The following is a 119,147-nucleotide window of genomic DNA, read 5'->3' as shown; positions in this document are numbered from 1 at the left end:
GAGAAGAGACATCTACGGTTAGAGGGATGATCTTGAATGAGGATTCAGCAAAAGAGGAAGACACAGCCTTGGATTGTGTAGAGAGGGAATTGATTGGTTAGAGAACTGCTATAAAACAGGTGTAGAGGGACCTCCCAGAATTCAGTCTGTGGTCCCTTTCTAGATGCACTCTGATGCAGGAAGACTGCTTGGATTGAGAAGGGGCTGTCTGTGTTTCCATCCCACTAGTTAGCATACATAATGGCAAATTGTATTTAAGTAGTCATTGGGTATAACACCCCCAAGCTTTGAAATTTTTTAAGGGGAAGATTTGGTCCATGATCTCAAAACACACTTTGTTTTCAATGGCTAACCTAGAGAGCATGATACTCCCTTGGTGCACACTGCCCCTCACTCCGGACTGCTGAAGCATCACTGGGTTGCTTGCAGGCTATCTTTCTGCTTGCAATAGGCTGGAGTGAAGAGTCCCAGGGTAAAGCCCTTCTCAGACTTTCTCTTAGACCTAACCTCTTTTTCTTAGGAAAGTGCATATAAGGTCAAAAACAAAAACAAATGCCCGGGAAATCAATTATAAGTAATAAATGAATTTAGAACAAGAAATGTAGAGAATCCTATGAAGAATTAGAAGATTTTATGCAAAAGGAAGTAAGCAGAACCAAAAAGCAATGTCTGCAATAACAAGAGAAATGTAAGCAACAACCACCAAATAATCAAAACTGAATGCTGTGAAATTATAATGACCTAGCTTGACCCCAAAGAAGAGATATGGAATCTGCCTTCCTGCCCCCCCCACTTCTTTGCAGAGCAGGAGAGGATGGGTGTAGAACATTGCAAATAATGTCAGAGGTTTTTTTCTCTGTTGGTTTTGCTGGACTGTATTTGTTTATCTCTTTATATTCTTTGTCATAGGAGATACCTTTCTGGAAATGAGAGGAATACATTGAGGAAAAATAAGATATGTGAATATAATTTTGTTTAAATAAAATTTTTGTGTTTTTCTGAGTTAACACAGAATATTTTTGGTATGACAGTGGGAGGTCTATTTTTACGTATATAACTAAGCAGAGTAACCACAGCCATGGGGGGGGGGGGGCGGTGCACAGCAATCATTGGTCTGTGCTATTGTCTGAGATACCCTGCCACCCAGTGGTAGAATCTTGAAATTGTAATATTCCGGATACTGACTTGGGAGAAACACCCTCCCACCCATTCCTCTATACTCCCGGCCCCCTTAGCATTATAGACTCAGGTGCTTTTTTCATTTTTAATCCCATCCACCCCCATCCCCACTCCCCAAATCTGCATTTTAATTCAATTATGTGATGGTAAAAACATGATCTTCTGAATAATGTCATCTAGATACCCACTTGTCAGATATGTTTTATGGGGGATTCTTTTTCAGTTGGAAGAGATGACCACTTGGAGCACTTCCAACTCTTAAATGCAATGATTTTGCAATATCATTTAATCTCAGCAAGCCGGTGACGTAATCGAAATAGGTATTATTATCCCCTTTTTACAAATGAGGAAACAGAGTCCTCCAGGAAATGGTAATAAGCAATCACATCTTACTTTTATTGATTTTCCATAGTTTAGAGCCAATCACTTTAACTGAAGAGATTTTGCAGGAGTTATTGGAGTTGTACATAATATTTTCTCATCTCTAACCATTCTAATTTGGTTCTGAGTTTGATTTATCTCTAGCCTGTTACATAGAAATTAATGGGATGGAGTATTCATTTGTGCTCAAAAGCTAGGTATCAGAGAAATATTATATTTGAGTCATTTTATGGACAAAGCATGAGGTATGTGTGTGAGTACTATATTTTTATGACCTTGGTGAAACAGTTACCCAGATCAATTCTATATCCTAGTATACATGGAATTCTAAGGGAGATCTGAGGCATTGGACTTTGCCTTGTTTTTTGTCCTTTGATCTTGAAGAGGACCATGACATGGGGATGATCTCATGACTTGCAGTGAATTGGATTTAAGTGAGGGAGAGCTGTGCAAGGTCACCAACCTCACTCTCTCCTCCAGAGCCATCTGGGTCCAATGGCAAGATATATATATCAGGGTGATTGGAAATGGCCACAGACGTTTAAGGCAATTGGGGTTAAGTGACTTGCCCAGGCTCACATAGCAACTAAGTGTCTGAGATGAGATTTGAACTCAGATCCTCCTAACTTCAAGTTCAGTGCCCTGTCCACTGAGCCCCTAAGCTTTGGGGTAATCATTGAACCTCATGTATGTTTCTGTTGTTGGGTTTTGTTTTGCTTTGATCAGGAAGTGAATGTGACGCTCAGAAATGTCTATTAGGAAGATAAATTTTGCATTGTTCTATGGATGATAGTGTAGTCAGTATCCCTGCCCTGAGGGCGTGGGAAAGTATTCAAATAATATGAGCCAGAGTTAAGTATCCTGCCCACAATTCTGGTGCAGAGGAAGGGATGGATTTTAGAAGTATGTCAAAGGGAGAATTAGATGATTGGATGTTAGGGATGAAGGAGAAAGGAGATTCTGGTTAAGGTAGGAAACAAACATTTCTAAAAAGGGAAATAAATAATACCTGTGGAGGCCTGGAGGAGTCTCTGGCCTTACTTTGTGTCTTTTCCTCACATAGTCAGGCAGTTGGACAGAGGATAGTGGTAGTGAAAGCATCCACTCAGGACTTCAGCCAATTTGTGTGCAAGTGTACAGTGTCAGGCCTGACAAGGTGGGATAGAATTAAGCCAAGCCACTTTCACCACAATCAGTCCCGGCATGAGGCAGGAAAACCCCAGCTCTAATAGCAGCAGCTGTCCTGCTCTGCCACAGGGGCATACAGTTGACCTCGGAAGAGCTGGCCATTTGTGGAGATTCAGGCCCCAGCAGCACTGGTCAAGGGACAGCAGGGACAGATGCGGTCCCCAGCAGCAGCCAACCGTGGTGGATGTTGGACAGAGACGTGAGTTCCAGGGGCAGCTTCCAGTGGATCAGCCCCCAGCAGAAGTGGGAGCCCTGCTGCAGAAGAGCATGCACCGGCATGTTCACTCCAGACCATTGTTCACTGCTTGCACCTTCACACTGTTGCCACTATGATACCCAGTGACCATCATATGACTTTTCTCCAGGGAAGGTTTCATGGACCAATTTATAGGAAGGGCTTGCTCTCTGACAACAGCAGGGAAGTGAAGGTGTCTAACTAGCCAGCCCAGAAGAAGAAGGGGCATCCCCAGAGGCCTCTCATGGAGTGAAGATCTCGTATTTCATCCTGCCCCCACAGATCAGGAGGAGATAATGCCTCATGATCCAAGAAATGCTAAGGATATGGTGACACAGAGGAGATTTCTCTGATTTGTGAGGAGGGTCAGTATCAATGACTAATCAAGAAATGGCATTACCCCCTGCAGCCCAACAGTTCTAGATATATCTCTGGCTTGTGGCTAAGTGCTTACATTGCAAGACCACTGGGAACCACAAAGATTCAGCATCAACCATCACAGCTATTGTTTACACCTGCATTTAGACTACTTAGACCTGGAACTCTTACAGACCCAGTCTGTCCTTCAGGGGACTGCTATGTCATGTGTTTGGCTTAATTTTGCTTTATTCCCCCTTCTATGTTTCTGTTTTAGCTTTTCTTTTCTCTTTCAGTGCTGTCTATATGGGCTTTTTTGCATGTCAGAGGTAAAGGTTGCCCAATAATGGACATGAGGTCAGTAGTTATATAACAGACAATCCTCTGGCTACCTTAAGTACCTTACCCCTGGGGTGGTAAAAGAAGGCTCCTAATCCTTGTCCCTCATGCAAGGTAGGTTAGTTTTTCCTTAAAAACTATTGGAACCGGGGGCAGCTAGGTGGTGCAGTGGATCAAGCACTGACCCTGGATTCAGGAGGACCTGAGTTCAAATTTGGCCTCAGACACTTGACACTTACTAGTTGTGTGACCCTAGGCAAACCACTTAACCCTCATTGCCCCCCCAAAAAAAAACCTATTGGAACCATCCTGAGAGATGGTTAACTCGGGGACTAAAGGCTTCAGCTGTTCCTGGTACAGGACAGCCACATCAGGAATGCCCTGATGCTTGGATGGTAGAAAACAATGGGCACCTTCAAGCAAGGAGCTTTGCTCAGCTGAGTCAACTCAAGGCATATCCTTGTTGACTGTCCTTCAGTATGGTGAAGTAAATCCTTTTGTTAATAACTGAATGACTTTCAAGTGTCTTATTCTGTTCTTATGTGCAATCAATGTGGCCTGAGTCAGACTCAGCCCAGAACAGTATGAAGTGATCAGACCTGTGCCTTAGGAAGATTACTTTGGCAGCTGTGTGAAGGATGGGTTGCAGAAGTGGAGAAGGCAGAAAACAAGGAGACCTATCAGGGGCTATTGCAATAATCCAGTGGAGAGATCATGAAGCTGAGCTGGGGTGTGGGTCATGTGAATGGAGAGACAGGGATGGATTTGAAAGATGTGGGGTTAGAATGGACAAGTCTCAGCGACTGACTGAATATGGCATGTGAATGACAGAGATGAAGACCAGCTTTGAGGGGACAACCCTCAGTGACTGGGAGAATGTTGATACCCTCAACAGCAATAAGGGAAATTGGAGGAAGGGCAAGTTTAGAGGGGATGATGATGAGATCTGCTTTGAATGTACTGTGTTTGAGATCACTGGAAGCTCATGGTACATTCATCTCTGCCCGTTGAATGACTTGGTACATGACCTGGCTACTTACATGAGTCTAACAACTCATTAGGGATGAGTGAGGCCCCATGTGTCATCTTACTGCAGTATTCTCAAACATCATTAGCCTATAGACCATCTATATTCCTGCAGAGGTGACTAGGACTCTGAGGGATTGCATAAATGAAAAGTCCCTTTACTGCAGACAATCGTTTTCCAGAGGAGAGAATGAACTTCTCCAAGAAAAATGATTTCTGCTCCATCTCTTTCTTCTCACATTAGAAACCCTGGGCCCTCTTGTCTTGCATTCTTCCCAACAACACTGACTTCTGAGATGAATTGTCCAGAGTTCCTATGTCAGGTCACCATGAAGTAGTATGTCCTTGCCAATGGCAGCATGGTCATTCCCCAGGGAATTTTACCCATGGTCCTTTTAGAAAGCTTACCCCACTTTCTTTTCTTCATAACCACCTGTGATTTCCTGGCAAATTATAGTCAGGGTGTTTCTGCTCTCATGATCTATATGATTACAGGAATATAATACACAGTCATTTACTTTACGGAATAAGTCATCGCAACTAATTTAACCTGTATTCCAGACCTTTCCCCACTCATCCCAAACTGTGAATTTAAATGTGATGAATTCATTCCTGGGTCTTTTCATAAAACTCTCTCCTTGGTTAATTCCATTCTCCCTAAGGTGTTTGTTTTGCACACACCCCCCTCCATCCCACTTCTACCTTGGAAGTATAGCTTGTGTCTAGTTTTCTATATGTGAGTCAAATATGCTAAACTCTCTTGCAAGTATTCATGCTAACAATCTTTCTTGTAAACAGGACAGCCTTTTATCACACACCCCCCAAAAAGAATACGCCTTCAAAAAAACCGCAAAAGTCACACAGGAGCTCATAAATATCCAAGACATCCTTCCTTTCCCTCAGGGAGAGATGGTAGAGTGGTTTGCCATTTCCTTCTCCAGCTCATTTTACAGATGGAGAAATTGAGACAAGCAGGGTGAAGTGACTTGCCCAGGGTCGCACAGCTAGTAAGTGTCTGAAGTTAGAGTTAAACTCTGGAAGATGAGTCTTTCTGACTCCAGGACTGGCACTCTATTCACTGCTCCAGCTATCTTCCCTGAGTTGGCCCTACAAATTATGTAATCACAGAATTTGAAACTTGGAAAGGAAGCATAAGTTTTGGACCCTGTTGAAAGGAAGGATTTCACCAGAATTTCAAGGTCTTACCCCGTTGGTAATCTCAATTCCATTTCTTTTGTGAGAGGAACAATTGTGGGAACTTTATTCATTTTCTTTATCACTTTATGTCATGGCTGTCATTTCATTGTGCCTCCTGAATTTTTCTGTGAGGGAAAATAAACCTATGTGATGCCTGATGTACATTTGTTTCCTTGTGTGTGTTTATGGGAATCGCAAATGGAATTGGGTACCCTATCACCTATATTTGGGCAAATTCAATCATGAGTATGTTTGGAGATTCCTGAGAGCAAGCTGTGGATGTGGGGCCCTATGAGCCAACAAAGAAGATTAATGTTGGAGGGGAGCACCCACAATCAGGAAGATTTGTGGAAGGAAACATAAAAATTAAACAGGATGAGAAGGCGTGGATTGATTACGAACTGTATTGATGGAAGGAGTGCTTCTATCAATGAGACCAATTGAAGTACTAAAAGGAATTTGATTCTGAAAATGTCAACATTTCACTCGAAAGCAATATTTTATTCTATTCATTTAAAGTAATCATGCCTCTGCCTTCTATCCCAATGTGTAATTTGCAATCAAACAATATGAATGAGGGGACTGAGATACCAAAATCAAACCTTGGCTCTGCTATTTACCACCTGGGACAAGTCCTTGAAAGCTTCCACACGTGGGAGCACCTTGAGGAGGTAGAAACTTGCACCTCTCCAAGAGGGAAGTAAGAGGGAAGGAATCATCCCAGAGGCAATGTTATACTCACACACACACACACACACACACACACACACACACACACACACACACACGCATGTATGGACTTGGTTATACAAGATCTGAAATTCTCCATTCCCATTGTCCTTCTACCAAAGCCAGTGGCAGCAGACAGTGATAATGTTTGCTTTTGGAGCTGAGATGAAACTAGAAATAGCAAGGAAAAGCAACTTCAGGGTGCTCCAAGAGCACTGACTCTCAGAGCCTAAATGAGACCTACCACTAAGTGGAACTTTGTGAAGACCAAGAAAGAAGAAAAGGATTTCTAATAATCCAGCATTATGAATTTACCTTTTTGCCATGTGACCTCTCTAAGGCTGAGCCTACTCTCCTCAACAACATTGTGTATGCAAGGAAGGAGTGTGCTTCTCATTTAGTGGGGATGAGGGAAGGGGGAGGAAGAGATTTCTATAACTGCCCTTGCTATATCTGTTTAGTGAATATTGCCATTTAATACTTAATTAAGTTTGGTTGTCTAGTAATCCATTGGGACCATGCCAGATAAGAGCTTGTAAGTGACTGTAACAGAAAATCCCTAAGCCCTCAAGGACATCCCTAGAACTCTGAGGGGAGTAGAAGTACTCGGCACACTTTGGGAACCAGCGGACAGTGTCAGTGGGGTCAGAAGGGATGCTACAAGTGTTCGATTTTCTTATTTGTCACGGTATGTCATTTTCTCTAGGCCTCAGTTCATTCTTCTGTAAGATGTGGGGGCTCAGTGAGAGTCTCCCATGAAGGTCTAAATCTATCATCCTCTATTTCCTACTTTTCTCCTTTCTTCTGTGGTTAGAAACCTTATAATAGTGAAGAATTAACAGACACAAACAGAGAAGATTCTTTTGTTTCCCGAGGATGCCAACTGTAACAACAAAACTTTCCCATTCTTTACTTGGCACCAGATTTTTCTATTTTTAAAAATGGATCTTTAGGTCCCTGGTAAAACGTAAAATACACCACCATATACTCAGACTCTGTTTGCCTCCAGGAAGGTCTCTGGCCTTCATAAATGGGAGTGAAATGCGAATAAAAGGCGTTTGGGCCTCAGCCCACTCTGAACATGCTGAAATCTGTGGGATAATTAGGCAAATGGGATTGAGAAAAGATCACAGTGAATTAACTAGAGATCAGATAATCATGATTTAACTTTATTTCACTCCTGCAGAGTAAAGAGCTGCCGCTCCATTCAGTGAAGTCTATTTCTCTGGTCTTCTCCAGTAGACTGCTGATGTATGATGTTTTAGGACTACATGCTTTTCCACTGTGTTTGGTGTCAAGACACTTCTATCTTCGATCGCTCTATCTGTTATTGATCTTTGGGTGTCGGTTCTGATATATGCAAGGCCTTAAGTGTCCCTGTAAGGACAGTAAAATGTAGTTAAGCTGATTGGTTAATTTCCAATTAGACATAGCAACTGTTATTTCACAGGTGACTGAGTACGATTTCCCCCCTGCTTAGTGAATCAAAGTAAAGATAATGAACCAAAGTAGAGATAGGGTAGAGACAGAGTAGAAGAGGGCCTTAGTTATTTAGTGCCTCCAATCATGTGAAGTTAGAGGTTTATCAAACAGCCATGAGTTAGTTAATCCCATTATTCTACAGTTTCTCCATGCAAAAGTAGAACAAATGATGAAAAGTCGAGAAAATGATGAAGTTTTAAGAATCAGTAAGAGGCCAACTAGGGCACATTGCAAGGGCACCAGGATAGAAACAAACTGTTCCATTGGCAAAAGCTAAGGATGTGTTGTGAGGTGGACCCAAAGAAGAGATCCAGAGGCTTCCCTCTCAACCATCTGTATCAAATACCGTATTGGTTTCTTTCCAATTATAAAAAGATTTCTTTGACAATCATACTTCTACAAATCAATCAACAAGCATTAATTAAGCACCAGTTAATTATGTGCCAGGCACACCCTTAGTTACCATTTAGGTTCTGTTCTTTGACACTCATGCACAGGTGAAAATTAGTTTGAATAGATAATTAAAGATAATAATTAATTATCCTTCCAAGCAACAAATACCCTTGCTCCCTGATATCTGTTGTTAGAAACTCCAGTTGGAAATAGCCTCAAAACAAATCTACTTTCTCCATCTTCTATCCTGCTGAGGGAACTTGCTTGCCTTAAGGAATGAGGACCAGTTTAGGTCTTTACAAAGCAACAATTTTTCACTAGTTCATTGAGACTCCCAGCATCCACGCTGAGTCTCAACCTTTGTTTTGGGCTATTCTGAGGTGTCATGGTTGATGGTCCATTATGTCTGGGCAGTGGGATGGTGAAAGGCCAGGAGGAAAATCATTTCTTCCCAAAGTCAATAGCATCAGAGAGGTCAAAGTCCTCATATCGACTCTCTTCCATGACTGGGTCTATCACATCAATCGATTTCCATGGGCGTCCAGGGCATTTGGGGGTGGATGGTTCTGGAAAATCAGGCACCAGAGTAAACAAGGGACTCTCTCGATAGACAGGGATGTGTGGGATCCAGTCATCCTCTATGACCTCTTCCTCTCCTGCCTTCTCTTCCTCCTCAATTGTAGGCTCAGATGGAGGATTGGTTGGGTTAGGAGCAAGGAGATCTAAATCTTGAAAATCAGAAAGAGGAGCAGTGGCCCCCTGCACTGATGGGCTCTGGAGGGGCGGGGCGCCTTGTGTCTCTTCTTGTGTCATGGGAAAAGGAGAATTCTCTTCAGTTGTGCTGTCCACATACTCATTTGTCCAACTCACGGGGCCTTTCTTGTCTTTTTTTTCATGTTTCTGATGACCTTGACCAGGCTTGTGTTTGTGCCTAAAGCCACGTCCTTGGCTGTGACCAAGTCCATGTTTATTCCCAAGGCCAGGGCCAGGGTGATCTTTGTTTCCATGGCCAGGGTTATGTCCCTTTTGGTGCCCATGACCATGGCCACGAGTAAGCCCTTGTCCTTTTCCTGGGTTTTGTTCTTCCTCTTGTTCAGTCATATCAGAAGTCTGGGGCTCACTTGGAGCTATTGCTACTTTCATTTTTATTTTCGATACATATGATCGAAAAGGGGAAAAACCTGGAGGTCTTTTCATAAGCAGCATCTAAAGAGAAGCATGGACAAATGCATTTCAGTAATGACTACAATATCCCTGCACAGGCAAAGGGCACAGGCTTGGCCGGATCCATTCATCTCACAAGGATGCCAGGATGTGCCTGGTTTTAAATACTTCAGTGATGGGATGAAGGAAAGAGAAGCCAAGCGGTGTTCTCTCCCCTCTCTGCTAGCTATCAGATTGATTTGTACAATGAATGGATTGTGAGGTAGTGTGATACAATGGATCAATAACTGGGCTTGCAATCAGGAAGACCTGGGGTCAAATCCCACCTCAGAAATTTACTAGCTATGCCACCCTGGTTAAATCATTCAACTTCTCTCAGCCTCAGTTTCCACATTGGTATAATGAAGGTAATAAGAGCACCTATCTCACAGGGCCAATCAAATGAAATAATGTACATAAAGTGCTTTGTAAACCTTAACAAAATAAATAATGCCAATAAGACAGCCAGCAAACTTTAAGGGACCATGTAGATGTAAACTATGATAATGATGATCATAGTTGTTAATAAGACCAGACTAAATTTGGGGGCCAACAATTCCACTGCCAGACTGCAAAGAGATCCAAGAAAATGAAATAGATACCAAAGCATTTATAATGGTTCTTTTCATAATGGCAAAGGGAAATGCCCACCAATTGAGGAATATTTGAACAAATATGGTATGTAAATATAATAGAATACTATGGTGAAGTGGCAAAGAAAATTATTTTAGAGACCTGCATGAAGTGATGCATGAGGAAGTGAGCAGCAGACCCAGGACAATATTGGACAAATAACTCTTTTAAGATTCAATAACTGATGAACACCATGATGAACCACAATGTTATTTCAAGAATGCTACCTGCTTTCTGAAGGAGAAGCAGGTCATGAATTCAAGATGCAGAATGAGACAAACCATTTTGGACATGACCAGTATGGAAATTTGTTTCACTTAATGACGTGTATTTGTTACAAGGGTTTTCTTTTCTTTTTTCCAATGGAGGTAGATGAGAGGGAAAGAAAATTAGGGCATGTTAAAAAATAAAGTTTAATTGAAAAGAGAATACTAGATCGAAACTTCAGGGTTTTTAATGTGTGATGGGAGACTACCCAAATTCTGATTATAATGGTTTATACTTATGGGGCACTCTGAAGTTTACAAAGCAATCCTTGTGAGATAGGTGCTATTGTACAAATTATACATTATACAAATACCTGTGAGGTAGGTTTGTACAAATAAGGAGAAACCTGGAGAGGTAGGTAAAGTGACTTCTTCATGGTTTCACTACATCTCTACTCTACCTGAGGCACCCACAAGGGAAGACATATCTGAGACCTTGTCTATATCCAAAAAATTCTACCTACCAGATCTTGAATTCTGAAATTTCCCACTCTGATAATACTCTCCTCCCCTGATGTTCTCTCAGAATCTCACTCATCCTTAATATTCTCTTTTGTCTCGCCATAACCTGCCACTCCATTTTCCAAATCTACGCCACCTCTCCAGGCCTCACTTTGGTCCCATCACAGTCTTGAGCTTATGGTTAATGAAGCCAACAAGACACTGTCCTCTACCCTTGAAACTCTTGGCACTTCAAACATTCATGACCTGTCAATACTCAACTCTGGGTAATCCTCACCATTGACCTTCTCTGCTCCTACTCTTAGGATTCTTGAGTAATATTATCTCACCTCAACTGGAACCTCACTGCTGCAAAGTAATTTTTATTAGTCTCCAATGGACCATCTCATGCCTTACATTGGTTCTTCCAAAACTCTCTCTCCTTAGGTGCTCTTCACTAGCAGTCCCATTACCCTCTTTCTTATGAAATGACCTTGTCTCCTAATTTGTTGAGAAAATCAAAGGCATATGTCATGAACTAGCTCATCTCCTTTACTCTCCCCCTCAAAACCCAGGCTCATTTTTCCTTCATTTGCTCCATAATGCAATGACCTTTCTCCTTGCAAGTTCTGAACCTTCTTCTGATATCTTTTCCCCATTCCCTTCAAGAATTTGCCCCAACAGTTGTTCCTTCCCTCTTACCTTTTCTTTCTAACTACCAGATCTCTCAAATATTGCTAGAGATCTCTTAATTGCTAAATAGCACGGTCTTTTCTCACTCTTTGTTGGCCGCCTTCTCTTTCAGGACACTTTCCATTTTCTTTTTTGCTGGTTTTCATCATCCATCTCCTGCTCCTTAAGTATGGGAGCACGCCAGCCTCAGAGCCAAACCCTCTTCTAAATAAACTTTCTGTTGGTGACCTCACTGACCCTGATCTCTCTCTCTCTCTCTCTCTCTCTCTCTCTCTCTCTCTCTCTCTCTCTCTCTCTCTCTCTCTCTCTCTCTCTCTCTCTCTCTCCAGGCTTGCATCTTCCATTGCCTGCTCAGCATTTATACCTGCATCTGCTGCTGGCAAGTCAAACCAAGTATGTACAAAATAGAATGGATCTGACCCTTTTCTTATTTCTGTTGAGGGCACCAGTAACTTCCCAAGAAGCCAGGTTCAAAACCTGGGAATCATTCTTATCTCCTGACAATGAGTCTCTGGTGCTCTCTCCTGTCCCTCAATCCCACATACCAATCAAACCCTCAAATCCCTATCACTTCACTCCCTTCCTAGGGCCACCCTCATCACTCGGGTCACCATCACCACTCACCTAGACTACTGTAATCATTTCCTAATTGTTCTCATAGGATCATAGATTTAAAGCTATAAAGGAACCTAGAGGTCACTAAGTCTATCCCTGTTATTATAAATAAAGAAACTGAAGCACAGAGTTGGACTCAGGGACACACAATTATTAAGTGTCTGAGGTCAAGTTGGAACTAAACTCTGCTGCCAAGCCCAGCACTTTATCCACCGAACCATACAGATATTGCCCCACGTCCAGTATCTTTCCTCCATCTTCCATATATTTGGTCTCCTCCACATGCCAAAATAATCTTCTTAAGGTACACATCAGACTTACTGTATTTATGAATCAGCACCTGGAACAGTAACTGAAAAGCAATACATTCATAATAGACACTTCCTTGATGAATTTATGTCACTTCATAGCTCAAAGACCTTCAGGGGCTTACAATTGCCATGAGGATGAATAAAAATTCTCCATCTGGTATTGAATTGAACCAAGGCATCAAAAGGTTTTATAGACTGAATAGATAAATGGATGGATAGATAGATAGATAGATAGATAGATAGATAGATAGATAGATAGACAGACAGACAGAGATATATCTATAAATATAAAGATATGCAGATTATATAGATAATATAGAGATATATCTATAAATATAGAGATATCTAGAAAGGGAGTAATTTTATTGGATTGGGATACAAGAAAATTTCAATAACAAAAAAACATAATTTCTTGAGAAACACATATTTACACATATGCAGCTCACAGGTACACATTTGGTCTCAGACATAGAGAGTAGACCATACATCATTGAGGAGTCTGGAGAATTGACTTTTTGGCATGTATGTATGTATGCATGCATATCTGTGTGTGCATGTTTTGGGGTGTGTACTAGTACAGGGTAACTGAGTTGATCTCTTTTCTAATCACCCCCTTGGAAGCATCCAAGCTACGATTTTGCTTCATGTGGGTCAGAAAGGTCACTGTCCCTCATTTCAAGAAGCATCCCTGTCCCCAGCAGCCCGCGGTCCTTTGGGATTTGTGAACTAGACAGAGAAAGGCAGGACTCTGTACCTGTTTCAGTTCCTCACAGTGAACTTTGGGATTAAATGTACCTGCAGCCTCCACAGAAACATTCGCTGTGCATGTCAAAGAATCCTGTCCAGAAAGACAAAAGTGAAATGAGACATCTATAGGCTAGCTCCAAGCTGCTTCAGCATTCTCCATTCCAGGCCAACATGTCCCATCCCCCTTTGTACTCATTCTGGTGTGGGATCTTAGCCTCTGACCCCTAACTTACTGCATGCCAATGGAATCCCAAGAGATGAGAGGGGCAACAGAGGCCATCAAGTCTGATCCCCTCATTTATGGATGAGGGTGATAAGGCCCACGGAGATGGAGCAACTTGCCAAAGGCCATAGAGAATTAGCAGAGCTGGTACTAGGTTCCAGATCTGGGCTCATGTAACATCTACAAGAAGACTTTCTTGACATCCCTGGCTCTTGTACTCCTCCACCCCACCCCTTCTCAAAGTATCTGGCATTTACTTGTCTCTGTACAAGTGTATCCTCTGGAGAGTGGCAGCTCCTTGAGAGCAGGGATAACTTTTTTGTTCTTGGTCTCTGAATCCTTGGCACTGTATGATATGATTATGGATTTGAGTCAGATTAAACTCTGACCATGGGGTCTGGAAGGTACCCAGACCTGCCCCAGTATAGTTTGTTAGAAGTTTATTGCTTGTCAAAATTCTCACTGTCTCCTTTAAATTTTATTGCCAATTAACAGTATTTTTACTTCTGCTCAGTCTCCCCACTTGTCAGCTACATATTAGTTTTGTCTGCAATCTATCATGTGTCAGAACCCCAGTCAGTGGGTCAGGGAGTTAGCCCACCAATTCAATACTCGGGACTCAAGAAGAAAGGACGGGACTCAGCACAGGATGCAGCCATTGAGTTGAGACCAGATGTTAAGTAACATTGTCTCTTTTTCTCAGAGCAGAATCCCCTTGGCCCTGGGGTCCCAACAATGGATTATTCTTTTCTTCCCAACATAGCCGAAGATAAATTTTAACCCTGTCATCCTTATCTTTAGAGACAGGAGCCTGGAGAGGGGAGTCAGTGGGAACTGTGAGATGTGAAACATCTGACTCTCACTCCCCTGTTTCCTTATCCTTTGGTTTGACCTTGTTCCCCCTCCCCTTTTCCCCCTTGTCCCTGGAACACGTATGCATGTCTCCATACGCACCCTGGGTGAGACAGGATTGGATGTTAGATTGTGAGCTCATCCACCCTACGTGTACGTGGGGACAGTCCTTTTCAAGATTACTATAAAAACCTAGAGGATTGGGCATATCTTTGCAAGACTTCAATGTGTAATTGGGTTTTGCCCGTCCTCATGAGGATGTAATAAATCTGTCTCTGCTTGACTTGGTGGTCTCCTCGAGTTATTTGGGTAAACTGAGGCAGTTTGCTCCATACAGCACCAAGCACAGTATCTGGCGCATAGTAGGCACCCTTCCATTGGTTGAACTGGATTAAATTTCCATCATATCACCAATTTTCACTATATCACCAGACAAGGAAAAGGCTTGAACTAATTTTCTTATCATAGTACTAAAGTCAAGACTAGGGTGTTCAGAACCTTTTACAGGTCCTAGACCTTTTTGTCAGCCTGGTGAAACCTATGGGCACCTTCTCTGAATGATTTCTTTATGCATAAAACACAGTGGAGATTATATTGAAATAATATTGTTAAAATATTTTAAAACAAGTTTATGGCTCTTAGATTAAGAACCTCTAGACCCGAGTAAGGACCCTTGGATCATGGACTGTGGCCTCCCTCAGATCATAGAGTATTAATCCCCTAAGGACTTACTCCAAATTTCTTTAATTCACATTGTTCAGAATACTCGTCTTTCTCTTTAGAGCAGTTAGTTTCTCTGATGACAAATTCAATGATGTATTTGGTTCCAGATCCCGCCTGTAAAGTCAACAAGAAGGGGTTTGTATTTATGCTTTCATCACATGTATTTTACTCTTAGTATTCTTAAGGCAGCATCAGAAGTAAAAAAGTATCTACTAACTAAAGGGGGCTTGTGCAAGGGGAGGAAGTCTTATATACGTATACATATATGTGTACATGTGTGTTGTGTCCACATATGTATGGAGCGTGTATACACACTCATGCATATACTTATACATGCATATATACACATATACATATGTGTATATATATGCATACAAATATACGAGGCAGCTCAGTACTGTCTACATGTGTATATGCATATGCACCTGTGTACATACACACATATTTATGGCAGCTCAGTGGCCCAGAGCACTGGACCTGGATTTGCACAGACTTCAGATCCAACCTCAAACATATCCTAGACCCAGCCAAGGCACTTAACTTTTCTCTGCCTCTGCTTCCCAGGGTTGTTGAGATGATGTTTCAATGTGCTTTGAAAACCCTGAGGCACCATGTAAACAATAGCTACGGTTAATCATTATCAACATGTGACGTGCAGACCTCCTGTTTGGGTGAACTTCTAGCTCTTGGCCCTGTGACCACAGGGGTGAAATGCTTGTGTCTGAAACACCTCTTTGGGTGAGCTGGGGAGAGAACTATCTGCCTTCACTTGGTTGATGACTTTGTATTTGTATGAGGAAAGGAATGCCAACACTGAACATCACTTGGAAGAATGGCTGGTGTGCTTGTTCTCATTGCCCTGTGCTACAGGATGCTGACATCCTGCCCAGCTGCCCTGGAGGGGCATCTGTCCTCCAGTTGTTAGCAGTCTTTCTGTCCATCTCCTAGAACTTGGGAACTTATTTTGTGTTTCCTGAACTGTGGTATCCCCCCACCCCCTGGTATAAGTTCCCTGCAGGCAGGGACACAGTACTACTGCCACCTTTGTTTCTTTCTTGTCCCCTGATGTCAAATACAATCCCTTTCCTTAGTGAATGCTTATGGAGTTATCATGAAGCAAGTTTCCCATGCCCACCAGTCTTAGGAATGGCACATGGGATCAAGATAGGTTGTATCATCCTGGGATTCTTTTTTCCCCCACAGGGCAATGAGGGTTAAGTGACTTGCTCAGGGTCACACAGCTTAGTGTCAAGTGTCTGAGGTCAGATTTGAACTCAGGTCCTCCTGAATCCAGGGCCGATGCCACCTAGCTGCCCCCTCCACCCACTCCCTTACACCCCTACTGGACATGGATAACCACAGACAGGAGTCCTGACTTTGGGCTCATCTACTGGGACTTGATCCATGGACACTAGATTTAGACCAGGAAGGAGGTCCCCTGGCCCAACCCCCTCATCTTGCAGACGAAGGAAACAAAAAGAGTCAAAGAAGGGAAATGACTTGTACCAGACCCACATGAATGCAGTGCTTACATAAGGAAACCTCTGAATGCCCATGGCAAACCAAAGCCATGATAGCAAAGGAACCAAGAGAATCAAATAAAAGCTTTAGGACCCAATCTATGATGTAAGCCAGGGGTGATAGCTAACTACAAGCCACAGGGCTGCGCATTTCAGAAAACTCTTCCACAAACCAGGGATTCTGCTTTCAGAATGGTGCCTATCTTGAAGTAGAAGTTGCTTTTACTCTCAGAGTTAAATTTTTCAAGGGCCTGTCTCAAAGGCTCATTCAACTCTGGGCTGTAGACAGACATCTTTTGGATCTCGGAAGACGTGGAGTCATTCCCTAGAAGATAAGAGTTCAGTTTAGAATAAGAGACTTCTGAGTAGTACAAGCATTTGATGAGAGGGGGCGTTTGCCCCCTGCTGAAACACAATGGGGTAGACTGGAACTTCCTTCAAGGAGGTAAAGTTTGTCTGGGAGGGGGCCTCCCACCAACCCGGGCTTGCACTTTCCTTCCACCTGCCCCTCAGTATACTTAGGCCCTAGACCCTCCATATCTCTTTTATCCCCAGAACCATGCTTGGCACATCATAGGGGCTTTCTAGATGCCTCCTTGATCAAGGATGTTGTGGAGGTTATGCCTTTGCTTGGGTGCTGGATGGGTTGGACTAGACATCTCTGAGCTCCCTCCCAACCCTGAGATACTCTGAACCTGAGATTGTGAATGCTTGTTAAATGGGTTTATCCACATCTTAGAGTTAATCAATTTGTTGTCCCTCCCAGGAGCAGCTAGATAGACCCAATGATTAAGCTAAAGGAATAAATCTCTAATGGTAAAATTGCAAGTGCTCAGACAGCTAGGAGCATTAAATGATGAAACAAGAGATGGGAGGTTACTCAACCCAACCCCATCATTTGACAGCTTGGGAAACCAAAGGGACTTGTCCAAGACCACAGAGGTAGTAAATGGCAAAGGTGGGATTTGAACCCAGATTCTGTCTCCAAACCCAGTGCTTTCCCCTCTGCTCTGTTGAGGGGAAGTGTTGCTGCTCAGCTAATCATTGCTCTCCCAAAGGATTTTGACTGGTCTGCAGGCTTACTGGCTTTGGGGCTTGCTTTGGGATATGGACCTTCCTGGGTGATGGCATCTCCCTTGGAAGAATGTCCTGGAGTCAGAGGTGAGCTATCAGTTGTCATCCTGGAACTTCATCCTCCCGACATTTCAGAACTGACAGATCTTATTGTCTTGGGGAGGTGCCTTTTTCATCTCATAGCCTCTTCCCCTTATCAAAGACATATGGGGCAAAGCCATCAACAGAGCTGTCCCTTACCTGGTTTGCAAGTCTGTGAGAGGATATTGATTTTCATTTTGGGATCTACATAGATGAAATCATTGCAGGTATTGATCTCCTGGGAGAAAAGAAGAAAAGAGAAAGCTTGGCAAAGAGAACAGTGTTTCTCTGCCAGGTACAGGGGTGAGACCAGGCAAATTTGTCACTAGAATAAGCTGCCTTTGAGTCTCTGCACTGTTGAGAGAAAGCCAGGTGGATAGAGCACCGGCCCTGGAGTCAGGAGTACCTGAGTTCAAATCTGGCCTCAGACACTTAACACTTACTAGCTGTGTGACCCTGGGCAAGTCACTTAACCCCAATTGCCTCACTAAAAAAAAAAGAAAAAAAAAGAGAAAGCCAGGGCTCCCACCCCAGATGAGAAGGATGAAGCCAGGTAATAGAGAATCACCCGATCAATCTTGGAGGCTGGTCAAACATCCATGGACTCATACCTGAAAGTAACCTCAGAAGTCATCTGGTCCAACCCCCTGAGGCCCTAAAAGGTCATCGATTTAGAACCAGAAGAGACCCTTGATATCATCTAGGTCAACTCCTTCATGTTACACATGAGAAGACAAATGCTCAAAGTGGTTAGTTAGGTAACTTGACTGACGTCACTCAGGGAATAAGTGAAAGAAGTCAGGATTTGAACCCACCTCTCTGTTCTCTATACTGCTAATGAGCCATAAACTCTAAACCACTTTTATAGATCCTGGGTCTGGAAGAAATCTTGAAACATCAGACTACATCTGAATGATTCGAGGTGGGTTATATCTTATACTCTTCAATCTCAGGGATTCTTAAAAGATTCCAGGGGAAGAGGAGAGAGGGGGAGGGGGAGAGACAGAGAGACAGAGACAGAGAGATAAAGAGAAACATAGAGACAGAGAAAGGAGAGAGAATAGAGACAAAGAGACAGAGAGGCAGAAGAGAGAGAGGAGAGACAGAGGAAAAACAGACAGAGAAAGAGAAGAGAAGTGAAGAGAAGCAAAGAGAAAGAAGAGGAGAGAAGAGAAGAGAAGAGAAGAGAAGAGAAGAGAAGAGAAGAGAAGAGAAGAGAAGAGAAGAGAAGGGAAGGGAAGGGAAGGGAAGGGAAGGGAAGGGAAGGGAAGGGAAGGGAAGGGAAGGGAAGGGAAGGGAAGGGAAGGGAAGGGAAGGGAAGGGAAGGGAAGGGAAGGGAAGGGAAGGGAAGGGAAGGGAAGGGAAGGGAAGGGAAGGGAAGGGAAGGGAAGGGAAGGGAAGGGAAGGGAAGGGAAGGGAAGGGAAGGGAAGGGAAGGGAAGGGAAGGGAAGGGAAGGGAAGGGAAGGGAAGGGAAGGGAAGGGAAGGGAAGGGAAGGGAAGGGAAGGGAAGGGAAGGGAAGGGAAGGGAAGGGAAGGGAAGAGAAGAGAAGAGAAGAGAAGAGAAGAGAAGAGAAGAGAAGAGAAGAGAAGAGAAGAGAAGAGAAGAGAAGAGAAGAGAAGAGAAGAGAGAGGGGGAAGTGGAGATAGGGGAGAGAGAGAGAGAGAGACAAAGACAGAAACAGACAGACGGGGGAGAGACAGAGAGAGGGAGAAAGAGAGAAAGAGAAAGGAGGGTCCCTATGACATGAAGTTCCTCCATTGTGATCCTCATTTACTGGAGCTATAAGCTGCCTCACAGAACACGTGCTGGGGCTCAACAAGCATTTCAGAAAGAGACAAACACTAACTCAAACACATCTTTTTCCCTCTTTCCCTCAGTTCTTCCTTCTTTCCTTCCTTCTTTGCTCCCTTCTTTACTTCTTCCCTCCTTCCCTTCCTTTCTTCCTTCCTTCTTTCCTCTCTCCCTTCCTTCCTCTTTCCCTCTCCTCCCTTCCTTCCTGGGTAGATCCACCCTGCCCCTCTGGCTCCCAGTTTCTTCTCTCAAAGCCTTCAAGCTTTGGTAGAACTCATGGAATCCCAGTTCTCTGTTCTGAAAGGGTCCCCAGACCACACTTTGAGAACCACTTAGAGAAAAGTAATCCAAATTGGGAGACTCAACTGTGGCCTACTGTATACTTTGAGTTATAATAAAGATAAAATGATTTGTTTGTCCTCTTGGGAGACCCCTAGGCTATTGGTAAAAGCCAGGAACATGGTATGTAACAACCAGCTAGACATTTCCCAATCATATAAACCCATTGAGTTGAACAAATATTTGAAGGACATAAATAATGCATTTGGTCTTGCAGTGACCTAGAAGATTCTTTTGGAAGAATTCACCTTCACATAACTTACCTCTTTAGGCATAGACTTGCACTTGGGACTTAGTTGGCTGTCGTCCGTCTTTAAACAGTCAGTCTGCATGATTGAATACTGGAGCTCATAGTTCCACCCATTGACTACCTACAATGAGAGTAATTTGAAAGGAAATTGTATTCTTTGGCAGAATTCCATAATGAAGGATCCCCATATCTAGTGCTTTTAAGTTGAATTTTTGTTACTGTATTTGGATCAAATACAATCTAATAGAATAATTACTCAGATTTCTGCCAAACTTCCCAGTTTACAAAATACTCTCCTCAAAATGACCCATGTGAGAGGTGCTACCAGTTATTATTCTAATCTTATGGATGAGGAAACAGAAGCACGGAGAGATAAGCTATTTGACCATGGCCACACAGTTTATGGGTATCAGGATTTGAACCCAGGTCTTCTGAGACTTAGGCCAATGCTCTTTCCACTACCCTGTCTTTTTTTCTGGACTAGACCTCTGATTTCATTGGTATAGGGAGTAAGGAAAGCCTCAACAGTACACCTAATCTGTAACTTGGAGAGCTTTCTGTAGCACTCAGAGGTTCAAATGACTTGGCCAGAATCACACAGACAGCACGGCTCAGAGCCAGGACTTAAACCCAGGTCTGCCTGACTGTATGGTTGACTCTCCCTTCACTCTGCCATGCTGTCTCTCTTCAACACCTGTCATATGCAGAGGATTGTTGATGTGCTGGGAGATGCAAACAGCCACATCACTACCCCTGCCCTCATAGACTCACACTCCGGTTGAGGGGGCACAGCCTCTGCACTGGTCACCAGAATACAAAATACAGCATGAGAAGAGATTTTCAAAGTACAAAGCACATTTGGGGACTTGATGGGGGAGAAGGGAGGGAGGATAGAGAATTGGGAAGTTCTATGGAGGAAGTAGCATTTGAACCATGTCTACAAGGTTGAGGTCTGGGGAATGGGGGACCCAGGTGGGGAAAAGGGCAAGGGAAAAGAATTCCAGACCCAAGGATCTGAGTGAACAAAGACTTGCAAGTGAGGGAGTTTAGGACTTTTAGGGAGAAGAGGGGGTCACTTGGAAAGGCACTTTGGCACATAGGATTTGTGGTAGAAGAGGGTGACATGAGGCTAGGCTGACAAGGCTGGGTGGGTGGTGCCTCAAATGCCCACCTGGGATGTTTGGATTTTATTCCAGATGTAGCAGAAAGCCATAGAAGGATTTTGAGCAGAGGGATGATGTGACCAGGACTGAAATGGAGAATTTCATGAACTTACAGCAGAGTAAGGACTTAGAAGTTCTCCCTTTCCGGCTACAGGATTATTGAGAATGAAAATAACTCACTGCCCCTCACTTACTTTAAGGGTCAAAAGCTCAGAGCAGGAATTTTGCCCAAGATACTTCATAGTCATCTAATCTTGCCTTTTCGTTTTACAGATGAGGAAACTGAGACCCAGAGAGGTTAAGTCACTGGCCCAGAGTCACATATCTAGTAAGTGATAGAGCATCCCAACACACAACAGAGCTGGTGATCTTCATTTTACTTTGTCTTAGAGAGTTGACCCTTTGTGACTTGGGTCTCACCTGCTGGGGAGGGAGGGAGAAAGCAGCAGGGAACCTGACTAACTAGTCTGTTATGGTCCATTGACTTTAGGGTTTGAATAATACTCATCAGAGAGAGTCTCTCCAGATCACAGTTAGGGGAGGTGACTCTGGGCATAGAGTTGGGAGACCTGGCATGGACCCAGGCCATACGAACTGGGTTAGCTTTGTCTAAGGTCCTTGGCCACTCAATCCGTGTCCTTCTTTCTACTGTAACAGGAGTTGCTAACACAAAAGTCTATAAACTTGCTTTTGAAAACATTTTTACAACTGTTTCAATGTGATTGGTTTCCTTGTAACTCTAAGTATTTGACTTTATACTTTTGTATCTTTCTGAGAAGGCATACATAGACTTCACCCTCCTGACTGCCTAAGGGGTCCAGCACTCACGAAAGGGACAATAACTCTTGTACCACCTGTTTCAGAAGGTAATCTTGAGAAAAGTCAGTCAACATGCATTTATTAAGTACCTACTATGTGCCAGGTATCTTATATAACCCAGCTGCATTATGGAAATTTGATCCAGTTAAGACATGAGTTGAAGAATAAGTCAATTAAATCAATATCAACAGAAATTCCAAGGCCACCTGTAGGATATATTATAGCGAGGGCTCCTTTTGCATATGGGTTGGACTTGATGGTGGCTGAGGTCCCTCCCAGATCTCATGTCCTTTGATTCTGTAGTGTAAAGGTCAAACTGATATTTGAAACATTTCCAGATCTTATTGGGCAAAAAGAATAGTGTAAGCCTGCCCCTGTAAAAGAAACTTTGGCACTTGAGTGTTGAATCTTTGCTCCAGCCCATACTATGGTACTCACTCATAAGACCAGTGATCCCTTCATGGAGTTCTGGAATCTCAAAGTCAAAAGGGCCACCAGTAGAGGCCATACAGTTCCACCTAGACCCAAATAGGAGTCCCCTTTGCAAGTTTCCACTGTTTCTAGGCAGGACATTTACTTGTACCTTTTCAAATAATTAGTTCTCTTTCTACCCTTTCCTGAAAAATGTCCAGAGAAGGCATTGCCACCACCACATCCAAGGTGTGGACAGCCCTCCAAAACTCACTTGGTTCCATGAACCTCACGTTTCATCTTCATCTCCTTTGCCACATTGAAGCGACCATTCCTTCTTGTTCTATTCTTGGGGAAATCAATCAACAAATATTTTCTGAGGTGCTTACTAGGAGCCAGGCCCTGCACTAGATACCAAGGTAGCTGCTTACCAATACACCTGAGATAGTTTTTTCTTTTAAGACATGAAAGGGAAATGCAGTGATCTATGGCATCTATGGCATGGAGACATTCTACAAGATCTTTAAGAGGAAGGTAGGTGGCTTGCTGAATAGAAGACTGGACTTGGAATCAGGAAGAACTGAGTCCAAATTTTGCCCAAGATACTTAGCAGCCATGTGACCTTGCATCACTTAGACTCAGTCTCCCTTTTCCTCATATGCCCCAAATGGGGGTAATAATAGCACTCACATCCCAGGGCTGCTGTGAAGACCAAATGAGATAACATCCATAAAATGCTTTGCAAAGCTTAAAATTGGATATTATTTAAATATTAAAGTTTCATATTATTAAAACATTACATTTGCATGACATTATCATACGTGCACATACATGGACATACATATATATGTATACATACACGCATGTCCTATTGATATCTACACAAGCACATACCTAAATATTTCAGAAGGTCCACAATCCCATCCCATCAATGGTACAGATGGAACCTAGCCACCCCTCTTCTCCAAGGAGCATCTTGTCCATGTCCATCCATGAAGAATCCACTCAACCCACTAGAAACCTTCCTTGAGCTTTACCATTGCATTGGGATTGGGTTACACTGGAGAATGTTTGTCTGTTAGCTCTGGCTCTCCCTTGGTATGGCTGGCCCACCTATTGCTCCAGTCACTCCTTTTCTCAGTGCTATCTATGATACCACTTTTTACATTTAAGTCTTCCTTGGCATAATGCTGCTTATCAGGCACCTCTCCTGTGGGGTCTTTGCTGGTCCCTGCCAAATACTAGCGCTCAATCCTCCAAGATTACCTTGAATCTGCTTTTCAGGGATTTCACATTTACTTATTCTTGTATTTGTTGTCTCTCCCAATAGGCTGTAAGATCCTTGAGGGTAGGGACTTTTCTATCCTTAGCACCTGGCACAGTGCCTGGCACAAAGTAGACTAAGAAAAGGCCTGAACCAGAGAATTCACTGTTATAAGGAATCTCACAGGTAAAGAAATGTGGGTCTGTCTTCATTTACACTTAGAGCTATCTCTTGTTGACCTCTGGCTTCTTTGAGATTGAGGTAAAACTCCAGGGTAACAGAAATACCTGAGTGGGGGATCAACAGAGGAGGTTATAGTACCTGTTTACAAACAAGCATTGAGAGGGAAAGTTGAAGAACAGACTTTTTCTTGGATCTCTCAGTTCTTAAGGAGGTCAGTATATTTGCTGGGTGGCATCAGTCTGAGGCTTCTGCTCCAAGATGCCTGTGGGGCACATGGGTTTTATTCCATCTTTCCCTCCTCTTCCACAGCTTGATCTTACTTTCTCTTCCTCTTTTCACCAGTTGGCCCTGGACAATCTGCTATTTCTAGATCAGCTGCAGATGTCCCTTCTCCTTCCTTTCTGCCCTGCCCTCCAACTCTCTCTTGATTCTGAATCTCTCTCTCACTTTTACACTGGACTTTTATGTTATAGAAGACCCACAGGGAGTAACTAAGTTTTCTCAGTCAGTTCTAACATTCTTTGCATCAACAGTTTATCCCCCTTTAATCATTATCAGTGCTTTATGCACTGAGCTACCTAGCTCAGACATGGATTCTTTTTTCTTTTTCTTTTTTTTTTAGTGAGGCAATTGGGGTTAAGTGACTTGCCCAGGGTCACACAGCTAGTAAGTGTTAAGTGTCTGAGGCTGGATTTGAACTCAGGTCCTCCTGACTCCGGAGTCGGTGCTCTATCCACTGCACCACCTAGCTGCCCCTCAGACATGGATTCTTAAAGAACATTCATGTAGATTTGTGATTTCCTGCATATCAGCCTGCACTCTGTACCTTGATGAGTTGCCTGAATCACTGAAAAGTTAAGTGACTTACACAGTCAGTATGAGTCAGGAGCTAGACTCAAACCCAAATTGTTCTTCTTCTAATCCTGGCCATGTATCCACTATGTTATGCTGTCCCTCTATGTAAGTATGCAGATTACATGTTACAGCATGTATTACATATTTTATGTATAGACTCATTATATATTTTATCTAGAGTATATATCAATTATACAATTAATATAATATGAATATATTATATGTGAATGTGTATGTATACATACATGTGTATGTTATGTGCACATGCATATTTGTTCATATAATAGGTATGTGTTTATTATAAAATATTTTATCATAATGCTATTATCCAACTATCATTTATTTTAATGAAATATTTTATTTATTTGATTACTTCTTAGTAAATATTTTATTAAAATATATGTATAAGAACTGCATGAAGTGAAGAAGTAAATGGCTTCCAAACCTGTCTCGAGGCTCTTAGAACTTCTTTAAGGGCAAAGAGATATTCATGCTTAGATTTTTCATTAAAATGTTGAAGAGCGTGTTTCAAAATCTTTTCCAAATCTGAACTGTTGGTTGATATGAGATGGGAACATCCAAGGCATGGGGCATGACTTGCCACCACTACATCACGAGCTTTGTTGAAAAAGGAGAAAAACACAAAGTCAATAAGAAACGATTGTCAACTTCTGGCTTTCAGAGGCAGAAACACAATTACCAGCCAGAAATCAGTCAAGAAAGAGAAGTCAAGATGGTGGAATATAAGGAAGATACTGCAGCCTCACTCCTCCAACACAAAGATCTAGAAAATATACCAAACCAAATCCCAACTGGGAAATTAAAAAATGAAGAAAAAAAAACCCAACACAGTGAGTTATTTTTCCAGCCCAGGTTAGCCTAGAGAGATAGAAAATTTTATAAACACTGGGGATGGGAATCTGGCCAGGAACATGGCATAAAGAGCATCCTAACACCTAGGGACTGAAAGAGGACTAGGGCAAAAGGAACTGGGGCAGAAAGAAGTCCAAGGGATTGCCCAAACTAGCACAAGATGAGGGAACATGTGCCAATGGGCAGATATGTCATTCTCCACCCAGGTCTAGGTATCTATCCTATCATAGATCCTAGGAACACTGAATAGGGAGGAGATATGTGCCTGGGGTGGTAAAGAGGAGTAATGGCAGGCCCTGAGCTATATACAGAGAAAGGAGTCAGTTTAAAAGCAAACAGTAGATATTTTGCTCGGACCCCAGGAGCAGAGCACAAACTCAGTTTTAGCCTCCAGAAGAGTCTGAAGTCTGTAAAGGAATAATCAGGGCAAGAATCCCTAAGAGTAGAATCCTCATTTCTGTCCCTCTGAATTTGCTAAGTTTCCTGATTGGAGATAGTGGCTGAATCCATCAACAGTCTACTGGAACTTCCATCCAGGGACAAGCTCATAGTCATGTTGTTTAGACGCAAATCTAGCCCTGAAATGTGCAGAGCAAGGATAATTGGAAAAAAAAAAAAACTTTGCCCTGGATCACACTATTCTGTGAACACTGAAAGACTGTACGTTCTCAGTCTGAGCCATCTATAAGACTTTGAAATAACACAAAACTCAATAGCCCCAAGAAAGCAGGAGTAGGACCCATATGGGGAAAAAAAAAACTCAACTCCTTCATTGACCCCAGAAACACACTGAATCTGGCCCCAAAATAAAGTTTAAAGTCAGAAAGTGTGTTGGAATAATAAGAAAAATAAATAAAAAAGACAAAATCCCACCATAAAGAGATATTATGATGAAAGGTAATCAAAGGAAGAATATAATTCCAAAATATCTACAAGGAAAGCTTCAAAGAAAAACACAGCACGGACAAAAATCCAACCAGAATTCCCAGAAGAGATAAAACAAGAGTTTTTAAAAGGAACTAAAAATTATTTTTAAAACCAAATGACATTACTAGAGGGGAAAATGGGAAAAGAAATTAAACTCATGAAGAAAAATATGGGAAGAAAATTAATAGCTAGGACTAAGAGATACAAAATCTGACCAATGGAAAAAACTCCCTGAAAATCACAGAAGCTAATGACTCCAGAAAATATAAAGAAATGTTAAAACAAAGCGATTTAAAAAAAAAATTAAAACATAGCAGGAAAGGTAAAGTATCTCATAATAAAAACAAGCAAACTGGAACACAGATCAATAAAAAATAATTTAAAAATCGTTAGACTACCTGAAGGCTATAAACAAAAAAGACATACTATTTCAAGAAATCACAAAAAAAACTGGGCAGATCTCTTATAACCAGAGGCCAAAGTGGAAACTGAGAATTAGCTAACATCAACAAGAAGAGGAGGGTTGAATGGAGCTGAGAGTGATGGCGTAGTAATGAGGAGTGGGAGATGTTTAAACCTCACTCTCATCTGAAGTGGCCAAAGAAGGGAAGAATAGGGGGAGAGAGAGAGAGAGAGAGAGAGAGAGAGAGAGAGAGAGAGAGAGAGAGAGAGAGAGAGAGAGAGAGAGAGAGATACAGAAATACATTTCACCCAACAGGGAAACAAGAAGGGAAAGGGTTTGGGGAAAGTGGGGAATAGGAGAAATGATAAATTAAGGGATGGATTAGTTGTTAGCAAAAAGAAATTCTGAAAGAAGAGACAGGAAATGAGAAGGAAAAATTAAGAGAATAGGATGGAGGGAAAAACACAATGATCACAGCTATGAGTGTGAATGACATCAACTGACTCATAAAATAGAAGAGGATAGCAGGATAAATTAAAAACCAGAAATCAACAATATGTTGTTTACCAAAAAAGCAACATTTGCAACAGAAAGAATACACATAGTTAAAATAAGAATCTGAAGCAGAATCTTTTATGCTTCACTTAGAGTAAAAAAGGCAGACTAACTATCATGATTTTAGGCCAAGTAATAGCAAAAATAGACCTAATTAAAAGAGAAAAACAGGGAAACTGCATTTTGCTGAAAGACATCATAGATAATGAATTAACACCAATACCAAAAAAATATATATGTACCTAATGGAACAACATCTAAATTCTTAAAGAATAAGTTAAATGAGTTACAAGAAGAAATAGAGAACAAAACTATAATAATGTAGGACCTCAAATTGCCCTTCTTGAATGTAGAAAAATCTAATCAAAATTAAGCAAAAAAGAAATGAAGGGCCTGGAGAGAATTTTAGAAAAGTTAGATATAACAGACCTCTGGAGAATATTGAGTAGAAATAGAAAAAAGGATAGCTATTTCTCAATTGTGCATGGCATCCTCACAAAAAATTGTCCATGTATTAGTACATAAGAACTTCACAGACAAATACAGAAAAACAAAAATATTAATTTCACCTCTGACAGGCCATGATATAATAAAATTATATTTAATATAAGCAAAGATTAAGAATTAATTGGAGATTAAATAACTTAAAACTAAAGATTGGGTGGGTCAAAGAAAAATTAAAGAAACAATCAATTATATAACTTATTAAAGATGACAACAATGAGATAATATACCAAAATTGTGAGGTATAGTCAAAGCAGTACTTAGAGGAAACATTTTTTCTTTAAACACTTTCATCAAGAAAAGATAAAATAGATAAAGAAATTGGGTTTGCAACTAAATAAAAACCTAGAAATTGAACCCAGAAACTAAAAACCCAGTTGAATTCCAAGAGAGGAATATTGAAAATCAAAGAAGAGATTAACAAAATTGAAAGAAAAAATTGAATAATAAATAAAAGTAGAAGCTGTTTTGTTGGGGGAAGAAATAAAGCCCAACAAATAAATAAACTATTAGCTAACTGTATTAAAGAAAAGGGGAAAAACAAATTACCAATATCAAAAATAAGAAGGTTAACTTATAACCAAATAAGAAAAAAAATTTTGTAATGATTTAACCCAATTATATGTCAATAAAACAGACATTCAAAGTGAAATTGATGAATATTTTTAAAACATAAATAAAATTCTCAGATTAACAGGACAGAAAATAGAATACTTAAATAATCTTATCTTATAAAAAGAAATTGAACAAATCATAAATGAACTGCCAAAGGAAAACCATCAAGAACCAAATGGATTCACAAGAGAATTCTATCAAACCATTAAAGAACCATTAATTCCAATAATACATAAAACTAATTTTTAAAACAGGAAAAGAAAAAATCTTGTCAAATTCTTCATATGATGCAAATGTGATCTTAATAATTAAGCTAGGAAGAGTCAAACCAGAGAAAGAAAACTATATATCAATTTCCCCCACTGAATAATGTTGCAAAATTAAAGATTATACACAATGATCAGAATGTATTTATCCCAGGAATGAAGAATTGATTCATTATTTGGAAAACCATAAATATCACCAACCATATCAATAACAGAAACAAGAAAAGTCATACAGTTATATCATTAAATAAAGAAAAACTTTAGAGAAGGTAAACATTCATTCCGGTTTAAAAGAAAAAAACAACACTACAAAGCAAACGAATAAATGGAGCTTGTCTTAAATTGATAAGCAGTATCTATCTAAAACTAAGAGCAAAGGGGCAGCTAGGTAGCCCAGTGGGTAAAGTGCCAGCCCTGGATTCAGGAGGACCTGAGTTCAAATTTGACCTCAGACACGTGACACTTACTAGCTGTGTGACCCTGGGCAAGTCACTTAACCCTCATTGCCCCACAACAAAATAAAATAAAATAAAGGGCTAAAATTGATCCTAAATTTCCAATTCTTTGCTACCACAAAAAACTACTATTTTTGTACATGTAGATCACTTTATTCTTTCTTTGATCTTTTTAAGTCATAGATCTAGTAACTATCACTAGATTGAGGTATGAACATTTTATGAGCTTTGAGTACATAGTTCTACATTACTTTCTCCAATGGTTGAGCTATTCACAGCTCCATCAAGAATGAATTTGAGTACCTATCACCCCACATCTATTTTCCTTTTCTGTTAGCTACTCAAATGGGTGTGAAGTGATCATTGAGAGTTTTTAAAATTTTCTTTTCTCTAATTATTAGTGACTTAGAGCATTTTTATATATCTATTAGTAGCTTTAATTTATCCTTTGAAAACAGCCTATTCATATTTGATGATTTATCAATTGGGAGATGACTTATAAGCTTATAAACTTGTATCAATTCCCTAAATATTTTAGAAACAAGATCTTTATCAGAGAAATTTATTGCAATTATTTTCCCTCAAGTTTCTGGCTTTTCTTCTCATTTTAGTTTTATTGGCTTTGTTTGTATACATTAAAAAAAGTCATCAAAAGTATATATTTTATTCCCTGTGATCCTTGTGATGTCTTATTTGTTCATGAACTTTTCCCCTATCCATAGATCTAACAGTTAATTACTTCCCTGCTCCATTGATTTGATTATAATATCACCCTTCATGTCTAAATCATGAATTCATTTTGAGTTTATCTAGGTATGCAGTGTGAGATATTGGTATATGCCCAGTTTCTGCCAGCCTAACTTCCAGATTTCCCAGTAGTTTTTGTCAAATGATGAGTTCTTGCCTGCAAAGTTTAGATCTTTTGGTTTATCAAACACTAGATTACTATGCTTATGTTTCTGTATATTGAGTTCAACCACTCTATTATTTACCTAGTAGCATATGGTTCTCATGATTACACTTTTGTAGTATACTTTTAGATCTGGCACTGCTTTTCCCCTTCTTTCTTATTTAAAAAAAAAATCCATTCCCTTAACATTTTTGGCTTTTTTTTGTTGTTGCTCCTCCAAATGATTTTGTTATTATTTTTTCTAGTTCTATTAGTAATTCTTTGGTAATTAAATTGGTGTGGCACTGAATAAGTACATTAATTTAGACAGTTTTATCATTTTTATTATATTGACTTGACCTACCCATGAGCAATTAATATCTCTTCCTCTTTTTTAGATGTCTTTGTGTTAAGTGTATTTTGTAATTGTATTTAAATAGTTCCTGTGTGTGTCTTGGCATGTAGACTTTCAAGTATTTTATATTGTCCATGGTTATTTTAAAAGGAATTTCTCTTTCTATCTCTTCCTGCTAGGCTTTGCTGATAATATACAGAAGTGCTGATTATTTGTGCGGGTTTATTTCATAGCTTGCAACTTTACTGAAGTTGTTCATTGTTTCAATGAGCTTCTTTAGTTGACAGTCTAGGGTTCTCTCAGTACAACCATCATATTATCTGCAAAAAGTGATCATTTTATTTCCTTATTACCTGTGCTTATTCTTTCAATTTGTTTTTCTTGTCTTATTCCTACAGCTGGCATTTCTAGTACAATATTGAATAGTAGTACTGATAATGGAAATCCTTGCTTCACCCCTGATTTTACTGGAAATACTTCTAGCTAATCTCTTTATAGACCATGTTTGCTCTTGGTTTTAGATGAATAGTACTTATCATTTTAAGGAAAGCTTCATTTATAGCTAAGTTTTCTAATGTTTTGTTTTATAAATCAGGAATGGGTATTATATTTTGTAAAAAAAAATTCTATATCTATTGAAATAATCAAATTAGTTTTATCATTATTGAAAAAGTTAATTATGCTTATAGTTTTCCCAATATTAAACCAGTCCTGGGTGAGGGAGGGAGTCAGGGAGAGAAAGAGAGCTGTGAGTTAGTTGTTGGTATATATTAAAATTTCTTGCATCAATATTTACTGGGAAAATTGGTGTATAAGCTTCTTTCTGTTTTGACTCTCCTGGATTTAGGTATCAGGACCATTTTTGTATCCTAGAAGGAATTTGATTGAACTCCTTTACCTGACTTTCTTTATTAGTTCATTTTTTTTAACTTTCAATTTTAGTAAGTGCTAAATCTTGTGTGATCCTAACTGTGGCACCATGGTACTTAAATTCTTTCTTTATGACTTCTTGTAGCATTTTCTCCTTGCCCTGGGAGTTCTGAATTTGGGCTTTAATATTCCTGAGAGTTTTCATTTTGTGGTTTCTTGCAGCAAGTGATCAGTGGATTCTTTCAATTTCTACTTTGCCTTCTGGTTCTAAGACGTCTGGAAAGTTTTCCTTTGTGATTTCTTGAAATATGATATCTAGATTCTTTTTATCATGGCTTCCAAGTAGTATTTTAATTTTTAAAATATATTTTATTTTTTCTGATTATGGGCAAAAATAATTTTTAACATTCATTTTATTTTATTTTATTTTTTAGTGAGGCAATTGGGGTTAAGTGACTTGCCCAGGGTCACACAGCTAGTAAGTATTAAGTGTCTGAGGCTGGATTTGAACTCAGGTACTCCTGACTCCAGGGCCGGTGCTCTATCCACTGCGCCACCTAGCTGCCCCTAACATTCATTTTTAAAAAATGTTAACTTCCAAAGTCCCTCCCTCTGTCCCTCCCCCCTCATTAAGAAGGCAAGCAATTTGGGGCAGCTAGGTGGCACAATGGATAAAGCACCAGCCCTGGAGTCAGGAGGACCTGACTTCAAATCCGGCCTCAGACACTTGACATTTACTAGCTGTGTGACCCTGGGCAAGTAATTTAACCCCAATTTCCTCACAAAAGAAAAAAAAAAGACAAGCAATTTGATGTAGGTTATACATATGGAGTTGTACAAAACATATTTCCATATTAGTTATGTTGTAAAAGTAAACAAAGACCAAAAGAACCCCAGAAAAATAAAGAACATTTTAGTAAACTTCAATCTGCCTTCAGACTCCATGAGTTCTTTCTCTGGGGGTGGGTAGCAAAGGACTCATCATGAGTCCTTTGGGATTGTGTTGGATCACTGTATTGCTAAAAATAGTCAAGTCATTCAAAAGTGATCATCCTACAATATTGTTGTTACTGTATATGCTGTTCACCTAGTTCTGCTCACTTCACTCTGCATCAGTTAGTTCATGTAAGTCTTTCTACGTTTTTCTGAAATCATCCTGCTTATCATTTCTTATAGCACCATAGTATTCCATTACATTCATATACTGCAACTTGTTCAGCTATTTCTCAATTGATGGGCATCCCCTTAATTTCCAATTCTTTGCCACCACAAAAAGAGCTACTATAAATATTTTGTACATATATGTCTTTTTCCTTTTATCTCTTTTGGATACAGACCTGGTAGTGATATTGCTGGGCCAAAGTGTATGCATAGCTTTATAGTTCTTTGGGCATAGTTCCAAATTGCTCTCTAGAATGGGTCAATCAGTTTACAACTCCACCAGCAGTGCTTTAGTGTCCCAATTTGTGATTTTTTCTTTTCTGTTATATTGTCAATCTGATTGGTTGAAGTAGTACCTCAGAATTGTTTTAATTTGCATTTCTCTAATCAACAGTGATTTTGAGAATTTTGTTCATGACTATAGATAGCTTTGATTTCTTCACCTGAAAACTGCCTGTTCATATCTTTTGACCACTTATCAACTTGGGAATGACTTGTATTCTTATAGATTTGACCCTGTTCTCTATATATTTGAGAAATGAGGCATTTATCAGAGATCCTTACTGTAATTTTTTTTCATAATAAGGATTACTGTGTATTTCCATCCATCCTATTTCTCCCCATTTCTCTTTCTCACTTTCACTCTCACTCTCCCTCTTTCCTTCCTCAAAATTGTTTTGTTTATAATCCAAGTATTCTTAAATTATCTCTCCTCAATCTATTTTCAAAGTTAGTTATTTCTCCTATGAAATGTTTTGCATTTTTTCAGTCTTTTTATTTTTGTTATTATTTCTTGATGTCTCATGGAGTCATTAGATTCCATTTGGCCAATTTTACATTTTAAGGAATTAATTTCCTCAGGACTTTTTGGAGCCTTTTATCAAGATGTTAATTCTTTTTATATCTTTCATTTCATCATTAAAGTTTGTTGGGGGTTTTTTTGCTTTTAAAAAAATCTTTAACTCTTCTAGGAATTCTTTTGAGCTTGTGTACAATCTGCATTTTTTTTTCTTTGAGGATTTGCTTTTAGATGGTTTCAAGTTGTTGTTTTCTGTGTTTGTATCTAGAATTTCCCTGTCAGCACAGGAGCTCTTTATGATTGGGTTCTTTTTTGTTGTTGTTGTTTGCTCATTGTTCAGCCTATTTCTTGACTGAACTTTATGTTAGTGTTGAGTTCTGTTCATTTCTAGGAAGGTATTCTGACCTGAGCTTCTGTCTTTGTAGGTCCTTTTCCTGCTTTCACAGCTCAGTCTGAGGCTCTACAATTTTCAGTGCTCACAAAGTAATATGATACAAGGAAAGATCTGCCTTCTTGGTCTGAGCTCTGCAAGTTCCTGACCCAGAGTTGAGTTTATTGACATGTGTTGCTGAGTTTCTGTTGTTCCTGTTGTTTGTCCTTCATTTTCAAAGAGGACCAATGACACCACAAGCTGATGTCTTGACATGGATAAATTAGATTTAAGTAAGACAGAGTTGCACAAAATCTTCAACTTCACTCTCTCTTCCAGAGTTATCCAAGTACAGTGGCGAGATAAAAGTCAATATGACTGGAGATGACCTGGGATGCAGTGGATGCTATTGGAATCTTTAGTGCCTGACCAAACTCTAAGTACTCCATAGCACCTGCTTCAGCTACCTCAATGACTATTAGAGCAAATTGTTCTCATCTGCCCATTCTGCTGGGGGAAGTCTTCACATGCTTGAGGTATACACCCTCCCCCAACTTGCCAATATGTTTGTGGTTTGCTTGTTACTCTCAACCTGATTTAGTCTATCACCAAGACTATTTATCAGGGTGTGGCTATTGAGCATACTACATCTTCTTGGATCCAGAGGGAAAAGTTGAATGTAAGGTGGACACCAATGGTGGATGATCATCCCTGAAAAGGGCTTGGCAAGACCTCACACCAGAGGTGCTAGTCCTCCCTGGACACTCATACATTCCACATTTAACTTCACTGAGTTTCAGCAGAGTGCTGCTGGACTCAGCCCACTGGGAGGTTCTGCAGATCCAGAATGACTGAACTGGTGGCTGCTTTTTGTTCTTGGTCTTCTGCCTTGGTTATTCCAGTGTAGTCTTATGTTCGGGGCTAAAGGTTAGAACTAAGTCCCTGCTCTGCTCCTGGGCTTAGAGCCCCCTCAGCTATGTTTCTAGAATGTATTCTTTACTCACTACATGGAAAGGGCGCTGCTTACTTGAGCAGGACCATTCATCTCTTCTCTGAATATGTGACCCGTTTCTGAGTAGTAAGAGTTGACAAATGGCACCTGTACTTGCTCCCACTGCTAATTCAGGTATTTCCTGGGATCTCTTTCTGTCTCAGTGCTTTCTGCCCTGGTGCTCTGTCTCAGCCCCTTTAAGTCCTGGGGGCTGGAATGCTTCTTGTTGCTGATATTCCACTTTGCTCCTGGCCAGTCCTAACTCCAGTGTCTGCAGACCTTTCTGTCTGTCTTCCTAAGATATCCTGGGCTGGAAAAATGATTCACTCTAATTTTTACTTAACTTTTCTTTTTTTTCTTTCTTTCTTTTTTCTTTGGTGAGGCAATTAGGGTTAAGTGACTTGCCCAGGGTCACACAGCTAATAAGTGTTAAGTGTCTGAGGTCAGATTTGAACTCAGGTCCTCCTGACTCTAGGGCCAGTGCTCTATCCACTGTGCCCCCAGTGGTCCCTTTTTCTTAACTTTTCTGATCAAAATTGGGTCTGGTGCATTTTCTAGGTTGGAGAAAGGTGTGCTGGGTGACCTGGGCACAAGTGTTCCCTATGCCTCAGTCACCTGTCTCTGGCATCTCCAGTGGCTGTCCCCTAGGCCTGGCATGTTCTCCCTTCTCATCTCCATCTCCTAGCTTCCCTGGTTTCCTTCAAGTCCCAAGCTAAGGTTTTACCTTCTGAAGAAAGTATTTCCCTTTCTTTCTTAATTCTACTTATTTCCTTCTGTTGGTTATTTCAAATTTATCCTACTATAACTTATTTGTATGTATTTATTTATATATGTTCTCTCCCATTAATTTGTGAGCTCTGTAACAACAGAGACCTTCTTTTGCTTTCTGTGTTTCTTCAGCATTTAGCATAGTGCCTAGTGCTGTTGTTGTTCAGTCCTTCAGTCATGTTTGACTCTGTGCAACACTATTTGGGGTTTTCTTAGCAAAGATACTGGAGTAGTTTGCCATTTCCTTCTCCACCTCATTTTATAGATGAGAAAACTGAAGCAAACAGGATGAAGTTACTTGCCCAGGGTCACATGGCTAGTAAGTGTCTGAAGTCAGATTTGAACTCAGGAAGATGAGTCTTCCTGACTCCAAGCCCAGTGCTCTATCCACTGTGCCACCTAGCTTCCCTGGTGCATTGTACTAATGCAGAGTGATTTAAGGAAGAGTGATATTGGCTTTGTGTGGAACTGATCACATACCTGGGCTAATCACATACCTGGAATGATGTTGCAATTCTGTTCAATCACGTTGAATTCCTGTCCATTCATATTCTTCACTATGGCTGTGCATTCTCCCTGCTCCTAAACACAAAGAAGGGATTGTGAATCTTCAGCCACAGATTCAGAAACCCACTTAATTGAGAAGAATCTTCTGGCCATGGATTGAGTAAGGGAGAGACATATTCATATTTAAGGAAGATGACTGTTAGCAATGTATCAGATGGACTGGAGTGGTGACAGACTTGAGGCGAGTAGGCGAAGTGAGAAGCAATGATCTAGACCAGAACTAAGGAAGCTCTGAAAGAAGAGGGTAGCTGAGTGAGCAAAGGGAAGGGATCAGGTGGAAAAGATGTTGGGGAGCAAGAAATAAGGCCTAGGGAAAGCTAGGTGGCACAGTACTGGCCCTGGATTCAGGAGGAGCTGAGTTCAAATCCGGCCTCAGACACTTAACACTTACTAGCTGTGTGACCCTGGGCAAGTCATTTAACCCCAATTGCCTCAACAACAAAAAAGAAAGAAAGAAGGCCTGGCAACTTGGGCAAGGGGCAATGAGGAGTCGAGGAAAATGCCAAAATTACAAAGTTTGGAGACTGTGATGTCTTAGAAATAGAGAAGACTTTAAGGGAGGGTTGATAAGTTTGATTTGGGACATGTTGAGTTTGAGATGCCTCTGGGAAAACTAGTTTAAAATATCCAATAGATAATCAGTGATGCAGGACTGTATTTCAGAAGAGAGACTGGGGCTGGAAATATAGAGGTGAGAGTCATATGCATTGAGATGATAATTGACTTCAGTCAGGAACATACAGGTAGGTTTCATAATGGGGCCTTGTACCGGGATCCTCTCATGCTCTATCATAGGGAAGGTGTTGAATGAAAGCTACTATAAATGGTGAATTTCTGACCATGATTCTTTGCTGCTCTGGAAGTATTTCCCCTTTACCAGGATATAGGCTACCTTAGGACTCCATGTGTTCAACTCCCCTCTTGCATCTCTATTGGGTCTTAGTGGCCTGGTAACTTGGGGTTCTTGTAAGTTATGCCAGTGGAGCTCAGCCTCTGGCAAGGTCTACCATGATGGCAAATACAGACTCAGTGATAGACTTTGGTTTTGTTAAACTGATAATCTGTCTATCCATTGATGCTTAGACTAGGCAGAAGGTGATTCATTTTTTAGGCTCAGACATCCAAGCCTCCCTATTAAGTTGGTGGAGAGAGGACCCACACAAATGGAATTAGGGCTCCTCCAAGTACTAAAAGGCAATAGAGTAAAAACATCTTATTTTAGTGGTTTGCCATTTCTTTCTCCAGCTCAAACTGAGGCAAATGGGGTTAAGGGACTTGCTCAGAGTAACATACGTAGTAAATGTCTGAGTCTTGATTTGAATTCAAGAAGATGAGTCTTCCGGACTCCAGGCTTGATATTCTATCCAATGTGCCACCACAGAACCATGATATAGTAGGCCAGTGAGAAATCTAATTTCAAAGTCCTACTTTGGGGTTTTTCTCTGAGCATGGCAGATATTCCCAGCAAGGGAAAGAAGCTGGTACCCTCACCAGGCCTTTAGGCAGCAGCCACCAATTTCCTGGCCTCTAAGCTCTATCCTGCCTTCCTCATTGTTGTAACATTGACTCCTTCATCACTTCCCTTTCATAACTTCCTAGAGCCATGGTATAAAACAAAAGCTACCATGTTCATTTGATCACAGAGAAAAAATGCATTTAATGTGAAAATAGACCACCAGAATACTTTTCAGGCCTGTCTTCCTGTAAGACCAAGTGGAAGGGTGTTCTTCATTTCTCTCACCAAAGTGCAAATTGCAAAGGGAAAAGAAGATGGATAGAGAGTAAAACCATTTTACCCGTTGTTCAGAATCTTTGTAGTCACATTCTTTCCAGCCTTTTCCCGTCTTGACAAGACAGTTGCTCTCTCGGACTTCATAGGTTATTGCGAAAGTAGGCTCATTGGAATCCTACAGGAAATGGCAAATGGACATTGTGTTAGGATGAAGCAAAAGGCTAAAGATGGAAGAGCCCCCAACCCCAGGGCTTCATTAGGAGGCTCTCACTACCCATCTGCTGCAAGTGTTATTGAATGGACTGGTTCAGGTTCTTGGCTGGTCTTAGATTCATAGATATGAGACCTCTCCATCCCAATCCTTTAATACGCAACCTTTCTCAGTTCTGTACTGTACTTACCTGTCCCCACATTGTTTCCCCTCAGCAAAATATAAGGTCCCTCAGAGCAGGGACCATTTCATTTCTGACTTTGGATCCCCAGAACCTTGCATAGTCACTGGCCCACAGGAGTATCCTAATAAAAGTTGGTTGAATTAGATTAGAAATCACTTAGTCCAACCATCTCATTTAGTAGATGGGGAAACTATGGTCCAGAAGAAGGAATGGATTATTTGATCAAGGTCTAAAACATCAGTACTCGCCATTCTCAATGCAACAGTCACTTCATTACATCACGTCACTTCCTTTGTAATCCCTAAGTGCCACTTGAAAAATTCTGCCTCTGTAATTAATTCTCCTGGTCACATTTGATGTAAAAGTCCCATACTATAGTTTGGCTTAATTGTGCATATTTGTTACAAGAGTTCTGTTTTTCTTTTTTTTTTTCCCAATAGTGAGAGAGGTAGGAAGGAAAGAAATGAAATATTTGTTCATTAGAAAAATAAAATATTTTAGTTAAAAATAAATAAGTGATTGATAAATAAAGTAGGACCTTGGATTCTCTCCATGTCTCAGTCATTTGGGTGACTATGAAGATGTAGTCTCTGATAAAGCATTGTTGGGGATGTGGGAGTGGGAGGACATTCTAAAAATGTCTTTTAAAATGAGGGTTAAGTGACTTGCCCAGGGTCACACAGCTAGTGTCAAGTGTCTGAGGTCAGATTTGAACTCAGGCCTTCCTGAATCAAGGGCTGGTGCTTTATCCACTGTGCCACCTAGCTGCCCCTAAAATGTCTTTTTTAAAAAGCTGTTTGGAGTGGTGGAAAGAACTTGGATGGGGAATCAGGACACCAGGATTCCAACCATTATGCTGTCCCTTTTTAGTTCTGTGACCTTAAGAAACAATCTTCTCCCTTGGCATTAGTTTCATCTGTCAATGATTGGGTAACTCTAGATGTCTCTAAGTCCCCTTTCAACCTTAACATTCTGTGATTCTGCAACTCTAGTGTAAATGTCCCACTTTCTGACTGCATGACATGGAATAAATCACTGGTTCTCTCTCTTCACCAACATGAAGAATAAAGCATGGTATTCACGTCTGGCCAAGAAAATTATATGGTGGAGTACATGTAATTGGCACGAATAAGTTGTGGCCTCTTATTTTTTTCATTCAATTAACTAACACTGTCTTGCACAATGGACACAAGGTCAGGAAGTATTTTTATACTAAAATATATAATTTACTCAACAACAAAACAATTGAACTGAGTATTAATAAATTTAAATGCTCAAGTTTGGCCCCAAGGAAGAGATGTGAAAGCATCTGAATTTATTCTCTAGGAAAATACCATCTTGGCAAGGCCAAGGATTGTTGGTTTTTTATTTTGAATCCCTAGTACTTGGGCAATGCTTTATACATAAGAGGTTCTTAATAGTTTTTGTTTTGTTTTGTTTCTAATTGAATTGTCCTGGAATCAAAGGATCTGGGTTCAAATCTTGCCTCTGTGTGATTTTGGGAAAGTCACCTCCCCTCTTTGGGTCACAGTTTCATCATGTTTCACATTGGAGTGGAGTTGACATAGATGCCCTCTAAGATTCTTTCCAGCTCTAATTTAGAAATTCTATAAAATATGACAAGTACCTATTGGGATAGAGAAACATGGATCTTTCACACAAGCCTTCCTATATTTTTCAAGGAAAGTATTATTCCTTTGGTGACTTTGTGGAAAGCAGGCTTTAGTAGCTTGCCAAACAAAGGTTCATTTGTGCCTTCCATATTTCTAGCATTCCAATTTGGTGGGTGACTTTAGTCATCTAAGAAGCAGGTGCTGTGCATTTAACATTAATGAATCTTGCTATGTTGGGCTTTCTCTCTCCAGAGGGCTTCAAGCACAGACTGGTTGATTTCTCTTCAGAGACACTAAAGAAGGGGTTCTGGGTCAAGTATAGGTTGAACCAGATGGCCTGTAACATCCTTCCAATTCTGAAGCTCTGTGATTCTGTGATGGTTACCTTAGAGCATAAGAAATTTCATGGAGTAGAGAAAGTAGTCCACTGAGCTTTCCCAATTTCCTACATATATAGACAATTGAGAGTGTGTGTGCATATACATATATGTATATATGTGTGTGTCTATGTATATATATGTGCATATGTATGTGTGTATACTTAATTGGTCACAGAAATCTATCTTACCCAACAGGGACATAGGAGGGGAAGGGGATAAGTGAAAAGGAGGAAGGATAAAAGGAGGGCAGATAAAAGAAGACAATAGTCAGAAGCAAAAAAAGGCTTTAGAGGATGGAGAGGTTAAAAAGAGAGAAAATTTAAACTGAAGAAAATAGAATGGAGGAAAATGCACATTTAGTAATCATAACTGTGAATGTGAAGAGGGTGGGTTCACCCATGAAACAGAAGTGGATGGAAGAATGGATTAGAAACAAGAATCCAGAAGATGGCAAAGAAAAGACAGGAAGTTTTCTGAGCTCCTCCCATTTTCCTTTGGAAACAATGTTAAATCAAGCCTCTAGATGGATTCTGGAACTACGAAAGCTACAAAAAGGAGTGAAACAATCTTCAAGCTGAAGATAACATAGAAGGACTTCAGGAAAGGCCTGTCTCACTTGGGTAAAAAGGTAGTTCATCCCAGCACAGTGTGTGGGCAAGTCAGGAGAAGGCTATTAGCCACAGTGGATATCAACAGCTGAGGTCCCTCAGTCCTAGCTCATCAAGGTAGTAGTACAGCAGGCCAGCTATGAGACCTCCAGCCCCAACATAGAAGGCAAGCTGCCAATAAGGGAACACACACACACACACACACACACACACACACATACACACACACACACACACACCAGGTATGACTAGGCTGGGCCACCCAAGAGCAGTGAGCAAGCCATGAGTCCCTGAGGCCCCAGTGCAGAAAGCCAGTGATCAGGCCCCTAGCACCCAGCAAAAGAAGCTTAGGACGGTGGCTCCTGTGACTGGGGAGCAGAGCTCAACTTTAAAAGTCACAATGTAAACTAAAAGTGAGTAAGATACAGAAAAGACACCTGACCATAGAAAGTTACTTTGGCGACGGGGAAAAGCAAAACAAAAACTCAGAAGAGAACAATACTGTCAAAATGCCTACATACAAAGCCTCGAAGGGGAAGATCAATAAGAAAGGTAGGAGGAAAATTGGGAAAAGAAATGAGAGTTATGTAAGAGAATTATGACAAGAACCAACCATTTGGAAAATGAAGCACAAAAATTGACTGAAAAAACCAATCCCTTAAAAAATACAATTGACTAAATGAGAAAAAAATTCCACTGGAGAAAACAACTCTTTATAAAGTAGAATTGGTTAAATGGAAAAGGAGGTACAAAAGCCAACTGAAGAAAATAATTACTTAAAAATTAGAATTGGGAAGGTAGACACTAATGACTCTACAAGACATCAAGAATCAGTCAAATAAAATCAAAAGAATGAAAAAATAGAAAAAATGTAAAATATATCATTGGAAAAATAACTGGTCTTTAAAATAGATCTAGGAGAGATCATTTAAGAATTATGGAACTACCTGAATGCCATGATTTTTAAAAAAGAGCCTGGATGTCATCTTTCAAGAAATTATCAAGGAAAACTGGCCTGATATCCTTGAACTAGAGGGTAAAATAGTCATTGAAAGAATTCATTGATCAAATCCTGAAAGAAATCCCAAAATGACATCTCCAAGGAATATGGCTGCCAAATTCAAGAATTATCAGGTGAGGAGCAGCTAGGTGGTGCAGTGGATAGAGTACTGGCCCTGGATTCAGGAGTACCTAAGTTCAAATCCGGCCTCAGACACTTGACACTTACTAGCTGTATGACCCTGAGCAAGTCACTTAACCCCCATTGCCCCACGAAAAAAAAAAGAATTATCAGGTGAAGGAGAAAATACTGCAAGCAACCAAAAAAGAAATTTAATATCAAGGAGCCACAGTCAGGATTACATAGGACTTAGAAGCTTCAACGATAAAAAATAAGAGGGCCTGGAGTATGATATTCTGGAAGCCAAAGGAGCTTGGATCGTAACCAAGAATCAACTACCCAGCAAAATTGAGCATAATCTTTCAGGGGAAAAGATGTACGTTCAATGAAATATGGGACTTTTGAACTTTCCTGATGAAAAAACTAGAGCTGAACAGAAAATCTGATCTTCAAATATAATACTCAAGAGAAGCATAAAAAGGCAAATAGGAAAAAGTGTTGTTCAATTAGGTTAAACTGTTTACATCTCTACATGGGAATACTTGTATCTCTTAAGAACTGTATTTCTATTAGGGCAAATAGGAGGAGTATACATAGACAAAGTGTGTGGGTATAAGTTGACTTTGACATGATGATATAAAAAGATTAAGGGGTAGAAAAAAGGATGTACTGGGAGAAAAGGAAAGAAGGGAAGAACAGAGTAAATTACTTCATATGAAGAGGCACAAAATATCTATTACAGTAGAGAGAAAGAAAGGAAGGGGTGAACATTGTTTGAACCTTACTCTTATTGAATTTGGCTCACAGAGGGAATAACATACACACTAAGTTGGGTATAGAAATGTGTCTTACCCTATAGGGAAGTAGCAGGGGAAAGGGAAAAGAGGAGAGAAAAGAAGGGGTGCTAATAGAAAGGAGTGCAGAAGTAGGAGGAAAAAGGAAAGAAAATAAAGAAGAGGCTGATAGGAAGGAGGGAAGATTGAGTGAGGCAGTGAGCAGAAGGAAAACACTGGTGAGGAGGGATAGGATGAAAGGAGAGAGAAAAGTATAAACAAGGGGGAAAATAGGATTGAGGGAAATACGGTTAGTAATCATAACTGTGAATGTTAATAGGATGAAGTCTCCCATAGAATGGAAATGGATAGCAGAATGGATTAAAAACCAGAATACTACAATATGTTGTTTGCAAGAAACAGATCTGAAACACAGAGATACACACAAAGTAGAGATAAAAGGATGGAGTGGAATATATTGTGCTTTAACTGAAGTAAAAAAAAAAAAGCAGGGGTAGCAATCCTGATTTTAGACAAAGCAAAAGTAAAAATAGATCTAATTGAGAGATAAGGAAAGAAACTGCATCCTGCTAAAAGGTACCATAGACAACAAAGCAATATCAATACTAAACATATATGCTCCTAGTGGTACAGCATCCAAATTCTTAGAGAAGTTAAGTGAGTTACAGGAAGAAATACCAAAACTATACTAGTGGGGGACCTGAACCTTCCCCTCTCATAATTAGATAATTCTAACCACATAGTAAATAATAAAGAAGTCAAAGAGGGGAATAGAATTTTAGAAAAATTAAATATAATAGACCTCTGGAAAAAACTAAATGGGGATAGAAATCAATATACCCTTTTCTCAGTGGTATATAGCATCTACACAAAACTGAAGATGTATTAGGGTATAAAAACCTCACAGTAAAATGAATAAAGGAAGAAATAGTAAATGCATCCTTTTCAGGTCATAATGTGATAAAAATTACATGCAATAAAGGGATATGGAAAGATAGATGAAAAATTAATTGGAAACTGAATAATCTAATCCTAAAGAATGAGTGAGTCAAACAACAAATCATAGAAACAATCAATAATTTCATAAAAGAGAATGACAATAATGAGACAACATACCAAAACTTATTAGATACAGCCAAAGCAGTTCTTAGGGGAAATTTTATATCTCTAAATGCTTACATGAATAAAATAGATAAAGAGATCAATGAATTGGACATGCAACTAAAAAAGCTAGAAAAAGAACAAATTAAAATCCTCAATTAAATACCAAATTAGAAATTCTGAAAATCAAAAGCAACATTAATGAAATTGAAAGTAAGAAAACTAGTGAATTAATAAATAAAATAGTTGATTTTATGAAAAAAAATAAAATAGAAAAACCTTTGGTTAATTTTATTTTTAAAAAAAGAAAGAAGAAAACCAAATTTCCAGTATCCAAAATAAAAGGAGTAAATTCACTAACAGTGAAGAGGAAATTAAAACAATAATTAGGAGCTATTTTATCCAACTATATGCCAAGAAATCTGATACTAAAAATAAAATGAATGAATATTTACAAAAATATAAATTGCCTAGATTAACAGAAGGGGAAATAAAATACTTGAAAAAACACATTTTTAAAATTATAAAAGTATTTTATTATTTTCCAGTTATGTGTAGAAATAGTTTGCAACATTTGTTTTTATGAAATTTCTAGTTTCAAATTTTTCTCCCTCCCCCCCATCCCCTCCCTGCCCCCTTCCCAAGACAGCAAGTAATCTGATATAGTTTATATATGTACAATCACATTAAACATATTTCTGCATTAGTCTTGCTGTGAAAAAAGAATCAGATATGACACAAATATGGTGGTGATACCAAAACCAGGCAAAGCAAAAACAGAGAAAGAAAATTATAGACCAATCTCCCTAATGAATATTGATGCTAAAATCTTAAATAAGATATTAGCAAGGAGATTACAGCAAGTGATCACCAGGATAATACACTATGACCAGGTGGGATTTATACCAGGAATGCAGGGCTGGTTCAACATTAGGAAAACTATTAACATAATCAACCACATCAATAAGAAAACCAACCAAAATCATATGATTATCTCAATAGATGCAGAGAAAGCTTTTTGACAAAGTACAGCACCCATTCCTAATAAAAACACTAGAGAGTTTAGGAATAGGGGGAGCTTTCCTTAGAATAATAAACAGTATCTACCTAAAGCCATCAGCAAGTATTATATGCAATGGAGATAAATTAGAGGCCTTCCCAATAAGATCAGGGGTGAAACAGGGATGTCCATTATCACCCCTATTATTTAATATTGTTCTAGAAATGTTAGCTTTAGCAATCAGAGAAGAGAAGGGAATTAAAGGAATTAGAATAGGCAAGGAGGAAACAAAACTATCACTCTTTGCAGATGATATGATGGTATACTTAAGGAATCCTCGAGAATCAACTCAAAAATTACTTGAAACAATTAACAACTTTAGCAAAGTAGCAGGATATAAAATAAATCATCAGCATTTCTATACATGACCAACAAAGTCCAGCAGCAAGAGATAGAAAGAGAAATTCCATTTAAAGTAACGGTAGATAATATAAAATACTTGGGAGTCTACTTGCCAAGACAAACCCAGGAACTCTATGAACACAACTACCAAACACTCTTCACACAAATCAAATCAGATCTAAATAATTGGAAAGATATCAATTGCTCATGGATAGGCAGAGCTAATATAGTAAAAATGACAATACTGCCTAAATTAATTTACTTATTCAGTGCCATACCAATCAGACTACCTAAAAATTATTTTATACAGCTAGAAAAAATAATAACAAAATTCATCTGGAAAAACAAAAAATCAAGAATATCCAGGGAAATAATGAAAAAAAATTCACAGGAAGGTGGGTTAGCGGTACCAAACCTGGAGCTTTACTATAAGCGGCAGTCATCAAAACTATCTGGTACTGGCTAAAAAATAGAGTGGTAGATCAATGGAATAGGCTAGGCTCAGGAAATGCAGTAGTAAATTACACTAGTAATGTAGTGTTTGAAAAACCCAAAGACTCCAGCTTCTGGAATAGGAACTCAGTATTTGACAAAAACTGCTGGGAAAACTGGAAGATAGTATGGCAGAAATTAGGCATAGACCAACATCTTACACCTTATACTAAAATAAGGTCAAAATGGATACATGATTTAGACATAAGAGGTGATACCATAGGTAAATTAGGAGAGAAAGGAATAGTGTACCTATCAGATCTTTGGAAAGGAAAACAGTTTTTGACCAAACAAGAGATAGAGTATATTATAAAATGCAAAATGGATGGTTTTGATTATATTAAATTAAAAAAATTTTGTACAAACAGAAGCAATGCATCCAAAATTGGAAGGGAGGCAGAAAGCTGGGAAACAATTTTTGAGGCCAGTGCTTCTGATAAAGGCCTCATCTCTAAAATATATAGGGAATTAAATCAAATTTATAAGAATCCAAGTCATTCCCCAATTGAGAAATGGTCAAAGGATATGAACAGGCAGTTTTCTGATGAAGAAACCAAAGCTATCTATTCCCATATGAAAAAATGCTCTAAATCTCTAATGATTAGAGAGATGCAAATTAAAACAACTCTGAGGTACCACCTGACACCTATCAGATTGGCTAAAATGACAAAAAAGGAAGATAATAAATGTTGGAGAGGCTGTGGGAAAATTGGAACACTAATGCATTGTTGGTGGAGCTGTGAGCTGATCCAACCATTCTGGAGAGCAATTTGGAATTATGCCCAAAGGGCAATAAAGCTGTGCATACCCTTTGACCCAGCAATCCCACTTTTAGGTCTTTTGCCCAAAGAAATCATGGAAGGGGGAAAGGGACCCACATGTACAAAAATATTTATAGCTGCTCTTTACGTGGTAGCAAGGAATTGGAAGTTGAGGGGGTGCCCATCAATTGGGGAATGGCAGGACAAGTTGTGGTATATGAATACAATGGAATACTATTGTGCTGTAAGAAATGATGAGCAGGAAGAGTTCAGAGAAACCTGGAGGGTCTTACGTGAGCTGATGATGAGTGAGATGAGCAGAGCCAGAAGAACATTGTACACAGTATCATCAACATTGAGTGTTGACCTACTGTGATGGACTAGATTCTTCTCACCAATGCAATGGTACAGAAGAGTTCCAGGGAACTCATGATAGAAGAGGATCTCCAAATCCAAGAAAAAAAAAAGAAAGAAAGAACTGTGGAGTATAGATGCTGATTGAACCATATTATTTCTTTTGTTTTGGGTGCTGTTGGTTTTTTTTTTCTTTCTATTTTGAGGTTTTGCATCACTGCTCTGATTCTTTCTCTTGTAACAGGATTAATGCAGAAATAGGATTAATGTTATTATGTGTATATATATATGTGTGTGTGTATATATATATATATGTATATGTATAGAGATATATAGATATAACCTATATCAGATTACCTGCTGTCTAGGGGAGGGGGGGTGGGAGGGGTGGGAGGGAGAAAAATCTGAAATTGTAAAGCATGTATAAACAAAAGTTGAGAACTATCTTTACATGTAATGGAAAAAATAAAATACCTCATACATAAAAAAAAGAATCAGAGCAAAAAGGAAAAACCTCAAAAAAGAAAAAGAACAGCACCAAAAACAAAAGAAATAGTATGGTTCAATCTGCATCCATATTTCACAGTTCTTTTGGCGGGGGGGGGGGGGGGGATTTGGAGAACATTTTCCATCATGAGTCCTTTGGAACTATCTTGTACCAGTGTATTGCTGAGAAGAATCAAGTCTATCACTGCTGATCAACACATAATGTTGATGATACTGTGTACAATGTTCTCCTGGTTCTGCTCATCTCATTCAGCATCAGTTCATGTAAGTCCTTCCAGGTTTTTCTGAAATATACCTGCTCATCATTACATACAGCACAATAGTATTCCATTACATCCATATACCATAACTTGTTCAGCCATTCCCCAATTGATGGGCAACCCCTCAATTTCTAATTCCTTGCCACCACAAAAAGAGCAGCTATAAATATTTTTGTACATGTGGGTCCTTTTCCCTTTTTTATGATCTCTTTGGGGAAAAGACCTAATAGTGGTATTGCTGCGTCAAAGAGTATACACAGCTTTAAAGCCCTTTGGGCATAATTCCAAATTGCTCTCCAGAATGGTTGGATAAGTTCACAGCTCCACCAACAATGCATTAGTGTTCCAATTTTTCCACAGCTTCTCCAACATTTATTATTTTCCTTTTTTGTCATATTAGCTAATCTGATAGGTGTCAGGTGGTACCTCAGAGTTGTTTTAATTTGCATTACTCTAATGAATAGTGATTTAGAGCATTTTTCATATGGCAATAGATAGCTTTGATTTCTTCATCAGAAAACTGCCTATTCATATCCTTTGATCATTTCTCAATTGGGGAATGACTTGGATTCTTATAAATCTGATTTAGTTCCTGATATATTTTAGAAATGAGGACTTTATCAGAAGTACTGGCTATAAAAATTATTTCCCATCTTTCTGCCTCCCTTTTAATTTTAGATGCAGTGCTTCTGTTTGTACAAAAACTTTTAAATTTAATGTAATCAAAATCATCCATTTTGCATTTCATAATATCCTCTATCTCTTATTTGATCAAAAACTGTTCTCCTTTCCAAAGATCTGAGAGGTAAACTATTCCTTCTTTTCCTAATTTACCTGTGGTATCACCTTTTATGTCTAAATCATGTACCTATTTTGACCTTATTTTAGTATAAGGTGTAAGATGTTGGTCTATGCCTAGTTTCTGCCATACTATCTTCAAGTTTTCCCAGCAGTTTTTGTCAAATACTATACCAGAAGCTGGAGGCTTTGGGTTTATCAAACAGTACATTACTAAAGTCATTTACTACTGTGTCTCCTGTGCCTAACCTATTTATTCCATTGATTCTCCCCTCTATTTCTTAGCCAGTACCAAATAGTTTTGATGTCTGCCACTTTATAGTAAAGCTTCAGATTTGGTACAGCTAGTGACCTTCCTGTGCACTTTTTTCATTAGTTCCCTTGATATTCTTCACCTTTTGTTTTTCCAGATGAATTTTTTTATTATTTTTTCTAGCTCTATAAAATAATTTGTAGGTAGTCTGATTGATATGGTACTGAATTAGTAAATTAATTTAGGTAGAATTGTCATTTTTATTATATTAGCTTGGCCTATGCATGAGCAATTAATATTTTTCCTATTATTTAGATCTGATTTGCTTTGTGTGAAAAGCATTTTATAATTGTGTTCATTGAGTTCCTGGATTAGTCTTGGAAAGTAGACTCCTAAGTATCTTATATTGTCAACCGATACTTTAAATGGAATTTCTCTATCTCTTGATGCTGGACTTTGTTGGTCATCCATAGAAATGCTGATGATTTATGTGGATTTATTTTATATCCTGAAACTTTGCTAAAGTTGTTAATTGTGAATAAATGCATTTTAACAAAAGAAATGCATTTTAACAAAAGAAATTGAACAAGCCACCAATGAACTACATAAGAAAAAAATCTCCAGGGCCAAATGTATTTACAAATGAATTCAATCAAACATTTAAAGAAAAAATAATTCCAATATTTTATAAGTTATTTGGGAAAATAGGTGAGGAGTTCTACCAAATTCCTTTTATGACACAAATTAGGTGCTGATATCTAAACCATGAAGAGCCAAAACAGAGAAATAAAATGATAGACCAAAAATTTCCCTAATGAATATTGATGGAAATTTTTTAGATAAAATACTAGCAAAGAGATTGCAGCAATATAATACAAGAATCATATACAATCACAAAGTAGGGATTATACCAGGAATGAAAGGCTGCTTCAATCTTAGGAAAATTATCAAAATAATTAATCACACCAATAACAAACTAACTGAAATATCAATATCTCAATATATCTGTATTGTATTGTATAGATTCTGTATCTCAATAGATACAGAAAAAGCTATTCTTTTAGAAAAAGCTTTTGACAAAATACCCATTCTTATTTTTAAAAAAAGCTAGAGGGCAGGTAGAGGTGGCATAGTGGATAAAGCACCGGCCCTGGATTCAGGAGTACCTGAGTTCAAATTCGGCCTCAGACACTTAACACTTACTAGCTGTGTGACCCTGGGCAAATCACTTAACCCTCATTGCCCAGTGGGAAAAAAAAAAGCTAGAGAGTATAGGAATAAATGGAGTTTTCCTTAAAATGATAAGTAGAATCTATCTAAAACCATTAGCAAGCATTATATATAATAGGGATAAGTTAGAAGCATTCCCAACAAGATCAGGGGTGAAATAATGATGCCCATTATCATCCCTATTATTCAATATCATACTAGAAATGTTAGATTTAGCAATAAGAAAAGAAAAATAAATTGAATGAATTAGAATAAGAAATGAAGAAACAAAACTATCATGCTTTGCAGATGATATGATGGTATATTTAGGGAATCCTTTAAAAATCAACTAAAAATTACTTGAAACAATTAACAACTTTAGCAAAGTTGGAGGATATAAAATAAATCCACACAAATCAGCATTTCTATATGTTACCAACAAAACCCAGCAGCAAGAGATAGAAAGAGAAATTCCATTTAAAATAACGGTAGACAATATAAAATATTTGGGAGTCTACCTGCTAAAACAAATCCAGGAACTATACGAAAACAATTACAAAATACTTTTCACACAAATAAAATCAGATCCAAACAACTAGGAAAATATCAATTGTTCATGGGTAGGCTGACCCAATATTTTAAAAATAGCAATTCTGCTGAAATTAAAATATATATTCAGTGGCATATTAATAAAACTACTAAAAATATTTTCCAAAACTAGACAAAATAACAAAATTCATCTATAAGAACAAAAGTTCAAGAATATCAAGGGACATTAATGAAAATAATGGAAAACAAGGTGGCCTAGCCATACCAGATCTAAAACTATATTATAAAGTGGCAACCATAAAATCTATTTGGTACTAGCTAAGAAATAGAAGGGTAGATCAGTGGAATAAGTTAGGCACACAAGACACAGTAGTAAATGACTACAATTTACTGTTTGATAAATGCAAAGACTCCAGCTTCTGGGATTAAAAACTCATTGTTTGACAAAAACTGCTGGGAAAACTGGAAAATAGTATGGCAGAAACTAGGCATAGAAAACATCTCACACCACATAACAAACAAAAAAAGGTAAAAATGAGTATATGATTTAGATATAAAGGGTGCTACCATAGTCAAATTAGAAAAGGAAGGTATACTTTACCTGTCAGATTCATGGAAAGGGGAAGAATTTATGACCAAACAAGTATTATAGAACAATATGAAATGCAAAATGAATCATTTGATTACATTAAATTAAAAAGGTTTTGCATAAACAACCCCAATGTGACCAAGATTAGAAGGAAAGCAGAAAGCTAGGAAACAATTGGGGAATGGCTGAACAACTTGTGGTATATGAATATAATAGAATACTATTTTGCTATAAGAAATTATGAGCAGGCAGACTTCAGAAAAACATAGAAAGACCTACATAAACTGATGCTGAGTGAAGTAAGCAGAACCAGGAGAACACTGTACACAGTAAAAGCAACATTGTGTGATGATCAACTATACAGTGATCCAAGACAATGCCAAGACTCATGATGGAAAGTGCTCTCCACATCCAGAGAAAGAACTATGGAGTCTGAATGAGTATTGAAGCACACTGTTTTCACTTTTGTTTTTGTCATCTTCTTTCTTGTGCTTTTTGCCTTTTGTTCTGATTTTTCATTCACAACATCACTAATATGGAAATATGTTTAACATGATTGTACTGTATAACTTATATCAGATTGTTTGCTGTCTTGTGAAGGGGGAAGAAAAATCTGGAACTCAAAATTTTACAAAAATAAATGTTAAAAAACTATCTTGGGGCAGCTAGGTGGCGCAGTGGATAAAGCACCGGCCCTGGATTCAGGAGGACCTGAGTTCAAATCCACCCTCAGACACTTGACACTTACTAGCTGTGTGACCCTGGGCAAGTCGCTTAACCCCCATTGCCCCACAAAAAAAAAAACCCTATCTTTACATGTAATTGGGAATAATAAAATAGTATTAAGTGGGGGGGAGAAGAAATCAGCATTCAATAATGTGTTTACAATCTCATAGGTTGATAGACCTTCTAATCTTAGTTGCACTGGTTTTGTTTGAGCAAGACCTTTTTATTTAGTATAGTCAAAATTATCCATTTTACATTTCATAATGCTGTCTACCTCTTTTTTGGTCATAAATTTTATTGGAGCATTGCCATTTTGTGCATTTTCCTTTGCATTTTTTCATTAATTCCCTTGATATTCTCGACCTTTTGTTCTTCCTGATTAATTTTTATATTTCTTCCAGCTCTATAAATTTTTTTTCAGTTTGATTGTTATAGAACTAAATAAGTACATTAATTTCAGCAGAGTTGTTATTTTGAGCAATTGATATTTTTCCAGTTGTTCATATCTGACTTTGTATGAAAAGTGTTTTGTAATTGTATGCATGTAGTTCCTTGGTTTGTCTTGGCAGGTAGACCCCCATGTATTTTATATTGTCTACAGCAATTTTAAATGGAATTTCTCTTCTATCTCTTTCTGCTGGGCTTTGTTGATAATATATAGGAATGTTAATGATTTCTAGGGGTTTATTTTCTCCTCCAACTTTGCTGAGGTTGTTAGTTATTTCAAGTATTTTTTTAGTTGATTCTCTAGGATTCTCTAAGTATATCAGTGTAAGAAATATTTCATTTGGACACCTACTCTATTCCAAACAATATTAATCAGTTTGATGTTCTACATAAATCATGTAGGAATACATAGGTTCTTATACTGGCCTTCAAACTTTAATGTAATATTCACTACTTATTTATCAAGTGATGAGACTCACTTGCACAACCACAAGAATGCTGAAAAAATATCTCCATCTTGTTTTGCTCAAATTCCATGTCCAAACCCAGCATGGGTGGAATGCCTTAATGTCTTGGAAAATGCCTCAATTTATTTTTGTAACTTTCAGCCATTCTCTCTTATCCAACATGAATAGGTGACCATCTTATGACCACTTAATGGAGATGCCCCATGCTTCACCCAACAAGACACCCCCCTGCTAATATGTCATCTTTGACCCTCAAGAGCAAGGTCTATCAAGATTCTGTATTTTCCCATGCTTATTTTTGCATATGTGGGTATCAAACCCTATAAAAACAAGGTCCTGGAAGAAGGAAAAATCTCAGATCATGAGGAAGATTTGAGGTCCACTTCATTAGAAGGGACTACGAATCCTTTAATAAAGTGGTATTGGCTCAGAGCTCTGCTCAGTGTCTTTTATTGTAGCTTAGACAATTTTAATCCCCAAACCATCATGTCATCTTCAAAGAGGGATAGTTTGGTTTCCTCATTCCCTATTCTAGTTCTTCAACTTCTTTTTCTTCTCTTATTGTTATAGTTAGCATTTCTAGCATTGACTAATCTTATTGGGAAAACGTCTAGTTTATCCCCATTATAGATGATGCACACTGATGGTTTTTGATAGGTACTATTATTTATTTTAAGGAAAGGTCCCTTTATTCCTGTGCTTTTTCCTGTTTTTAATAGCAATGGGTACTGTATGGTCAATTATGCTGATGGTTTTCCTAGTAGTGAGCCAGTCCTGCATTTCTAGTATAAATCCCACTTGGTCACAGTTTATAATCCTTGTCATATATTACTGTAATCTCCTTGCTTGTATTTTATTTTAAACTTTTGCATCAATATTCATTAGGGATATTAGACTATGGTTTTCTCTCTCTGTTTTAGAACTTCCTGTTTTAGACAGTAGCACCATACAAAAGAGATTTTAAAAATAAAAAGAAAGAAAGAAAATACCTTTATAGAGAAAATATTTCTAGCAGCTCTTCTTGTCATAGCAAAGAACTGAAAATTAAGGGGATGCCCATCAACTAGGGAATGGATGAACAAGTTGTGGTGTATGATTGTGATGAAATAGTATTATGCTGGGGCAGCTAGGTGGTGCAGTGGAGTGGATAAAGCACTGGCCCTGGATTCAGGAGAACCTGAGTTCAAATCTGACCTCAGACACTTCACACTTACTAGCTGTGTAACCCTGGGCAAGTCACTTAACCCTCATTACCTGGCCAAAAAGAAATACTATTATGCTATAAGAAATGACAAGCAGGATGATTTCAGAAAAATCTTGGAACTCGTGAGAAATGAAGTGAGCAAAACCAGGAGAACACTGTACACAATAACAGCAATGTTTTAATGAAGATCAGCTGTGAAAGACTTGGCTACTCTGATCAAGACAATGATCCAGGATAATTCCAAAGGACCCATGATGAAAATGCTATCCACCTCCAGAGTGAGAACTGATGAGCTCTGAAAGCAGATTGAAACACGCTTCATTGATTTTTATTGTTTCATTTTGTTTGTGCTTTCTTTTGCAATGTGGTTAATATAGAAATATGTTTTGCATGACTTCACATAATTGATATCAAATTGCTTGTCCCCTCAAGATAGGGGGAGGGACAGAAGGGAGAGAGAATTTGGAACTCAAAATTTCTCCAAATTATTGTTAAAATTTTACATGCAATTAGGAAATAATTAATGAAATAAAAAGAAATTTTAAAAATTAAAAAAATTACAGCCACCATATGATGCCTACAGTATAACAATCCAATCCAGTCCGATCCAATCCAATTTAAAAAGCATTTAAGAAATGCCTACTGTAGGCAAGGCTATATTCTGGGCATTTAAAAACAAAAAGAAAATCTTCTTTGACCTCAAGTAGTTTATAAACTCCTAGGAAGGTGCATTGGATAAACAGATAACATATACATAATCATTGGGAGGAGAGGGGAGGGCTAACAACTAGAAGAACCCAGAAGGGCTTCCTGTAGGAGGTGGCAGATGGGCTAAGCCTGAAAGCAAGCTTGGGATTCTGATAGGCAGAGGTGATGAAGCTGAGCACTCCAGAAATTCAAGGGGAAGCAGCCTGTACAAAGTCATGGAGGTAGGATGATATGGAAAGTTCAGACAAGCAGCCAATAGGACAATTTGGCTGGACCACCGAGGGTAGAAAAAGGAATATTATACAATCAACTTGGAAAGGTAAGCTGGAGCTATATTGTGAGGAGGCTTCCAGGCCAATCAGAAGACCTTCTACTTCATCCTAGGGGCAATAGGAAGCTAGTAAAACTCTTTCAGGTGGGAAGCACCATGATCAGACCTATGTTTGCAGATTAGACTTTTAGTAGCTGGGGAGAGGACAGACAGGAGAATAGAGAAAATGAAAGCCAAGATTCCAATTATGTGGCTTTGACAACAGTCCATCTAAGAGATGATATGGGACTAAAGTAGGCTGGTAGCCATGTGAGTGGAAAAAAAGAGATGGATGTAAGAAATGATGGAGGCAAGGGGGAAGTTAGGTGGCGCAGTGAATAAAGCAGTGGCCATGAATTCAGGAGGACCTGAGTTCAAATCCAACCTCAGACACTTGACACTTACTAGCTGGTCAAGTCACTAAACCTTCATTGCCCCACAACAGAAAGAAAGAAAGAAAGAAAGAAAGAAAGAAAGAAAGAAAGAAAGAAAGAAAGAAAGAAAGAAAGAAAGAAAGAAAGAAAGAAAGAAAGGGAAAGAAAGAAAGAAATGGAGGTAGAATCAAGGAGACTTGGCAATAACTTAGCTACATGGACGGAGTGAGAGGGAGAAAGAGGTGAAGACAACTCCCAGTTTTTAAACTTGGGTGCTTGGAAGGATAGTGGTGCCTACAACAGAAAAAGAGTGGGTTTGGAAACCATGGGCAGGTTGGACATTGGTACTTTCCTTTGAGGAGCACTGAGGAAAGAAGGCCACAGAGGGACCTTAACTGAGGCCCCGGGCATTGTTATACCTGCACAAGATAGTCAGCAAGCAGAGCCCAGGATGAAGCCACAAAGGTCACTCACCGTCAGAGAGGCTGTAATTACTCGGTACAGGACAAACTGGCTGCCGTCTGACTTTTGGTTATTGTATTTTGTCAGTGCCACATCCACAGCTCGGAAGACGTCATTATCCTCACAGGGGACATCCTTCGACTCTACCTGGACATTCAGCTGGCTGGCCACAAGCAGGAGGACCACAGCTAGCTTCATCCTGAGCTGCTCACCACCTCTCCGACTGCTAAGGGAACTGTCACCAGTGCTGTGAATACTGATTATAAATCTTCCTCTCCACCCCTAGGCTGCTTTCTCCTCCTCTCTCGTTCTCTCTGTGTGTCTTTCTCCACCTCTCCCTCTTCCTTTTGTCTTTTCTGTTGTGTTTTTTTTAATCACCACAAAGGAGTAGCCTTATTGCTCCGCTTGTCTAGCATGGCTAGATTCCTGGTGCCACACGGTTTACGGTATTCAGAGAGCATGAACACCCCCAGGCACCCCCCCCAGCTCCACACCTCCCCCAGTTTAACCAAACAGAGATTATGTTGAAATCATTGCAACACAGAGGTTGTTGTCCTGCCTCAGGGACCAGGCTCCTCTGCTCCCCACCAGGTTGGGGCCAGTTCCCAGAAAGCCTCTTGGGAGCACATTCTGGCAGCTTTGGAAATGTTCTGGTTCAATGACCTAATGGCTTGACTCTAGGAGGGTAGGAAAGAAAGCAGTCTCAGAGGGGGGACCTCCTCAGTGAGCAGCCCAGGTCAGCCACACATGCCACTGGGGCATAGCAGAGCTGCCTATAAACTGGCCACCTGCGGGGCATCTTCCTGCAGATGGCATCTCAGGATCTTCACTGTAGGAATGGAACCAACAGAGACAGGGACACACATTCCTCCTGCTGCTGCTGCTGCCGCTGCCACCACAGCCACCATGGCCACCACAGCCACTGCGGCCACCACAGCCACCACGGCCCCCTGCACACTGGCTGCCCTCTCCATGCCACAGCACCAGGGCGGGGAAGGCCATAATGGGGCATTTATGCAGCTAGGACAAACAACATAAGCATCCCCTTTGGTTTGGGGGATGAGGCATGAGAGAGAACTTGATTGCAGGACCACCTGAGGCTGAGGCTGAGGCGAAGCTCACCACCCCCCCTCCAAGGGGCCATTTGACCACTTCTGATTTAAACTGACCTGCTTAGAGTATTGGACTTGGAGTCCATCCATAGGAGCTGGATTTGAATCCTGCCTCTCTGTGCTAATGATAACAGTGTCTGCTTCATGGGGTTATCGCGAGGGTCAAATAAGATGATGTATATTGAGTTCTGCAATATACCATATGCTAAAACCATAAGTGTTAGGTATTGGCTTTTTTCCTTATATTTGACATCTAAGAAGTCATTGCTTTCAGTGGGGGAAAATCAGCCCTTTTAATGTACAGATGGATACCTTGAGAGAAGGGACTGAAAGTGGGCTTGAAATGACACCCTCTCCCATAAGTATCATGTTAAAGCTGGAGGGGACTTTGGGGATCCCCTAGTACAGGTCCTTGATCTTACAAAAAAGGGAGACTGAGGTACCATAGAGAGGCCGTGGTTTGTCCAAGGTCACACAGGAAGGTTCGTTGAACTCTTACTGAAATTGAGGCTGTCCTGGGACAGAGTTAAATGGATCCTAAATCTCACAGAATGGGCCTGACCAGTCCAGCCCCATCATTTTCTAGAGGCCCAAAATTAGTGTCATAACAAGAACTAAGACTCGGACCTCTTGGCTTCCAGTCAACTTGGTCCAATTTGGTCCACCTTGAGGTTATGGAAGGATCTCCTTTCCAGAGTAGCCACCTCTGGTGGCATGACTCATGAGACTTGCTAAGCAGGGATGAAACCTCAAGGCCCTTCTAGGTGCTACCTGGCCTCCCCACTCACCCCCCCCCCACTGCATCCCCACCCCCCATAAAGGGTAACTAGCTTGGGAGGGCTAAACATCAAGGAAAATACAAGTCACCAGGATGTAGGAGGTGGAGGCGTGGCCTCCCAGAAGGGCAGAGCCCTCTTGCAGGTGTGAGAGATAACATGGTGTGTTTTTCTCTGAGGAACCATATCCTGGTCGTATGTTTTGTTATTTCTTTAGTTTCTAGTTTAGTTTCTAGCTTATACCCTGCCATTGTGTAACTTCAGGGACACGCTGACTATACCCTAAATCTTAGCCCCCAGCTTGAGCTCATGGTCAGCTCATGATCAGAGTATGCTATACATCATGCCTTCTCTGATTGGGTTAGAAGTCACGTATAGATTGTAAATCCTGACAACGAGCCAGTGGGAGTCAGACAGAGGTGGGAGGGGGTTGTTGTGTTAGGAACATATATAATACTTGTTTCTGAACTTGTGCCCACTTACTAAAATGGGGTGTATGCCCCTTTTTGCAAAAAATAAAGTCCCTTCCTTTGCTTTCACTTTCTGACCCCAGGTATTTATTTTGAGTAAGTGATCTTTTGTCCTACACACAGGGACTGCTGGTCTGTCTCTGTGGCCTTCTTTGTCCATCCCCTAAGGAGACCTATAGCATGGAATGTGCACTTTCAGCCCAGCTTGCCTTCCTAACCCCTTGTTGGGGGGAGGGGGCTCAGAAAAGTTTGAGAATGTAGAGAATACAAACGGGGATGACCAACGTTAGCAGCTTTGCAGACACAAGGTTAATTACAGCCAAAGCACAGACTGTCTTCTCTGTCCCCATGGAAGGCCTGTTCTTTCCACAGGCCCATCATGGGGACCTTCTGCCATTTATTCGTAGTCTGCCACTGGAGCCAGGGCTACTGCTCCTCCCTAGCATGCCCCCCTCTCCCCCAAAAGCCAGATGTGCTGGGAGGGGGCCCCTAAAGGGACCCAAGATGAGCACCCTGAAGAACCAGCTCTCTGACTGCTCACCAGAACAGGGTTGACCTATGTTCTCTATCCCAGAACAGAACAGACAAGCCTTGAAAACTGCTGTGGGATAATAAAGCAGTGAGATCCTGCTAAGCCTCCACCCTTCCCATTTCATCATCAGCTCAGCTTGGCTATAGAAGGAGACACAGCCCACAACTACCCCTACTCCTAGTCTACCACCAGACGCATCTACACACTTTCAGACCCAGCCACTACCTTCCACCACAGAGAAATACAATCACACCCCCCCCCCGGAAAATGTCCCTTTCTTCATTCATTTTCCACTCTGGGACCAACCACCCTATTCTAGCTCTGTCTCCCTCACCTGCCCCAGAGCAGACAGCACAGGTGAGATTTGTGGGCTTTGCTTTGGTGATAAAAATTGGTCATTTGTGATGGAATATTTCTGAGTTCTGGGAAATGAGGGGATGGCGTGCTTAGTCTGAGGGAGAGAGGAGCTATAACAATTTAAGGGATTAGCTATTAACTGAACTCCTTCCCCAATAGTCTCCATCTGTTTGCTGAAAGGATTACTAATCCACCGCTCTACCGTCACCACCCTGCAGCAATCAGGTTTCTTAAACTCCCAGTATAGGAAGAAAATGCAAAACAACAACAACAACAAAAACCATTAACAGTTAACCCACTGAATTGACAAATCCCCTCCTAATGGGAAAGGGAAGGAAGTTAGAGCCTTAAGAGTCATTTGTGAGCCAGGGGGCTTGTTTTCTCTGTCTATGCCTTTGGACAGCCAGAGAGACTGACTCTAACAGAATCTGGTTGACGATACCTACAAGGCAGCATCTGCAAATTGGGGGATCATACTTATAGTCCATCTTCCCAGGATTGTTGTGAGAATTAAATGAACTAATGTAGGCGTAATGCCTTATAAACCTTAAGGAGATATAGAAATGTTCATTAGTATTATTCTTGTTGAACTATCTGGTCCCTAGGGGTCTTTCCTTTCCATTTATGAGATTCTGGGATTCTGTGACATCACAACCTGTTCAGGTCTATGCATCAGGTGTGATTGGTCAGTGACAAAGAGGGAAGATTGGTCACTACAAACTCTAGGACAGTGAATTTGATGTTGATTCCTGGCAAATTCTAGAACATTCTAAGGAATTATTAGTAAACATGTAATGGGGGACTGACCAATGTGGGACCGGCCCTGGAAGCATGCACACCTGGATGTTTGGTGAATCTTCGAATAATTTCTGTTTCTGTCTTCTTACTGAGTAGTGAAGGACATCAGGTGGACTGTAGAAATGGAACTGGTGGGAATCAAGGGGGTGGAGTAAGAAGTGTTGGAGCTTGCCCCCTCACTATCCTTTCTCCATAACTATCTAGAAAATGTATGAGGCCAATTCTGTTTGGGAAAGCCAAGAAAAAGTCATAATGAGTCATTTTCCAGCACTGGGTGGCTAAGCAATACAGGTCTGTGGACAATGGCCAGGAGCATACACAGTGTGGAGAAAGAGGACTGAGACAGAGTGCCAGAGCAGGAATCTCCAAAGCAGAAAGGTCCAAGGTGATGATTATCTCTGAACTAGTGCTGGGTACAGAAACAGTTGTCATCTGGCAGCTCTGTCTCCTGATAAACCTGCATTGGAATAACCAGGGCAGGAGTCCATGACCAAAGGGAAGCCAGCAGTTCAGTGTTTGAACCTGCAGTTTTCTAGCAGGCTAACAGTGACTGAGTCCAGCAGTAATCTAGTGGAACTCACAACCAAGGACAAGCTGACAGACGCAAGCCTCGGTCAGGAATTTGCAGAGCTCAGACCAAGAGGGCAGTGAACAGACCACTCCTTGAATCACCCCTATTTGAGGACCTCTGAAAGCTATCAGGGCCCCAGTCTGAGCTGCAAAAGCAGCAGAAAAGGATGTAAGAGGGTGGAAGCATGGGCTAGGCACCCTCCCAGAACTGTGCAGAGCCAAACACCAGTATAAAATCCAAAGTCAAGAAATGAGGCAAGAACAAAAAAGAATATCACTATTAAGAGCTATTATGGTGAAACAGAAGTTCAGACACAAATCTAGAAGAAGAGAATAACTCAAAAGCATCTACAAAGCACAGCATCCTAGAAAAGTTAAAGAAAGAGCTAAAACAATTCTAAAATCAAAATTTAAATTATAGAGGAAAAATGGAAAAAGAAGTAAGAACTAAGGAAGAAAGATATGAAAAAAGAATTTGTCCTTCATTCTTTGTTTTGTTTTTTTTTGTTTTTGGTGTGAGGCAATTGGGGTTAAGTGACTTGCCCAGGGCCACACAGTTAGTAAGTGTTAAGTGTCTGAGGCCGGATTTGAACTCAGATCCTCCTGAATCCAGGGCCAGTGCTCTATCTACTGCGCCACCTAGCTGCCCCTCCTTCACTCTTGAAGAAGACCATGACATCAGAGTGATGTCATGACTTGCAGTGAATTGGATTGAAGTGAGGGAGGGCTGTGCAAAATCAAAAATCTCACTCTCTCCTCCAGAGCCATCTGAGTCCAGTGGCAATATATAGATCAGGATGACTGGAGATGGCCCCAGATGTTTGAGGCAATTGGGGTTAAGTGATTTGCCCAGGGTTACACAGCTAATAAGTGTCTGAGGTGAGATTTGAATTCAGGTCCTCCCAACTTCAAAACCATTGTGCTGCCTAACTGTACTGAAAAGAGAATTAACGGCTTGGAGAAAAAGGTACAAAACCTTAATGAAGAAAATAACTCCTTGAAAATTAGAATTGGCCAAATAGAAGATAATAACTCCATGAAAAACTTTAAAAATAATAAAACAAAGACAAAACAAAAAATAATAAAACAGTCAAAAGTGAAAAATATAGAGGAAAATGTGAAATCTCCCATAAGAAAGACTTGGAAAACAGATTGAGGAGAAATAAGTTTTGAATCATTGGACTACCTGAAAGTCATAGGGGAAAAAAGAACCATTCATCATATTTCAAGAAGTTATAAAAGAAAACTGTCCAGATCTTTTAGAACCAGAGGGCAAAACAAAAATTGAAAAAATTCATCAGTAACCACCTGAGAGAAACTCCAAAATGGAAAATCCCAGGAATATTATAGTGAAAATACAGAGTTTCTAGGTCAAGGAAAAAATACTGCAAGCAACCAGAGAGAAAAAAATTCAAGCCACAATCAGGATCTTGCAAAGGATAAAGCAAAGACTGAGCAGCCACCATTATGAGGAAGTAGAGGGCTTGGAATATCATATTCTAGAAAGTAAAGAATCTAGGTTTACAATGAAGATCTACCTACCTAGCAAAACTGAGTATAATCCTATAGGAGAAAAAATTGATCTTTAATGAAATAAAAGATTTCTAAGAATTAATGATGAAAAATAGAGCTGAGCAGAAAATTTGACATTTAGACATATGACTCGAGAACCATAAAAGGCTTAAGTAAATATGAGTAAGAAATCATAAGGGACTAAACAGTTCAATTGTTTACATTCTTATGTGGAGAGATGATACATGGAGCTCCTTAGAACTTTATCATCACCAGGGATCATAAAGGGATGCTAATTAGACAGAGTACTTGGGTATAATTCTGGTATGTTGAGAATGGCAGCAATACTGTTTGATAAAAAGCTGTGAATGAATGGACTTTTCTCAACGATAAAATGATTCAAGACAATCCCAAAGGACTATTGATGAAACATACTATCCACCTCCTAAGAAGTGATATTGATGGAACACAGACTGAAGCAGGCTATTTTTCATTTTCTTTCATTTTTTTCTTTTAATCAAGTTTTCTTGTACAAAATGACAAATATGATAATAATTTGCATAATCATACATGTATAACCCACACCTGATTGCTTGCCACATCAAGGAGGGAGGAGGGGAGGAAGGGAAGGAGGGATAAAAATTGGAACCCAAAACTATAAATAAAAATGTTTATTACATTTTTTTTAAAGGAGAATGGAAATGAAGGGGAAAAGGAATGCACTGGGAGAGGGAGGAAAGGGGAGGAAGAATGGGGGAATTATGTAAATGGAGAGTGCTAAGAAGAATTTATACATGAAAGAGGTGGAGCAATGAGGGGAAGTCAGAGACACTTGAACCTCACTCTCATCAGAAGTGGTTAAAGGAGAAAAGAGAGAGAGAGAGAGAGAGAGAGAGAGAGAGAGAGAGAGAGAGAGAGAGAGAGAGAGAGAGAGAGAGAGAGAGAGAGAATGAGAGAGAATTGGGTGCAGAAATACATTTAGTCAATAAAAAAGAGGAGAGAAAGGGATTAAGGGAAAAGATGTGAAATAAAAGGGAATATAGATTAAGGAGGTCAATGGTCAAAAGCAAAATAGGCTTTTAAAGAGAGGACAGGAAAAAGAGAAGGAAAAGTAAAAGAGAATAGGATAAAAGGAAATACACAATTAACAATCATTACCATTAATGTGAATAGGATGAATTCATTCATAAAAGGGAAAAGAATAATAGAATGGTTTAGAACCAGAATTCAACAATATATTGTTTACAAAAAAAACACATTTGAGACAGAAATGTATGCACAGAGTTAAAATAAGAGACTAGAGAAGAATCTAATTATGCTTCAACTAAAGTAAAATTTAAAAAAAGACAGGTAGTAATCATGATCTCAGACATAATAAAAGCAGAATAGAAGTAAGTTTAAGAGACAAACAGGGAAACTGCATTTTTGCTAAAAAGAGACCATAGACAATGAATTAACATCAGTACTAAGCACATATGCTCCAAATAGCATAACATATACATTCTTAAAGGAAAAATGTATGAGTTATATAAGTGAAACTATAATAGTAGGGAATATCAATTTACCCCTCTTAGACCTAGATAAACCAAGGTCATTTTTTGGTTAGATAAGTCAAACGGGCAGCTAGGTGGCACAGTGGCTAGAGCCCCAGCCCTGGAGTCAGGAGGACCTGAGTTCAAATCTGGCCTCAGACGCTTAACACTTACTAGCTGTGTGACCCTGAGCAAGTCACTTAACCCCAATTACCTCACAAAAAAAAAAAAAAGACAAACAAAAACCAAGAACTTAAGGATCTACATACTCTCTTCTTCCTTGTTTCTTTTTTCCCCTTCTTTGATGTTTCTTTTTTTCCTTTCCTTTCTTCCTTCAATGTTTCTTTCCTCCCTTCAATGTTTTAACTTCCTTCCTTCCTTTCTATTCTAACCTTAGCCCCAGCCCTTGCCTCTTATCATCCCTTTGAAAAAAAAAAGGTTAAAATTAAAATTCATAGTTACATTTGTCAGAGTGACCAAATTAAACTCCCTAAAACATACATCCAATCATATCACTCCCCTATTCAATAAATTCCAGTGGCTTCCAGTTGCCTCCAAGAGCAAATATATACTCCTTTGTTTTGCTTTTGAAGTTTTTCATAACTGGGCCTTTCCTACCTTTCTAATCTTATACCTTGCTTACTTCTATGTCCTCTGTGATCCAGTCACACTTAACTTTGGTGTTCTCAATCGAGACTCTTCCTCTCCAGATTCTTGACACTTTCACATGCCTGTAATGTTCTCCCTCCTTATCTCTGCCTCCTATCTTTCCTGGATTCCTTCCAATCTAAGTTAAAGTATACCTTCTGCAAGAAGCCTTTCCCAGTTCTTCTTAATCTTAGTGCCTTCCCTCTGAGATTACCCTCAATTTTCCCTGTATATATCTTGTTTGTACTAGTTGTTTTCATGTTGTCTCCCCATTAAATTTTAAGGTCCTTTAGGCCAGAGACTATTTTTTGCATTTTTAACCCAGTGCTTAGCAAAGTATCTGGTATATAGTGGGTGCATAATAAATACCTTTTGTCTGACTGACTAACTAGTCAATCAAAATGACTTCCTACATTAGCCATGTCCAAAGACAGATTTTATTCTGCTTTTTTGAGTATATCACTTCTGTGCCAGGAAGTGGGTAGCTTGCATCATGATCAACTTTCTGATGATGAACCATGATGGTTGGTCATTCCATCAATCAGAATTCTTAAGTTTTCAAAAGTTTTGTCTTTATAATGTTGTTATTGTATAACTTGTTCTCTTTATCCCCATTTCATTTGTATCATCAATTCATACAAGTATTACTATATTTTTTGAAACCCTACCTTTTGTCATTTTTAAACAGAGTAATAATATTGCCTTACATTGATGTACTATTCAACCATTCTTCAATTAATGGGTATCCCTTAGTTTCAAAGTTATCATCAATTACTAGACTAGGCTTAATCTCATTATCTTCCATAGGGGTTTTATTTCTATGATCCAACAGACCGAAGTTCCTCTATCTGACCATAAGCTCCTGCCTTCTGTCTTTCTTTGTGTCTCCTCCCTCCTAAACACATTCTCCACCTTCATGGCAACCGCATGCCACTGGAACTCTGCTTACTTGCCCATTTCATTATCATCCCAGCTGTGATCACACTTTCCTCCTTTCAAAATCTTGCTATGCCTAGTCATTAAGTTCAGCATTGTAAGCTCTCTCTTTCTCTCTCTCTCTCTCTCTCTCTCTCTCTCTCTCTCTCTCTCTCTCTCTCTCTCTCTCTCTCTCTCTCTCTCTCTCTTTCCCTCCCTCCCTTCCTCCTTCCTCCTTCTCTCTCTCTTCCCCTTTTATCTTCCTCCCACACACACACCCTTGCATATGGCCAGAGAGATGCACAAAAACACACTCACTTATAACACTTGCACAGGGAGGCATACACACACACATACACACCACAGAAGTGCACACATATGTGTGCTCCTACCTATGTATATACATACATCCATATGCAAACACCCTCCCCTCTCTCTCTCTCTCTCTCCCCCCCCCAAGATTACTCCTTTTCCTGTATTGAACCAAAAGCCAGTTGCACTAGTGACCTTACCAAAAATCATCTTTCTAATACACAATACATATTATTCTTCACTAAAGCATCTTTTGGGAGCTACAAGTTGCCTCTAGGATAAACCACCATGAGGCACAACCTGGCTCCAGCCCACCTTTCCAGCCTATGTTTCCTAGGAAATTCCTCACACTCCCTGTTCCATTCAAACTGGAGTTTTCACTGAACCCAGCATGACAACTCCAGCCTGGGATAAGCCATCCTTGTGCCTGGAATTTACCCCTTCCTCAATGCTACCTTCCAAATTCTTTATCTTCAAAGCTCATCTAAGATGCTATTTCTTTTTTTCCTTTTTTTTTTCTTCTTTTTTTTTTTTTTTTTTTTGGTTAGGCAATTAGGATTAAGCGACTTGCCCAGGGTCACACAGCTAGTAAGTGTTAAGTGTCTGAGGCTGGCTTTGAACTAGGGTCCTCCTGAATCCAGGGCCAGTGCTCTAACTACTGCACCACCTAACTACCCCTAAGATGCTATTTCTTATTGTGGGACCCCTCCAGTTGTTAGGGTTCTTTCCCTCCTCAAATTACCTTGTTTTTGTCTTGTATTCTCCTGAAAGAATGTAAACTCCTTGAGAGCAGAGGCTATTTTGTTTCTGGCTTTTGTCCCTTGGGCTTTGTACAGAATATTAGGAACCCAACCTTTCAATGGTATTGGGGACTCCCAGATGAGTAAACTCCCTCCACTAGTGCAGGTGGTACTGGTGGGTTCTGATACGGTTAGATGGTTGGGTTGAGCACCTTCTCTACATCCTTAGGAAATTGCCTAGATCACTAGGAGGTCAGGTGACTTGCTCACAGCCAATGTCAGAGGCAAGAAGTAAACCCAGGTCTTCCCGGCTCTCTTTCCAGTACGCCACAGCTGCCTTATCTACGGTGGGGTCTTGGCAAAGAACAGAACAGAACCCAAGATGGCTGCCCCGATTCAGAACTGAGCTCCTCAGTTGGCTCAGGGCCAAAACAGTTCCCAGGATGAGGAAGATGCTAACAAGCCAAATGGGTTTCCAGCTCCAAAACTGCCAGAAGAGGCTGAGGACTAATGTGGATATTCACAACTAGCTAGGACTAGCCAGTCCTCTTATTATTCGTTTCACATGTGGCAGCCAGGTGGCGCTGCAGTGGATAGAGTGACAGCCCTGGAATCAGGAAGACTCATCTTCCCAAGTTCAAATCTGGCCTCTGATACTTACTAACCATGTGACCCTGGGCAAGTCACCAAACCCTGTTTGCCTTAGTTTTCTCATCTGTAAAATGAGCTAGAGAAGAAAATGACAAATCATTCTAGTATCTCTGCCAAGAAAACCCCAACTGGGGTCATTAAGACTCAGACACAACTGAAAGGAATGAAGGACAACTGATTTTCCACATGACTAAAGTGGTCATCCTCCAAATGAGTTAAGGCTCAAAATGAATTCCCTCTCACTCTCACTACCTCTCCCTTATGCTTGAAGACCAGGGAATTTTCATTTTTTACCCCATACCCATTCCCAGTCAAAAGATGTCAGAACCCAGTCTCAAACACTTAATAGCTGCATAACCCTGAGCAAGTCACTTAACCTCTTTTCCTCAACTGTAAAATGGGAATAACAACCACACCTACCTCTCAGGATTGTTTTGAGGATCAAATGAAATACTATTTGTAAAGTGCCTAGCACAGTGCTTGGCACACACAAGGTGCTATATAAATGTTAGCTGTTGTTGTTGTTGTTGTTGTTATATTATATCTATGATCCTAGAATCAATAAGGTACCTTCCACTTTGAGACTGATGATCCCATGAAAGTCCCAGTCACCCCACCCTAGCTATGTCTCTGTCCATCATGCTGTTGTACTTGTCCAAGTGAATATCCTAGTATTACCTCCACCTTAGCTAATCTAAGACAATATTATTCTCTTAACCCTTAAGCCCATTCACCTTCTTGATATCTCTATTACTGTTAATGGTACCACCAAACTCCATGGCACTTCAGCTTCAAACCTGAGCTACCTTGGATTCCTCTCTTGCCCTCCCCATTTAAGGACTGAAGGTCCTTAAATCCTATTACTTCCTTCTCTATCATCTCTCTTACTTCTGCTCCTTTTCCTTCTTTCTGCCATCATTTTAATGTAGTTGGACTCTCCTAGTTTGTCTCCTCGTCTCTGCCTTCTTCACTCTCCAAGCCACCTAATCAAGTGCAATTAGATCCATCTAGCTAATGTATGAATTGAGAATGTCACTTCTTTGCTCAAAAATCCTTCATTGGCACCCCATTGCTTTTTGCTTGATTTGGGTTGGTTGGGGTTAGTAATTTGTCCAGAAAAGAGCAATCAATTCATATTCAGAGGATATAGAATAGAATCCCAGGTCTATTGACTCACTACTTGAGTAAGACCTGGGACAGGACATTTAAATCTCTGAGCCTCAGGAAATGAAGAGATTGGGCTGAATCCTATGACCCAATGGGTCTTGTTTATTGTCAAACTGGAACAGAGGTCCAGAGATTAGGTGAGTGCTCACAATGGAACCTCAGATACCTAAATAAGGTCATAGGCTTTGGAGCTGTGGAACGACCTCATCCAACTTTACAGATGAGGAAACTGAGTGGATATGATGGGGAAAGTATTGACTCCCAAGTCAGAGGACCTGGGTTCAAATCCCCCCTCTGACATTTACTATCTATGTGACCTTGGGAAAGTCACAACCTTCCCCAAAACTTCATTTCCTCGGTTATAAAATGAGGTGATTGGATGTGGCCACTGAGTTCTGTTCTAGCTATAGCTCCATGATCCTCAGTAATTTACCCAAGGTCACATAGCCAGTAAGTGTCATAGCTGAAATTTCCAAGTAAGTCCTTACACCAAGTGGCTCTTTCCAGGCTGGCTCTTGGCCAGTCTTCCTCCACTTCCCATCACTAATAGTATCAAAAAGGAAATCACAATATCAGAATTTTACACTGATTTTTCTTTTATTTCTGACTCAGCTTTGGCACATGACTCATGGCTTTTTCCATTGAGAAAATCAGCTGATCACTTTATATCTTTATGTTACAAAAATGGCAAAAGTTGTGGATATTCATCTTTGAGTTTCCCTGGACAGGACTCCGAAGGTGTCTCTGGGAAGGGCTGGATTTCTGGCCTTCGAGGGTGGTGGTGTCCTGGGTGTGGACCAGGACCTCGACAGGGAATACTGATTTCAGGCAAAGGAATGACTTCACCCTCCTTCAGTGGAGGGAGCTGATTGACCGAGCCAGGTCCTCTTCGATGGAAAGGGAAAGGTCTATGAGAATCATGTTCTTCTGGGGGCCCAGGTGGAGGCCCATGCCCACATGGGCCATGGCTATGAGGGCCATGCTTATGGGGGCCATGACCATGAGGACCGTGGCCATGGGAACGACCATGGGGACAATGACCATGGGGACCGTGACCATGAGGACCATGTTTACATGCATCCTGGCCAAGAGGACATGGTTTTTGGGGACCGTGCCCACGGAAACCGAACCTATAGTTATCATAGAACTCAATGTGCCCAATTGGAGGATGGGTTCCTTGAGGCTTCTGGAGCTCTGACTCATCTTTGACAGGAGAATCATTGGGCCTCTCTTTAGGCTCTTTCTCTTCCATAGAAGATTGCTGGGTAAGAGGTGGCCCTCTGTGCTCACGGGAATGATGGTGGTGAGGATGCTCTTGACATTCGTGTGGTGGTGGTCCGTGTGGTGGCGGGCCGTGTGGTGGGCCTCTAGGAGGCCCACACCTACCAAAATGGCCATGATGCCAGTGGCGGTGTCTTCCTTCACTGAAATTTCTGGCGTCCTGGCAGGAAAGGACACATTCATCTCAACTCTCACTCCTTTTCATTCAATAATAATTTCATTAAATAAGAACCTCAGTGGCTACCTAGTCCAACTTGTACATGAAAGAAGAGTGAGGGAAACACTACCAGGAATCAGGAGAGGCCTCATGTAGGAGACGACTCCTGTTGAGCCTTGAAGGATAAGTGGAGGAAGTGAGGGTTGAGAGCATTCCAGGTTTGGGGGGCCAGGAGATCAGTGGTGACTCCCAAGAACAGTTTGAGGGCTGATCTGGTTGGAACATAGCGAGCGTGAGGGAGGATGTTCCACTCCATAACCCAAAGAGAGAAGCCAGGCATCTTAAACTCTGGTTCCCATCAGAACCTCAAAAGGTCCACGAGGTGAGAGGAGAGAGGTGAGAGGTGAGGAAGATAGCAAGGCATCACCCCCTTCACTGAGCATGGCCAAGGACACTTTCTAAGGGGCTGCCCCTCACACACCTCTGATGTTCACCATGGGGGAAGTGGTTCTTAAGGCCTCAGTTCAAAAATAAAAATACAGGTTTGCATCTTATTTGTGTCTTTTTTGCATAAATGTATGTATGAAGTTTGAGATCCCCTCTATGGAGCAAAAAATCAAACTGACCAGTGAAAGCCTCCTCCCAGCCCAGCCCTCCTCGGATGTTCTCCTTGAGGGAAGGGGCTGGTTTTGCTCTTTCCCTATATTTCACCTGCTGATTGCAGTGCCTGGCACACAGTAGGTGCTTGGTAAATGCTAGTTGAGTGTAAGGCTCCTGAAGCCCAGCAGGTGAGGCTCTGGATTCCCTTCTGGAGGACCTCATCCAATCCCTGCCTCTCAGAGACCGAACCAGAGGCCTGAGTTCTGTGTTCATTAGAAAGCTGTTGGGGATGGGGGCAGCTAGGTGGCACAGTGGATAGAGCACCGGCCCTGAAGTCAGGAGGACCTGAGTTCAAATCCGGCCTCAGACACTTAACACTTACTAGCTGTGTGACTTCAGGCAAGTCACTTAACCCCAATTGCCTCACAAAAAAGAAAAAGAAAAAAAAGAAAGCTGTTGGGGTTACTGTGATTCTACTAAAATGGTGAAGAAAAATGAAGGCTCTGGCTCCTTGAAGAAACAGAGGCCAGGGTTGGAAGAACTCAGTGGGTGCCTGCCTTTGCCAGGCAGGGAAGGCAGACAGTAAAATGTCAGACAGATCATAGGAATGTATGGGGGAAAGACTGCAGCTTCCTCAAGCCCCCTCATGCAGATATCTCCAGCCCTGACCTCTCTCTGAGATCCAGACCAACCTTCCCACATGGATGGTAAGTAAAGGCACCTCAGGCTCAACCAGCCCTGTTATCCTTCACCTTTTCTGTCAGCAGCCCCTCTATCCATGTTCTCTCCTGGGCCAGTGTTATCTCTGACTCTTTTCTTCTGTGTCCATTGCACCAGAGGTGGTGGAGTGGACTTTGGAGATTGGCAACAGAGCATCTGGTGAGGAATCCTGGCTCTGCTACCTACTGAACACAATGTCTCAGCCCCCATCCTCTCACCTGTGAAATAAGGGGGTTGAGCACTCTAGGTGACTTCCAAGTTTCCTTCCCTTCTCTAGATCTAGGATCATGAGACCCGCCCCAACCTCTTTATCACTGCCCCACTCCCACCTGCTAGTCTGAGCCCTCCTTAGCACCAACAGCCTCCCAGTAGGTCTTGCCATCTCCCCTCTCTCCTTTCTCTAATCTGTCATTCAGAACTGTCACTAAATTAATTATTGTTATAGGTAGTTCTGGTCATGCTACTGCCCTGCTAACCAATCTTCACTAGCTCCCTATTACCTTCTGAGAAAAGTTCTATCACCTTTGTCTGGCGCTCAAGGTGCTCCACCTGGCACCTTCCCATCTTTCCAGTAATAGACACAGAAGGAGGCTGAGGTCTGAGAAGTGCATTAAAATCCTACTGGCAAGACCTGGTCTTGGACAACAACAATTTAAAACAAGGTTCTCACCTCCACATTGAAGATTTCACAGTCTACAGTAATATGGTCTGGGTTGTTCAAGTCAGAATTCTCTGCATTATACCCAAAATCTGCCTGGCAAAATCCAAAGACCTGCAAATAAAAGAGAAGTCAGTGACTTTGGAGGTGAGTCCTGGGTATATGTTTGCCAGTGGGAGACTATGTGTGTGAGTGGGTGAGATTGGGTGAGTGTGAGTATGTGCCTATTGGGAGTGTATGTGAGACTATGTGTGTATGAGAAAATATATGTGAGTGTGTCTGTGAGAGTGTGAATGTATTCTGAGAGTGAGAATGTGAGTGTGTGAGGATGTGTGGGTGTATGAGTGTGTGTGGGAGTGAGTGTATGTGCGAATGGGTGTAAGTGGGTGGGTGGGTGTGTATCTGGCAATCTGGCCCTTGTACGATGATCCAGGAAGACAATCCCTGCACATAAGCACAAGGCGATCTCACTGACAGTGCGATGTATCCCACTGTTCATGACTCTCAGTAAGTCACGCTGCAATTTTGTCTCTCATTGTCCTGTTCTATAAAGTGAAGGGACTTGGTTTGGTGGCTTCTAAGTTCTGGGCCAGCTCTAAATGTGTGGTCCTGGGTATTGGTAGGAACCCCTGGCTAGGTGGAGAGGGGGAGGCAGCAGGGATGGAAGGCAGGGGAGGTCAGGACCCCATTCCCATCTTTAGCCTGCTGGGTGATCTTGGGCTGGCCCCTGCTCTGATTGAACACCAACACTTCATCATCTGTAAAATAAGGCAGGGGCTAGACACGTTAAGCCCCTTTCCAGTTCTTTGCCCTTCAGTTCAATGAACAAACATAGGAAACGTCTACTTTGTATCAGGCCCTGGCAATACAAGACACAAATGGAACAAGCTCTGCCCTCCAGGACCTGCCATTCTTTTGGTTCTCTCTCTCTGTATCTCTGTCTCTGTCTCTCTGTCTCTGTCTCTGTCTCTGTCTGTCTCTGTCTCTTTCTCTGTCTCTCTGTCTCTCTCTCTCTCTCTGTCTCTGTGTATGTCTGTGTCTGTGTCCGTCTCTTCCTCCCTCCCCCCTCCTTCTCTCTCTCTTCCCCTTTTCTCCCCCCCCCCACATCCTTGCACATGGCTAGAGACATGCACAAAAACACACTCCCTTAAAACACTCCCACAAGGACACATACACAGCACACGAGTACACACATATGTGTGCTCTCACCTATGTATATGCATGCATTCATATGCAAACATGCCCACATGTGCACTCTCAATCCAGTCCAATCCAACAAGTAACATGCTATGTGCAAACAAGAGAGAGCATGGCAGACAAACCTGGGTTCAAATTCCATCCCTGACACATACTGACTGTGACCCTGGGCAAGTCACTTTACTTCCAAGATATTAGGCAGCTCTTTTTAAAGATAAATTGCAATGATTGTAATGTATAATCTATATCAGATTGCTGGATGGCTTTGGGAAGGGGAGGGAAGGGAAGGTGGGAGAAAAATTTGGAATTCAAAAAAATATGTATCTTTACATGTAATTTGGAAAAAAAATTTAATTAAATTAAACCAATAAAATAAATAGATGAATAAATGAATGAATGAATAGAGAGAGAGAGAGATGGATAGATAGATAGATAGATAGATAGGTAGATGAATGAATAAATAGAAGTTGCAGAGAAAATGCTGACCTGCATCAGCAGAGGGAACTTCCTCACCTGGGAGGTCCCTATTACAGTGAAAACACAGGTTCAGCCCCTGTCCTTATGAACAGGACACTTTGCTTTCCATTGAAGAAACAGAGAAACAAGAGAGTTCTGCTCTCACCAATGCAAAGCCCTGGAGCACAATTTAGAAATCAAATTGTTTCTGAATAACTGGGAAGTTGGAAGGAAGATTCAGGGACAGAGCTGGAAGTCCCATAGCTGATTCTCCTCCTCTTGCTGTGTGAAGGTTCCTCATCTACTTACCGGACAGCTCCTGGAGAAGGGGGGCAGCCCAGCTTCTTTAGAATGGTTCCCTATGCTAAAATCCATGTACAAATTGGTTCTTTCTCCTCCCCTCTGAAACAGAGAAACCACATGAGCTCCCAGAAAGCAAACTGAGGTAGCTTAATGATCAATTCTTCAATACCATAGCCAATGCCCATCAATTGCAAACACACCCACGTCTCCTCAGAAAGCGGGTCCACACTGGCCCCTGGCTCCATCCTCTTCCCTTTCCGGGTCCCTCTCCCCTTTCTTGGTTGCCAAAAAGGCAGATCCTTCATGTGAACTGCCCACCCCTCCTGAATGTGCCACTCATCCCCCTACAGATAAATACATACTTCTTGACTGACTGAATAACTGCAGATGGCCCCAATTTAAAGACACATTCCTGAGAGATCAACAAATCTCAGGGACAGTTTAGGACTTCAATAGCCATTCAGCTATCCATACCTAACCAAGAATCCCTTCTCCAACTTCTCAAATAAGTGGTCATTCACCTCTACTTGAAGCCTTCGAGTGAAGGAAAGTCAACTACCTGCCCAGGCAGTCCATTCTACTGTTAGACGCTTGAATGGTTAAGAAGCCTTTGCTGACCTGGGGCACCTTTGCAGCTCTGACTCATTGCTGCTGGATGTAACAACCCTTCAAACTCTCAAAAACAGCTATCATACATCCCCTAAGGTTTTTCTTCTCCAAACTAAACATTCTCATTTCCTTCAAGCAATCTTTGTCTCCACTTCCCTCATTCTCACTTAAACATGCTCCAGCTTGCTGTGATGTGGAACCCAGGATTAACCCCAGTGCTCCAGATGTGATCAGAGCAGAAGACAGAAGGACACGTAGCAACTCCCTTGTCATGAACACTAGGACTTTCCAAATGCATCCTTAAATTACATTAATTGGGGGGGGGCTCCCATACAACACTGTTAACCCACATTGAACTTGTGGTCCACTAAGATCCCATATCTTTTCCATAAAATTTTTAGCCTTGGTCTTCCTCTGCCCCGCTACCATCTTGTACTTTTGAAGTTGAGTTTTTTAATCCAAGTCTCTCACATGTAACCCCATTAAACTTCATCTTCTTTTATCTGCGCCCCATCATTCTTTCCCGCAATGATCTTTTGGGATCCAGCATTTTCGATTTTCCTCCCATGTGTATTCTGATAGCAGGCCACATCCACGTGGAGGATGTCACATCTCCTGCTTTTGCACCCTACCCCTTGGTCCCCCTCAACACTGGAGTTTTATTTAGAGGCTTATCTCAGACTCACCGATCTCAAAGCTCTCTCAACCTTGACCACCTGGAAGGAGGAGGCACTGGCATCAGTATCTTTGTACTGCTTGAGGGCTTTCTCTGCCTGCCCCTTGTATTGCTCTGGATCTTCAAAGTAATCAGTAATCACAGGCCCAGGGTTGAGGCTGGCTAGTACAGAAGCAACTGTAAGTGGAAAAAATAACAACCAAAGTGGAAATGGAATTACAGAATAGCCAGGCTTGGTCCTAGAAAAGAAAAGGATGTGAAGTACCTCACTCTCTTCTTTGCAGAGGTGGGGGCTGTGGAGGTGGAGAACAGCATATACTGACAGATGGGTTGGTATGACTCTTAATTTCACTTCCCTGCTTTTCTTTTTTTCTCTCAACCTTTTATTTTTGTAATAAGTAGTGGCTCTCTTGGTGGAGGAGAGGGATGGGTAGATAAGAGAATGCAGGTGATAAAAAAACCCAATAGATCTCATTTTCAGATTCTCCAGTGGTCAGTATAGCCACAATGAACTCTTTCATGAGACCCTGAAGGTAAGTACCCTCAACAGTAGTAAGAAAGTTTGGAAGAAGGGAAAATTTGGGGGGAAAGCCAATGAGTTCTGCTTTGGTCATATTGCAGCTGAGTGGTCCTGAGAAGCCCATCTCAAATAGAAAGGGAGAATTCCTGGGGAAGGAACAGGGTCTCCTCAGGATCTTGTGATACCATCTGCTGGTCATCATCTCCAGGAAGAATTTGCCTTTTATGACTTACACACAATCACAAGGAAATTTTCAACCAAGTTCAGAAGCATCTTGTTGGTATAAAGAGGACAACATTCATGTCTACATATACAACATATATGGTGATTGTCATGGCCTCTCCTGGTCCTGTTATGGGAAGAGAGTGACCCTGAGCCTGTTTGTGTCTGACCAGAAAAGAAAATGAAGGGGGCAGGGGGTCTTATAACAGAAAGGCAGTGTGGTGCAGTGGATAGAGCACTGGGCTTGCAAACAGGAGGGCCTGGGTTTGAATCCTATCTGTCACCTATACTGGCTCTCTAAGTCAGGGAATCTCTGTGGGCCTCATTTTCTCATCTTAAAAGTGAGGAGACTGGTCTCTCATGTCCTTTCTTGCTGTAAACCTTTAATGCAAATGGTTGTCTATGTGTGCAGTTTTTGTAAACTGAATCTCACTTTAAATTCTCAAGAAGAGTTTCTGACCTGAAGGAATCCAGCAGCAAGTTTAGGATTGATTTTTGTTTTAGTGAAGGGGTGTATGTGTGTGTGTGTGGTTTGTCTAGTCATTAATTTAGCTTTTCCTCCGACTAGTAGGAGAGGTTCATTTCCGCCCCCCTCCTTCCTCCATCCAGAGCATGGAGATAAGTGGGAAGCCCAAGATCCCACAGAATCCTATCTACCCCCTGCACCCCAGGCAGCACCTGGCACATACCAGAGCTTGTTGTGCAGTTGAACTCAAGCACCTTATCCAGCTCCTGCCCCCAAGAGGTATTCGAGTGGGTGACAGCTATCACTTTGCATTTCCCAATGACCTGAAAGAAGAAAAAATGATTCTTCATTTCCTTGGATGTCCTGCCTTCTTCTGGATCAGGGGCAAAGATAGGATGGTCCCGGTGACCCTGGCAAGGGGTCTCTTCACTGTTTTGGTTTTAACTCAGTGTCCTCATCAAGACTTTCTTCTATACCTCCCATAGCTATATGATCCTGGGCTCAGCCTCAGTTTCCTCATTTGTAAAATGGGAGAAATAATAGCCCCATGTGTCCCATGTTGTCATGAGGATCGAATGAGATAAAATATATAAAACACGATAGCTATTATTACAGCTAAACTTCCTGTGAGGTCAGAATAGATATCCCAAGGATATGAGAAATCTGAAGGGCTTCTTGAGGGGTGTTAGGGAGGGAAGGTGAAAAAATTTATTTATTTATTTATTCATTCATTCATTTGTTTGTTCATTCATTCATTCATTCCTTTGTTTGTTTATTTAGCACCTGCTGTATGCTAAGCCTTTACAAATGTAATCTCCTTTGATCTTCACAACAATACTGAGAAGTAGATGTCATGTCATCTTCATTGCTGGAAACTAAGGCCAACAGAAGTTAAGTGCCTTGCCAAGGGTCACTGAACTAGGAAGTGTCTATCTAAGGCTGCATTTGAATTCAGGGCTTCCTGTTTCTAGAGCCAGCTGCCTTCCGGACTGAACCACCCAGCTGCCTCTGGTCAGGAGGTGGATTGGAGCTAGCTTGAACTGGATGTTGAAACCTGATTGTTAGATTTTCAGCGTGAACTTTTATACCTCAGAAATCCCTACAAATCAGGGCTTAATTTATTGTTTTGTTGATTACCTAGACTTAAGAAAACTATGCAAAAATAATGAATAATTCAGCTTAAACATAGAAGTGTGTCCTGTGTACATTTTGGGGGAGGGGGAGTTGGTTGCTAAACATTTACCAAGACATCATTGGATATCAAGAACCACTTAGAAGATAAAGGCTGCACCCAAAACTTTTTTGGGGGCAGGGCAATGAGGGTTAAGTGACTTGCCCAGGGTCACACAGTTAGTAAGTGTCAAGTGTTTGAGGCCACATTTGAACTCAGGTCCTCCTGAATCCAGGGCCAGTGCTTTATCCACTGGACCACCTAGCTGACTCCACCCCAGACATTTTCAAAAGGAAGCTTGAGCTTCAGCCTGAACACAACTGTTGTTTTATTGTGGTTTTTTTTTTCTGAAAATACAATTTCAAATTTAAAGGAATGATCTTGTCTTGATGGATGGATACAGTGAGGGAATAACCAACTCTCCAAAAAAAATTGTACCCACAACATACTTAAGTTCAATCTAAATTATTCACTTTTTTGGCATCACTTTTTCAGATCTAGACAAAATAAATTAAGACCTGACTTTGTAGCTTTTGCCAATTTCCAAGGTGTAAACGCTCCCACTGAACATTTAGCAGTGGGCTCTCCCAGGCTGGGAGCTGGCTCTAGGACACCCTTGGATGCAGCCTTGAGAAGGGACCGTGGTCCTCCCTCATGAGTAACTGGAGCAGCATCAGGGGTTGAGATCAATACTGGATGGACTTCCCAAGTGACAGAAGGCAGTCTCTCACTATGACTATCTGAGCACAGGGCACTTGGAGTAAGGTGGGCGGCCTCAGAAACCCTTGAGCCAGTGTTGCTCCAGGCTGTGACTGAAATGGAGGAAGCTAGGGCCATGGCTTCCTTCCCCCTCTTCCTCCCAGGAGCCTGATGTGGGCCTGGGGCTCTGAAGGCCGCAGGCCTTGGAGCTGATTGTCCCATGTCAAATAGAGGACTTTCCATCCAACTCATGGGGAAACCAATGAGAATCATCAGAGAGATCATAGGGCTTTTCCCCCTGTGGTTCTCCTCCATTATTTGGCAAAAGAGACCCTGGGGAAGGTTTGAGTGCCCTCCAAAGGGGAGGGTGGCAAGGATCTAGCTTATCTATTTACAGTTTCAGAGGGCCGTCTGCTGCCTGTTGGTGGGCAATCCTCCCAGCGTGTCCTAGACAGGACAGAGCAGTCTGACTGTATCACATCCAGGACCAAATAGTGGACAACTGTAGATTCCTGTGGAGAGATGAAAAAATGCACCCTTTAACAAATTCATTTGGATCCAATCCCTCAAGCATTTATTAAGCGCCTACTATGTTCTGGGCAGTCTACAAGGCACTGGGGATAAAAAGACAAGAGTCTGAAATAGTCTTTGCCCTCAAGCTTCTATTCTATCAGAGGAGACAATTAATAAGCATTTATCAAGCACCCACTGTATACTGTATGCCTGAGGGTATGCTAGGTGCTAGGGAAATCAAACAATCCAAGTCCTCAAGAAGCTTGCATTCTATTAGGGGAGACAATCAGCAAGCACTTATTAAGCACTTACTGTGTACCAAGTACTATTCAAGACACTAGGGATCTATGGACAAATTAAAGAATCCTTGCCTTCAAGGAGTTTATATTCTCCTGGAAAATCACTGAGATTTATAGAGAGCTTTGGAAATGTTCTTATTTATTTTATTTTTAATTTATGGAATAAAACAAGCATTTCTATAACATGGTATTTTTTTAAGTGATTGAACAGGAAAGTACGAGTCTCTCGTGTACAACTTGTTATCTAGAGTGTTTAGAGATTACAGAGACCCTCTCTACAAAGAATCTTGGGAGATGGGTAGTACAAGTATGATTTTACTGTTAAAGAAACTGAGGCTCACTTTGTGATGACGGGAGCAAGACTCACTTCTGGTAGCCAGGTTCTTACTCCTGGGGGGGTACATGCCTTCTCAAATTCACTCCTTTGTGGTTCTTTGAGCCAGCACCTCAAAAAAGATGCTACCACATGGGCTCTTAACCGTTGTTCTGTCATGGATCCCTTGGTAGGCTGAAGGAGCCCTTTTCAACGTGATGTTTGTTGCCCACATTCATCATTAAAGATTATATTCCAGGGGCAGCAAGGTGGTACAGTGGATAGAGTATTGGCCCTGGAGTCAGGAGGACCTGAGTTCAAATCAGGCTCAGACACTTGACACTTACTAGCTGTGTGACCCTGGGCAAGTCACTTAACCCCTATTGCCTCGCCAAAAACTAAAAACTAAACTAAAATAAAAGACTATATTCCAGTTAGAAGTTAGTGAAATAAAGATGTCATCCCCCAAGTTCACAGACCCCCAGAAATCTTCAGGAGTTCTGAGAACCCCAGGTGAAGAGTGCCCCCTCTAAAATAAGGGGGGAGCCTGGACAGGATGCACTGAGGGAGTCAGTGGCTTAACATGACTCTTTTGCTCTATCACACTTTCCCAGGCTGAAGCAGGGTCTTGGACCTGAACTTGGGCTCCCCTCAAATTTCTGGACACTAAGACTTTCCTTCAAAGTTGAAGGCTCCACAACAGGCCTTTGCTGGTACCCTTGGCTGCTGGAAATTAAGAGACAGAATGGGAGAGTGGATGGGTCACCAGAATTGGAGTCACAAACTGGATTCAAATCCTGCCTCAAGCAAGTCAAGAATGAGGGGACTTGGGTTAGCCAACCTCTGAGGTCCCTCCCTATCAGCCCTGAATTTGTTATCCACAGACCTGGTATCTACTTGGCATAGAACTATCTTTATCTAGATATCTATGTAGTTAGATGGATGGATGGATGGATGGATGGATGGAGGGATGGAGGGATGGAGGGATGGTTGGAGGGATGAATGGATGGACGGATGGACGGACGAACGGATGGACAGGTGGATGGACGAACGGACGGACAGACAGATAGATGATAGAAACACACACATTTGGTGAGATTGCAATCTCCTTGAGACCAGGAACTAGCTTACTTTTGTCTTTGTATCCCCATAGCCTCTCATGGTTCCTGGCACCTACTGGGCAGTTAATAAATGCTTGTTGACCTGACTTGAATAATAAGTACCCAATAATTGCTGATTGATGCCATGAGGGCAGAGACAGTTTTGCTTTTATTTTTATATCCTCAGTGTCCAGCACAGAGCCTGGCTTGTTGCTTGCTTGATTACATTTCACTCTTTTTGGTTTTGGTTTTGGTTTTTTTGGTGAGGCAATTGGGGTTAAGTGACTTGCCCAGGGTCACACAGCTAGTAAGTGTCAAGTGTCTGAGGCTGGATTTGAACTCAGGTCCTCCTGAATCCAGGGCCAGTGCTCTATCCACTGCACCACCTAGCTGCCCCACATTTCACTCTTTTTACAACAACCCTGTAAATGAAGGTGTGGCTATGATGATTCTCTAAAGATTTTGCAACAATCCATCTTTTTCACTCCAGTGTTCTGCTAGTTTCTTTTATGTGACCTCAAATCAGGGGCTGTAGCAATCTCTGAGGAATCTAACCCATGACGATGACAAAGCCCAGGTGGACAGAAGCAGGCTGCAGCATGTGTCCAGTTTGATTTAAGCCAATTCAACCCATAGGAACCCAGACAGAAAGCCAGGAGGGATATTGGATGTCATTTAGTCCAGCTCTCTCATTTTACAGTTGAGGAAACTGAGTTGATGCCCAGAAATGGGAAGAAGGGATTTGCTCAAGGTCACACAAGTGACAGATACAGGACTTGAACCCTGGTCCTTGACTGCAAATCTAGTGTCTATTCCACTGCCCCCACTGCCTCTTGTTGGAATGGAATGGAATTTACTTCTACAAATATTTGTTGTTTGATGTGTGGGGAGGAGGTACAAAGATCAAACAGTTCCTGGTCTCAAAGTACTTCTGGCCAATGATGACCTTAGTATAAAGTCAGAAGCCCACTGATCACCCCGTCTTTTCCAATGATAGCCTGAATACAATAAGGTTTTATTGAATGCCTGCGATGTGTTGTGCTCTATGTTAAAATCTTTAACAAAGTGTTCCCTCAGCAACAAGCCTGAGAGGTAGTAAGTTTCTATGATTTTATAGTTAAGAAAACTGAGGCTGTCAGTAAGTGACCTGCCCAGGCACATAGCTATTAAGTGTCTGAGGCTAGATTTGAACTCGTGTCTTCCCAGCTACAATTCTGGTGCTATGTGCCCTGTGGCACCCCCGAGTAGCCACTATAGGAAAAGGGGGTGGGTCAGTCCCACAGTGATGGATGTCTATTTCTAGATCTGCGATGATACCTATAGAACACACACAAAAAGATCCAGCTTGAGGAAAGGCTCTGGCTTGTTGGTCTGATCTTCCCCATAAAAGTATTTTATTATTTTCCAGTTACATATAGATATAGTTTTCAATATTTCTTATAAGATTTCTGGTTTCAAATTTTTCTCCCTCTCTCCCCTCTCTCCCTCCTCCCCAAGACAGCAAGCAATCTGATATAGGTTATATATGTACAATTTCTGCATTAGTCATGCTGTGAAAGAAGAATCAGAGCAAAAAGGAAAAAACCTCAAAAATAAAAAACTAGAAATAGTATGGTGCAATCTGCATCTAGAGGTCTGATCTTCTCTAAAGGACTGATTGGACAACAAGGATAAGAAGGGCACAGCATGAGATGGTGTGGATTTAATTAAACAAACATTTATTAAGCACCCACTGTGTGTCAGGCATTGTGCTAGCAATGGGGACACAAAAAGAGGAAGAAGACAATCCCTGTCCTCAAGGAGCTTACAATCTAACAGGGGAAGACAACAGGTAAACCACAAAGTAAGCTCTATACGGGATAAACAGGAAATAATGAACAGAGGGAAGGCACTGCAATTCTGAGGGGCTGGGGAAGGCTTCCTGGAGAAAGGGAGATTTTAGTTGGAGCTTTGGGAATCCAGGGGGGTCAGTAGTAGAAGCAGAGGAGAGAGAATGTTCCAGGTTTGGGGGGTCAGCCAAAGAAAATGGTCAGAGCCAAGAGATGGAGTGTCTTGTTCGGGAGACAGAAAGAAGGCTGATGTCACTGGATCCAAAAATAGATGTCTGGAAGTGAGATGTACGAAGCCTGGGAAGGTGGGAGGGGGCCAGGTTAGGAAGGGCTATCCTTGCCAAGGATAACATTTTCTATTTGCCCCTTGAGGCAATAGGGAGCCACTAGAATATAGGGAGTGATGGGAGGACAGAGTCAGACTGGCCCTTTAGGAAAATCACTTTGGTGGCTGAATGGAGAATGAACTGGAGTGGTGAGAGCCTTGAGTCACGAATGGCAGTGGGAGAGTCTTGAATGTTCACCTCACAGGTCCCTAAGTCACAGTCAGTGGTTCAGAGAAGAGAAAATTGAGAGCTAGGAAGCATGATAGCATGATAGGATTTAGAGGTGGGGGGGGAACACTAGAGGTCACATAATTCCTTACTGAGGGGGTAAACTGAGGCCAAGAGAAGAAAAGGTGACTTTCCTAAGGCCACATGGTACCAGTATTCAACCAGGTATTCTGACCCCATAGATCCAGGGTCTTTACCTCAATGCCACCCTGCTTCCATGTAATTTTCAAATTCCACCCTATTATCAGTTTCTAATTAGAAAGCTCATGGACAAGGGGGGGGGGACGTTTCTTATTTTAAGAGTAATATAAGGGGGGCAGCTAGGTGGCAAAGTGGATAGAGCACTGGCCCTGGAATCAGGAGTACCCGAGTTCAAATCTGGCCTCGGACACTTAACACTTACTAGCTGTGTGACCCTGGGCAAGTCACTTAACCCCAATTGCCTCGCCAAAAAAAAAAAAAAAAAGAGTAATATAGGGAAGGGAGAGGGATGCTAAGGAAAACTATGATGATGTAAAAAAAACAAAAGTTGCAAATAAAAATGTAATTTTTGGAAGTGTGAAGCAGATCATGATCTCCCTTATAGCATACTTAGTACTCAGGGAAACCCAGGAATTTTCAGTGTCTGGCTTCTGTTGCTTCAGCTCCCCTGCAAAGCATTCTGGCTCACAAGCACATTTGGCTACTTGTAAGTAAAAAAAAAAAAAAAACAACTTAGCAGGTGTCTATTCTGTGCCAGGCACTGTACTAAATGGCTTACAATTCTTATCTCACGGGATCCTCACAACAACCCTGGGATGTAGGAGCTATTATTATCCCCATGTTATGGTTCAGGGAACTGAGACTGAAAGAGATAGAATGCCTTGCCCAGGGTCAGTCAGCTGGTAAGTATCTGAGGCTGGATTTGAACTCAGGTCTTCTTGACCGCAGGCCCATGGCTCTATCCACTGCACCACCCAGTTGCCATAGTACAGAGATGTTCTATTTAATTCTTTTTGTCTCCTGCTTTTATTGCATGGAGAAGATCAAATGGGGTCTCCAAAAGATAAGGGAACTCCATCTCAAGGAGAAATAGCCTGAACAGATGGTGTTAAATGAATGTAATGGATAGAATTATGCCATGAGAAATATAAGAATGTTTGAAATACTTGAATTTAGAAAAACCTTGGGAAGACTTTCTTGAACTGATTCAGAAACAAGAGCACAATTAGCCTAATTATCATGAAAGAAAACAACACTGGGCAATTGCAGAACTCTGATCCATGGAATAATACCTCTAGTTTCCAGAGGGCTTTCCCTGCTCTTGGCCAATGGGTGGTCAACCACAGGTGTGGAATGAGGAACGTGTGCATTGTCACCCATGGCCAAAGAGTTGGTTTGCTTACTCCTACTTCTGTATTGCAAGGGATGGATTTATTGGAAGGAAATGTTATTGAGAAGTGACACCTTCTTGGAACTCCTCGGGCACTTAAAGTCTGTGTGACATAATTTTATAACAGCTAATGTTGATATGAAACTTCACAATTTGCAAAGCGACTCATACATATGATCTCATTTGGCCACAACTTAGCACTTAATCATAAAGTCTTATTGGATAATGGTTTCATATGCGCATTGCTGTTGCTTCCCCAATTAAATTTTGATTAACCTAGATTATTAGGACATATAGCTAGTGCCCAGCTAGTGAGGCAGTATGATAAATGTAGGAATTCTTCTTCTACATGGAAAAGTCATGGGTCCCTTTAGCAGACTCGTAAACCCCTTCTTCTGGACCCCTTCTTACAATCAAGATCTCAAATGCACAAAATAAAATTCTTAGGATTACAAAAGAAACCAAAGGTTAATGAAAATAAACATGCCAGTGATGTTCCATCCAAATTCAAAAACTCTAAGATCTACCCATACATGCCTTGGTGGTGCTGGTGCAGAGATATCTGTCACTCCAGGTTAAGAACCTGATATCATGGAAAGAGAGCTAGATTTAGAGGGAGAAAGACCTGGGTTTTAACTACATTTTTGACACTTATCATCTATCTGATTCTGACAAATAGTTTAACCTGTCTGAGCCTCCATTTCCTCATCTGGAAAATAGGGATCATAAAACCAATGGTACCAACCCTACAGGGATAATTATTATGAGACTCAAGTGTAATGATGTCTATGATGCAAACCTTAAAATACTATATAAATAGTAACTATTTTACCAGTATCAATGCTGACCTGCAAAATATATTCATTGACTAATATTTGAACAAACAATGACAAACAGTGGTTTGGAGGCAAAAAAGTTATTATATCATTCCTACCCTTTCATCTAGCCATCCCATCCTAGCATATATGGACAGGCCAAGGACAGAAAAAAGGCCCCCACTTATCCAAATATTCTCAGAAGTTCATTTTGTGGTAGCAAAGAACAAGAAACAATCCATTAGGGACAATGAATATAATGAAATATTCACCATTAGGAAAAAAACAAATGGGAAGAATTCAGAAAAACGTGGATAGAGATCTCAGGGCCTCAGTTTCCTTGCCTGTAAAATGAAAGGGTCGAACTAAAGGGCTTCTCAGTATAGTATGAGCCCCTCACTTGTAGAAAGTGATAGAAAGCCAAGAAAGCCAAGCTGATAGAAGAAGATAGGGTTGCCCACAATGACCTCAACCTAGATAATGGAAGAAGGCAATAAAGCCAGGTCTGACACCATGGGCAATGACACCACCAAGATATTCAAGGCACGTTCATTCTTTTTTTGTTGTTGTTTTCCATCGCAATCTTTCTGGGTGATTCAGTTTCCTCACCCAGGAATCCCATGCATCAATTGAGGCCACAGGTCTAGTCCCATTAAAGTAACTGAATTGAAAGAAGCAGTGTTGCCCAATGGTCAGAGCCATTCTTCCACACCCCTCCAGGGCATATGACTGAAAAAAGCTCACTTCCCAGCTTTGTCTTTAGGACCCTTCCTTACCTCTTTGTGAACATCCGTGTGGGCATCGGCAACCCGCAGCAGTTGGAATAGGTAGCCGTCCCTTCGCTTTTCATTGATCAGATTCAGGATTTGCCCTGCCTTGGGCCCAGCTACCTCACAATCTGCAGGACTCACAGACCATGAAGGTCCTGCCAAGGCCAAGACAAGCAGCAGGGTCTCCAGCACCTTCATTGTGTCAGAACATGGAAACCCTGCTCTTGCTGCAGGGCCGAAGGGGCAAGAGATGTCAGGTAGAGTTTGAGACAATCTCTCAGAATATAAAAAACCCATTGGATTCCTACAAAAGAGACACTTTTTATACATTTCAGTTGTGTAATCCAGGATGTTACCTTGATCCCTGGTCAAGTTAGGGGAGAGCCAGTAAATGATTAGTTGACTTTGGAGACAAAAATGGAAACTCGTTGTCAGTGAAATCATACCTTGGATTGAATTTACACACTTGCAAGAGCCAGTATTAGAGAAGGAATCTTAAAAAACAAAACCCATACCCCCCAAGTGGATCTGCTTTCTAACGGGGTCCCCTGCAGGACAAATAGGAGTTTTTAGTGGGCAGCAGGGCTCCTCAAATGCTATTTGCTCATGGCAAGATCGTGTCAGATGGCAACCTCATGGGGGGCTGGGAGGTTCACACAGGCCCTGTTCCCCTTCTACATACAGTCTCTTATTTTTCTTGAGACCCTTGTGACTTTTAGGCCTGATGTGTGTTTGTGCATATGTGCAAAAGGCAAGTTCTGTTTATGAACTTACTGCATATGGTGGATAAGTAAAATTTATATTAAGTGAAATTTTTTAGATTTTTTAATCTGAAATAAAATAACATCCCAAATTTCATGGCACACTCATGATCTGTGGCCAGTCTTTGAGAAGCACTGACAAGGAGGGTTGGCCAGAGGGGACCTGATGACTGTCCACAAGGTGAGATTTGGACAGGTTCTGGTTCAGGGCCAGAAGACAGCCTCTCTTGATGAGGCACTCAGACCCTGCTTTATCTCATCAAGGCTGGGACAGTCCTGCCTGTTCTGGTGCCTGTGAGAGGGGGAAGTGTAAGAACTTGGGGAGAGGGTCCTGAAATAGGAGGGAGGAAGTAAGAGATCACAGAGGCATCTGATCCCATCCAACTCAGCCTCCAGTGACCAAGGTCTTACCACATGCTGAGAAAAGGGCGTACAAAGACAAGATAAAGAGCAGTCTTTGTACACAAAAGGGCTTCCAATCAATTGCTGTTACCACACACACATCAGAATAAATACAGCATAATTTAAGGAATGTACTAACAGTTAAAAAAAATATGAACCAAAAAACCCCAAACCCCTCACTTTGATTTAATGGGGCCAGCTAAGTGGCACAGTGGATAAAGCATGGGCCCTGGATTCAGGAGGACCTGAGTTCAAATCCAGCCCCAGACACTTGACACTTACTAGCTATGTGACCTTGGGCAAGTCACTTAACCCTCACTGCCCTACTCCCCCCCAAGAAAGAAAGAAAATATGAAAGGTGGGTGGTACCAAAGAGTAGAGGATCTGGAGTTGAAAGACTTGAGTTCCAATCCATCCTCAGACACCTGTTAGCCATGTGACCCTAGGCAAGTCATTTCTCTTCCATTTGCCCCAGTTTCCTCACCTGTAAAATGGGGATAATAACAGCACCTACTTCCCAGCATTGTTCTGAGGACCAATGAGATCTCTGTGAAGGGCTTAGCACATTATCTGGCACATAATAGGTGCTATATGAATGTTTCCTTCCCCCTCGTTCCCTCCCTCACCATCAAAGCTGACCCATGAGCTAAGCCTTGAAGGAGTCTAAGTGGTGGAGGTGAGGGGGGAAGGCATTACAGGCATGGGGGATAGCATCTGCAAGGATCCAGAGGGAGGAGATGGCTGTTTGGCTAGAATCTTACTGAAGCCTGGAAAGTTACTGGAGTCAGGTGGCAAAGGGCTTTCAATGCCAAGTTAACAGTTGGCACTTGATATAAAGTGTGTTCAGTGACCTGTCTTACAATATAGAACCAGGCTAACCACCCATGGACTTTTTTGTTGTTCTAGCAAAAGTTATTTGAACAGGCTTAAGATGAGAACACAAACACAGCCTCCTGCTCCTCCTACTCCTTGTCCCTATCCTTGTCCTCCTCCTCATCTTCATCCTCCTCCCTCTCTTCCTCCTTCTCTTCCTCCTCTTCCTCCACCTCCTCTTCCTCTTCCTCCTCCTCCTCCTCCTAGCCCTGGTGATAAGACATAAAGGTCAGCCATCCCTGCTGCTGTACTTAACCCTCTTTCTTATATTTTATGGGAGACTCATGAGTAGCTACTGTTGAGGGAGATGAGTGTGAATGTCTCCTAGTAACCCAGGAAGCCTCCTGGGGAAAGAGGCATGGGAGATGATCTATGCAGGGTAGGCATGTGATAAAGTAATGGGATTTGGCAGGTACTCAAAGGCCCACCTGGAGATTAATCTAAACTGATTGAATCAAGTGAGAGTGATTGACTGCTGATTAGCCTACTTCAGGTTAACTAGATTGTAAGCACACCTGGCCAGCCCTTAAGAAGGTATTGTTCTCAGAAGTAGGATGTAGCAAGTCACAGGAGGCACGCCTTCCAGTACTGCTGGAGAGGCTGCCCTTGGGCTGGGGGGACCCTTGCTTGCCAGGAGCTCAGCTCAGAGCTTGCTGGGCTACTGAAGGACCAGAATCCTAAAGTAAGACAATGAAAGATGAATAAAAATAATGAATAACTTCAGTAAACTTTCAGGGTGTAAAATAAACCCACACAAATCATCAGCATTTCTATGTGATGCCAACAAAACCTATGAGGAAAAGATAGAGGAATTCCATTTAAAATCACTACTGAAGGTATAAAATACTTGGAAGTCTCTCTGCCAAGATCCTCAGAAGAACTATATAAATACAACTGCAAAGCACTGTCTGTAGAAATAAAGGCCTAAATAATTGAAAAGTTATTAATTGCTCATGAATAGAAAGAGTTAATATAATAAAAATGCCAATGCTACATAAATGATTTATCTTATTCAAAACTACCAACAAATAACTAGAAAAAAATAATAACAAAATTCATATGGAAGTCAAAGTGGTCAGAAATCTTAAGGGAATTAATTTTTTTGTGGGGCAATGAGGGTTAAGTGACTTGCCCAGGGTCACACAGCTAGTGTCAAGTGTTTGAGGCTGGATTTGAACTCAGGTACTCCTGAATCCAGGGCTGGTGCTTTATCCACTGCTCCACCTAGCTGCCCCGGGAATTAATTTTTAAAAGTGGGAACAAAGGTGCCCAACAATGCTGGATCTCAAACTATACTACAAAGCAGTAATTTTCAAAACAATTTGGTACAATTAAAAAATAGATGGGGCAGCTAGGTGATACAGTGGATAGAGCTCCAGGCTGGAGTCAAGAAGACTCATCTCCCTGTGTTCAAATTAGCCTCAGACACTTACTAACTGTGTGACCCTGGGCAAGTCACTTGACCCCATTTGCCTCAGTTTCCTCATCTGTTAAATGAGCTGGAGAAGAAAATGCCAAACCATGCCAGTATCTCTGCCAAGAAAATCTCAAACAGGGTCATGAAGAGTTGGGCATGACTGAAATGACTGAACAACAAAAAATAGATCAATCAGTGGAACATATTGGCTAAACAATATAGATAGGGAGACAAATCTAGTTGTCTAATGTTTAAAAAGTACAGAGACCCCAGCTATTCAGATAAGGACTCACTCTTTGATTTAAAAAAAAAAAAAAAACAACCCACTGGGGAAATTGGAAAGCAGTTTGAAAGAAATTAGATTTAGACCAACATCTCATACCTTATACCAAGATAAAGCTCTGTGGAAATTTATTTTGATTTGGGGACCCTACCTTTAGGCTGAGATTAGAAAGCCTTAGGCCCTCAGGGTCTCTTCCCCTCCCCCTCTGCTTCAGCTGAGCCCAAAAGCCCCTTGGGCTGTACAAGGCCAGGTCAGACAGCTGGGGGGGGGGGAACCCAGCTCCCTCTGACCTGAGCGGAGCTATCCGAAAGATCCCAGATAGCCTGGGCTGAGACACGTGAGGCTGGAGCTCACCCCGCCCCCCACCACCAGCCGCAGCCCTGGCTGGCGGATTAGCTTGGTCTGTGGGGGCACAGGAAGCCCAGAGATTTGAGTGGAGAGAAGAAAAGGTATATATAGACCTGGGAGTTAGACTCAGGGGATGGGACTAGAGACGGGGCTACAAGGACCCAGGAGAAGATGAGAAGGACTAGGAGCAGGGAAAAGAGAGGCCAAAGGGCAGACTGACGGAGCAGACAGACAGAAGGTCAGTGAGAGAGAAACACGGGGGTTCAGCGGTGGCAGCAAGGAGGAGAGAAAAGTTAGAAGCAGGGGGATTTACAAAGTGAAAGGGGCTCAGAGTTAGAATAAAGTGTAACTGCCCTGAGGCCGGAGGCCACTAAGAAGTTCCATGCAGCAGGTGGGAAAGAGATGCAGTGGAAAGAGACCGCAGGAAAGCAGTCAGGTTGTACATTTTATTTCCCTGTATTCCTAATTTGAAATAGTGTCTCAAATAAACTCTGCTTTGATTATTTAGTTAAGAGGCTTCTTAATATTTTGCTTATCAATTTGGGAGTGGAGCAGTGTGGTGGAACTTTATAAACAGCCCATATTAAATTAAACGCAGTCAGCCAGTTAGTCACAAGTCCCAGATTAAGTACCCCAGTCAGATTAGCCCCCCAAATTTAGGCTAGTCATTTAAAATATTTTTACAGCTCCAAAGTACCACATGACCTTGACATAAAAGGTCACAGGATAAAGAAATTAGAGAAGGAAGAAGTGACTCATTAGATCTTTAGCTAGAAAAAAGTTCATGAGAGATAAAAGGGATCACAGAAGATCATGTGGATTATTTTGATTACGTTATATTATAGTCTTTACACATACAAATCCAATAAGACTAAGATTAAAAGGAAATCGGTGGCAGGGGAGGAGTGGGGGAGAATCTCTGCATCATGTTTCTGTGACAAGGTATCATTTCTAAGATATATGAAGAAATGATTCATTAATAAAAGCTATGTCTCAATTGATAACTGGTTTAAGGATATGAGCAGTCAGTTCTCAAGAGAAGAAACCCGAGCTGTCTACAATCATAGGGAAAAAAATGCTCTAAATTACTAATAATAGAAAAATGGAATTTAAAGCAATTCTGAGGTTCCATCTCACACCTATCAGGCAAAAATAACAAAAAAGAAAATGATAAATCTTTGGAGTGGGGGAAGTCATGGGAAAACAGGAAGTGATATGCAGTTGGTGAACTTGAGAATGGATTCAACCATTCTGGAAAGCAACTTAGAATTATACACAAAGAATTACTAGGTAGTACATACCTTTGACTCGACTATACCCCTGCTAGGCCTATACCTAAGAGATCAAAGAAAGACGAAAAGGTCCTATATGTACAAAAATAGTGGTAGCAGGTTTTTTGCAGGAAAAAAAAACTGTGGTGGAAACTAAGGGGATACCCATCAATAAAGGAGTGACTGAATAAATCGTGGTATTGGAATATGATGAAATCCTATTGTACTGTAATAAGGAAGAAATAGGGTAGATGATTTTGGAAAGATACTGAAAGAAAGACTTCTTTGAACTGATGCAGAGTGAAGGCAGCAGAACCAAGAGAATAACTTGTGCTGTAACACCAATATTATCAAAAATGAACAATTGTGAAGACTTATAAACTCGTGGAGAATAAAATAAACTGAACCCAGAGAACAGTTTAAACACACAAGAATTTATATAATAATAATACTATAAAGACAAACAACTTTGAAAGCTGGAGAAACCATGACCATCCATGATTCGAGAACACTAGTTGAAAAACATGCTGCCCACTTCTTCTCAGTGATGGTTGGATTCAGGATACAAAATGAGGCATAGGTTTTTTGAGTTTTAGTTGGTTTTGGTTTTGTTGTTTGTTTTTGGTTTTTGTTTGTTTGTTTGTTTTTACCACAAACAATAAGGAAATGTGTATTACTTGATTTTACATATTTGTTACCAGGAATTTGTTTTTCCCTTCTCCCCCACCATAGAATGGAGGGTGGGAACAATGGATTTTTGTTAATTAAAAAAAATAAACTTTTAGATTAGATAGATGAGAGCTGAGAGAGTAAAGAGATGAGAGATTAGATAGGAGATAGATAAATGATAGAGACATACATACATACACAGCCCACTTTAAACAAAAGACTGGGAAGAGACCTGGTACTGGGAGATTATTATTATTCTTGGCAAAAGCTCCTTGTACAGAGATCCTAGGCATACAAAGAATTGGCAAAGAGATTCATATTTACCATGTTTTCCAAATACAAGATCCTCTTGAACATACACTTCAAAGGATTTGTTGTTGCATCATCTGGGAGTGACTACTACGAATGTTACAAAATGTTACTACCGATGTTACAAAAAACAACAAACTCATTTTTATCCATATTAATAAGACAACTGAAAGACTCAAAGGATATTTTATGCTTTCCTTAGCATTCTGCTATATAAAAGTGATTAATTAAGGTGTTTGTTCCTCATTCATCAAGGGTGTAAATGGGGGGGGGCATGGGCACAACAGATATTGAGGAGAAATGAGTAAAATCTGATGGGTGGGGGAAGGGACATGGGGAAGGCATGAAAGGGATGGTAGCAGTTCTTGCCATCACCTCTCTTCCTCACCTCCAGGGTCCTATGTGGGGCTTCCCATCACAGGACCCTAAGGCTGCAGGCTTTATTTCCCTGCTTGAGTCTTCCAAAGAAAAAGAGGCCTTGCAGAGGATGGAGAGGAATATAGACTGAAGGCATTCTGGCTGCTGTAGCTACTGTCAGACAACTGGCTATAAGCCTCTGTCTCCCTCAGCTTCCAAAAGGCAAGCAGAAATAGTACTTTCGCCATGTATAACCTTCATGTCTGTCTATCCCTGTTTCTGTCTCTCTGTATGTCTCTCTGTCTCTGTCTGTCTGTCTGTCTCTCATTACTTTTCCTTTTGAATAGATATAAACATGACTCTCCAAACCAATTGATATATTGGATACATCAGATTGTAAAAAGTCCTGGCTGGAGAGGCAGGTGACCAGGTCACCTTGGGCAAGTCATATAACATTCCTGGGCCTCGGTAATGAGATAACTGACCTCTATGACCTCTAAGGGTCATTCCAGGTCTCACATGTTGAGAGTCAGTGCCTAGTACCTAGGAAATGTTTAATAAATTCCTATTGATTAGTCGATCAAAAACACTCCATTCTAGTTCTGCCCCCAAAATCCAGACGAACTCCTGTTCTTCTCCATCAGGTCTCAGCCTGGAGTCATGCCCCCTCTTTTCCCCACCGTCTCTGCCTATCTTGCCTGTGATGTTTAAAATCTAATGTGTGGTCACCTTCAATTAGAAGCTTTAGCGCAAGTCTTTGGGCATTAAGCATTTATTGAAGTGTACCAGGTATTCATGTGGAGTTCAGAAAGTTAAGCAAAGGCCTATCTAGCCTAGAGTTCCAGCCTGGTCTGCTTCTTCCTGAAGTCCTCTGCTGTGAGCCTGCTTCAACCATAAACTCTCCTCAAACTGAGTGAAGGCGGTCCTTACACACTGCTTTAAGCTGATTGGTTAGCATCGTCCAAATACATTGGTTCACTGCACTTGAAGGTAGTCTTGAGTTAAGTTCAAAGTCCTTAGCTTCTGAGAACAATACCTTCTTAAGGGCTGGCCAGGTGTGGTTACAATCTAATCAGCAGTCAATCACTCTCACTTAATTCAATCAATTTAGATTAATCTCCAGGGGGGCCTTTGAGTACCTGCCAAATCCCATTACTTTATCACATGCCTACCCTGCATAGATCATCTCCCATGCCTCTTTCCCCAGGAGGCTTCCTGGATTACTAGGAGACATTCACACTGATCTCCCCCAGTTCTGAGCTCCCAGGCCATCCACTGTGATACATTGGCTCTCCCCGGTCCCAGAGGTCTCTGATGCTATCTTTTTATTTCATGGGAGGCAGCTTGGTGTAGTAGACAGTTTGTCTCAAATTCAGGAAGACCTAAGTCTTCTGAAACATACCGACTCAGTGACCCTCAGCACACTAAACAACTCATTAAGGCAATAAGTCACAAAGAAGGTATTAACCTGCATTTGTAGAGAGAGTCACCTCATGTGGGAGTTTTCCTACCCCCAAACTTGCCTCCCCAAGGCTAGTCCAGGAGACATGTCTGAAACTCTCCTCCTTGGCCATGTTCCTTTCAATGCCTAGACATGGGGCTAGTGCCTGAGGCTTCAGGAATCTTTGCTTGTGGGGATTGACCCATGCGCCTGGGGACTTAATTTCTATAACAGGAAGTCATAAAATAATTCCAATGTAATGGAGAGGAAGAAGGGATCCTTTCCCCATGCTTTGGACTGGGGCACTTTCCAGGGGGCCAGAGCACACACATGCTCACCTCTGTGCGAGGTGCCCAAGTCCAGAACCTGTGGGGGGGACTCCCCAGATTGCTCCCTTACATCTGTCCTTGGACTCTGAGCCCCATGGAAAAGTCCAAGAAGACAAGCCTATGTGAAGGACTGGCTTTCTCCCAAGGATATGAAGTGACCAAGGGCTTTGAGACAAAGGATCTGAATTCAGAGCAGGACAAGACATGAATAGATGTGTTTCAGCTCTGTGACCTTTCTTTCTGTCAAAGCTGGAGATGTGGCCCATTCACTCAATACCACTAGGAAGTGTCTTATTAACAGCAGGCCTTTCTAACATCCTCGATGTTCTCTCCTCAGAGCTTTCCGAAATCCCATACTGCAGGTATAATCTCCACCCCCACCCCCCACTCCCATTCTGGGAATTTGAATCAGGTCTTCTGGACTCTAAGGTAACAAATACCTAGTACAGGTATTGTTGTTTGTCCTTCATTCCCAGAGAGGGCCAGGACAAGAGGCTGATGTCATGACTTGCACTGAATTAGATTTAAGGCTGTGCAAGGTCACCAACGTCTCCTCCAGAGTCATCTGGGTCCAGTGACAAGATAGACATCAGGATGATTGGAGATGGCCCTGCATGTTTAAGGCAATTGGGATTAAATGACTTGCCCAGGGTCACACAGCTAATAAGTCTCTGAGGTGAGATTTGAACTCAGATCCTCCTGCCTTCAGGACTAGTGCTCTATCCACTGTGCCACCTAGCTGCCCCAGTACAGGGTAGACAAGAGCTATATCCAGTGCTCAACCACATCACTGACAGAAGGCTGCAATATTCTAATCAAAGGATTTTTTAAAATCTCATTTTAAAAAATCTCCTGGAGAGAATTCTGGCTCTCAATAACGCTCCTATGTGGTTCTCTGTGGTAATGGCACTTTAGTTCCCTGAAAACGACTGTGGGGAACATTTCTGTGTCTTTAGCCCTTTGAGGTTTATGGAGCAACCGGCCTGGTGGTAGGTGCTACTGGGATTATTGTCACCCTTTCCAGGGAGGGCCCACAAGGTCTATCCAGCAAAATAAATTAAGCATGGACTGTGTGATGGACACAGGGGCGGGACCCTGGCAGGATAAACACTTAAATGACTCTGTCCTTGCCTCAGGGAGGCAAAGGGGCTCCAAGAGTTTCAATGACATTAATTAGCATTCCTGAAGTCCAGATAATGGTCCCAGTGAGCCCAGGCCAGGAGCACACCTGCCTAAAACATCGATCTCTCTATGCAGGAGACATCCCAAAGGAAACTAGGAAACCTGCATCATTGGAGAAGCGAGGCACTCAGCCATACAGGCTCCTTCCACACAGGCCCCCTTAGGAGGGAGTATTTGTTCGCTCTTCCCATTGATTACTCATGTGTTTACAAAGGATGCACCAAAAGGGCCCAAGGCAGGCATGGCGGTCAGCCTAGATGGAGCCTAAAGTCAAAAAGGCTGAGATTGAGGGGTAGCTCATAGTGAAACTTTGTTCAGCACAGAGGGTATGGCAGCAATGACAGCCTATGGATGCCTTTTTATCCTGTGTGAGGCTTGTCCATGCCCCTCCCCCACAGGGAAGGCATGCTCAACACAAGGATCATTGCTCTAGAGCTGGATGGCACCCTAGAGATCTGGTAGTCAAACCCGTACAATGGGGAAGGCAGAGGAAGGTAAGCACTTGTCTAGGTCACACAGCTAGGAAGTGTTGGAGAGGAGATTTGAACCCAGGTCTTCCTAAGTGCGTATCCAGTGCCTTGGTCAAATTGTCAGCTAATGGGGGCATAATGAAGTCCTTGCTGCATTGCTGTGGCCATGATGAGAAAGATAGCGATGTAGTTTAACGTGTTGGTGGTGGTCATGATCGTGATGGTGAAGGTGGTGGTGATGGAGGTGATGCCGCTGCTGCTGGTGATGGAGGTGATGCTGCTGCTGGTGGTGATGAAGGTGATGCTGCTGGTGGTGATGGAGATGATGAAGGTGATGCTGCTGCTGGTGGTGATGGAGGTGATGCTGCTGCTGCTGGTGATGGAGGTGATGAAGGTGATGCTGATGCTGGTGGTGATGGAGGTGATGCTGCTGCTGCTGGTGATGGAGGTGATGAAGGTGATGCTGCTGCTGGTGGTGATGGAGGTGATGCTGCTGCTGCTGGTGATGGAGGTGATGAAGGTGATGCTGCTGCTGGTGATGGAGGTGATGAAGGTGATGCTGCTGATGATGATGGTGTATCTCATGATAATGAGATGGTGGTGATGATGGTGGTGATAGTAATGATTGTGAAGGTGATGATAATAAACTGACTGATTTGCAAAGCACTTTACATGAACCATTTCATCTCATTCTCTTAACAGTCCTGGGAGGCCATTTTTTGTTGGCTTGGTTGTTCCTTGTTTTATATTTTCTCATTTGTGTACATGTTGATCCCTCCCCTCAATAGAATATAAGCTTTTTGAGGAAGTTTGGCCTTTGTGTCTCCAGGGAGTAGTATAGTATCTGGCATTAAGTAAGCATTTGCTTACTGACTGATTGATTATTTTATTCTGTTGTTCTGACTTAATTAAGTACTTCACTATTTGATTTATGGTTCCCAGCAGATCTCTTGGTATAGAATGGAGCTTCAAGTCACCTTTACCTAATTTTGATTACCCCCAAACATGCCTAATCATCAATTAATTAACAGGTATTAATGAAGTGCTTTCTGGGTTCCATGACACTGTCCTGGGCACTGGCAATCCAAATACAAAGGATGAAACAATTCCTATTCACCAGTAGCTTATGTTTTATTAAAGGAGCCAATAAGCAATTAAAAATGTATGCAGCATAAATATAAATACAAGTACATCATGTTATTAAATACAAGGTAGCTTGGGAAGGAGGGCACTGGAAGTTCAGGACATCAGGGAAGGCTGCTTGCAAAAGATGATGCTTGAACTGGATCTCAAGAAGAGAGGAACTTTGTGAAGCAGAGGGAAGAAGGGAGGGCATTTGAGGTGTGGGGGTGGCTGATACAAAAGCATAAAGATAGAGATGGTGCCTCGTATATGAGGAGAAGAGAGACAAGCTTGACTGGATTGCAGAGAGCAGGAAGTTTGGAAAGATAAATTGAAAGTAAATCAACAAGGGCTTTAAAAGCTAAGCACAGGACTTTCTATTTGATCCTAGGGGTCCTAAGAAGTAACTGCACTTGTTTGAGTAGGGCAGTCCCATGTTCAGTCCTGAGCTTAAGTAAAATGACTTTGGCAGCAGTAAGAGGGTGAACTAGAGCAAGGAGAGTCTTGACATAGGGAGACCATAGGCAGCTGATGCAATCGTCGAGACAAGAATCGCTAAGGGCCTGGACTAAGGGGGTAGTTGTGTGAGTTAAAAAAAGGGAGACAGACAGATTTGGCCACTAGTTGAAAGATGGAGGAGTCCAAGGTCATGCTGAGGTTATAGACTTGGGAGACTGGAAGGGTTGTGGTACTTTGGACAGATAGAGGAAAGTGTGAAAGGCTTAGGGAGGAAGATCACAAGTTCCCTTTTAGAGATGCCAAATTGGAGATGTCCTAGAACATTCCATTTGAAACACCAACAGGCATTTTGATGGTAGGAGACCCAACCTTGGGGGGAAAGACTTTGCACCATACCTGGAGTGTCAAGGGTGGCTCTTGTTACAATATTAACCAAACTATTGTCAAATGATCCTGGCTGGAGCCATGCTTTATGTGTTGTGCCTATGTTATTAGCAGAGAGATCAATGGGCGCTAGATTCTTGGCCTCTTCCATTGTTTGCAGGGTTCAGATGAGGCTTGATTGGGATTTCAGTTCATGACCTCATGATGCCAGACAATGTGGGCACTTTCCCACCCAGACTCTCCCCTCCAAGCTCCAGCGCATATCCCTTCTCTGCCCTCAGGTCTTTGATGGCTGATCCAGCGCCCACCTCCATTTCCTCTTCACACACTGCCACTGCCCATTCCATTGGTACACTCCAGCAGTCAGCTACTGCTTTGGTACCTCCTGAATCCTGAACTCTGCATCTTTCAATTCTTCCATGGGTAGTTCACTTTTCACATTCGTGTGTTTCATCACCTCGGGCAACTATTACTTCCAAGACCAAATGTAAAACATGTCATTTGTCTTTGAAAACTTCCCAACTTGGCTCCTTCCCACCTGGCCCATCTTCTTACCTTTGACTTCCCTCCACACTCTGCAATCCAGCTGTGCTGAGATGCTCCTTCCTCTCACATAACACTCCATCTTCTGATGTCTTTCTTTTTAAAGAAAAGTCTTTTTAAAATTTAAGCATTTAGGGGCAGCTAGGTGGCGCAGTGGATAGAGCACCGGCCCTGGAGTCAGGAGTACCTGAGTTCAAATCTGGCCTCAGACACTTAACACTTACTAGCTGTGTGACCCTGGGCAAGTCACTTAACCCCAATTGCCTCACTTAAAAAAAAATTTAAGCATTTATCCCCCCCCCCTCATCCTCAGCTAAAATCTTGCCTTCTGCAGGAAACCTTTCCCAATGCTGATTTGTTCTGGTGTCTTCCCTCTAGAATGAACTTCTTTCAATCTTCTCCATAGCTTATTTGTACATTGTTGTTGTCATGTCCTTCCCCATTAGACCATAAGCTCCTTGACAACAGAGATGGTGTTCTTGCCTTTCTTTGTATCTTAAACATTTAGCACAGGGCCCTGTGCATAGCAAGGATTTAATAAATGCTTGTTGATTGACTGCCTGTTATCTGTACCTCCTTTTCCCCAATGGATTGCATTTGGAAATTTCTCAACTCTTTTAATGACCTCATTGCTTCTCCCTGAAAGAAAGGCCTTTCCTTTGGAAACCAATATTCTTCCAACAAAGTCATATGGCTGTACCTTCAGTTCCAAAGAATTACAGTCATAGTTCAACCAAAGGGCAGTGGAGAAGTCCACAGTGGATGTAAATGGACAGAAGTGCATTACCAGCAGGGAGCTATTAGAGATATTACAAAGAGCTTTGTCAACACAATGCATGAGTAGAAGAAAAGATTCCACAAAGTAAGGAGGATCATTAGTCAAGAGGTACAATATGGTACCAAGGTGATGTTAGAATCCTTGGAAGAAGGCCTCCAAGCATAGAGGCCCTCTATCAAGTGTCAATAGGAGGACATTGACCAGAGTGATATAAGATGAAAAGATGTGGGTGAGCTGTGAATTGAACCACTGCAGGGAATACCCCCGCTAAAAATAGCACTGCTTCATGGTAGTAGCATGTGAGTGGCTCCTGTACCAGACCAGGCCTCTTTAAACTCTCTCCCCTTGTGACCCATTTTTGGCCAAAGTAGTAGGACTCCACCAGTCTCGGATGACCATGGATCAGCGCCCTGAAGAGCCACAGGCCACAGTGTGGCTGTGCAGTCCAATAGGGGAGCCGCAGCTCCTGAGTGACATAACCGGTAACTGCCTCGTCCCGTGTTGTATCTACCCCATGAGGAGTAGCTGGAGTGTCCTCTCCAGGGCGCTGGCCTGGGCAGATCAATGTGGAAAACAAGCTGTTGCCCATGCAGAAGCTTTTCCCTCTCCGCGACATTGGAGGATCCAAAGGAGAGGCAGAGCCAATACAGTTTGGCACCAGTGCCGCCGCAGGAGTTGCCAGAGGGATGTGATGTCCAACATCCAGCGACCTAAGGGACTCCGATTCCTGATTTTCCTCCGGGTTAACTCCCAAAGCCTTTCCCATATGTGGGCATAGCCGAAAGGCAGAAGAGGTTTAAAATCAGGGTTTCCTTCCCCTAGGTGACTTGCCTGCCAAAGCTAATGAGCCCCACCTGACCAAAGTGACTGGTTTTAAGGCACCACTGACTGGCCTTCACCCCTTTTCCTATTAGTGGAAACAGTTCCGCCATGAGAAGGCCAGGAGTTGGGCTTTGGTTGTCAGAGGCTATTGGAGATGCACGCTATTGGAGCATTTTATAGAGAGTGGGAGCTTATCCCCACTCCCACCCCCGCATGACAAACCTTTGGAACTACATATATATATACACATATGTATGTATACATACATATATATATACATATATATGTATATATACATATACATATATGTAACCTTTTACTATTGTCAAATTTTTTGTGACTTCTATGTTCAGCAATGTGACCCCATAAAGAGATGCAACCCACTGTTTAAGAAGCTAGGAGCTAGACTGTGAGTTCATCAAGATCAGAAACTATGTCTTATATTACTTTGTACCCTGCACCCCACTCTACAATAGAATGCTCTGAACTTAGAGGAAACACTCAGTAAGTATTTTTAATGTTAATTCATCATGACCAGAAATTTTACCAAAATAATTTTAAATTAAGGAAAGGCAAAAAGAAAAGGACAAAGATGGAATTGTGGAATGCTGGATACTCTCTTTTTCTCCTCCATCTCAATCCATGGCAACAGATGTCCACCAAGTGGTGTGTGTGTGTGTGTGTGTGAGTGTGTGTGTGTGTGTGTGTGTGTGTGTGTGTGTGTGTGTGTGTGTCTTTCATGGTGGGAGAATCAGAGGATTAGAGTTTGCAGCAACTCCTGGACATCCATTTGATCTTGACCCTCCCGGGAAAGGAAGCACAACTGGCATGTCCTCTTTCTCCAACTTGAAGTAGGATGGGAGGCGTAGGACTTCTCCCAGGGGCTCTGTGGTCAACTCGATGTGCACAGGGAAGGTCACAAGGGGTTTCCTCTCCTGGTCCCCTTCATTGATGTCATCAACGAAATCAGGCAAAAGCTGGACAGACCCTTTAGGTCCCTCTTGCAGGGGCGCAGCCGCGGAGGGGGAGGCTGACTGCTCCGGAGGCTGCTGTTCTGTGGGATGGCTCCCTGGGGCTGATGTTGGCTGAAAAGAGGAACATTTCAAACATACACAGTTCACCAGCCTGAGCGTCCCTGGACTCACTGCCCTCCATTAAGCCGCTGAGCTCCCTTTTAAAGGAAGACTTCAGGAGGATGCCTCTCAGGTATTCAGATTAGAAAAAGGCTTTGAGGGGGGCGGCTAGGTGGCACAGTGGATAGAGCACCAGCCCTGGACTCAGGAGTACCTGAGTTCAAATCCAGCCTCAGACACTTGACACTTACTAGCTGTGTGACCCTGGGAAAGTCACTTAATCCCCATTGCCCCACAAAAAACCCCAAAAAACCAAAAACACAAAACAAAAACAAAACAAAACAAAAAGAAAGAAAAAGGCTTTGAAAACTGAAAGATAAAAAGAGGTTCTGTGTATCCCAAATGTATGGGGAAAGGGAGGGTGGCCCTCTTTTAAGCTAATGGGTAGCCAACAGGACAGCTCTGCACATCCTTTCCTGAGAGACGTTTCTCCCACATGGGAAGGACAATAATAGTTCTGAAAGTATTAACGTCTCTCCCCAGGTAGTTGAGAGAAGCAAAAGAGAGTCCGTGTAAAGAATCTAGCAAACCGGGGCAGATAGGTGGTGTAGTGGATAAAGCGCTGACCCTGGATTCAGGAGGACCTGAGTTCAAATCCAGCCTCAGACACTTGACACTTACTAGCTGTGTGACCCTGGGTAAGTCAATTAACCCTCATTGCCCCGTAAAAAAAAAAAAATCTAGCAGACCTTAATGCACTATAAAAACATGTGACCTGTCAGGGTACTGGCTGGTGTAAATAGTTCCTAGAGGGCTGAACATGGCCTCAGGAGAGCCCTGGGTTCCAATTCTGCTTCTGACACTTACTAGCCATGTTATGATCATGGTCAAGTACTCTGGCTTAATCTCTCAATTTCCTCATCTGTAAGGGGGGAGGGCACAACAATATTTTTAAAGTATTCATGGTATTGTAGATAGCCAACTGCATCTTTAGTACAATCTGGGTCTGACACATATTGGCTCCATGTCCCTGAGAAAGTCTCTAAACTTCTCAGTGGCCTCAGCCACTAAGATAGTCAGGACACGCTTGGATGGTCAGTCGAAAAATGAGTCCTGATCTGTCTTGTGGGAGGGTGTTTCCTCCTCCAGGAGTCCTTATATGGGGAAAATCCCAGTCCTGGAGCCCCCAGATGCACATGCTTCTGATCTCTCCATCACAGGGCTGTTCTGAGCCAAGTGCCCAGCAAACACAAGCTGTCGGACAGTGCCCTTGCTCACACTGTGTCCTGCCAGGCAGGGAGGGAGGGCAAGCAGGGATTTAGATCTTTATCTCACCCAGAAGGAAACTGAGGCTCTAAGAAATTAAGTGGCAGCAGGGTCAAGATTAGCACAAATCCACAAACCCAATGTTCCTTCTGCTGAGATGCACAGGGGCAGGGCTTCCACTGTGCACCTGGGTGGGGGCAGGGGTTCTGTCTGGGGGGGCCCAGCCAAAACTGTCTCCCCTTCAGCTCAATGAGAGCTTGAGCAAAGAAGGGAAAGGAGGAGAGGATGGGCATGGGGAGCAAGGGAACTGGGATGGACAGATGGCCATCTCCCCCTGTTTGGGGAAGACCACAGACAACTGGACTGAAAAATACCTGGGTTTGGAAGAATTCACAGGTCACAGAGACGTGCTTTTCATGTATTTCACTCAGAGAACCCCTGCAAAGTCCTACAGGCTGGAAAAGGGAAAAAGAGGACAGTGTCATAGAGGATTGTGCCCACAGTGAGAGAGGGAGGGGATGGCTCTCATTTGGCCCTGCTAGCACATCCCCTGGTGCTTCATCAACACCCTTGCATGGATTGATGGTCTTCATTTTTCTTCCAGCTACCCTCCTGAATCTCCTTCTAGACTTTCTCTGCAATATACCAGAAATGTCTCGACCCTGGAAATTCACTTCATTCTTGGGCCTCCCAAGCTGCAACTACCCTTGGCTGTTGGGCCTCTCCCTTTGATTGGCTGGTTCTTTTCAAGGAGGACACCCAGGCCAACTGTGGGCAGGCCACATTGGACTCTCCTCCCTGACTTTCTCTACCATGCCCTGATCCTGGTACCTTCCTTCTCTACCTCCCACCCTACCCTGTTATGTGTTGTCTTCATCCATTAGATTGTAAGCTCCGTGAGGGAAGGGACTATCTTTCATTTTGCAGAACCTGGCACATAGTAAATGCTTCATAAAAGTTTGTTGCCTGGACCCCTTTGATTGTGTAGTTCATCCTAACAGACAGTGCAAATTCCTGGAGGTTCCCAAGTCATTTAAAAAGATGGTGTGTTTTTTCCTTGATTGACTAAGACAATTGTGCATTAAACTCCATGGGAAGAAAATCCAGAGTCCTGGGAAGAAACCTACCTTGGAGTCAGCGGATGGTTGCAAACATTTTTCAGAGCCAGGCAGTGATTTGGTGCAGGGCGTCTCAGTAACTAAGTATTCCACAAAGTAGAAAGGGCCTAATATCCACTGGGGTGGGGGGGGGGGGAGGGAAGAGGATGAGAACAAGGGAAAAGGAAGATGAAGAGAGAAGGTAAGATGGAAAGGAGATAGAATGTCCATGAAGCCTAAAGGCATTGCAGTGTAAAGTATCAGAAGACCCATATTCAAATCCCAGCTTTGCAGTCTACTCAGTCTGTGACCTACACATGATCCTCTGAGACAGAGCTCACTCCCCTGTCCCATAGCAGGTACTCCACATTCTGACCTCTGCTGGCCCTCAGAAAGATCTCCCTATGAGGACCACTGCTCCATCACAGTGGAGCACCTCCTTGGGTGCCTCTGACTCAGCCTTTAAAAGAGAAACACTGACTTTCCTCATGGAATTGGAAAACTATAAGACCTCTTAGAGGTCATCCAGCAGGACTTCCTTCTGGAAATGAGACATAGATGAACTCCACAGGGCCCTTGCAGTGGCTTTGCCATTGTGTCACTTTTGCTGTCCTGTTAGAGAAAGGCTAGTGGGTAGGGGGTCATTAAATCAAGCTAATCCATAAAGCAAGATGGTTTGTACCAACTACAGAGATAATAAATCACCCCAGGGTCCAGAGATCTTCCTCCTAATCTTAGACTAGTAGATAAATAGGGCTGCTGGACAGGTGAGTGAACTACTTCCCACTTACCTGGTAATAAGCTTTGGTAAGTTGGAAGAGAGAAAATTTCTTCCCCACTGCAACCTCCTTGTTGTATTTCTCCAGACATTCACTAACAGCTTCAAGAATCGAGGCATCTGAGATTTTGGTGTAGATGGGCCCAGGGCAATCAGGGCACATACGAATAACGCTCCCTCTAAAAACTGATTTTTTTTAACAAAGAAAAAAAAGATTAGCTTCTTTCTGATTTCAAAATCATGGAGTCACACCTCATGTTCTGCTACATTATGTAGCTAGGGAATTTTCAACACACTCATGACTTTTTCCTCAATTTAAGAAATGTTAAGTTCCTACTATATACAAAACAAGTCACAAGGTTCAACCCAAATCTGCAGAACTAAAGCCCAAGCTCCTGCTCCTCAGAGACTGTGGATACAAAGACAATGCTTGCCCTCATGTAAGTTATAGTCTACTAAGGGATTCAATATAGATGCACATAAGTTTTTGGTGAGAGATATAGGTAAAGGCAAAGAGGGAGTGCTTGGCCTATTTTTCAAACAACCCAAAGCTGAGAAAGATGGATGGCCAACTCAATGGGTGACAGGATCCAAGAGAAACTTGACAGGTTAGAGCATTTGACTGAGCCAAGTAAGATGAAATTCAGGAGGGGTTAATAGAAAGTTTAACATTTGGGTTTAAAAAATCCACTTTACAAGTACAAGGGGGAAGGGAGGCAGAGTGAATCATCAGTTCTGGGGAGGAAATCTAAGGGGTTTCATGGCCTGGGAGCTCAATATAGTTATCAGTATGAAGCAGGACAAAAAAGAGGAGTGGCCTTTGTAGCTAGCTAAGGGCAGGGCTTTAATTCCCAGAAGAGAAAGGCCATAGTCCCTCTGTTCTCTGCCCTCATCGCACCTCAGCTAGAGTACTGCAGGCATCTCTGGGAACTACAGTTTAGGAAGGGGGTCAATTAGTTGAAGAGTATCCAGAAAAGGACAACTAGGATGGTAAAGGGCATGGAGTCTGTCACATGTCATGACATGACTGGTTGAAGGAACTGGGAATGTTCCCCTGGAGAAGAGAAGACTCATGATTTCCACTCTTTGCTCTTAATTCTACTTTCTGGGGCCAATAAGAACAGGGCTAATTCTCCTTCAACTTGACAGGTCTTCAAGCACAGCTCTGCACTTATGCAAACTGTTGGAATCATGACCCATACATATTATCACTCCTTCCTTTACCAACCTTTGGCGCCATTTTGGTCCTCTTTGAGAATGGAGGACAGCAAACAACCAACAATGATAAAATGATTTAGGATATAATCACAGTTCCCAGAAAACAGATGAGCAAATATACTCCTTTCCTCTTTATGCAAAGGTGAGGAGCTATGGGAGAGGAATATTGCAAACAATGAACATGTTGTAGGTTTGTCAGTCACAGTAGGTTAAGAGCTTATCTTTACTTAAAATGTAATAGGGGTGATCATGAACCTTGATCTGCTGCACTGAGACACCTCCCTGGGGATGCTCTGGTTCAAGTCAAGTCAACAAGCATTTATTAAGTACCTACTATGTGCCAGACACTGTAATAAGCTCTGGGAATACAAAGGAAGAGCATTATCCCTCAACTCAAGGCTCTCCCTGTCTAATAAGGGAGACAAATGTGCAAACAAGCTTGCACAAATGAAATATGGACAGGATGAATTGAAGATTACCTCAAGGGGCAGCTAGGTGGCGCAGTGGATAGAGCACCAGCCCTGGAGTCAGGAGTACCTGAGTTCAAATCTGGACTCAGACACTTAACACTTACTAGCTGTGTGACCCTGGGCAAGTCACTTGACCCCAATTGCCTCACCAAAAACCAAAAAAAAAAAAAAAAAGAAGAAGAAGAAGAAGATTACCTCAGGGGGAGGAACTAAGATTGAGGAGGACTCCAGAAAAGGCTTCTTGCTGAAGGGGAGACTTTAGCTGAGGCTAGGAGGAAACCAAGGAAGCTGGGAGCCAGTGATGAGGAGGGAGAGAGAGTGAGGCATGAAGTTAGGAGTATCCTGTACAAGGAGCAGCAAGGAGGCTAGTGCCCATGGAGCTATGAAAAGACTGGAAAGGGGGGAAGGTGCCAGGTTATGAAGGTCCCTCAAAATCAAACCAAAAATTTTGTGCTTGATCCAGGAGGTAAATGGAATCACTGGAGGGGAGGAACATGGTCAGATCTATGCTTTAGGAAGATCAGTCTGGCAACTGAATGGAAGAAGGACCATAGCTACATGGGGCAGGAGGAATTTGGTTTTGTTTTTCAGGAAATGACTCATTTCAATCAATAAATCAATAAAACTTGAAAACAAATACAACAGACCAATCCAAGAAGAAGCTCCTCACCTGGACGAACAGTGCAATTATAGGCAGGTAGGTAGGGAATTCTTTCTGGCATGGAAAGGTAAAATATGGCTTTGCACTGGCCATATACCTAGGATCAAACACATTCTTGTTATAGTTGTAGAGAAAATAAGATGGTGTCCATAGCTCATTTCACAGGTTTATCCCAAGAGGCATCGTATGTGACAATGGGGGATGTCATGATAAGGCAAGATCTGTAAAGAGACTTTCTCCATACCAAAAGAAATCAGTTTGGGGTAAAACTTCTCAGTAATGGGATGAGGATTGAATATACTATGAAACAATGGGATAGCCATTGGCATGCATCTTAGTGAAAAGGGAAATGCTGATTGAAGCACCCCTGGATTTACAGAGCTGGAAGAGAGCTTAGAACACATTCAGTTCACCCTCCCACCCACCCTCAGTCTACAAATGAGGAAACGGAGGTCCAGAGCAAGAAACTGACTTATCCAAGGCCACACAGTGAGTGGTAGAGCTCACCCAAATCTGACCCACCCCCACCCCCAACTCGGTGTCCTTTCTGCTAGAGCACATGGCTTTTTTTTTAAAGGATAACTCTAAAAATCACGTTCTTTTGGATTCCACTTCCTCCTTTGAAGCCACTGAGAGCGGACACTCACAGACTGATGCAGTTCCCTGGCTGCACAATCTGTCCAGTTTTTCCTGCTGAGAACATGGCAGCCCGTCTCTAATACATCGAAGGTGAGATAGTACACGGAGCCTCTACGTCCCTGTGCAGAGGAGATGGAAAACAAGAGATGCTTCATGCACAGCCCATCCGGGACAGGCAATGCTGTGCCAGGATCTAAAGGGAGGGAAGGAAACACTGGATAAGGACTGGCCACAATTTTCCAGTAATAAAGGTTGCCCAGCCTAGTGGCTCTCTCCAGATTAAGCCAAGGAGGCCTCTTAGATACTGAACTTAACTTTCCAGCCTGGTCTCATGCACTCTATGGTTATCAAATGAGATGAAAATAGGGAAAGCATTTTGCAAACCTTAAAATGCTGTATAAACCCTAGCTATCATCAACACCCTCATTATACTATGGTCTGCAAATTAGGTAATTTACATAAGGCTTGTAACCCTAAAGTGAAATAGAAATGCTAGCCACAGCCATGATGGTGATACCCTTTCAGACAGGACTCCCAGCGGTTTCCCAAATTGGCCATGATATCCCTGGCCTTCACATGGACCCTTACCTGTTACTGACATGCATTTGCTTCTCATCCTTACCTTTCAAAATCCTTCCTTCCTTCCAGCTTAATCACTTAGTCAATGAGCAAGCACTTATTATGGGCTGGACACTGTATTAGAAGCTGGGAACATGTCTCTGACTGCAAGGAGCTTATATTCTCTTACGACCCAGCTCAAGTACCACATCCTTCATGATTACTGTTCCTAAAAGTGAAAACTCTCTCTCTCTCCCCACAAAAGTACCAATAGGACACCCCAGAACTATCCTTTACTCCTATTATCCCCTGCTTTGTACTCTTCAAGCAGAGAATGACTTGTGGGGGACATTGCAGAAGTGATCCCTGTATGGCTTTGGGTTGGAGCAGGTAGACACTGAGATCAGTCCCATGACAACCCTCTATCTCCCTCAAACATCCCTGATTTTATTGTTGGGCATCATCCTTCCACTGACACAGTTCACAACTACTCTACAATTTAGTAGATGGTCTTTGTAAGTTGTGGTCCCTTGATCAAAATGTCCATCTCCCTGGGACCAAGCTGGGAATGAGCATCCCCCAGTTCATTCGCAGAATATAAGAAAGGTAAGGACTGTTTTATTTTTGCTTGTGTATCCTCAGAGGTTCACACAGTGCCTGGGACCTAATAGGCATCTAATAAATGTTTCTTGATATTCATTTACTCATCATGCTGGCCCATGGATGGTGGACATAGAGTCCACACAAGCTCTGTACTTAAAACTTTTCTAGCTTGGTTGGGTATGATGGGGAAGGGAAAGAGGGAGGGGAAAATGGGGGAAGAGTAGAGAAGGTCAACCCATGACCTTCAAAACATCAATATTGTTTGGAAAGTATGTTATCAAATGATTGGTGATTCCAGTCATTTCTTAGGTCAAGTGGCTTTCTTCAAAACTCAACTCAAACACCACCTTTTATGTAAAGACTTTCCTGATTTCCCCCCTCCACTTCTGCAGGCCCTTCCCACCAGTCTCTCCCCATTCCCCATTGCCTTGTAGTCATTCTGTCTCTATTTTCTATTTATTTTTATATGTATGTGTTGTCTCCTCCCATTAGAATGTAATCTTCTTGAAGGCAGGTATTGTTTCAATTTCATCTTTGTATTTCCAGTACCTGGCACAGAGCCTGGCACATTGGAGCTGATAAATAAATGCTCATGGATGAATTGGTCCAGCAAAACAAAGCTTGTTCCCCTTAACACTGGCTACAAAAACTGCATAATTACTTTGATGCTGGCCATTGCATGACTAAGATTGTATGTCCATGGAGATGAGCAAAGCCTTCTCTCTTCTCTCTTCAGAAGTATTCAATAACTCAATCCACTTCCCTGAGTGTTGTAATATTAAAACACCCCAGCTAGGGCCAGAACCTGCCCCAAAGGAACCTGTCACTTCAGAGCTGCCTGGGGCCTCAGGGGCCATTGACTCTAGTCTGTACCTGAACCAGGATGTCCTCTGGGACATCCCAATGATGGTTCTTTCAGTCTTTTCTGGAGTTCTTCCCAACAAACAGCATTCACAACTTCCTCATCTTCTCATTCTATGTCTGGATCCCTCCTCACCTCTAGCTGAAATCTGCCTTAAAGATTTCTACTCACTGGTCCTCAAAAAAATCTACATATGCGCATGAGATAAAGGAAGGTGCTATAGGTTATCCTTGCAAGAGCAAGAAACTCTGTCCTTAAGAAGCTTACATTCTGCTTGGAATGTAACGTGTAATCAGAGAAATGAATATCAGCTCCAGAAGTTCCAGATGTAGTGGCTGGGGTGATGACCAATGACCTGAATGGCAGGATGACCCAGGCCTAATTCTCATCTCTGACAAATACTGGCTTCATGACCTCGGACAAATCACCTCAAATCTCAATGCCTCTAGGAGACTTCCTTTTGGTAAATGGTATTTTTCCAATTACATGTAAAGATATGTTTTCAACATTCATTTTTTATAATATTTTGAGTTTCAAAGTTTTTCTCCCTCCCTCCTGCCCCTCCTCTCTCCCCAAGACTACAGTTATCAGATATAGATTATATGTGTGCAGTCATTTAAACATATTTTCACATTAGCCATGTTATAAAAAAAGAAACAGAACAGAAGGGAAAAGCCACCAAAAAAGGTGAAAATATTCTGCTTCAAACTGCATTCAGACTCCATAGCTCTTCCTCTGGATGTAGAAAGCATTATCCATCATGAGTCCTTTGGAATTGTCTTGGAACATTGTATTGCTGAGAAGAGTTAAGTCTATTAGAGTTGATCATTGCACAGTGTTGCTATTCCTGTGTACAATGTTCTAGGAGACTTTCTAAGACCAGGATTTGCTGATCCGAATGGATGATTCTTCACACCAATGAAATCACAAATTTGAACCACCAACAACAACAAAAAGAGGAAGGACTAACAAGCACAGGGATCCTCAAAGTCTTACTATCTACTGAAGGTGTCAGCTGAACTGAACCTTAAAGCCAAAGATTCTAAGAGGCAGAGCTGAGGAGGGAGTGCATGGCAAGCACAGGAGGCAGCCTCTGCAAAATCATGGAGGTGGGAGATGGATGGCCAATTCAGGGAAGACAAGAAAGTCAGTTTGGCTGTAGCATAGAGTGTGTGAGGATGAATAACGTCCCTGCTGTCCCCCACTATCACCACTACCACCACCAGTGAATAATATTATTTACCTGATGTTCACGGACATCAACCACTCGATTGAGACTGAACTCATAGCCTTCTTTGCGGTCATCATTGATGCCTTGCAAAGCCAAGCCTGCCACGGACAACACTTGAGAGTCATTACAGCCAGGGGAAAGGAGGAGAGGAGAAGCTTGGAAAACCTGAGCAGGAAGGGATGCAGTCCAGCAACTGTGCACCAGGACCAAGAGGCCCAGGAAGAGAGAGAGGGTCATTGTGCCGTCTGTAAGCAAAGGGTGGCCAAGACTGATGTCGACCTTGCCTTTAAGCCCTTTTATCCCCCTGAATCCAAGGCTGACCTGGAGGCCTCTGAAGCTGCAGTCTTGTTATGATGAAACCTAAAGGTGATAACCAAATCAATGATTGACACACACCTTACCAAATCAGGGGTGGGGCAGAGCTTGTTTCCAGCCAATATCTCAGACTGATCTCCCCTCGAGATAACTGACAAATAAGCTTTGTTTGCCCAACCATTTCCACAGGGATTATTTAAAAAGTCAAAGTCTGACCCTTTCCCAGGTCCTTGTAGAACTCAGAGATAGAAGGGTCCAACCATCTGGCCCAATTTTGAACAGAACAAGCACCTCCTCTAAGCTATACCCCCTAAGTAGCCTTCCCACCTTTGCTGAAAAACCTCTGGTGAGGGGGGAGCCCAGCACTTTCAATCAAGCAAACAACTAGAATGTATTAAATCCTTATGATGTGCCAGGTACTGAGCTAGTTACTGGGGACACAAGAACAAAGAATAACACAATTCCTCTTCTCGAGGAGCTCACATTCAAATGAGAGACACAATAACATATGTACATGTAATATATGTGTGTACAGTGTTGATCAACTGTGATAGCCTAGATTCTTCTCACCAATCCAATGGTACAAGAAAGTTCCAAAGGACTCATGATGGAAAAGGCTCTCCAAATCCAGGAAAAAAAAAAAGGAACTGTGGAATATGGATGCTGATTGAACCATACTATTTCTTTTGTTTTGAGTGCTGTTGTTTTTCTTTATTGAGGTTTTTCCTTTTTGCTCTGATTCTTCTCACATAACATGACTAATGCAGAAATATGTTTAATGTGTTTATATATGTGCATATATATGTGTATACACACACACACACATATATATATGTATAACCTATATCAGATTACCTGCTGTCTAGGGGAGGGGGGAGGGAGGGGAAGGGAGGGAGGGAAAAAATTTGAAATTGGAAATCTTATCTAAACAAATGTTGAAAACTAAAATAAATACATTTTTAAAAATATGTGTGTACATGTATGGAATCAATATATAGATAATAAACAGAGTGGTTTGGGGAAGATGCCACAAGCCATCAGGGGAATTGGGAAAGGATCCATAAAGGAAATGATGTCTGAGCTGCATCTTGAAAGCAGGTCAAGGAGGGTGTGTTTTCCAGGCATGGGGACAGACTATGCTAAGTTGCAGAGCCGGGAGATGTGAGGAAACAGAGAGGAAGTCGGCTTGGCTGGATGCCAAAGAGACAGAGGCAAGGGGTGTCCAGTGAATCTGGAAAAGTCTGGGGTGGTCAGAGAAGAAGAGGAGGAGGATGGGAGCAAAGCTTGGCTGAAGTTTGACCAGAGATGAGCTGTGATAGGACAAGGGAGAAGGGGATTTGAGAAGAGAGGCTGGCAGAGTTAAAAGAGTTGGGCCAAGGAAAGTGATGTCAGGGCTAAGGGACAGACAAGGAACTGAGGGGTCAAGGGATTTGAGGTCTTGAAGAATAGATCTGAGGCATCATAAGAGATGGAAGGATGAGAGGTTTGGTTCTTTCAGCGGAAAGTCCAAGTTTCTATTAAAGAAATGGAACACATGGCCAATGGTGAGGTCTAGTGGGTCACCGTCCCTCCATGTGGCTGGGCTGGAGCATCCCCAGCGCCTTCTCTACTCCAGGCTCAATTTTCCCAGGTCCTTCAATGGTTCCTCGTATGAAATAGCCTTGAGGCCTTTCACCATGCTGATTGCCATCCTCTGAATATTCTCTAGATTATCAATGTCCTTCCTAAACTATGGAAGCCAAGTAAACTGTGGTATCCTTCTCAGCAAAGGAAATGACCTTTGTCCCATGTAGGAATCCAGACAATTTGAGGTTCTGGAAGCTCCCTTATTATAGAGAAACCAACAGACAGACTCTGAAACAGTGGGTCTGAGAGCGGGGATGGCTTCATTTTTCTACCTCCAGCACATAGCACAGTGCCTGGCACATAGTAGGTGCCTACTTATGCTTGCTAAATTGAAATGAATGATAGGTGTTCAGCAATTGTGGGCTAATTAAGTGCAGATTCTTTGAGGTAGGACAGCTAGGTGGTACAGTGGATAAAGCACCGGCCCTGGAGTCAGGAGGACCTGAATTCAAATCTGGCCTCAGACACTTGACATTTACTAGCTGTGTGACCCTGGGCAAGTCATTTAACCCTCATTGCCCCGCCAAAAAAAAAAAAAAAGATTCTTTGAGGACTAGAAAAATTTCATTTTTTTTTATCCCTAACACCTAGCAAGGTAATTAGTGCATAGTAGGTCCTCAATACTTAAAACCTTGATTCTCCAAATAACACCCTCCATCCATACTTAAAAAAAAAATTCAGCAGAACCTGTGCTTTCATTTGTATAGGGAATTCCTGTTGTAGAAATGCCTTCTACCAATGTATAAATTTTCCTTTGACATCAAGAAGTTATTTGACCTGTTCAAGGTTACCCAGTCAGTGTCACAAGTGGGACTTGGACTCAGGTCTTCATGATTTTGAGTCTTCTCTCTATCTACTGTGCATGCTATCCTTCCGTGTTTTGATTTGTGTGCCGTTATTATCAGATATCAGAGGATATGTTCTTGGGATGGTAATTATTAGTGCCATTATTATTAGGGGGTGATATCATCATGATTCTTAGCGCACTGCCTGGCACATAGTAGATGCTTAATCAATGTTCACTGACTGACCAACTAGTGTCCTGTTATTTTGATTTGGGTCTATTATCAAAAAGTGACATAGTCTAACCAGGAAATTCTAACACTGGAAAATTCATTATGTAAAGCAGAAATTTTTGATCAAATCAAAGTGTGCCCCCGTTTTCCCCTACTCCCAAAGTGTACTGATTTCTCTCTCTCTTCCTGTGCTCTGGAGCCTTCCTATGCCAATGCAATTGTAGGTCTAGTTCACAGTCATCATCATGGTTGCAGTGTATCCAGTCCTCAGGATTGTTCTAAGCCTCTCCTACCATCTTCTTGCCATGCCACTGTGCTCTGCCATCCAGATCTTCCAGCCCCCGCCCCCCACAACCCTTCTGTCCTGATTGGTCAACCCATCACACCACAGTTCATCTCACTGAGGAGCCCTCTGCCATCTTGCCACCATGATTCCTCATGTGCACTCCCCCACTTTCCACTTCTTGCTCCGGCTACAATAATCAAATCCTCCAAAGGGCATATGCCAACCACTTGCCCTCTGACTCTAATCCCCAGCTCTGTGACTCTCCCATTCTCCTGACCATCTCCTTCATGTTTTGTCTTCCCCAATGAGAGTGTAGGTCTGAAAGCAGGGCTTTCTTTTTGTATGTGTACACCCAGTGCCTAGAATGCTGATTCAGCCAGAAAATAGTTTGTATGAAGGGGACTCAGTGTATTCAGTCTGGAAATAGGTTGGACTCAGAAAAGAAAAGCTTTGGAAGTTAAAGGAAGAGTCCATATTTTATTCTAGAGGGGATAGGGAGCCCAGACCTTCTCGAGCAGAAATGTGACATGATCAAACCTGTATTTTAGGAATATTAATTTGGCAGTTATGTGGAAGAGAAATCAGCAAGGAGTGAGACTGAAGGCAGGGAAACCAGTTAGGAGGTTAATGCAGTAGCCGAGGGGAGAAGTCACAATTGATTTAAGAGAAATCATTGGCTGTGATTGGAACGGCCAGTTTCTGCTATGGAAGCAAGCGGTCAGATGAAACTGTAGTGTAGCCATGAGCTCAGAAGATTCCCAGTCTCCAGATTCTGGATCCAGCCCTAGAAGGGATCTTTGAGGAAGCCCAGAGAAGAATGGTGACTTGACCAGAATCACATAGGGCATGATGGGCAAGCCTCGTGACAACCAGTCTTGGGGCAGTTCCCCTTCACACACTGACTCTAATTGGTCTGTTTGGCATCAGGCTTCTTTGATGTTCTCAAACCAAATCATCAGATAAATGGCTTATTATTCATTAACTTTCTGAGAAAAAATCAATAAATAGACACCCACTCAGCACCTCTCTTGTCCAGGCAAAGCTTTCTAGCCTCGGATAGTTAAAGGTCAGTGAATGTGGAGACTAATCTAGGTCTCCACCATAATTTATTTCAGTGATGCCCAGAACCTCAGCAAGCCCATGGTCCATCCACAGAAGACTGTTTAGCCACATATGTCCCAAAGTCATTTTTGGCTAAGGGCATGGCCAGGTTGAAAGAACAGGTGTATACATCTGCAGAACTTGATTGATTGGCATGAATGTTGAAAAGTCCTGGACACCCAAGCATAGCCTAGGCATCCTCAATTTTTCTTTCTCCCTCTCCCTATTCCCCTCTTCCCTATGCTATCAGTCCCCAATTCCTCTTCTGTAAAATGGGGGGGGGGCGAGGTGGACTATATGACCTGTGAGATACCTTCCAACTCTAAATCTAGGCTTCTGTGAGTCCATGACTCAGATACAGCCTCCTAGCTCAGACCCTCCTCAGCTCGGACACCTGCAATAGCCCCATCCTTCTCTGCCCTCCCCTCAATCCCATCTTCCCTCCAGCTGAGGGATATTCTTTGTTTGTTTGTTTTGTGGGACGGTGAGGGTTAAGTGACTTGCCCAGGGTCATACAGCTAGTAAGTGTCAGGTGTCTGAGGCCAGATTTGAACTCAGGTCCTCCTGAATCCAGGGCCAGTATTCTATCCACTGCACCACCTAGCTGGCCCAAAGTGATAGTCTTAAACCCTGAATCAAACCTCACTCAAGAGGCTGTGGCAACTCCCTATCACCTGTTGGATAAGATGTCGGCTAATTCCCTTCACAGTCTGGCTCTGGTCTACTTGGCCATACTTCATACACTTTGGTCCCCTTCATGGACTCTATTCCAGCCAGCCAGGGCTTCTGGATGCTCCTCACATAGAATATTCCATCTTGCTCTCTCCCCAGCCCTAATCCCGACTCTCATTCCAGCTCGGCCTCGGCCTTCACCTTGGACCCTAAACCTGTACGCAGGCTGTCACTCCACGCATTCTCCCATCACATCCCTCGTTCAAAAATGACTTCGGGCCTGATGGTTAGGGTTCTCTCCCACTCAGTGTTTACCTGCCCGTATTTCGTGTTTACTAGAGTAACAGGGCTTTGGCCTATGTCTGGACCACCCTTGTGGATGCCTCCGCAACATCAGGGTGATGACAAGATCGCCATGAATGGCATTGGAGGGAGACAGGGCTGCTCAAAGTCACCAGCCTCACTCTCGCCTCCAGAGCCATCCGGGTCCAGTGGCATGACTGGAGGTGGCCCTGGATGCAGTGGGAGACCTTGGCCTTTTAAGCTAAGGCCTTTCACAGGTCTCAGTTTGCCCGAGGTGCACTAGGTAAGAAAGGAAGCAAAGAAAGACCTCTTTTACCTACTCAAAAAGAAATAAAGAGATAGAGGAAGGGAGGGGGAGACCCTCAGGATACAATTGCTATTTCGGCCCACCCAGAGCCATCCAGAGGCCAAACAATGGCAAGATCAGGCCTAGACTGGGACCTGCTATTGGCCAGTCCATGAGGACCAGAGTTCTTGAGGCTTGAGGAGAGGTCCTGCAGACACATTGATATTCCTTTGGGCAAAGGGGCCACAGGTAAGTGTCGGATTCCCCATGTGTAAAGCTGGAGAGTGACTTTACTTTCCCATGCTTCCCCGCTATGTAAAATGAGGGGTTGAGGCTCGATCTCTGGGGCCCCTTATAGCTTAAGATCTAGGGTCTGTGGGCCCAAAGATAGGCACCAGGACATCACCCAATCCAGATTAAAGAGAGGATCTGCCATCTTCTATGACTTGATGGAACCCATTCCTTTTGTTTGTTTATAGTTTAAGGATGTTATAACTGAAAGGAGAATTAGGGCATGGGTGGAGAAAGAGTTGTAACTAAAGTGGAGTGATCAGGGAGTGGCCGACGCCTCTGATACTGCAGGGGCATCCATGCTTCCTTGAGAACTGATCCCTGGCAGACTTGGTACAGCCCCTCCTGTACCACAAACATCTCTACCTCCTCCTTACCATCTCATCACTACGGCGCCCCTCTCCTGAGGTCCACCTCTCTGCTATAGCTGAAGGACGGGCCACCCGGTGAAAGATGTCTCAAGTACAGCCCCGGACAGAGGCTATGGTGGTAATAACAAGGACCCTCCTTTCAGAAGACTTGTTTATTAAGGTAGTTTTCTTACCAAGAAGCCACAAGATTGGCAATAGCACCTCTCAAATCACATTTCTTTTGGCTGTGACAAGATCAAGAAGTCAGAGTATACAGTGATGACCATCTAGTGTCAATTGAGTGTCGAGTCAGGGCACCGGGAACATTGATCAGAATGTGTGAGTCCCTAGCCTTATCCATCCAATATGGCCATTCCTTCCTCCCCTTCTGTCTTGTAAGGTATGGGGAAGGGGGAGGGTTTTAGGAATTCCTCTTTCCTTTGACCCATAGCCTGAGCCAGGAGAAATACCAAAGAAAGGGCATTTCCTCCCTGAACTCCCACCCCATTCCCCAGCTTTGACAAAATGGCAGAGCCCTGCTTCCTATCCCCCTCTACTACATTTGTAAAGATAGGAACACTTGTCAGGTGATGGTTTAATTCCAGAGCTGGAAAAAAACCATTAGACCTTGAAGTACCTGGTCCTGCCTGGACATAGAGGGATTTGTGGGATAACAAGGCCAGGACCTGTCAGGACAGGCCCTGCAGCAGGGCCGTGTTCCCCTGAGGCAGATTCTAAGGAAGCCATCCCAACAATGGAATGCCTGAGGTCATGATGGGGCAAATGGCTCAACATGGGTTTCCCAGGGAGTACAGGGGATCCAAGAACCACAGGGGGTCCAGCAGCCACAGGGGGTCCAGCAGCCACAGCGGGTCCAGCAGCCACAGCGGGTCCCACAGTAGGTCCTGCTCCATCAGGTTGGGGTCCAGGAACCACAGGCTAGAAAACAAAAGTACACCATCATCATGCTGGGCCAGGTCTCCCTCTGCATCCTCACCCATCACTGGCATGCCAATGGTTAACGAGCTCAGAGGATCCCTGGACCAGGAGAATCAAGCTCTTGAGCATTGGCCGGGCAGCTCCCCCAGCTGTTGGGAGAGCTACGATAGAATGTGAGCCTCCCCCCCAGGGGGAGGGCCCTCCAGGGCAAGCAGAGCTTCACTTTTTCCTTTGTATTCCCAGCACCTAGCCCAGTGGTGGGCACATTATAGGTGCTTAATAAATGAGTGTTGATTGATATGCAAGCTGTGGTCCAGCCGCAGTGCCAGGGATACCTCCTCCCCTCCCACCTGAGTCCCAGCAGTCCCGAGAGCTCCAAAGCATGAGACAAGCCTATCCTTCTGAGTCACTGTCCCAGCTCAGCCTATGGCTCTGCCTTCAGGTAATCCCGGTCCATAATAATGATGGCGGGCCCTGCCCTGGGTTCTGATCTTGACAAGGTGCTTTATACACCCACTGCCCGATCCTCACAATAACCCCCTGAGGTATATGGGGGAAGGGTCCAGACGTCAGAAGTAGCAGAAATTTGAGGCCACGTCCAGAGCCTTTTCCACTTCCTCGGCTGGAGAGACAGATGTCTTTCCTGAAGCAAGCTGATGCTACTTGGATGCTGCTACTCCATTGCACACCATATAATGTATCCACTTTCCCTAGCTCCCAGGCATCATCACCTGAGGATGCCCCCTGGCACCTTCCTGTCCAGAGATCATCTCTATGATGCCCAAGGTCCCATTTTCCAGGACCTGACACAGCAGGGAACCCTCGGGAGCCTTGAGTTCCAGACACAGAGCTGGGAAGTGGGGCTTCTTCATAGGCTGACAACAAGTCCAGCAGGAACTGGCTCGAGGGGCACAGACTTCTTCGTATTCATTACCTTATTTACAATTCACAATAATCCCATGAGAGAAGCAGTGTGGTATAATGGATAGAGTCAGGAAGGTCTGACCCTGGGCAAATCACTTATGCTTCTTAGTGCTCTAGACACAAAACCTAAAACTAACCATCCGGGAGGAGCAGCTACATGACCCTGTGGATAGATTATCAGACTTGGAGTCAGGAAGTCCCGAGGTTGAATCCTGGCTGCAGGCCCTTAATCTCTATGTGACTCTGGGCAACTCATTTCTCCTGGTTCTCTCCAAAACAACCAGACCTAACACTAATTGTTGCAAGTGCTAAAGCCTGTGACCCCATAGCAAGAGAAGGAGAAGTCAGCCTTTATAAATTACACCAAAGTAAAGGGGGTCTGCATCTGAGTCAGTTGGGGTCCTGGGGTGAGGACCAGCAGCCTGGAGATGAGCACATGGATAGGTGTGGCATCCCATGCCCATTTCCCACATCTTCCCGGGGGGGGGGGAGTTCACAAAATTCCCATCCTCATCATTCACAGGGATGCACGGGAGAGTCTGAAGGGGAATCTCAAGGTGGTAGGAGTGAGGATGAAGAAGGTCATACCACAGTTGAAAAGACCGTACAGGACGCAGCAACCCCTTCCTGGCCATCTTTCTGGGTCAGTGTTGCCTTGCAGAAGCCGTACTGTTGCCCAAGAGAAGAGAAAGAGTGTCACTGGTGTCTCCTCCAGCCTCCCGAGACACCTCCCCAAGTGGTCTCTTCCATTTTGCCAACATCTCCAAGGAGCTGGTCGATCTGACCTTCAGCTGCCTCTGGCTTGCATGTGCCCCTCCCCTCACAGGGGGTGCTCAAAGGCTTGGACTACATGGCCATGCTCCTTCCCACCCTGGGACCTCCAGTTCCTAGAAGTGTTGAAGGCTGTCAGGGATAACGGTGCCTCACTGGCTCCATCATGCCCCAGATGAGGCCAAGAAGAACCATGGCTCCAGGCTAGCCCCATCAGGCTTTCTTTACCTGGTCTGTCAGCAGGTTGCATG

General features: G+C 42.1%; 4 protein-coding genes across 6 annotated transcripts in view; all 4 read right to left on the bottom strand.

Annotated features, from left to right (window-relative positions):
- Positions 1-7,779: 7,779 nt before the first annotated feature.
- Positions 7,780-56,411, bottom strand: KNG1 (kininogen 1). The gene is made up of 10 exons (XM_043993309.1): positions 55,961-56,411; positions 38,130-38,240; positions 36,264-36,348; positions 25,411-25,583; positions 20,284-20,391; positions 18,048-18,126; positions 16,907-17,058; positions 15,223-15,327; positions 13,423-13,506; positions 7,780-9,712 (listed from the first exon to the last, which is right to left on the bottom strand). The coding sequence occupies exons 1-10, from the start codon at positions 56,144-56,146 to the stop codon at positions 8,948-8,950; spliced, it is 1,848 nt and encodes a 615-aa protein (XP_043849244.1). The 5' UTR covers positions 56,147-56,411; the 3' UTR covers positions 7,780-8,947.
- A 12,207-nt stretch (positions 56,412-68,618) lies between these two features.
- HRG (histidine rich glycoprotein) lies at positions 68,619-85,644 on the bottom strand. Its single transcript, XM_043995312.1, has 7 exons — positions 85,347-85,644; positions 78,171-78,287; positions 76,129-76,228; positions 74,708-74,874; positions 73,419-73,511; positions 71,469-71,570; positions 68,619-69,481 (listed from the first exon to the last, which is right to left on the bottom strand). The coding sequence occupies exons 1-7, from the start codon at positions 85,635-85,637 to the stop codon at positions 68,717-68,719; spliced, it is 1,635 nt and encodes a 544-aa protein (XP_043851247.1). The 5' UTR covers positions 85,638-85,644; the 3' UTR covers positions 68,619-68,716.
- Positions 85,645-100,048: 14,404 nt separating this feature from the next.
- FETUB (fetuin B) lies at positions 100,049-110,349 on the bottom strand. 3 transcript variants are annotated; one of them, XM_043997938.1, is made up of 8 exons: positions 110,029-110,349; positions 106,771-106,881; positions 106,133-106,220; positions 103,788-103,960; positions 103,027-103,134; positions 102,274-102,354; positions 100,280-100,645; positions 100,049-100,247 (listed from the first exon to the last, which is right to left on the bottom strand). In XM_043997938.1, exons 1-7 carry the CDS (start codon positions 110,251-110,253, stop codon positions 100,298-100,300), a joined length of 1,134 nt encoding a protein of 377 aa, XP_043853873.1. In that variant the 5' UTR covers positions 110,254-110,349; the 3' UTR covers positions 100,049-100,247; positions 100,280-100,297. The 3 variants fall into 3 exon arrangements, with proteins under 3 accessions (XP_043853873.1, XP_043853874.1, XP_043853872.1); XM_043997939.1 differs by having other exon boundaries at positions 100,292-100,645; XM_043997937.1 differs by having other exon boundaries at positions 100,049-100,645.
- Positions 110,350-116,420: 6,071 nt separating this feature from the next.
- AHSG (alpha 2-HS glycoprotein) overlaps positions 116,421-119,147 on the bottom strand; it is an 11,418-nt gene continuing 8,691 nt past the window's right edge. The window contains exons 5-7 of the mRNA XM_043993071.1: positions 119,125-119,147; positions 118,714-118,794; positions 116,421-117,201 (exon numbers count right to left, since the gene is read on the bottom strand). The exon at positions 119,125-119,147 is cut by the window's right edge and continues 79 nt beyond it. Of these exons, the coding sequence (XP_043849006.1) occupies positions 116,884-117,201; positions 118,714-118,794; positions 119,125-119,147 (422 nt within the window). The 3' untranslated portion in view covers positions 116,421-116,883. The remainder of the gene's footprint in view (positions 117,202-118,713; positions 118,795-119,124) is intronic.

Source organism: Dromiciops gliroides, chromosome 3 (assembly GCF_019393635.1).
Source record: "Dromiciops gliroides isolate mDroGli1 chromosome 3, mDroGli1.pri, whole genome shotgun sequence".
In the NCBI taxonomy this organism is placed as follows: Eukaryota; Metazoa; Chordata; class Mammalia; order Microbiotheria; family Microbiotheriidae; genus Dromiciops; species Dromiciops gliroides.
Note: the sequence above shows the minus strand (reverse complement) of the source record. Positions and strands in the feature narration are given on the sequence as shown.

Excerpts from the sequence above, each read along its gene's own strand:
- KNG1 (XM_043993309.1), bottom strand. The coding sequence starts at position 56,146 with ATGAAGCTAGCTGTGGTCCTCCTGCTTGTGGCCAGCCAGCTGAATGTC. Across the intron at positions 25,584-36,263 it reads GAATTGCAACATCATTCCAG|CTCGTGATGTAGTGGTGGCA; the intron begins GTATGTGATTAG and ends TTTTCAACAAAG. Across the intron at positions 15,328-16,906 it reads TTCTGAAAGCAGAATCCCTG|GCGGGATCTGGAACCAAATA; the intron begins GTTTGTGGAAGA and ends TTGACTTTACAG.
- FETUB (XM_043997937.1), bottom strand. The coding sequence starts at position 110,253 with ATGACCCTCTCTCTCTTCCTGGGCCTCTTGGTCCTGGTGCACAGTTGC. Across the intron at positions 106,221-106,770 it reads CCAGGGAACTGCATCAGTCT|GTATATGGCCAGTGCAAAGC; the intron begins GTGAGTGTCCGC and ends GTTTGATCCTAG. Across the intron at positions 100,646-102,273 it reads GTGAATTCTTCCAAACCCAG|CCAACATCAGCCCCAGGGAG; the intron begins GTATTTTTCAGT and ends TCCTCTTTTCAG.
- HRG (XM_043995312.1), bottom strand. The coding sequence starts at position 85,637 with ATGGGTTTTTTATATTCTGAGAGATTGTCTCAAACTCTACCTGACATC. Across the intron at positions 78,288-85,346 it reads ACACGGATGTTCACAAAGAG|GAATCTACAGTTGTCCACTA; the intron begins GTAAGGAAGGGT and ends ATCTCTCCACAG. Across the intron at positions 71,571-73,418 it reads CCTTCTCCAGGAGCTGTCCG|GTCTTTGGATTTTGCCAGGC; the intron begins GTAAGTAGATGA and ends TTTTATTTGCAG.